The sequence below is a fragment of the Anolis sagrei genome, chromosome 3 (assembly GCF_037176765.1).
Source record: "Anolis sagrei isolate rAnoSag1 chromosome 3, rAnoSag1.mat, whole genome shotgun sequence".
NCBI classification, from domain to species: Eukaryota; Metazoa; Chordata; class Lepidosauria; order Squamata; family Dactyloidae; genus Anolis; species Anolis sagrei.
This window is the reverse complement of record NC_090023.1, coordinates 213,242,517-213,346,041: the sequence shown is the minus strand read 5'-3', so window position 1 is coordinate 213,346,041 and position 103,525 is coordinate 213,242,517. Positions and strand designations below refer to the sequence as shown.

Here is a 103,525-nt window from a genome sequence, read left to right as displayed (position 1 = left end):
TGTGTGGCGGGGCCTGCAGGCAGACCCAGAGCATGCCTACAGCCTAGCTCCAGGCAAATGCAGGCAAGGAGGCAATTTTCGCTCAGCACAAAAGCATTTCCATGTCGGGAGGAGGCCTCCTGTTTTGTGCTTCCGAAGAAGCGGAAGACACGAAAGAAACTGAATAAACGGTAGGAATTAATCTCACGCACATGACTACTAAGCAGTGTATAGAGTAGGGGTGAACAACGATAATAGCCCATTTTATATTACCCTTCACAACAGGAAGTTACTAGAAGTCCAATGTCAAGTATGTATGTGAGAGAGAGTGACTGTGAGTGAGTGTAGGAGTATAATACCAGGAGGGCAGTTTTCATTAGGGGTATGTCAACCAAGGGAGACATGTCTACTTGAAGCCTGATGAGACCTATATAAGCCACATGTAAGCCTTCCTCATTCCTGACATGCAGTTGTCCTTCCTTTGTGTGTTTCACACCTCACTGAATCAATCCATGTTTATTCCAGTATACTTGCAGTTTCATAGCACAAACTTGATTTCTCAGTCCCAAATTGGATTGTGCATCCACATGTTCCAGTCTGCTTACTATTAGTGCTGCGATATGTTGTTACCATTGATTGCTGTAACATCAGAATCGGAGGAAATAGGCTAGGCTTACAGTAAACTCTGGTCTTGCAAACCAGAAATTGGTGACACCTTCAAATTATGCTTTCTTATTCTTGTTTAGATGTAATGTGAGCTATATGTCCACACCTCCTTCCTCCCCCCCCCCCCCCCCCGGATCAATTTGGAAATCACAGCAAGCTGGTTAGTGATCAATCCAGTCAATGTATGGGGGAAATTGCAGCAGACAAAGGAAAAGAAGGGGAGCATACATACTGTTCTTGAAAATCAAAATGCTGTCTGACTGGGGTATCTGAACCACAATATGAAGAAATGAAAAACATAGTCAGATGAAGGGACAGGTGATTAAAACCTTTGTTGCCGAAGATGTGATGCTCTGGCCCTATTGTTGTTCATTTCTGACTTACAGTGAAACTAAGACAACCATAGAAACAGGGTTTTCTAGGCAAGAGTTGCTCAGGGGTTTGCCATTATCTTTCTGAAGCTGAAAGGGAGTGGCTTCTCAAAGTCACCCAGTGGCTTTCCATGGCTGAGTGGGAATTCAAACTCTGATCTTGAGAGCCGTAGTTGGCTCCTCAAATCACCCACTGCCAAATGTAATGTGGGTCTATGTTTCATCTTCCAAATAAGCCCGGTTTTAGACATTTCACAGGATAAGGAGCATTATTTTGAAATCTATGGCTGTAGTTATTTGCTTACAAATATTGGACCTGACAGCAGATTTTAAACCTTTTATTATTGATACAAGTACCACTAGAAAGTGTTGATTTCAAGTACCTTCTAAAATGGAAATTCCTCCTGTATGTAAGAGAAAGGGAAAATACGACTCTAAAATCATTGTTACTATAATACTGATTGTGGATCATGTAAAAGCTAAGTATCCATATTGATTTTGAAGAATTTAGGTTTGTGGAAATCTAATCAATGGCACTAACCCATGCAAGGAATGTATTTTTTAAGATGTGACCAGTAAATTCTTCCCTTGGGAAGGAAATATAGATCTGAAAAGTATTTACAAGCTTATGAATAATTGAGGTGAGTTATTAAGAAAATTATTTAAAGTGCACATATTCCTTCCCATTTCATTAAAAAAGAAGACCAGTATTAAAAGCAGAAATATAGTATTTACTATGCAATACTGTAAAACTATTTCACATCAAATACAAAATGCTCTCACAAGCAGATGTGTGTTTAACTATACAGTTCATATATGCATTACAGCATAGACCTTATGCTTGTAGTGTTGGATGAACTAAGGTATGGCAGCTAAAGTATTGGGCCCATAGGAATGATTTCAACTTTAAAACTTGCAGGTAACCAATATTGGTTCTTACTCCTTGTATCTATAGTATAATGGCAAATCTGACAAAAGACAAAATTATATTGAGCACATCTTGATTGTCAAAAGGAGTTATAAAATATCGATCTAATTACTGTCTAATGCTGGTTGTACATAGCATAGAAATCAGATGACATCGGCAAGGGTGGTTTTCAGTTCCATTTCTGAAACTGCATGGGAAATGGTTCTCAAATTGTAAATCATCTCCATTGCAGTTTGATTTTCATTGCAGTCCTTAAAAACTCTTCTGGTGAATATGCTGGGGAGGGAACTTTTAGAAAGACAAGTTATGCATTCTGGAAAATGATTTAAATATTCTTTTTTTAAAAAATGGGCTTCTTTCATTTCTAAGAAGAGATGCATTAAAGATTCAGTAAACAGAATTTCATTTCAGTTAATGCTGTGCTTAAAGTCGTTGCCTGCTTGTCTGCTGCCTGTCTTATTCCTTTGCTATATCTCTCCTTCTGTTTTCTTTCTTTGAGTTGCTGTAAATTCCTATCAGCCCTTTTCCTCCAAACAAGCTTTGGAAATTCATTTTAATTTCAAAGTATGCATGATGTGTGCATGTTTGCAATAAAAGAATTGCTACATTTCAGGTAGGATCCCTATAGAGGTATCTCTGACCAGCTATTACAGAAATCCTACCAAGTGCTACCAAATATAGCCTGCTACCCTTAACCATGACCACCTAGGCAGGGACAGTAGTTAGGATTTATCTCTGGCACACTCACACACCAGATGGAGAACAAAAAGGCAACCCCAGGCGAGGCCATGAGGGAATTTAGAGCATATGCACACCCTCACTCTTGCACCGCCAATCAGTGGGGGAAGCTGCCACTGAAAATTATATACTGCCTTTGCTCTTTCCAAAGGCAGTCTATGATCTTTACAGACCACCTCCTTTATTGAACTGTTTTAAAAGCCACATGGGGACTTCAGTAGGATTAAACAGAAAATTGAAGTTTATTTATGAATATTCAGTAAGCGTAATGGTTGCAGTTATCAGGCGTATGTTTCCAGAGGATGGTTTATTGAATTTAAGTTTCCTTAGAACAGGTTCCACGCACAAAAGAGTCAAACCAGAATCTTTTTAAACCCTTTTGACAATTCCCTTCTTTCCTTCACAGCTCTCTAAGCACTTTAGAGGCCAATTAACATTTAATCCTCAAAGAGGTAACAATTAAACCACCAGCAGTTCCCACTTCTCTTCCTTCCTCCCCTTCCTTCCTCCCTTCACTACTTCACATCCTTCTTGACTTCTCACTCCCTAACTCCTCTTAAAAATGACCGCTGTCTTCTTTCTTTAACTCAGGCTCTGTCCATCTCCAGCTACTGAGCTTTTCCCTCTAATTTTAACAGGCAATCAGGCTGCACCTCGGCCTTAGAGACTGCCTGATTGCTTTACTCTTCAGCTTGGCTCCAACAAGCTGGCCTGGCTTCTGCCTTTAAAACCAACCTTTATACACTCCAATTCTTTTCACATCCCCCCTTCCTTTAAAGCAAAGACCTTTCTATTTTAGCAGAGATTTTTTTTTGTCGTGTCAGGAGTGACTGCAAGTCGCTCCTGGTGTGAGAGAATTGGCCGTCTGCAAGGACGTTGCCCAGGGGACGCCTGGATGATTTGATGTTTTTATCATCCTTGTGGGAGGCTTCTCTCATGTCCCCTCATGAGGAGCAGGAGCTGATAGTGGGAGCTCATCCACCTCTCCCTGGATTCGAACCTGCGACCTGTTGGTCTTCAGTCCTGCTGGCACAGGGGTTTAACCTACTGCACCACCAGGGGCTTTAGCAGAGATGAGATGATTAATTGGTTGCAAGGAGTCCGTTTCCTATAGAGTGTGACCTGCATTTTTAACTATTTTGGTTTCAAATTTTACACTTTCAAAAACTTCTTGACATTTTAATATGTTAACCATGTTAACCTTCTATTAACCTTGTATTATAAAATTACAATAAATATAAATATATAAAATAAGTAAATAATCTTTATTAGTTTTTTAACTTTTTATTTTCAATGTTCTTGCTCTTTCTTCTTTTTTAACATATGTCATTTAGCATTCTCCTTGCTCCCATGTCAGAGAAGGGTGGAATTAACTCAACTATCAATTTCTATGACTGGACCATCCCAATAGTCCATAAAAGTTAAACTAAGTTAAACATCTATAAAAGTTAAACTAAGGATTAACCCTATTTGTTCACAATAGTTGATTGATTTCAAACATCAATTACCATCTTCCTCTCCAACATAAAGTAAACATGCTTTCTCCTGCATCATTGGAGGGAATAGATTTTGAGAAAAGCCAATTTGGAGGCCACGAAATCCAAACCACAGGTGACAAAGGGAGTCGGCATAGATGCTTGAAAATACAATGCATCTAATCTAGGGGATGCCACAATCGGAATGCCACCTCTGTTGGTTCTAAGAGGGCTAATTTGAAAGTGCTGATACACCAGTAGAAACACTGCCTTTTTTCTACATGCCCAATACACAATGAATACAAAATGTTGGGAAATGTTGACAAGCAATGGAAAGCCACTGTGATGATCCTCTTCAGTCACCACTTCCCAGGGGAGACAACATGATACTTCTATTGGGAGATTCATGTATAATCCATTGCTATGGGGAACATGAGGAAAATGAACTGGGCTGCAGCTTATCTGAACACAGACTTTTTCTGATATGTTTGGTTCCAAAGACTTGGAACTCTGGTGGTAATATCGCAAATCATAATGCTATTCCCTCTTTAGAAATTGATTACATAAATCTCAACTGAATAGGTCTACTGCAGTTGAATATGTACATTAGATTTAAACAGGTGTATAATGACTCAACAGCTGAGTTACTACATTTTTGGAGTTGTCTAGTAAATTGAATGTGATCAATTATTGGTAGAGGATCAGCATGCTTTAGTCACTTGAACATTGGACTATGATTCTAGAGATAGTGGTTCAAATCTCCACTCAGCCATGGAAACTCACTGGGTCACCTTGGTCAAGTCGCACACTCAGCTGCAGAAGAAGGCAAGGTAAGTGGAAGAAATGCTAATTATAGTGGGGAAAATATTCAGGAGTAAACAAGGTCACCATAAGTCAAAAAACAAATTGAAGGTACACAAGATGCACACCATTCTTAATGTATGTTTTGGATTTCATTTGCAATATTTTCCAAACAAAGTTCAGTATACTGATTTCCCCCTGTAATGCTTAGGTCAGCAGAGTTTATTTAATAATATGGTTTTATATCCTGCAGCAGTGCTACTCATTCTTAATGTTGTGTTTGGAAATAGATAATTAAGACACAGAACGGCCAGAAGTGACATTCCTGCATAATTTTGTCTTGGAAACCAAAAAGAAAATTTTCTGGGACAACTTTAAATCATCAAATTATTTAGTTAATGCTTCCAGGAGAGAGAGATGTGTTGACACAGCTACTGCCATTATTCAGGGTAGAGATGCTTTGGGCTCGACCTATGCAACTATGTGTAATTGAAGTTTTGAGTTGCATTCCAAGTGTTATAGTTGAGTACTAGTGCTCAAGGGTAATACTCTCTGTTCTGCTCTTTTTCCTCATATTTCAGAAACATTTTATATATGCCTAGAGATCATGTGGCTATAGATATTTCTGTAAGGTGTGTCCAGATAGTCTTCCTTTGCCATTAGCATATCATTCTCAGCTGAATAAGTGCCATCATTAGCTAATTCTAGCACAAAAAGACATAAAGCAACTATTAATGATGTTCTCTCATACTGGTTTTTATTTTTTGAGTGAATTGCGTGGTCTTCTACATAAGGCCCTCAAAACAAAACAGACAATTACTTTGGGTTGTTGTAGGTTTTTCTGGGCTATATGGCCATGTTCTAGAGGCATTTTCTCCTGACGTTTCGCCTGCATCTATGGCAAGCATCCTCAGAGGTAGTGAGGTCTGTCAGAAGTAGGAAAATGGGTTTATATATCTGTGGAATGACCAGGGTGGGACAAAGGACTTTTGTCTGCTGGAGCCAGGTGTGAATGTTTCAGCTGACCACCTCGATTAGCATTTAATGGCTTGGAAGTGCCTGGGGGGAATCTTTTGTTGAGAGTGATTTGATGTGCCTGGTTGTTTACTCTCTGTTGTTTTGCTGTTGTAATTTTTGAGTTTTTCAATAGAAAATTACTTTGTTCTAAGGCTGCTATGTGTATACTTACCTACTGAAATCAATGAGTCATACTTTGAATTGACAGCAGAGGCGTGCAGTTCGCCCAAAAGGCATTCAGTTCTGTGGTCCATTGTCGATTAGCCCTTCATTTTGTTTACCGGGAAGTTACTCAAACCGGTAGGGGTATTGTTTTCATTCAGCAAAGATTCAGCCCATTGGCTACAATGGGAAATTTTAAAGGCTCAATCCTCAATCATTTTAATGCCTATCTGTATGAAACCTAGCTCAGTTTAGACCCCATTTACAACTGCAGGCCTACGGAGTTTCAAAACAATTCACCAATCTACTGATTTTTTAGAATTATTTTAAGTTTTAACCATAACATTTTTTAAAAATAGGACAAACAGCAAGACAGGGTTCTGGGAATTGTAGTCACCCATTGTGTCCATTCTCAGCCAATCAGAGCATGGACACAAGCAGACTTTGGTGCAATATTTTGAATTTGTGGGAATTCCTTCAACTTCTCATCCTCCACTAAGTGACTGTCAACTGTGCTTGTTAGATAAGAATCCAATGAATTATCTGAATCTACATAGTAATTGTGAGAAAGAGAAAGAAACCAAAAGCTTTAAAAGCATCTTTATTTTTAAAAAAGCAAATGTCTCATTATCAAATACAGCCACTTTACATGTTGAAAGACCATATCCTGCTCAATAGGATGTTTATTCCAGTATCAGAAAACCCATATGTTAATTACAGAATATTCATCTTATCTTGCCTGTGCTTTTATTTAATCTATGCTAGAATCCAACTCCATAGCACTTGTCATTGACAGAAGGCTCAAAAATACACCTTTGTATGCATTCAAAGGTTTGCATGCAGTATGGGTTATTTAGCTTTTTAATTACATCAGCAGGCTGCCCCAGTTCCGATAATGCCATATCATAAACTGCTTTTCAAACTTACATGCCCAAGAAGCAAAAGTATGTATAGGCCACAGTTGTTAAAGGAATGGCATTGAAAACTTCAGTGAATGTGTGGCGTTAATTGTTTTCTGCATTGTGGCCTCAGTTTAGCACTTCCAGTGTCTACTCTGTATTAGATAAAGGTAATTGATCGGTTTCCTCTAGCAACAGCCAATGTGCCATCGGATCCAAAATGTGTTCTCCCACCTCTTGGTAGTGATCTCTCTAATGGTGAATAGCTTGTTTGTCGTTGTTGTTAAATTCTGCATCTAACATCTGTTACAAAGTGAGACCTTATGTCAAATGTGAAACCCATTTTAAAATTTCGGTTTCATAACATTTGGAGATGTATATCGGGTTACACTGCACCTAAGATTCTGTTCCATGGTTACTTAGTTAAACTGTTTTGAGTCTAGGCATCTATGGATATTTATTGTGTTTATAACTTTGCAAGAGATTGCCATATACAGTAATTAAATCCAAGTCTTTTAAGTGACTGATCATACAAAAATGTTTTATAGGTGTTGGCATGAAGGTTATTCACTCTTTTTGAGAATTCATACCATGCATAATTGAGACAACTTTGTCTACAAAGTCCCTTTAGTCATCATATACAGTGCTAAAGCTACTGGTGATTGTATATACTTATTAAACATGGAAAGCTGTTGAGAAAGACCCTTCTAAAGCAGCAGGAGAGGGAGGAATGGATGCATGTTTAAACTCCTTGCTTTGAGAGGTGCAGTCACTGAACTTAACATGGGAATATGCCCCTGTATCTCTAAACATACCATTATATAATACTTTAATATCTGGTTTCCATTCAATGAGACCAGAGTGTAAACAAGCTCTAATTTGGAAGATTTATATTAAATTGGCACTTTTAAAATCACAAAAACCAAAGAAAACATCTTTTTTTAAAAAAAATCATTCTTACAAAAGTGCTTTAAATACTAACAGCCCCCAAGTCCTTCACAATTTTGCAATGCAACTAATAACAGGAGTTTAAAGGGGTTAAAAAAAGAATCAGCCTATTGTTATACATCCCGCTGGCATATATTTGCATGCTTTGCTTTGTCTGATCCAGCTTTAAAAAGGTCAGATAAAGCAAAATATGCTAATAATGTTGAATACATTGAGTACTACAGTAAGCTATTACATGACCTCTGGTTCTCATCTCACTTTGTTTCCGTTTCTGTAGAAGTCTCCTCATTATAATCTTCTGGTGAAGCCGAGTTGTGTGGATCTTAGACAGTAAGCTACATTTCAGAAGCTGTGTCATATAACATCAGATTAAGCTCAGACTCAGATTCATATGTGATAAGAAACAAATGAGCAATTAGTTCAATATGAAGGAATAGTGGAAGCCAGCTAAGTTCTTACAAATTAAGAAAGTCATTCATTCCCCAAATATCAAGTGTGAGTGGCATCTGGGTGGTGGTGACTTGTTGGAAACCACTGGAATTTGGGATTTTTATGTTGCCTGGGACAAAACAACTACTTTAAATGACTTAGAAAGCTTCTGCTTTAATTTTTGTTCTCAGATTAGACTCCTATGCTTCTTCTTTTCCTTCGACCAACATATACTTGTTCACCTAAGAGGGAGAGAATGAGATGAAGAAAAAGAGTTGTTTTATAAAGCAATAGCAATGTTTGTCACTCTCCTAATATGATGGTCATACTGTGCTTTCTGTAAATATGCAGAAAATAGGTTCACTTGTTTGACCTTCTATATATAGAACTACTGTATATACAGAAATGTATGTGCACAGTGTCTCTTGCTTTATCCCAAAGTATGAAATTAGCAATGCTGTATATTACTATTACTGTAGACAGTGCCTATGATATTATTGGTGGAGAGGAGCAACTTGTACAAGAATGTACAAGTTGCTCCTTGATTTCTCGTGAAATCACAAGAAAACCTATTTCCTTGTGGTTCATCCCACCCCATCCTACAGTAAATAAAATCCATCCCTTTTGTATTGGAACGTATAAATACCTTTTTCGCCTTTTTCACCCTTTGGTCCTCTTGGCCCTTGGCGACCTGGTGGGCCCATTGGTCCAGTGTCACCTGGAAAAGTGAAGAAACCTTTAATGTTATTATGACCACTTGGCTGCTAGTTTGAAAATAAGTGCTCAAGAGGCACACTTCCTGAAAAGCCTGCCTTCCAACTTCAGGGTTTTTTTTTCAGTGAGAGAACACTCTGGAACACAGTTTTAGATCATTAATTGGTTTAGTGCCAAACTCAAAAGTCTAATTAGTTCTGTCTTTAAAAGATAACATGCAAATCATCTGAAGTTGATGCCACAATCATCTCACATGATACCCTCATCTGGGATAAACAGTTGGAGCACATTTTTAAACTTGTGTCACCTAGAAACTGAGGGTAATGACAGCCTTATTTTGGCAACAATTCTTTATTGTTTCTATGCCAGAAGTGCAGAAATTGTGACCCTCCAGTTCAACTCCAATTCCTACCATGTTTTACAACTAGGATGGTGGACATTAGAATTAGAAGAGACCTCGTGGGCCATCCAGCCCAACCCCCTGCCAAGAAACAGGAAAATCGCATTCAAAGCACCCCTGAGAGATGGCCATCCAGCCTCCGCTTAAAAGCCTCCAAAGAAGGAGCCTCCACCACACTCCGGGGCAGAGAGTTCCTTTGCTGAACAGCTCTCACAGTCAGGAAGTTTGACTTAATGTTCAGGTGGAATTTCCTTTCCTGTAGTTTGAAGCCGTTGTTCTGCATCTTAGTCTCTAGGGCAGCAGAAAACAAGCTTGCTCTCTCCTCCCCATGACTTCCCCTCACATATTTATACATGGCTCTCATTACGTCTCCCTTCAGCCTTTTCTTCTTCAGGCTAAACATGCCAGCTCTTTAAGCCGCTCCTCATAGGGCTTGTTCTCCAAACCCTTGATCATTTTAGTCACCCTCCACTGGACACATTCCAGCTTGTCAACATCTCTCTTCAATTGTGGTGCCCAGAATTGGATACAGTATTCCAGGTGTGGTCTGACCAAGGCAGAATAGAGGGGTAGCATGACTTCCCTGGATCTCAGGCCTGTAGCGAGGGGGTGGTTTTAGGGGTTCAAACCCTCCCCGAAATGTTTCAGATTTTTTAAAAAACCTGGTTTACTCATGAATTTTAACTGGTTAACCAAATCCTCATGTTAAGTCTATGAGATTCAAAAAATTAAGAGTCCCTCCAGAACTGCAAGCACTATCTCAAGCAAATATTGACAATTTATTCACATTGTCATTACTTGCAGCAATAGCCGATGTAGCGAAGCAACCAAGTTGGGGTGTGTGTGTGTTGAATGCTGTCATTAAGGAGGCCAGACTTGGTGGAGGTGGTTGACAGGGGTGGAGCTGCAGGCTATTGAAGGCTGCTCTGCCCCCTCCTGTGCTCTTTGCTTCAGCGTGACCTAGAAGGCAGGTTTCAAACCCCCCCCCCCCCCGCAAAATTTTCAACCCCCCCCCCCAAATTTCAACCCCTCCCGAATTTTTTTTCTGGCTACGGCGCTGCTGGATCTAGACACTATACTCCTATTGATGCTGGCCAAAATCCCATTGACTTTTTCAGCCGCCGCATCACATTGTTGGCTCATGTTTAACTTGTCCACAAGGACTCCAACATCTTTTTCAATCATACTACTGTCATGCCAGGCACCTCCCATTCTGTATCTTTGCATTTCATTTCTTTCTGCCTAAGTGTAGTGTCTTTCATTTGTCCCAGTTAACTTCCATTTGCTAGTTTTGGCCCACCTCTCTAATCTGTTAAGATAGTTTTGAATTCTGTTCCTGTCTTCTGGGGTATTGGCTATCCCTCCCAATTTGGTGTTGTCTGCAAACTTGATGATCATGCCTTTTAACTCTTCATCTAAGTCATTAATAAAGATAGGCACTGAAGTCAAACAAACTTGCCAAACCAACCCTATGACAGAGTGCCCTAAGGTCTTCATAACTCAGAAATTACTTGAAGGTACAGAACAACAGCAACAATCAGAAGAAGTTAAGACAGCAAAGCTCTGTTGTCATTCCAGGGTCCTGAATGTCATTTATAAAATACAGATGTTTCATTTTAAAGAGGAAGCTCAAACTGACTGCCCTTAGTAGTTGGCTTGGGAACTTTTGGATTACAACTCTCGCAGCCCCTTAGCACTGGCTGTGGTGATTCAGGCCCCTGGGAGTTGTAGACCAAAATGTATCCTATTATTAGCTTGGGTGGAAATACCAGGAAGGTATCAATGCAGAAATTCCAGTGCCATTAATCCAGGCCATTTAAAGGAGGTAAAGGAAAAAAACCTGACCCAGCTCCTTTCAAACCTGATTTTGCTAAGAATATGTTTGTTTCCTGAACCTCCCAATTAAATCAAGATCAACCACAAATTACCTCATGCACAAGAACTCAGTAACCACACCTTTTGGGCTACAAATGTTTCAGCATTTGAATTAGTACCTCCTGCCTGAGAACAGGCAGAGAGCCAGGATGATAATCTCATTCCCAATCAGTGACAAACGGAACCAAACAAAGGAAAATTAAACAGACATACACCCACTTCAGTAGAGCCGGCTGCTTTTGCAAACTCACAAAATGGAGTTTGCAAAAGCAATGGCACACCGGCCAGACTTCAAAAAACATAGCAAATTCAAGTCATGATCATCGCACCAAGTCTTTGAAGGGATAATAAAGCTAGAACAAGTAACCATTTCAGGAAGTCTTTAACACTGGAGGGAACCATAGGTAACTGAATAAACATGGAGTGCATCTATACTGTAGAATTATTGCAGTTTGAAACCATTTTAACTGCCATGGCTTAATGCTATGGAATCATAGGAGTTGTAGTGCTATAATTCTTTAGCCTTCTCTGCCAAAGAAAACCGGTGCTTCAGCAGACTACCAATCGCAGAATTCCATAGTGCAGACATGGCAGTTCAAGAGGTGTCAAACTGCATTTTTCTATATTGTAGATGCATCTATGGCCAAGAATGGTTTAATTAGAAAACAGCTCATCACCATGCAATTCTTTAATATTCTTCAGAACCATACAAATCCAGATATTTTAAATTAAAGGGCTGTTGAACTTGCAGACCAAAAGATCGTTGGTTCAAATCCAGGGGGCGGCATGAGCTCCCGCTGTTAGTCCCAGCTTCTGCCAACTTAGCAGTTCGAAAACAAGCAAATGTGAGCAGATCAGTAGATACCGCTCTGGTGGGAAGGTAATAGTGCTCCATATAGTCATGCTGACCACCTTGGAGGTGTCTACAGACAACGCCAGCTCTTCGGCTTAGAAATGGAGATGAGCACCAACCCCCAGAGTCAGACATGACTGGACTTAATGTCAGGGGAAAACCTTTACCTTTACTAAAAGTTACCTTTCTGTCATTCAGTGCTCAGGTGAATTGGACATCTGAGCCTGAATCATTCTGGCAGCTTAATGGCTGTAAATCTATTGAATCTATGGGATTTACCTTTGTGTTGATCCGCCATCCTATTGTTGATTCAATGGGTTTATTTTAGTTTATATGACCAATAAGGCCCTGGATGGAAAAGATGAGGCTAAACAGTGCCCATAAATTTGCCACTTCCAAATTCTTTGTCTTTTATTCCCTAGTTATAGTAGTGGGGTGAACCAGAATGGATCCAAAGGTGAGTAGTGTTCATAGCCATTGCACTGCCATATTGTACTTAAATGCTCCACCAATCAGAATTCTTTGTATTCAGTATGTCTGCTTGTTCATACAAATCTGGAGTGAGGAAAGTGATATCCAACGACTATACACAGCAAATCGGGCCTTATCTATGGCTCTCCATCACTCCAAATTCCCTAGGCTTTCCTGATTCATCTTCTCCATCCCCTGACTCCTGTGAAAATTATTCTGAAAGTTTGCAGGAACAACTATTCAGTTTTCAAACAGGTTACTAAGGCCCCCTGCTGGTTATTTTTTCATAACTGGAGATGTACTTCCACTCCTGATTTTGTTTTTGTAGTGTTTTTTCATTTTGAGAAGTCTAGAGGAAATTAAAATTGTCCCCTAGATGGCCTGTCATTCTCCACTCCTGAGAGTACATTATTAAGAGGGAATATTCGTTGTTTCCAACGAAACAACGAATGGTCAGAGATATTGAAATTTATGATAGCTGCTACACATGCCACAATCGCCAGAGGTTGGAAAGATAAAACAAGGTGGGACTTGAAAACTTGGTGGTCTTATCTTTCTGAATATTTAATTAGTGATTTCATTTATGAAAAGAAAAATAAATATTTGAATATTCAGCCAAGACAAGATTGGTTTAGAAAATGGTCTTGTTTAATCGAAAAAACGGAAGGAAAAGATAGGTACAGAACTTTAAATTAGGCCTTCCAGACAATTAAATCAATGAATTGATTCAAGTAACCCAGATGGGGGTGGGAGGGAGGTGAGGAGAGGGTGGTAAGGGTGGGTGGGTGGGGAGGGGTTTTTAAAAGGGTGATTAATCAAGATTTATGGTTAAGGGAAGCACAATTGGAACCTGTATCCTAGACATAAAAATTGTAATCAGTTTTTGATATTGTCTTTTGATGCTAAGGTTCATATTGTATTGTTTTGTTATCCAAAATAAAAAAAACTAAAAAAAAATTAAGAGGGAATATACTCCAAGAAAAGGAATTGATGTTGTTCTGTATCACTATGCTCTGGCATGGGCTGGTCCATGAGGACATAAAGAGTCGGAAGCGACCAAATGAATAAACAGCAACAACAATATCACTATGAAGCAGAAGCACTATATGCTTAACATGTGGAAAGCCTTTGGGATGGTAAATAGGATAAAAGGTACTGGAAATTCAGTGGGAAGTGCATGATAACCATTTGGTTGAAAGTATATGGAAATTCTGTAAACATAGGCCCCTTCCACACAGCTGAACAAAATCTCACATTTTCTGCTTTGAACTGGAATGTATGGCAGTGTGGACTCAGATAACCTAGTTCAGAGCACATATTGTGGGATTTTCTGCCTTGATATTCTGGGTTATAAGGCTGTGTGGAAGGGCCCTTTATTGAAATGAAAGACACTGGAAGGGCACGACAGGGAACAGAAATGGGATCTGCATGCTTCCTTAGGAGTCAGAAGGAAAGTATAACTTGAGAAGAGGCATACTTCTCCTCACTTGGGTTCTACAGACTACACATAAGGATGGCATTCACATATTTACCTTTTGGTCCTGGGAATCCTATCTCTCCTTTTGGTCCAGGTGGCCCAGGAATTGTTCCATAAGCTGCAGAAAAATGAACAAGTTATAGGATGTCAGGACATCTCCTTATTACAATTTATTTTTGTTATTATAAACAGTGTGGTGGCTTAAAAAAAACAGTCTTCCTACAGGAGATAAATGCCCTTAATGCTGAGCACTAGGGTTTATACTCTTTCAATAGACACCCATTTTCATCTGAGGATTTTTTTAATCATGTCAGAAACTACTTAAAAAACTGCAAGTAGCTTCTGGTGTGAGAGAATTGGCCGTTTGCAGAGACGGTGCCCAGGAATGTCCAGATGTGTTACCATCCTGTGAGAGGCTTATCTCATGAGAAGCTGGAGCTGACAGATGGGAGCTCACCCCTTCTTGCAGATTTGAACTGCCGACATTCAGGTCAGCAGCTCAGCTGGCACAAGGGTTTAACCCATTGCACCACTGTGGCTCCACATCTGATGATGAGGGATTCTGTATGAAATCCAGTATCTCAAAAAGCTTTACTGTTCACAGCTCGACTTCTGTTTACCCATAAAACTACAGGAGGGATGTACAGTATGATAAAGAATATGGCAAGGATCACTTACTTCTGAAGAAATCCATGAGATCTGCAGTGACATTGCCATAGGATGCAAACACCCTGCTGATGCCTGGGATGCCAGGTGGTCCTGGAGGCCCAGGTGGCCCTTGCATAGCATAAGACATCATGTCCTGGAGGAGACCTCGGCCTGGGAAGGGTAAACACAGTCTTGAATTGGAAAACGCAAAGCAAAAGTGACAGTCATTTCACCCTTATGAACTGAAAAATCTATTCTGGCTGTCAAAAATGGTTGCTATACAATTACATTCTAGAAAGAATAAGCACAAAATGATATTTTTCACTGTTGGGGGTTGTGGCATTTTCCTTCTCTGCTGATTTAAGGCATCTCTAAAACTCTAGGAGAAAAATATTCAACACAAAGTGCTGGATATTAGCATATATGCAAGCAAATATCTAATCTGGTACATGAGTTTGATATAAACAATATTTAGCACTTATGCAGTGACTATCTGAAATGTTATCTCTGATGACATAACTTACATCAAATCGGACTGATACTTTGCAATAACGACAATAGATCTAAGCATCTCACATCCTGATTTTGGGAGTGCCTCTGACTCCCAAATTTTGTATGTCTGTGCACATCTGAAGTCTTTAAAAATGCATTCCCAAGAATGCTAATTGTTAGCAACCCTCAGATGTACACAGCACACATGCAGAACTCTGAGACATTAGGTGAAATTCCATCAGTGAGGCCTCTATAAAACATATATATAGGAGTGGAATTTCCCTCCCATGCTCCCTTTAAAAATGGAATATATAATAAAGTATAATGCATGTATTATACATTAAAGTCCTCTTTTACAAAACATAAAGTTCCAATCAGGTGGAACTATAATATGTCTTCTCTCTTCCAAGAGGTCTCAGAGGATGCCTTCTTCATTTTGCATCTGGTTATAGGAACATAGCCAAAAATGTCTCCAATATCCACAAGGTATTCTCTGGCTGATATCCTCACACCCCCATAGAAAGAAGATGTGGGATAGACATTGTATGAGGGAAGCAGTGCACTCCTCTGTCTAAGACAATCAAACATGTTTAATACATGGTCATAATATTAAACATATGGGATTCCAGACTTTCTTTGGTTCTGTGCTGCAGCTGTTTGCCCAAATCATTTCATGTGGCATGAGAGAAATATGGTCCTACTTACTCTGCATATTTTCAGACACTCTGGTTGCCAGCTCATTATAATCCAGTGATCCAGCAAATGACCCAGTATAGGAGCCTCCTGCACCTGCTGATCTCATCTGTGATCCATCTGCTCCGAGTGAGCCACCATAAGATCCACCTGCTCCGAGTGAACCACCATAACCTCCACCTGCTCCAAGTGAGCCTCCATAGCTTCCACCAGCTCCAAGCGATCCATCAAGTTCTCCATTGCTTCCCAATGAACTGCTATAAGATTCCCTTCTGGCTAAGGATCCATCATAAGACATGCCAGAACTTGAAGACCTGCTATATGACCCGTCTGAATTTGCAGACCCTCTGTAAGATTCAGCCATAAAGTTCCCAGGTGGCCCTGGAGGTCCAGGAGGTCCTCTGATGAAGCCACGTACATCCTCACCTATAAAACATATTAGTGGGTTTTAAGACAGACCCAGATAATAGACTGATCTGCAGAGTATTGTAAAGGATGTATTATTGTAAAGCAACAGAGAAGAGAAGAGCTGACAAACTATCTGCAATGTATAGGTATATTGATTGAGACTCCAATTGGGAATTGTAGATTGTTGAGAAATGCCGTGCAGAGATCTGCAATGGTTGAATCAACTGCCTTGTCCTTTGCTATAGGAAGGATGTGCTATAGAAAAAATCACTCTACATGCCAGTGCTTATCAAAATAGGCCAAGTTTCAATTAATGCTAAGTACAGAAATAGTCTTGGAAATAAATATTTACATATGAAGGATGAAGAATGTTTGTACCCCTCACCAGACTGTCTCTAGTTTTTAATGAGTATTGTATTCTGCAGTTTCAACATACAAATATTACTTCTTATTGCGTTAGATTAGATGCATATTGCACTGTAAATTATAATGTGTGAAGGGTAGTACTCAAAAAGCCTGAACAAATAAATAAAAATGAACCAATTGATTAAATCTACATTTTTAACCACTTGGTAGTAAAACAATTAGACTTCGTGGCAACTATTCTGATTCTTCTCCTCTCCTGCTGTTTGTCCCCCAGTGCTTTAATTTGTAACTTGATCCCTGTTGCAATAATTTGTTGCACATCACTTTTAGCATAACAAAGAATAAAGCAATTTAGTGTGACAGGCACCATAATGAAATCTGGGTTGAAGACTTTATTTAAAAAAGCAGGACAAGGAAGTAGAAATAATACTCCAGCAGCAGAAGAGTCATCCTAAGTTGTCACAGTTCCTATGAAAGGACAGATGAGAGAAAATGCCTTTTCCATATACCAAGGAGGCCAAAGAAAACGAAACAGGGAAAAACGATGGCTCCATCTTGAAATAAAACCATAATAAACACTTTTATTTTCTCAAGGGGCCTGTCAGTCCAGCTTAACAGCTGCAATATGGATTTATCAGCTGCTATGAATGGGCTATGAGATCAGTCCTAGGCAGGGAGCCAGGATGAGGCCCAGACTTGAAATTGCAAGATGAGCAAGGGCTAGTTATAACAAGGAGAACTGCAGAAGTGTTCATGTGTGGATCTTTCTGTTTATATAATATGTGACTTACTAGTAAGGTATTGGATCAAATCACTCCTGAACTCGTCAGTCCAGATACCATCACCTTGAGAAACATAGCCAGATCCTGAAAGGCCAGGTGGCCCTGGGGGCCCGGGTGGCCCAGGGGGTCCAGAAAGGGAAGAATACCCCACACCTTAAAGAAAAAGAAGAAGAAAACAACAATGTTCTGGTTAACAAAGAAACATCCACTCAAGATGATGCTGGTTTAAGATGAGCAATAAGGATTTTGATTTTTTTTGTTCCCATTTATACTTTAACCCTTTAGGTTTTTCCAGCTGTAAAACACAACCCTACACTTGCTTAATAAGCAATGATCCCTATGTTCAGCAAGCCATCTTTATTTGCTTTATTTATTTATTTACTCTATTTTTACTCCACTCTATCTCACCCTGAAGGGGACTTAGAGTGGCTTTCAAATTGGCAATAATGCAGTGCCATACCAACATAAAAATACAATATATACATACATTAAAATCAGTTAAAAATTAAAAATCATAGCATATCAATACATTAAAATCAACTATTAAAAACCATATAAGATCTAATCTTCTCTGGTAAATGCATCTACAAGAACCACTTCAGGATATAATCCAGTTGATGATTTAATAGCAGCATCGCAGCTTGCTTTTTGAATGGTGTGTAGGAGAGAAATGGGTCTCTGTCTTAGGTCAGCTTCAGTAAACTAAGTGATAAGGTCATCTTAGGGTTGCCATAAATCGGAAACACTTGAAGTCGCGCAACAAATTTTTACTTTGCCCTCCCCCTCGTTCCTGCAGCTGTCAAATACCAGAGGCCACTGCTGCTGCTGCTGACTGGTGAGCATAAGAGAGAATTCAAATCAGCTGGACTCAGCTGGGATGAGGGAAGAGACAAGCATACACTCAGAGGTGTATAGCCCTTCTTTTCCTTTCCCATAGAACTCAAAGAAACTATGTCTTGACTTTCTGAATTGCTTCCACCTTCTCATTCCAGTGGTAAGCAATAGAAACATCTTCAAGTCTGTAAAGATGTTGGGGGTGGGGAGGTTCTGGTGCAAAGGGCTAGAGCAGTGGTTCTCAACCTGTGGGTCCCCAGGTGTTTTGGTCTACAACTCCCAGAAATCTCAGCCAGTTAGGATTTCTGGAAGGCCAAAACATCTGGGGACCCACAGGTTGAGAACCACTGGGCTAGAGAATAATTTCCTTAAATTTACTGAAGAGACATATGCACGTGGAAGTCATACTTACTTGCACATATGTCACTAAAAAGATGCCACCCTGTCTCTCTCCACCACACCTTGATTTCCAAATACTAGAAAAGGGGCCACTCATTTCACAATGATTCACTGAGTCTGTATGTATTGTTTTCAAGGCACCTACATCTGCCGGCCATGCTGTGAGCAGCTTAAGTTTAATTCAGATCAATAATGTGAAGTATTAGAATATACACAGTGACAAAGACTTCTCAACATATGAAATTTATCATCAATCACTTCCAATTGTCTAGGGTGTACTTTCCAAAATAACAAATACTGTATGGTTATTCAAGCAAATTTTCATCTTTAAAACATTTTGGCTCAGTTGATTGGCTCACTGGCCCATTGACTAAACCACTTGGGTTGTTGGGATCACTGGATTATCTTGCATTTAACTGGATGAAATCAATTAGTCCTGAAGATGTCCTTATTCTGCCCTGGATGGCCATAGTCTCCTAGTTCTCTGCCCATCCCACACCATCTCCAAGAAACCACAGAATCCCACTAGCTTCCCAAATACAGAGTCTGGCAGATGTTCTTACTTTGCAGATATGTCAAGATTTCCTCTCTGGTGAGGCCGGAAAGAGCACTGCCTGGTATCCCGGGTGGGCCTGGAGGACCAGGTGGTCCCACAATGCCACTAAATTCAGAGTCTGAAAAAAAAGCAAAGGAAGTGGATTTATTTATCATGTCTGAAGAGAACCAAGGGTACAGTTGTAACGTATTTAAAAACACAAAGTTAAAAACTTGGCATTATATTAAATGTTCTTTGACCAGCAGTTGGCCACTTGGAGTGCCTCTGATGTTGCTATAAGAAGGTCCTCCATTGTGAATGTGGAAGGGCTCAGACTGCATTGTAATAGGTGGTCTGTGATTTGCTCTTCTCCACACTCACATATCGTGGACTCCACTTTGTGGCCCCATTTCTTAAGGTTGGCTCTGCATCTTGTGGTGCCAGAGTGCAACCAGAAGCAACTTGAAGGAAGTTGAACCAGAAGCCCCAGTACAGGATTAAATCCCTTTCCTCCCTATGCAAGCAAGGCACAGTTATTTCTTCACTTCTTGCCTGAACAGAATCACACAATAAGCAGGATGATTTTTCTGTCTTCTATCTCTTAGTAAATGAATGTGGACCATTCAGTCTCCTACTCCTGTATTTCACTGTAGAACTTATTGTAGCACAGCTAAATAAACCTGCAAAGTATGTGTAACCTTGACACAGCTCACACAGCTTATTCATACATCTCTGAATCAAGATTTGTCTCCGTTTCCTAATCTTAGGTGAAGTAGAAATGGCTCACTAAGTTTAATCTCTAACTATCCACCTCCTGGTTCCTACCTGGTTCACTGAATAAAATGCATGGATTCAATTTCCAACCCTAAGATTTAGAGATGACAAATTGGGTGTCAATGAACCTTCGGTTACACTCGAAAGAAAGCTAGTCCTACCTAAAGCGGGCCCACTGAATAAATGGAATTTATTAGTCAGAATGGACTAATAATTATTTTTTGTATTTAGCCCATTCTCTATCACAGGCACAACATGAGAAACACAGATCCTAAAATTGTCAGTCAATACACATTGCCTTCCAAAATGGCTTGATAGAATTACAAGACTTACCTCGGAGCAGAGCTAGGATGTCTCCATAAGATGTTCCAGGCAAACCAGGAGGGCCAGGTGGGCCAGGAAGGCCAATACTAATACCAGAACCTAATAGAGAATTAGAAATGAAAAAGTTGTAAAAATTTATAGATTTTAAAAATTGGAATAGAAGAAATTATTTGCGACACATCTAATTTACTTTAACTGAACCCTAGAAATATGAAGCAGTGATTCAACCTTATGTAAACACACAAGATGGTGTATGTGAGGAGCTCACAGTGTTTCCACATGATGTCTTTATAATGCAACTACACTGCCTCATTCTTGGAATTTTACAGGGGCAAAGCTATCCAAGTAGCACACCACTCCACCTGGTTTCCCAGAATGTCTTCCAGCTTCTTCTCACCAGAGAAAATCCATTAAGGATGGAAAGATAAAATATTACACAATGTCCTTTTAATTTAGTAGTGCCCGACAACCTCTGTCTGGCCACCCTAACCCTTTGGCAGAATGGCAGATTTGACTTTGGCCTTCGTTGTGGAAAAATATCTTAGATTCTTTTACACAGAAGCTTAGACAAGTTGACTGTTAGGGGAACTTAAAAATATAGATTGTTTTAATTTTTATAGCTGATGGAAGCCAGAGTTATTATGTCTTAATGGCACATTTTATTGAATGATGTTCAGGTTGCTTGTCAATAACTTCTAATAATTTCTGCAAGATTATTTCACAAAATATATGCTAATTAATGTGTTGAAGACATAATATATATAGCATCCTGAGAACATATTCAAAATCTACCTTTACTTTAAAAGCAGCCCTATGTACAATGCCTGCTTATCTGCATGCCTCTTAAAATTACAGCATTTTACTACCTTAATTATCTGAAAACCTGAAAATGTTCTCTGGTTATGATATATGATCTCCAGATGTGAATGGCAACTTCCAGCATTCCTCACAATTCCCTATGTTGGCTAGAAATTTGCACCCAACATCTGGAGGGATGTGTTATTTCCATTTTAGGCTAGAATATAATTTCCCATGGAATCTTGTGAATTAACAGTCATGGCCTGATCACAATAAATGGAAAATTTGTATATCTTTTCATCTTTTGACAGCAATGATACCACATGCAAACACAACTGAGCATAACTTGGTTGTCTTAATAGCAGAGGAACTCTTAAACCAAAATAGACTATGAACAGTAATAGTGAAAAATAAACATGTTGGGTTGGATTCAATGTCCCTTGTGGTCTCTTCCAACTATGATTCTATGACTCAGAGTAAACCCACTGAAATTAATGGATCTCAATCAGGAGAGATTCATTCATCCTTCCATTCTTGTTGGACTACAACTCTCAACAATCCTACTCAGGGTAACGAATGTGAAGAATACTAGCAGTTTCAGTCCAACAACATCTGGGGGACCGAATGATTCCCACCAGTGGACAAAATTATGATTGTTTTAAATTTCACTGATTATTCTGTAAATAATGATATTAAATTCAGTCCTTAAAATATGGTATGCTGATTGCTGGAGCAATACAGCATCATGACTAATAGCACTATGTTGATTGTTCATGCAACTTCAAACTGACAACAATCAATTAGCATAGGCCAAGAAATGTTTTCCATAGTCACATAGAAAAAAGTAGTAGAAAGCAGCCATAGGGATATAATAGACTTTTCTAATGGGATAGCAACAACAGGTGGTATGGAAAGCTAAATTTCTCCTCATGAGATATTACTGAGGAAATAACTCTGACCACCATGTAGAACGATGGGACTGGATAACAAAAAATGGAGTAATTACTTGTCATATAGTTGATAACCCGTCTTGTCATTTCATCATAGTCCAATGATGTAAATGAGCCATCTCCTCCCAGTCCAGGTGGCCCAGGTGGACCTGGGGGACCTTGGGGACCAATGAGATATGGCCGGATTTCCTCTCCTAAAAGAAAGAAAATTGGTGCAAGAGAATAAAATGACTTGCAGCATAAGAGCTCAGATAATTCTACTCAATTCTTCATTGCAAAGCAATTTTGTCATGTTTGACCTCCTGTTTTTATAAATGCCTTCTTCACTATTTTAGTTTTCCATGCTTACTGATTGCTGTGTTGCTAGTAACTACAATAACTCATTTACAATTTCAGTGACATAACAAAAACTTCCTATTGCATCTTTCTGTCAAAATTACATGAATATGACAGCACATGAGTGAGAAATGCATGCTCCCCAGATGTTTTGCTCAATTCCCACCTTTCCAATCCAGCAATGATTGAAATTGCACCTCAATAACATCTGAAGGACTACACTTTCCTCCCCACTCTCCTAGGACTTCCAGCCAGAAACTTGCTTTGGAGAACCATCACATGAATGTAACAAAATAAAAATCTTAATATTTTTGAGGCTATTTTTAGTCTTCATTTTTTAATTTTTTTAATATTAATATTTTTAGTCATAAAATGAAAAGAACCTAGAAAAACAGAAAATTACTGCAAGGATTTCCTTATTCTTTGTTGTTTAGAACACTAAATGAAGCAAATCAACCTGGTTTCCTTTGGTTGTTGATCATTCTAGTACTTTTACAGTAATTGGCCAACATGTTTGGAAATAGAACCAGATTTGCTGAGTCCTCAAGAATGCTGCTAACAATCCTATTGTATAAACATACTTTCCCCTCAGATCTCCATAAGTACTGAATGGTACTGATTCTCTGCAGTATTTGGACTATATCAACTTACTCTGCAACAAGGCAAGAAGATCTTCATAAGAAAGTGTGGTTGAGGAAGAAGAGATAGAAGAGGATGACATGCCAAATGAGGAACCTGAAGCTGGTTTGGGGGAAAACACAAAAACAATCATATAAATACAGAGGAAACAGAAGACTGGAAAGGAAATTCTCGATGTACCAAAAGAAGAAACTGAACAATAATGGAGGGAAGTTGATTAAAAGATATCACAGTGGTGAGACAATCTGTTCTGGCAGATGAATACACTACCTTCTAACATTGTTCTAAGAACATGGTGAAAGGTCTGTATGGATAATTAATGGCATTGAGGGTTCCTCCTTTTGGTAATGTTCATAAATGAGGGTTGCTTAGCTGTAACCATGTTTCTTTGAGCAGTCATCTGCAAAATTTGCACATATGGTAGTCGAGGCACTATATGTGTGCATTTCACAGAGACCATGAAGGAGAAATGATGGTTGTTTTTTAGTTTGTTTGTTTTCATGTCAGGAGCGACTTGAGAAACTGCAAGTCGCTTCTGGTGTGAGAGAATTGGCATTATGCAAGGATGTTGCCCAGGGGATGCCCGGATATTTGATGTTTTACCATCCTTGTGGGAGGCTTCTCTCATGTTCCTGCATGGGGAGCTGGAGCTGACAGATGGAGCTCAACTCGCTCTCTCCAGATTCAAACCGCTGATCTGTCAGTCATCTGTGAAATTCGCACCAATGGTGCATCAACTACCATATGTGTGCATTTCACAGAGACCATGAAGGAGAACAACACTTGCACAAACATCATGACTCCTTAGATCAAAATGTAGATTGGAATTTGCTGATATACAGTGGTGTGGTCTGCATTTGGTCTTTAAGGGTTTCTTACTAAACTATTCAACAACAAAAAGCCATGCACACAGCCGATTAAAATCAAGCTGCTAAAACACAGAAAGCTTGTTAAGAAATTAGGAGTAGCTTGTGTGTGTGTATATGTGTGTAAGAATTGTAACTTCAGTTTTAATACTGAGCCACACACATCAGATCTATTAAGTGGCTGTCTTCTTGAAATACTTTTTGCACCTGACTTCACTTGAAGAGCCCCCAAATTCTAGTTAAAAAAAAAATAGTCCACCACAGACTTACTACAGATAAAACACTCTGGCATACCTGGCACAACGCTTTCTAAAACATGTCAAGATGAGGTTATAGGCTGTTTAAGGGGTCTCAAAGGAAGGTTTAATTTTTATTAAAGGTAAAATTGATAAAAGGAACTCAGCTTTCAATGCTTATTCTCCCATTAATCATGGACAAGCCACTTTCATGGTCAACATGTTAGTTGCTTTTACTAAGTTTGCAGCAGATGATATAATTTTAGGTGACACCAACTGTACCTTCGACTCAGATTTGGCAATAAAACTAAAAATAAAGGGAGAAAGGGTGTAATCCCACAAAAATGAATTCCTATGCAAGTTTCATTGAAAGTTGTAGAACTGAAGAGTACCATTAAACACTGCACTACAATTCAGTATCACTTTTATTGCCACATGCTTTTAATTGAATTTATTAGGAATCCACCCTGGCTGGAATCGGTTTCAATGGGGTTTATTCCAAATAAATTGGTATCTGGTTTTGTCATATAAAATAGCTCAGAATAATCTTTCTATATTGAATTTTGCTTTAATTCAACATATTTACTGAAAAAGCCACAGTGGCTTCAGAAATAGGAAAACTGAAGTGCTAAAGAACCTGGAAGGCTGGTGAGATATTGTACCGAAAGAGAGAAAAGATCTGATAAAAACCAACAGCTTGCCAAGCGATCTGTTGTGTAATGAAACAACCAGAAATAGACTTTTTTGAGATGATGACTACAAACAAAAAGCGGCAGTGCCCCAAAATACTCATATATGCCTGACAAACAAGAAAAGAATAAATCTGGTCCTTATTGTTATTGTAGTCACATGTAAAAAGCTAGATTGACTGGCAGGAATGCAAACTTGAATATGGTGCTTACTAGACATGTAGTTCATAACACGGCGGGCCAATTCATCATAGTCCAAAGATGAGCCACCAATGGAGATTCCTGGAGGTCCTGGAGGACCAGGTGGACCTTGAGGTCCAATGAGATAACGTCCAGAGTCACCTAATGAAACAGAAGAATAAAGCTACTATAAAATTCAATGAGAATTGAGGAGCATTGTTATTTGGGGACTTTTATCAGGATAACTTTAAGAATACATTTTTGAGGGTTCTTCATTTTTCCTATGTATCTAATGAATAGTTCTTGCTAGCTCTCAAGGAAAACATTGGAAAGCATGATGTGGAATCCTGAGTGACAAACATGCAGGGCCTGCCTAATACGTTTAATGCTTAGTTGACATGAAATGTATGCATAGGCTTTTTCCAAAGGTAGTGTGTTGCAGAAGATCTTGAATTACAGCTCAATCCCCTTCCACACTGTCCTTATATCCCAGGATCCGATCCCAGGTTATATGCTTTGAACTGGATTATAGGAGACTCCGCTGCCATATAATCTGGGATAAGCAGACAATCTTGGATCAGATCCTGGGATATAAGGGCAGTGTAGAAGGGGCCTGATATTATGCCTGGTAATTACTAATGCCTGGTAAGACTGGTGAGAATTAAGCATATGGCACCATGTTGGAGAAAACTTGTTCCTTCCTTCGGCAAGAATTGGACCTATACCAATTATCTAGTCCCGTTATTTCCCAACTAGCTATCTTAGCCATGCTGTTTAATGGGTGTTGTTGTCTAACAGTTGGAGGATGGATATAGAAGAGAAGCATGACTAACGGAGGTTTTGATAGTGGATACTTTGGAAATGTAATGTCTACTCTGACTTTATAGATTTTTGTAGGATCTTAATTGCATCCTTTCCACATGGAGTGGAAATGCCTCTGTCTGAAACTCTGAGCAACCACTGCAAGTCAGTGTAGTAGACACTATTGAGCTATCAATCTGATTCAGAGTAGATTTGCACACTCGTTTCTTGTGTTTACTGCTGCTACTTTTATATGATTGTGATAATTTTCAATAAAACACTTAGATATTTAAGACACCTATTGTTCACAATTAAAAGGCAACGTGCAGTTATTCCATCCCATTCCTTAGTGGATTTTATCAGATGAAGAAAGAGACTGAGGAAATAAACTGAATGAGTACAAATTGAACACATTGTGTAGAACTTCTATAAACTTAAACAAATGTTGTAGTATATTTGCATAGGAAGGGCGTCTTCAGGAAACCCTCTTAGATTGAAAAGTTATTACAATCTCCTAAAGGTATTGGAGAACTAATACTGTCCAGAATTCTACCACTTCAGTCTGTCACCACAAACTCCATGAGGTGTAGATCAGGTCCTAGTCTAGATGAGCAAATTATGAATTAACTGTAGCATTCTGCTGACCTTCTCTTCACACCTGAGTCCATGTTCAATTAATTCTGCCAGGAGGCATGTCTAGACCACAAGGCCAATGTAAACTGAGCTGTGTTCAAACCTATGACCATTGTGAGTGACTGCTAATGACAAAATGGGATGTTCACATGACCCACAAGAAAGACTGTGATCTTTCCTTCTTCTTGTTAGTCATGCAGATGACCCTCTATGACATTAGCAGAGGTTAATGGACAGGTGCTCAGGTGGAGCTCCATGTTGGGTTAGGAGACTATGGTGGTGGGGACACATCTCCTCTCCCTGTGCTGACCAGCAGAGGGAAAGGGTGATGGGACAGTGCCTGTCTGGACAATGGATCAGGCCAATGGGTCAAACCCGATCCAGCTGTCAAGACTACTCCAGGATATTCAAGAGTTTTGAGCAAACTTTGAAGTATCTGCTGACCTTGCTTAAAGTACTGCAAAGTCAGAGTATAGCTGAAAGATCAGAAGCTGCTGTACATCATGAAGACAACCAGTAGTCTATGCACAAGTCTAGATTTTCCTGACAAACCCTGAGTTTATGACAAGAACATGTATGCGATCTTGGAAAAGACAGAGAAGACCTCTGTGGGTACTTACTCTGCAGATACTGGGAGACGTACTGCTGAATCTCTCGCATGGAGCTCATTCCTGGCCCTGGTGGTCCAGGAGGACCTGGTGGACCCGGAGGACCCTGAGAAGTTCTTGATCCCGCTGTAGAAGTAAAATTGGTTTTATTACCAAGCGAGCAAGGCACAAGCTGATAAAACAAAAACTCTTTCATTTCAGTGAAATGAAACAGAGCAAATGTGTGTTTGTCTTTAAAAAGAGAAGAAAGGAGTCTTGTGGTGCCTTTATGACTAACAGATTTATTTTTGCATGAACTTCCATGGATTACACTCCAGAAGCCTGGAGTGCAATCTTCAAGGCTCAGGTATAGATAAATAGTTGCATGATTATGGGGGTATACCATGAATAACACGAGATGGCACCTACTACACCCTTAGTTCTCTTGCAAGTTTCTCCCTGGAACTGTTTCTGTCTCTGTGTATGTGGGTGTTACTTGTTCTTAAGCACTACCTCTTGCCCACTGATTTTTTTCCTTGACAACATTTCTCCTCAGCCACAATACCACAATGCTGTTATCTAGCATGTTCAGTAAGAGATTTGCCAATATATTGTGTAATTGTGTCATTTTCTATTTCCTCATTTTCATTTGCCCCTGATTTTCAAATAACATCTCTACTGGCTCAATAAGGGATATTTTGATGTGGCTTACAATCTTTGCACATCAGCTCTCCTAATGGGTTTGTGCAAGAACTACATGATGATGCATAAATTGTCAGGGGGAGGACTTAGGCAAAGAGATGCTACTTGTTTATTGTATGCAATGTAGTTAACTATAAGTTAAGCATATTTTACTTATTGGCTGGTGCATTTATAGTTTAAATAATAAATAATGCCATTATTTATTATTTAAACTATAAATAACTGAAGATATGTTTCCATGGTACCATTGGTGACAAGAGTTTTGGAAAACCATTTCACACAGCTTTGCTCTGAAATGTTTTAGGGATAGCTATGATGGTCAAAATACAAACAAATAAACAAAAAAAATCTAAATCCACTCTGTGGCCCATCCAAAAGGCATAAAAATAATAAAAGTTATGTTGGAGGTCCTCACTTTGTATCTACACACACTTCATCTTATGACTAAAATGTAGAGTCAAAATTTCAAATATCAACACAGATTAGATTCCGTACCTATCTTCTCTGTGACCTACAATGCTTAATTTTCGTCCCTACAATGTATGCTAGCAGCACCTAAGTATGCTTTAGCATGAGGACTTCTGCAACAGCTGACATCAGAGATGGGCAATGTGTAGCCCCTGGAGTGTTGTTGGACTACAATAGTCATCATCCTTTGTTATTAGCTATGCTAGTTAATATTAATTAGAGTTGCATCTGGAGGGTCACACATTGCCCACCTCAGTGTACATCACATGCAAATATGTACATTCTTTATGCAAACAAAGTGTGATTGTTTTACCTCCTCCAGGAATGCCAGGGGCTCCTGGTACACCTGCATCACCTAATGGAAAAAAAGAGGGGAAAGGTTTGTTAATTGAATCCATAGAGCAAGATTGTCTGCCATATGAATATTCTAGAGGTCTTGGCAGATGATCTCATTGTCCTGCATCTGGCTACTAAGACACAGTCAAATGCTTCTTCAATGCCCCCTTACTCTTCCCATGTCACTAAATGTTTGGGGAGGGGTCAGGGAGGAAAAATGATTGGGGGGGGGGGGAGAATTTTGATAATTATGCAAGGTCAGTAAAGAAAACCAATTTCTGCAATAACCAAAAATGTGATTTATGATGGTCTAACAGGTTGCCAGCTTTAATTGTATAATTTCCAGAGATGAGGGAGTAAAAACCACTATATAGAATCTAGTTTGCCTCTTTGGAAGAAATAAGAATGAGATAACAGGTTATTCTTAAAAAAGGGAATTATTTTAATTATTATCATTATTTTAAAAACAGAATGCTCCATTCATCAACTTGGCTGTTTCTACAAGGCAACACGGTGACAAGCTTTTCACCTAAGGAGGCCAGAAGCACACAGTCCCATGCCATCTGGCTTTTGTGAGATCACAAAAATTGTTTTGTGGAAGGACGAGCTGCTGAGTGCTCACAAACCTTTGGGTCCTGGTGGCCCTGGTGGCCCTGGTGGCCCTTGAATGGCAACTCCAGCACCTGCTAATAGAGATAGTAAAAGACTCAGAAGTGGAAATGGAACAGAGTACGGAAGTGCTATGACAGACATGACATTGCATTATTAAAATGTGCATCTAGAATGGGTTGAGTAAGAGTATTGGGATGTTATCAGCTTCCACCATCATGGACACTTCTAATTGGAGCTACTTGGAATTTCATTCCAGAAACTATTGGAGGGCTGCATGAGTGCCACCCTGATGTAAAATAACCAATGTAAATTGTTAATGCAACACATAGACATAGATACACTCCGCTCTTAAAGGAAGTAGAAATACCCAGATCTCTCTGTCAGGTGGCACCTATCTATCAACCAAGGTCTGTAACTGTATAATGTATAAGGATAATATTATACCTATCTCCCTATGAGTAATTCCCATTCAAATCAGTAGATTGTGCTGAAAGCATCCAGCTAAAAATGGGTACGTTTTTAGAGTTACCTGCAGAAAGTCCTGGGAGGCCTGGTTGGCCTGGTTCTCCTGCAAAAAAAGAGAGATGCCAAGTCATGTAACTTGAGTATTAAAATGCCTTAACTACTACTACTCCTTACAGAGATGAAACAGTAATAGTTACCTGTGAATCCTCGTGGGCCAGGTGTGCCTGCAAAAAAGAGGAGCCATCAGATCAGTGATCCTTGTGGAGTCAGGGTCTATTTCCTGTCCCCTGGCCAAGACCAACATCATTACTGGTAGACATGCTAGAGCAACTTTTATCTTCATTATTTCTATCAAAGGCAAAACTACAGGAGGCTGAATACATTAAAACGTTCCATTACATGCAACCACACAGCATGATTCAGTAGCATGCATTAAATCTCCTTATGTAAATCCAAGGCTACTCCTCTCTAACAATGTAGGACTCTAATAATACCTAAAGTAGAATCCAATTTCTGAGCCAGGTTGATTTTTTTTTCCATTCGGGAGTCTGCTTCATGGTCCTGAGAAACCTTGTAATGGTTTCTGAAAGAACGAGGAAGTACAACTTCCTCATTGTATTGTTGGAGGCTTTCACAGCCAGAATCACTAGGGTGTTGTGTGGTTTCCGAGATGTATGGCCATGTTCTAGCAGCATTTTCTCCTGATTTTTCACCTTCATCTGTGGCTGCAATCTTCAGAGGATCTCTGAAGATGACAGCCACAGATGTAGGTGAAACATTAGGAGAAAATGCTGCTAGAACACAGCCATACAACCCGGAAACCACACAATACTCCAACCACCTCACTTAGCAGTATGGATTGAATGCATTTATTGGCTGAAGGCACCTGCCCTAGAAGACATCCTGCAAACTAACCCAGGTATACACACCAATGACCAACAGGCACCAGAAAAGGCTTTCTTATTAAAGTTTAGCATCTAGAATATATTTCTTAGGTTGAAATGGGTCAACAAAGTAATGAGGGCAAAAACGACAGTGTGACAATGGCTGTTTCTGGTCTCAATCCCATTGATAGCCCCAATGCTTGAATCAAGAGTTCAAGCAAGAGGTATGTAAAACTCATAGATTCACTGGGTCTATTTTAATTGTCAATTTCTTGTGATCAATTTCTTACATTCAAGAAAGTGTCTTATTCTTTACTATCTCATTACATCTCAGAACAATACAAAGATGGTCAAGTGGCAAGGATATGTGTGAGTGTGTGTTTCATTGTTCTCCTCTTTTATGGCCTTTCAATGGTGCCATATACTAAAGGCTGTAAATCAGGTCTTCACATACCTATTCATGGGATCCAAATGATCAGATTTAGAAAAACGCACCTTGTTCTCCCCTTGGACCTGGAGGACCAGGTGGACCAGGTGGGCCAGCAAAGAAAGTTTCTGTATTGGGAGAAAAAAAAGAACCCAAACAATATCAAAGATATGCATATGAATAGGGGCCACATGATGGCCATGCTTTCTAATGACATCTAGTGACTCTTTGGTTGAAATCCTGCATTTAGAGATGTACATATAGCATGTAGCTAAGTCTCTAGATACGTCTGAAAAGTAGTGCAGCCCCCACTCCACCCCCTTTGAGCATAATCAGGGATGCATCCGGCTATGTTCTGTAGTTTGACATTTGTGATGTGTATCTGCAGGCCCTTGTTAGACCTCTAAAAATGAAGTCCTTTCAGCACAGACATCTACAATAATATAGCTGAAGATGTCCTTGCTCATCTCTCCACTTTCTGACAACATACAAATCATTGTGAGATTTGGTCATAACATGGTCAGAACAGAATTCTGATCTCTGCAACAAAAACAAGATATAGCATAATAATAATAATAATAATAATAATAATAATAATAATATTTGTAACCTGCGCTATCCCAAGAGGGACTCCGGGCAAGTTCCAGAACAAACATGGAAAACATTCAATGCCATATGCTGCTATATGTTCAAAGCTATGCCCAATATTATCAAATTCACAGAACATCTTCTATACTCCTAATTTCGATACAAAATGGGAATGGGAATTTACAAAACAAATGAGAAATGCCTACCTGATGTGGGCACAAAGGATCCTGGTCTTCCTGGTGGGCCTGGAGGACCTGGAAGACCTTCTCCTAAATAACAAAACCACAAACATGATCAATATCTTTAAGTATTTCCCGATTAATACACAGATTTAGAAGAAACATTAAAGATGGCCATGCAGAAAGCACCATATAAATATGGCTACTGGTCTCTTCTTGGTTAGGTTGTAAAATCTTTGTCTTCCTCCTCTTCTTTTTCTTCTGTCTCTCTCTTTTGATTTTTTTGCAAATCAAAATAATGCTTTCCCAATACAACAGGGCAATTTGAGCTCTCATAAATGTGATTTACCTGGTGGGCCACGGGGTCCTCGAGGGCCTTCAACGGATACACCTGGAAAAAAATGAGAAGTTTAAATGAAAGAAAGAAGGGAATTATATTCCATGTATCCCTCCTTTAAAAATAGAGACAGGTTTAGGGAACATGGCAACAACAGGAAAGGGCTCAGATATCTTCATCATGCTGGTTTCCACCCCTGGCTAACTTATAATATAGTATATGTACATGAATTGACTTTATTCATGTACAATATTAGCTTTCTCAAGCAACTCTAGTAGGAATCATATACAGATTCTCTGTACCAGAGTGCTCCTCTTTCTCTGCCTTTGCATTAAGATCTCTGACACACCACTCAACTCAAATCACATTATCCAGGCTTTCCCAAATGGTAGAACTGCCATATTCCATATGCTCCAATGGTTCCAGTTTGGCAGAAACTGTTCCAATCAATTCTCTGTCATACTGCCCCCTTACCCCAGATGCTTTAAAAATGTCCTAGTTTCTTTTTCCTCACCCCACCTTCTCTCTTTGTCATCAGCTTATTTCAGTTGAAGCAAAAAGAGTTCAAAGTGCAAAAGCAGTTTGCACTCAATTAACTGAGAAGGGAAGAGAGGAGAGGATGCATTTTGCCCTTCCCAGTAGGCCCAGAAAAAAGCAAACTGCTTTTGTCTGGTTGTGTGCTAGGTTTTGTGGTCTTTCATATCAATAAATGTTGTATCTTAGACACGCATCTGTGAAATGTTGAAGCACCTGAAATCTCATTGCTAGTCCCTATTAAAGTAAAAACACTGAATTAGTTGCTGAACTGTAAATCTGCCTACAGATGTCCTTCCACTTTTGCAGTTTTGATATTTGCAGATTATTGATGAGTTTGATTAAAAATGTTCTCTCTTGGATTATCTAGGTTTTATGGTCAATTTCCTTTAGTGTTGCTGGAGGACATAGAAATTTATAGAGAGAACATCTCTCTTGAAATCTGTAGATCATCCAATAAGATTCTGTGTTCAGCTTTCAGGGGAAGTTGACTAAAGAGTTGTGTTGAAAAACCTAGAAATTCTTAGAGAGGTCTTCGCTCAAGTAAAAATATAGCATTTTCCCTATTCATGCTTTTTCACTTTCATGGGAGGGTCCAATACTCCTAATCCCTGTAAATATGGAAGATGTATATATAAATCTCCACTGAGTTAATGTATTTAATATCACTTGGATCTAGTCTATTCCCCTTTTTTTTAATTTTTACTCTATTGGAATAGTCACAAAGACCTGTGGTATAACAGCAATTAGTCTTGTGCATCTGTATAGAATCGCTATTTGTTTCTGTTTGTTTCATTCGTTTCTGTGTGCCTTCAAAAATGAGCATTTTCATTCTGCGTCTGAAAAAACAAAAAATTTCGGACCACTGGTCAACATGGGCAGGCTCACTCTGGCTCTCCTTCTTTCATTTTTAGAGCTAGCGTGGTGAAAATCACTACTCTTGAGGATGGGGCAACTCATCTATCACTTTTAGCACACCATGCTTTATAATGCTTGGGTCATTTCCCGATTTTTAGGGAATTTTTTTCTTTCTAGAAATAAAATCTCCTTATAAACATTCCATCTTTTCCCCCACTGGCCCTACCCCCTAACTAACTTCTCCAGCAGCAGCAGATGCATGCCTCGCAATGAGGGCTTTGGAGGCAGTCACTCTAATAAATACAATGACCAATGCATGCCTATGTGATGACATTCTTATCCTCCAATTGGTCCAACAGGCAGGGCTCATAGGAGAACACACAGCAATTCTCCGTGGGCCGTGTGAGGGGTACCACATGGCCCGAAAATCAGGCAAATAAAAAGTAATTTTCATTTTCAAGCTTATTTTTGTACCAGAAAGGGGGGGGGGGTACAGTTTTGTGCCGCCCAAATGAAACAAATGGAATGAAAACATGAATTAAACAGCACAAACGGGTACTGTGCACATGGCTAACAGCAATGGTTTTTTCTTATTCCCTCAGTGTTAAAAAAAATCATTCTTCCCTTCACATTACATCAGTGTTTCCTAATGCAGTGCCTTCCAGATGTGTTGAACTACAACTGATGCAGTCCACAACCAATGTTGATCAAACTGCTTCGGGATAATGAGAGCTGTAGTGCAACACATCTGGAAGGCACTGGGTTGTGGTTATATCTGCAGTATATGGCAATCACTTATAAAATGTTTTAAAACAGTGGATCAATAGAGCAGCAAGCAAGAAAACTGATTTTCCAGCAATGATATGAAGGAAGCAGGTGCTCATCTCTGAGGTTTACTATTATAAGATGCCAAACATTCTTCACCGTATTCTGATGAGACTATACATTTAAAGTGTGTGTGTATCTCTCCTTCCCACTCTTTTCACTTTAAGTGGTTTTTAAAAAGGATACAAAAGATGGTAGCATGTATACCTACCTGGTAGTCCTGGTGGACCTGGAGGTCCAGGAGGTCCTGGTGGTCCTTGCACACTTGCTGAAGGGGGAAGAAAAGGAAATGCAGACAGATTTCAATTTAGAGACAATACCTGAAGCTTGGAGATATTTCTGAGATGGAAACATGGAATTTTAAAAATAAAATAAAACCCATCAGTTAAAAGAACTTAAGGGAAAATCTGTTTCAGAAGACTTGTCTTAAATCATTTATTGTATATGGAGATCAGAAGACCAGGGAGAGGGCTGGAAGACAGGTGGATAAAAACAATATTAACTCCAAATGTAATTAAGGAAGAATCCTGTTTGGGGTAAAAGTCTTGGATGACTTATTCCTCCTTCACAACCAAATCCTTTCAGTACAATCCAATGGAGTTTTGCTGATTGGCACATGGGTTTAAGAATTTTGACTCAGTGGGATATTTGGCAAAACATTTTCTAGCATACATGCTTGCAAGACATATGTGGGCAAAATCAGTCACAGCTGCTTTTACTTATACTTAAACACCACACTATATTAAATATGCAATATGTGTCCATCAAGTTTTTACCCCAAAGAAAACACATACACCCTCCATCCAATTTGAACCACAGTAAATGAATAACTCTTTCTGATCCAATTGGTACTTTCCCCAGTCGATCTCGTAATTTTCTTTAAAAGCATGGGAATAAAAAAAGGATAGGGTAAAAGTCCTGTTGTTGACAATGGAGACTTATCCTCACGCTTTAGGTTTCTACTTTGTTGGGCTTTTGCAATATGGGAGCTATATGGGAGGCAGTATAAAACTTCATTACCAACATCTGATAGTCCCAGAATGGATCTGATCTGTATAGTCTTATTTGAGTGTTAAATACAAAGTGTTCCTAAACTGCATAGTATTCCAAGAACCTGGCCATCTTCTCTAGCCCTCAAGGAAAGGGGAGGAATCTCAGCACAAGAATGCTTCATTAGAAAGTGCGTACAGTACATACATTTTCCTCACTTGATAGACTTGCCATTTTTACTTCAATGGCACAGACTGTGCAAATGTAGCTAACACTTAAGGTATCATTTTAAATGACATCACCAGGGGCCAGCCACTGTGACATCACAAGGGGGTATCTATAAGTATCAGGATTTGGCATTGAAATCTCAGAGTCTTGGATGCTTGTGATCTAGCAACTATTTGCATTTCCAGGCATTTACCATAGCATATAGCTTAGCTTTAAACACTCCAATCCATGCTATTTAATCACTGGATCATACTAATATGTGCTGTGTTTTTTGCCCATGTAGTCATCCCCCCAAAAATAAAACTTTGGTTACCATTGGATCCAGATGTTTTCACATTTCCCCAAAGGTTTTTCTTTTGTTTTTTTGAGGAGTGGGAAGGTTACAATGCCCAAAAATGAAATTATACTAGTGAAAAAATCTGCACTACTCAAATCATGAATTTGTTAAGAGATCAGTTCTGCACTGAGCTTCTGATGATCATGAGAAGGACCCCACAATTCTGATTCTCCACTATTGGGACATGCTGGAAATTAGTCATATCTCCGTAATTTTCCTAATGCCATAACCCCTTAATACACTTCCTCAGGCTGTGGTGACCTTAACCATAAAATTATTTCTACTGCTACTTCATAACTGTAATTTTGCTACTGTTATTAATCGTAATGTAAATATCTGATATGCAGGATGTATTTTCTTTCACTGAACCAAATTTGGCACAAATACCCAATTACACCCACACTGGTGGGGTTGGGGTGGATTGATTTTGTCATTTGGGAGTTGTAGTTGCTGTGATTTATAGTAAACCTACAGTCAAAGAGCATTCTGAACTCCAGCGATGATGAAATTGAACCAAACTTGGCACACAGAACTCCCATGACCAATAGAAAATACTGGAAGGATTTAGTGGGCATTGACCTTGAATATTCTTTCTTTATGTTTCTGCTGCCCCCCCCCCATTACACTGCAGGTAACCACCACCCCCTCAATCCTTCCAGAGCCCCAAAAATGACAATATTGCTCACTTTGGGAAGCACTGCTTTATAACAACTATAAAGTTGCTTACACAAAGACCATTTCCTACCTCCAAGAGGAGCAGCCTCTACCAGTCTGCTAGTTTCAACCGTAATTGATTCACCTGGTATGCCCCTCTCACCACGAGGACCTACATCAGAATGCAAACATGCCAGATTATTTAAATGTCAGGGCTCAAATCCAACATTTCATTGCAAATTCAAGATGCTAGATTCCAATTTCTACCTAAGCTGAAAGGAGGTCTTCAAAAAGAAAAGAAAACCCACAAGTCATTCTGGTTAGGTTTTGAGAGTTATATTTCTTTTCAAGATCTGGCATACATACAACACATGCCAATCTCTGGCATATGTTTTGAAATACTGCTATATAACATTGCAATGTTATTAACTTCTATCCATTATACTCTGCCTTTTCCTTTAAAAATATTAACAAATATTTAAATAATATAGGTTATTACCTATAAAGCCCTAAATTGTTCGGGTCCTGCTTATCTTCGTGATTGTATCTCCCTATATGGAATGGTGTTAGGGCTAAGATCTGCCAGTGAGGCCCTTCACTTTCGCCCACCTCCGTCGCAAGCATGGTTGGTGGGGACGAGGGAGAGGGCCTTTTCAGTGGTGGCTCCCCGGCTCTGGAACGCTCTCCCCAGGGAGATTAGATTAGCCCCCACCCTGTCTACCTTCCAGAAGGACTTGAAGACTTGGCTGTTCCAATGTGCCTTTGAATAATGCTTTAACTACTGCCTAGCCCTAATCTTTTCGTTGAATCACCAGCCCCGGTCCTACAGTTTTGCATTTGCACAAGCTCTTGTCCTGCCCTATTAGTTTCAAATCTGCACATGGCCACTTTTCTCGGCTACTGGTTGTTTGATATTTGGTTTATGCCTTATGGTGTTTTAGATTTTATTGGTTTTACTGTTTTAATATATTTTACTGTTATATATTTTTAACTGTGTTATTTGTAACTTTGTTTCATATTGGGATTGGTCCTCATGTAAGCCGCCTTGAGTCCCTTTGGGGAGATGGAGGTGGGATATAAGAATGAAGTTTGTTTTTTTACAGAAGGGACATGAATATATGCAATAAAAAACCACAGGAGGACAGCCAAGAAAAAAAGAGTATGACTGTTACCGCTATAAATAAGCGTCAGAAAAAGAGCAGTTGGCCTTCCACATTGGCAGGTTTAGGTTTTGCAGATTTGATGAGTATTTTCTATCTAGTAATCTCCTCTAATGTTATTCTGTGGACAACTTCTGGAAATGCTGATCATAGAGTTTTGCCTACAGACACTATTTCAGGTGTAATAATTGTGGGTTTATTTTTTTTCCAAAAAAAATCATGTTTTTTCCCACCTTTTCTGTGGCTCTTGTGCCCCAAACCCCTGCAAAAGTGGAGGGTCTATTGTACAGACAGGAGTAAAAAGTAATTCCTCAAACTTCAAATCCTCTTATGTAGAAACGAACCATTGCACTTAAAGTGGAACTGAACTCATACATTGGTGTATTATAGATACACAACAAACAGATCAAAGGAGATGCCAGGTGGTGGGGTGGGGGGGAAGAGCCTTATAGAATCATAGAATCATAGAATCAAAGAGTTGGAAGAGACCTCATGGGCCATCCAGTCCAACCCCCTGCCAAGAAGCAGGAATATTGCATTCAAATCACCCCTGACAGATGGCCATCCAACCTCTGCTTAAAAGCTTCCAAAGAAGGAGCCTCCACCACACTCCGGGGCAGAGAGTTCCACTGCTGAACGGCTCTCACAGTCAGGAAGTTCTTCCTAATGTTCAGATGGAATCTCCTCTCTTGTAGTTTGAAGCCATTGTTCCGCGTCCTAGTCTCCAAGGAAGCAGAAAACAAGCTTGCTCCCTCCTCCCTGTGGCTTCCTCTCACATATTTATACATGGCTATCATATCTCCTCTCAGCCTTCTCTTCTTCAGGCTAAACATGCCCAGTTCCCTAAGCTGCTCCTCATAGGGCTTGTTCTCCAGACCCTTGATCATTTTAGTCGCCCTCCTCTGGACACATTCCAGCTTGTCAATATCTCTCTTGAATTGTGGTGCCCAGAATTGGACACAATATTCCAGATGTGGTCTAACCAAAGCAGAATAGAGGGGTAGCATTACTTCCTTAGATCTAGACACTATGCTCCTATTGATGCAGGCCAAAATCCCATTGGCTTTTTTTGCCGCCACATCACATTGTTGGCTCATGTTTAACTTGTTGTCCACAAGGACTCCAAGATCTTTTTCACACGTACTGCTCTCGAGCCAGGCGTCCCCCATTCTGTATCTTTGCATTTCATTTTTTCTGCCAAAGTGGAGTATCTTGCATTTGTCACTGTTGAACTTCATTTTGTTAGTTTTGGCCCATCTCTCTAATCTGTCAAGATCGTTTTGAATTCTGCTCCTGTCCTCTGGACTATTGGCTATCCCTCCCAATTTGGTGTCGTCTGCAAACTTGATGATCATGCCTTCTAGCCCTTCATCTAAGTCATTAATAAAGATGTTGAACAGGACCGGGCCCAGGACGGAACCCTGCGGCACTCCACTTGTCACTTCTTTCCAAGATGTGACTACTGCTTGAAGTTCCTAATCCAAGCTATAGTAGAAGCTCCACAAAACCTCATCCTTCCAGTTCCCCTTCCCCTTCCTCCTAGATGTTAGAGGATTCCTCACTATCACTGATCAAGATTGGAGATACAGTAGAGTCTCACTTATCCAACCTTCACTCATCCAACATTCTGTATTATCCAATGCAGTCTGCCTTCAGCCCGGATCCACAGCTGTTTCAATATATTGCAATGTTTTGGTGCTAAGTTCATAAATACAGCAATTACTACATAATGTTACCATGTATTGAAGTGCTTTTTCTGTTGGTTTGTTGGAAAACATGATGTTTTGGCGCTTAATTTGTAAAATCATAACGTAATTTGACATTTAATAGGTTTTTCGTTAATCCCTCATTATTATTCAACATTTTCACTTATTCAACATTCTGTCAGCCCATTTATGTTGTATAAGTGAGACTCTACTGTACCAGGAATCCTACTCTCTATTGCACATCCAGTCAGTGCTTCCAAGAGTCAATTGAATTGATTTCAGAGCATTGGCAAAGAAAGGAAACAGAAGCTGGGATTGCATTGCATCCATTACCTTGAGCTCCAGGAAGACCAGCAGGGCCAATTGGACCTGGATTTAAAGAATAAAATAAAAATTTAGTGATTTTCTTAATAGATAAATCAATCTCCTGCCCTTAAGAAGAGCTGAAGACATCAAATAATATACTTGGCTACAAAACAGAACATTCACAGAGATTTCTATAGCCACGGCAGGCCACAAAGTCCAAATGGCAAAGAATTGAAATTGGTTCTTACCTGGAACACCTGGTGGGCCTGGTGGTCCAGCTGCCCCTGGTGGGCCTGGGGGTCCAGGGAGAGAAATTGTGGATCCACCATCTGAAACACAGAAGAGATGGAATCATAAATTACTTGGAAAGCTTCCACTACAGCAGTATGATTGCTATTGATATGAGGCCCTTTCAGCTATTTCCTGTATGGGGATACGTGCCTGAAGAAGTAACTCTGCCTGGTGGTCCAGGTTCACCTGTGGAAAGAGGAAGAATGGATATGACCAGGCTATTTCAGATGCCAAATTTTTCAGCATTCATTAGATTCATTTAACTGAAAAATGAATTGTGGATTGCCATTTTGGTTCATCATTGTATATCTATGCCATTCAATTCTTTGCCAAAATCATCACCATTGTAACTTTGGACTATGGAGAGAAAGCAGTTTTGCTAAAGCCAGATGCACCAGCTCTAATACATGCATGCCACTTGAGTACAGCATCACTTCATCATAACTGTATCCAGATCTAAAGAAAACTATCATTTCTGACAGCCACCAGCCGCCAATGATGTGGTCACCAGAGGGAAAGGAAGCAAACAAACTCTATTACCTGCTGAAGTCTGTGTGTATGTGTCTTTAAATCTGAATTTGAGTTATGGCAACCTCATACATTCATAGGGTTTTCTTAGATAAGAAATACTCTAAAATTTAGCAGTACCTAATATTCATTTGCAGTCTTTTTTTCTATTATTAAATCTCCCCTCTCACATTAGTAGTTAAAATTCATGTGTGTGTGTGTGTGTGTGTACACACGCGTGTGCGTGAGAGAGATAATTTGATATTCTAATTTAATAACTGTTTTTAAATCATGTTTTTTTGTGGGTTTTAACATACATGTTATTGTATTATCGATGTTTCATTTTTATGCTTTATGTTTAAATGTTATTTTATGTTTATGTTTTAATTTGATTAATTAATTTATAGTTATATGTTATTGTCTTGCTATTATCTTTCAGTTTTCATATGTATGTATGGCATTGTATTTTGCCTTTATAATGTTGGAAACAACTTTGAGTTCCCTTAGGGGGAAGAAAAGCGATATATAAATGTAGCAAGTAAATAAATAAATAAAGATTTAAATCTATTATTTTACAAGAGTATTCAATACTTTTAATATATTTGTAACTCCCTAGCTGTTTTTACTGATCTCACATGTATAAATACACAATCATATTAACACTTTAGTTTATTAAAATTGCTACAAATATCCATACTAGTATTAGTATACACGTACTAGTATCAATATTGATACTTGAAATATTTAATAAGAATATTTTCCTGAACTTGATTATTTCATTGATTTGGACATCTGTGGCTTAACAAAAGTGTGGAATAATTGTTATGATGCTACTCCTGACAATGATGGTGGAGTCTCTTTCTTTGGACATCTTCACAAAGAGGCTGGGATGCTTTAGCTGGAGACCCAGCACTGATCAGCAATAGGACTCGATGGTCCATTTAGCCCCTTCTAAATCTGTGATTCTATAATCTTGTTGCATGCATTTCAACTGCAGCAGCCCTGTTACGACTATTTGGTACATTGCTGGGTGGTCTTTTCCATCTGGTGGTGAATCTCCTCTGGATTTTAGTGTGAATATTGAAGGGGATGCCCAAGCGCATGACTTAATTTGAGAATAGTGTTCCAATCTTTACTCAGACTCACCTTTAAGTCCTGGTCGGCCTGGACTACCTGTAAGTCCTGAAGAGACAATTCAGAATGAATAATGGTGTGCCATACAGTATATATTTCTTCCTCATAAGTGTTATAAAGTAAACCATATAGGATCATGTGCCCAGAGTTTCTTCGTTACAGAGGAAGCTATTTTATACTGAGCCAGAATCTCTATTGTTAATATTATTTGAGCTAAGCCCAATATTAATAACTGCATTCGCCTAGAACAGATCAATGACCAATCATCAATACTGACTAGGATTTCTAGGAAGGATCTTCCCTAGACCTGCCTAAAAGCACCAATGGTCAGCTCTGGAGCTTCTGCATGCAAAGCCCCTTCTCTGACTTTTTAGAAGGTATACCTCTTATTCGTCTTCCCTACCCACAAGATATCCAAGGAGGAACCACAATTCTTCTTTTCATCTGATTTCATTGCTAAGGTGAACCAGATTCTTTCCTACCTACTTATACCTATTGGTTGTTAATGCATCATTATAAAGTATTTCTCTGTTGCTCATTAAACTTGTCTCTTTTTCTAGCCAATGTCTTACCTGGGGGTCCTTGAGGTCCTGTGAGACCTAAGTAAAGAATGATAAATGTGAGGTTAGGACATCTTATTTGGTGTTGGGCAGGTAGATAAAAAGAGTTAACACTCATTAATTTGGCTTTTTTTTTCAAGTCTTTTCCAGCATCTTGAAGAGCTATACTTTCATTGTTGTCTTTGTAGTTACCTAACTAGTTATCTATCATTCCTTTGTGATATTTATCCTGCTAATTATCCTCTCCACTGACCTTCCTTTGTTGTGCCCACCTCTTCTACTAAGCCTCTCTCTTAGGAGGAACCCCCTTCCTCTGAGTACAGAATGTGACCATCCCTTAGGACCAGATGGAAATCACACTGACAACCTTTCTGAATTAGTAAATACAATATCATCAAAATGAGTGCCACCGCAGCACCACTCTACATTGGGAAGGGAGCAGGGGTTGAGCGGGCATCTGAAAAAACCCGGGCCAACCAGCTATGAAATAATGGTCATTAGATCATGTTAGGGCAGCTTTCTCTTCTGATAAAGATGGGTGTTATCATTCACTCCCACTGTCATTGTCAAAGCATATTTTTCCTGCTGCGACATTACACCGTATACCACTGCTGTCACTTACACCAACATAATTATACTAGAAAACAAAATCATGACCAATAAATATTTTTGGTTCATCCTGCATTACCTGGCTGCCCTGCATCTCCAGAAGGACCAGGTGGACCTCGTGGGCCTGGTGTTCCCATAAGGCCTTGCTCTCCTAGGAAATAACCAAACCAAAGAGGGCTATTAGTATTTGTACTTTATGCAACAGTATGGTGAAATTCAGGGTTTTTAGAACAACAGAAACAACTGAAGCCCAACATATGCCAGTATAAAGCCATGTACACCAGTGCCAGGAAAAAAGATAAGCAGTTATAACGTATCCCACTGATTGTTGGCATAATCAGAAGGATAGGAATCCACTTTCCATCTCCTAAGTACGAAATAGTTTTGAATGGGAGGCATTAAAAGATTTTAGGGGGGAAAATGGGATGCTACTACTACTACTACTACTACTACTAATAATAATAATAATAATAAAGATGATGGTAACAACAACAATAACAACAGTGTCTAAAATGAGAATAAATATTTATAATTTACCTCTGGGGCCTTGGTGTCCATCTGGTCCAGGAGGACCTGTTCAAATATTTAAAAAGCTATTATGAATTCTTCCAAAGTATCTACATTATAAGTTTGATGTAAAGCCATACAGACTGAAGAACATGAAATAGTTTAAAATAGTGAGATTGATTAGGCTGCATATGTAGCGCATGCACACACACATCTTTTTTTTCTGAACAGAAATGTATATTTAAGACAGGAAGAACATTATTATAATCTTAGCAATGATAAAGTATTAAACAGTTACTGGCCTACACAAAGTTGTACAAAAAGGACATTCATACATGCACATATTTTGGTCAGATAGAGCCAATCCAATACATTTCATTGCTTGTAGTCATGCTGCATAGCATCTAACACTAGTCAAATTAGTTTGGCATCTGGGGCAGAAAATCCCACATGAACTTATCTCCACCTCTTTGGTTGTAAAAATATAACACTTAATTTATAACTAACATTTGCAGCTACCCCAATTTTTTTGCCTGAAGTAGTTATCTCACCCTATCTAAAGGCAGAGTTATATCTATAATGATATCACATACACCCCCAAAGGAAAAATTATTCCAGTTTAAGAACTATTATATTTTCTTAAACCATTATATTTTTCTTAAATAAATATGGATTATATTTCATTCTGAGTCCCCATCTACACTGCCATATAAAGCAGTTTCAGAATGCACTTTAATTGCATTGACCTCAATTATATACATCTATGCGTATATGCAACATGTTCAATACAGATATGGCAATGTAGAAAAGCACCGAGTCTTGCATGCCAAGAGTGTCACATTTCAAAAAGGATAGAATAAGAGTATTTGAATCTTAGATTTAATAAGGTCATCATCAGACAGACTTTGGGGAATTGGGGGAAATTGTCTTCTTTGTGTATGGAATCATTTTCTTCATGTGGCGTTCCATCTTTAAAGAACATGGAGAATTTACTTATCCCCATCACACAAAATCGCCTCCTCCCAGCTCAACCATCCACTTAGAGGAGACAGAAGGCATCATTCTTAAGACAGACACCATTTCTTTCCATGGGCTCCTTTCTTTTCCCTCCTAATCTCCTTACCTTCAATTGTGGAAATCCAAAACCTATTAGGCACTATAATTTAACACAGGCAAATTTAACAGAACCGACTCCGCATGCTTTTCCCTTGCTTTCTCCCATTTCCATGAGCATCAGGAGCTCAGAAGATACTTTCTAGATGGCTCCAGTCCCCCCCCCCCCCCCCAATTTCCCTACGCTTCAGACAGTCAACGATGGAGCAGTTTGGGCGAGAGGTGGAAGGAAGTCCCTTTGTGTTGTATGGTGGGATCCCTGTTACTTCATCTATGAACTGTTTTAGAAGTGCGTGGAAACAGGGGAGGGGGGTATTGGATGTGATGAAGTTGTAAGAGTGGTAGCTTGCAGGAATGTCATTAGGGAACATTCCCAATTACCTGCTGATCCTTTAGGTCCTGGTTCACCTGTAGGTCCAGGGAGTCCTCTGGAACCTGGTTCACCTTCAAATCAAACACAGTTGGTTTGGTATATTTAGAAGTCATAACCAGAATCTCTTTTCCACATTTGAAAGTAACCATTACCAAATACTGATAAATACTGATAAATTGATCTTGCTGTGTTATAGCAATAATAGGCTCTACCTTAGACACAAACCTTTCTAAGATTCGACTGAAAATTACTGAAGCTCTATTTTACAGAACTATTCTGCACAATGTGTAGACAGCAGTTATAATTTCACACAGTAAGTTGTTATTGTTATTTAATGGTTAGCAGCCAGAAGGAAGGGATGGAGGGGAAAGGTCGAAGAGAGGTAAAAATCTTTGAACAAGGTTTCAAACTGCCAGCAAACATCCCCAGACTGTGGAATTGTGCCCAAATGAGGAATCACTGTTGCTCCGTCTTCTTAACACAGAGAGGCAGAGTCCACAATGTTTTGTTGCCTACGCTGTAGAAGACGAAACAATCCTATTTCTATCCAAGTCTTAGAAATTGTATCTTTCTCCAGCATTGAGGATGGGACAATATTGTCCATTATGCATGGAAGAAGGATACACTTACACTTTCTTGTTCTGTTCTAACACTTTGCTACTGCCTCCAGAAAGGCCAGTCTAAGATATGCACCATGCTGTCTAATGGCAAGGTCAGCCCTGGAGAGACATCATGAGTCTCCTCAGAACTCAAATGCTAAATCTTCCATATATATCCCACAGCCATCATAGAAAACATGGAGACTTGTGTAGTGAAAATACAATAACCTTGATGATTTTTTACATACCTGTGAGACCACGGGGACCTTTTTCTCCTTGATCACCTGAAGGAAAAACACAAAGTTGGATAGAGGTGAAGAGTCACTGTTTTGAAAGTAACTGATGTTAAAACTCTCTTATCAAAGCCAAGAAAACTTCATGACATAAGTATAAAGAACTCTTCACTGAGCAATTAAATACACAAAAGAGCGTAAGAGTTATGAGATAACACATCTAAATGATTGACTTACCTTTTGGACCAGATGTTCCCATGGCTCCCTTTTCACCTGAAAGACACAAAGACAATGGCTTTATTATTTATTATTTTATTTATTTACTGTATTTGTATACCGTCTTTCTCAGCCATATCGGCGACTCAAGGCTTTAAAATAGAACTGCTCAGAAAGGTAAATTGTTCAACCACACTGGGTTGAAAAATAGTGAAATGTTCAAATTGCTAAGGGAATATGTCACAGACTCAAAATATCATTAATTCCCAAAGTAACCTTCATGTGACTAAACTATAATTCAGTATATGGTCTACTATATGTAAAAAAAAAACCCACAGCTGTTTCCAAAAGAAAGGGAAATGAGATTGTCTTTTGATTCTGTTGAAAAACAATCTCCTTTTACCTTCCACTTGGTTTACACTATTGTTTTCCTCTTCCCAGAGCCTCCTTTTCTTTTGCTGAGAGTGGGGTTAGGCAGTAAAAAACATTTTACTGATCTTTTGAGAGTCTCTTCTAATTTGAGATGTGTTAGGTTAAAAAAGAAACTTGGTTTACCCATAACTTAGTTAACCAGTTAAAATTCTTGAGTAAACCAGGTTTCGGGGTGTGTGTGTGTGTGAGAAACTTTTCAGAGGGGGTAGAAAGCTTAACCACCACCACCACCCCAACTATGGCCCTGCGCTTCTTCCTTCTCCTCCTCCTCTTCTTCTGTCTCAGCAATTAATATTAAATCTTGCTTTAGACAGGGGTTCAACAATAAGCCATATTTATTCAATAGATGGTTTTAGATGTAATGTTTATCTGTCCCACTAGAAAAGTGTGAGCCCTGAAACATACCTTTAACACCTGGGAGACCTGCTTCACCTCTAAATCCTTGAAGCCCGGGAAGACCTAAAAGAAAAGCAAGTTCATGAAGAGTTAAGCATGACCAAGTAACTGACCATATTTTTAAAAGACAGGTGTATCTTTTATTTTTATTCCATTTTGTTGGTGCTGGGAGTTAGGATGAGACAACATACCAAATGCTGCCGAGTAACCAGCATTTTGTTTTAAGAAGAATCTGTACAAGGATATACCGAAATATCCATATTTGCTTAGTCATAGAATGATGTCCTGAAGTTCAGAGCATCATTCTACCATTGCTCACTTACAAATGGTTCCATCACATCTTTACTTTTTAGGTTATTATTAAAAGTAGTTTCCTAGGTCTGTAAACACCAAAACAGTTTGCCATGCTATATAGGTGTACAGTAATTCATTAGTACTCTGCATAATGAATAGATGATACTTACCAGGAGGACCAGGAGGACCTTGTGAACCTGTCATACCTAGAACAGAAAATATTATAACTGGGTTATAAATTTTCTAATTGATACTATCATAAAAACATGGAAAAAGTTTATTAAACTGCAGAGAGACTTTGTTTTTGCAGGACATCCTGCAACACATTTTGCTATAGTTTTTCAATGAATATCTCATAGAGTCTCAACCAATTCAACATAATTTGTGGCAGCCACAAAAACGAAGTTGAATTGGTTGATAACAACTGCTTTCAAAGTAAGTACGGCACAATGAAACAGGAAGTAACACTTTCAAACTAGGAACAGTTTTTTTTTAAAAAAAAGATTGTTACAGTGTTATTGTGAAATGTAACATTAATTGAATTGAACCAAGCTTTTCTGGGTCTACTCTGCATGGTTCAATGTTCATTCAGGGTTTACAAGAGAGATGCCAGAATTTCCATAGGCTTTCCATAGGTCAGGAATACTGAGTTATTTTGTCATTGCCTTTTAAGTTCTGCAGTGTTGAAGTTTTCAGATACTAATGAATCAAAATTCCTACAGATATTGAACTGTGGTTTGATTATTGAAATAGTAAAGGAGTGTCACCCCCTTTATTATTTCAGTCTTCCCTTTGAATTCCAGTACTATACACATCCATGGAGTGGTTAATTTTTGAGACACAATTTCATATTGAACAGTGATGCATATTTTCTTTTTAATAGAAAAATGAATAAGTGAAAAAGCATAACTGAATCAGCCCAGCAGCTCCTACATCTTCATAGCATTGTGCAGGTGGTCCCTAACTTCAGTGAAAGTGGCTTTTAATCTCATTTTAAAGGAATAATCTGTCCCTCTCCTTTCAAAAGAGGTAGAAGGCATGGTCCTGTTTATTTTTAATTCTAATCCTGTGTGTTGCTTACCACAGTCCCCATCTCCTAGCATGTGATCCCCAATATATCTCCAGGAACTGTGGTCACTCAAAATTATGAGGAAAAAGGATCTTCCACCCCTACTTTAGAGACAACTGGCAGATATTTTTACCTTTAGGCCCAATAGAGCCTGGGACACCGGGTGGACCCTGAGGTCCTGAATCTCCAACCGGGCCTAGAGAATAAAGCGAAAGAGAAACATTTTCATTAACCTGCTGAAGTCTAATTCCTCGTGACTTGTTTAAACTAGAAACCCTTCATTGTGGAGATCATGTGTGCAACTCTGTAGTTGATTGTTATATGAAGCATTTGTGAGAAGATGCTTCTCTCATTGACCCTGGAAATGGGATATTGTTTTAAATGGTGGCCAACTGGAGAGCTATGTGGTCCAGCAACAGCTATTGGTTTCCATGTTAGTGTCATGATGAATTCATTCCATGTTTCAACCTGAATGTTCAAGGAGAATGTTTATCCTTTGTGTTAGCCTTTACCTCCAGAATAGTTTAGACTATATCCTTAAATATTAGGACTAAAACTTGGAATGTCTTTGTCACTCTACTGACATGTGAGGAATAAATCACCAATAATAACAATAATAATTATTATTATTACTATTATTATTTTACTTCTTACCCACCTCTCACTGCAGCTCAAGGCAGATAACAAATGATGTGGTCTTTTAGGTAATCAGGTGACCCCACCCCAGCATTTGGGAAAAAAATAAAACTATGTCTCAATTACTGTTGGGGAAATATAATTTTCCAGCCTCCTGTTTAATCATTTCTTCACCCAATGTCAGGTGCAAGGACAAAGCTGATAGAAACCAGAATTCTATGGACAGTTAACATTTTATTTTCCTTGCCAAGGAAACCAACAGAAGTATGCATTTTATTGCACCCTATTACTCATTGGAATGACTGAGAGATGGCAACTTATATACTGAATAAGATAGTTTTGAGGCCCAGCTCTCCTTGCAGCTATGATTAATAAATAAAGATCAATAGCACATTGTGGAGACTGTCTCTTTTGATCACACATTCAAGGTCTTCTGATATTTATGCCACTCAGATACATGTCATAGGCTCATTGTCTTTGTGGTAATTGTCAAAGTTTTTGTTGTTGTTCTGATCATTCTTCTTAGTTTTCAAATTTTACATTCATAGTGATTCCTCATCAGCAATGATGGTCAGAGTTTTTGGGGAGAGAGCAGGCTGCACTTTCACTGAATTTCCAGCAATGTATAACGTGGCAGAATGCCAACATATTTTGGAACGTTAACAGAGGAGTTATGGATGACAGTCCCATACAGGATCCATAATCACATTGCTTCTCCTGTCTTCATGGTCACTAGGTGGTCACAATCCTAACAGATTTCTTATTTTGAAGATCCCACACTCAATAAGTGACAGACAATTATGATACTGGGTTACTGTGAGTTTCCCGTGCTGTATGGCCATATTCCAGAAGCATTATCTCCTAATGAATTATGATATTAAGTGGAGAAGAAGGTCACAACATAATTTCTTACCTTTGTCGCCTTTTTCTCCAAATCCAGGTGGACCTGGCTCCCCACGAGGTCCTGGAGGTCCTTCTCGGCCTCTTTGGCCCATAGGACCCTCGGTTCCAGATTCACCTGTAGAAAACCAGTAGTTCAAGAACATCTCATCACATATTCCAAGCACAGCACAGCATTTTCCCTACAACAGCACAGTCGTATGTAGTGTCAATAGTGTCAATAGAATTTGAACTATGTGAATTATGGGTTTATTAAAGACAAAGGAAAAAGAAAAGGCTCTCCAGCCCCACTTACCCATGCTACCTTTTTGTCCTTTAGGTCCTTCAGGTCCAGCATGACCTATCATGCCTGGTGCACCTTTTGGAGGGAAAAAAAGCATGTTAGAGCAAGCTGCGCCACTGTCTAAATGTGACAACTAAACATGGCAGAACAGAAAATCAAACAAAGCTGACATTTAAACCAATGACCATCAGGTTTGGATCAGTGGTTTACAAATCAATTTTTGAAATAACTGACAATTTACAAAAAAAGGAATAATCGATGGATGTGTTGGAAATATCATTTATTTTAAGCCTAAATAGTTTTACAAAATGTCATGTCTGCTTGTGGGGAACTAGATATTAATTTCTAGAATGCAAATCCAGTCCAAAACATTGGTATTTTAATTCCATATATAAACTTGATCTCTACATTTGATGTAGCACATGAAGGTAGATTTTTTAACTCACTAGTTTTTGAGGCTATGACGAGTGACAAACTCTGTCCTGACGTTACTACTAAATGATGTATAAACAGTTTGAAAGCCTATAGAAGATAGGTTTTGACAATGGTTTGTAAGCATTGCCTACCTGGTATACCAGGGAGCCCTCTGTCTCCTGTAGGAAAAAAAAGAAAGAAAAATTGTGATGGGATGTATCAACAACAGCTCTTTGTCCTTTCAGCTGCAATCTATTGTTTGCAATCACTCAATGCAACAGCTACAGCAGTGGTTCTCAACCTGTGGGTCCCCAAATGTTTTGGTCTTCAACTCCCAGAAATCATAATAGCTGGTAAACAAACTGGTTGGGATTTCTGGGAGTTGTAGGCCAAAATACCTAGGGGGACCCACAGATTGAGAACCACTGAGCTACAGGGAATCCAGATGCTTTTATGCATGCCAGTGCTGGTTAACATTGAGATTTGTCACTCTGGCTGCTTTTAATACTCTTGATAAATAAATTTCCCTTCTGTTTAATGAACAAACATAAAATCATTGTATTGGGATGCAAGGAAAATGGATAAAGTTTTCCATGGGATCTAGTGACTGACATGTGCCAATGATCCCAAACACTATTAAACATACATTCATCTTTGATCTATATTTGCTTGATGTCATGCTAGTTCTCTAGTGATACAGGCATGTGTAGATGCTAATTCTTCACCTGAAACCAAAATAATTAGGAAGCTATATTTTTCTTTATATAAATTTTGTTAATATTGTTGTGTGCCTTCAAGTCATTTTCAACTTACGGCGGTCCTAAGGTAAACCTATAACAAGGTCTCAGGGGAGGTAACTTGCCAAAGGTCACAGAGAGCCACATAAGCCTTATGGTTGCCTTTAATTGGCCATTTGTAACTGTAAGACCATATAAATGCAACTATGCTGCCCTAGCATTGAAAGTCTCATGGTCCAAGTAAAATGACATGGTGGGCCAGGTTCAATCATTTCATTTTGACACACGTGGGGATTCAAACCCTGGTCTCCAGAGTCATTGTCCAACATTAAAATCATTTCACTGGCTCCTTTTTTTGGTTATCTTAATGGGGTTTTTTTTTTTAAAAAAAGAATATTTTAAATATGCTCATAGAGGAAACAGGGGCCCCTGTATACACCAACTTAATATTTTTATTTACTGTATTTACATTTTCATTATAACATGGCCATTTTAAAATCATAAAACTTAATGAATATTGTAATAGCTGGTGACAAAGAGTCAACTTATAAATACATAAATATGCAAATACTTATACATAATCAGTAGGAATAGTGGAGGGTGAAATAAGTTACTCAAGAACTCCACAATCAGAATAATTACAAAACTATAAAGCATGAAAAATTATAATTATTTACATTATATGAATATTATCCATATTATAATTTTTCTAGCATTCACTATTTCTTTCCAGAAAGTTTGGACTCTGCTGTATACTATCTACACATCAAATTGGCCTTCTAAATGTAATAATTGGGCTTATTTATTAATCCACTCTCTGCATAAAAGTTATTTTGTGTTTTTTTAGTTTGCATAACAGACAATCTTGTAACAAAATTGTTGCTTAATACTAGGCATTACACAATTTAGCATTTATTGCTACTTTTCTCTCTTTGTTTTGCATACGTTTGTGCAAGTAAAAGCATATTATTACAATCCAACAGTTTCTAATAGCTGTTGAAACTTCCTTATACACACCAGTGTTTCTAAGGATATGTGATGTAAGGGATTGGTAGGGTTTGTTTGTTTTTTAATACGACAAAGCCGTATCTGCTCATTAACTACAACAATTTTTCCATCTGGATATTTGCTACAGTTTGGCAAATAGTAGTCTTGATATACACAGTTTCACATAAATACACAGACACTGAAGATGTCTGAACTCACCTTTCGGTCCTTGAAGTCCCATATCACCTAAAAGGGGAAAATACAGGAAGACTATCAACTTCTGCCCAGGTTCTTTTCTCCAGGCTTTTCTCACTTCGTTGTTCATCTCTTTGTATCATTCATATATAGGGCAACCTCAAGGAAGGCAGAACCAAAGCCCGGTCTAAGGCATGTAGCTGCCCACCTCAGTCAATGTGTACACTACGACACCTTTCTCCTTACTTCTTTAGAGGAAACATTTCCCTGTTAAAATGCCTTTAATACAAATTCAACTGGATTCAGCTTTAATGGCTTTCTCTCAGAGTAGTACCGGAAAATTAAATATCTCTTTTTACAGAACTCCATTCTTTGGGATAAGAATCATGGTTATGTTTGAGGTGCTTTTCAACAAAAGAGACCATAAAAAATAAAAATAAATCTCAATCATATATTAAAGCAGAAGTGTGATAAATGGCTACCTTTTTCTCCTCGGAAATAACCTGCAAAAAGAAAACAAAAGAAAGACCAATCAGACATCTTTTGCAGAAATGATCTACAACTATTTGTGATTTATTATTTTTTATTTACTTACTTTATTTATTTTTACCCCATTTATTTACTTTATTTATTTTTACCCCATCCTCCTCATCCTGAAGGAGACTCAGAGCAGCTTACAGAACACACATATGGCAAACATTCAATGCCAGTTATATAATTAACATGGACAGGTAACACAAACAGAAGTAAAGGCATTTTCCCCCATCTTATTCCTGGCATCTTGGAGGCTGTGCTTGACTTCAGCCACAGGGGGTGCTGTTGCTCCAGCTTCCATGCTGAAGAGCTTTTCTCAGATCGATGTTTCTAAGGACACTTTTATTGCCTCCCTGCTAAAAGCAGTCTCTATTTTATCTACTGTCATTTCTGCTTTTGAACTACTAGGTGGGCAGGTGAGCCGGGGCTAATGGCCACCCAGTATCGAACTGTTGACTTTTCGATTGGCAGGAATTTTCTGCAGCACAGCAGTTTAGACTGCTGTGCTAAGCCTGGCATAAAGCAGTGCTGTTACATGGGATGCTTGTAGTTTGGAAATCTAGAATATTTTGTGCTGGCACCATTTTTTCACAATGTCTTTTGATTGGTAGTACTAAGAGCCCATTGCCTCCTCCATAAATTGAATGGAGCAGTCTACCATTACATTTAGTCATGCCTTCTCTAAAAAAGACAGCATTTTGCTCCATCTTAGGGAACAAAAGTTATTGGGTTGGCTCTGCAAGGGAACAGCAGAGCTGATTTAGTTATAGATTTGTCACCCCCTTCACAAATGCATCCACACAACATACCCATTTTTAGACAATAGAGAATGGGGGGGGGGGGGTAACAGAGGGACATCAAACTGTGCTACGGCTGAATAATGCATAGTAGCCTTGCTCCATCTTATGTCTTCCTGGTCAAGGATCTTGGCCAAAGCTTGTTATCATCGTTTTTAAGTGGATTGGTCAAGTTTATTGGCTGGCCATACAATAGCAGAGGAAGCTTTGCTAGTGTGCACATTCAGAAATAGATTAACAATGGTGTCACCAGGGCTGCAAAGTGCTTCGTGCGACACCTTCAGAGAGGTGGCATCAAAAAGTACTGTCTATACAATTTTAATTCAGTGTTTCAGCAGAAATTTATTATTTTGAATAATAATATTCCTGTAGTTATTTTGTAGGAGCCCCCGGTGGCGCAGTGGGTTAAACTCCTGTGCCGGCAGGACTGAAGACCCAACAGGTTGCAGGTTCGAATCTGGGAGAGGCGGATGAGCTCCCTTTATCAGCTCCAGCTCCTCATGTGGGGACATGAGAGAAGCCTCCCACAAGGATGATAAAAACATCAAATCATCCAGGCGTCCTTGCAGATAGCCAATTCTCTCACACCAGAAGCGACTTGTAGTTTCTCAAGTCCTGACACGATACAAAAGTTATTTTGTATATATAACCCTGAAAATATTTTTCAGAAGCCCAGCTTATATGTACACCTAAAAGGCTAAAACTTTATTCTGTTTTAGTATTTTAATTTTTTCCTGTGAATAAGTTCCAGTCAGAGATCTATTACAATTTTACCCAATTACAAAAATGCTTCAAATCAAACAATTTCATCTGTACTCACTACACACATGCACTGGTATTTTCATTGCTGCTGCTTTTTATAGTTGCTAATTTTGTCATTTTTTCCTGATATTTTAGCTAGAATATTGTGTTCTGGTACAGGAGAAGGTCTGTGGGGGTGACATCATGATTGCCACACTGGGTGGCACCAACCCTTGTGACATCACCATTATGAACTTTTTGTTTCCAGAAAAACAACAGAGCTATACTAGAATTATTTCTAACTCCTAACCTTGATTTATCTCTGCATCGAGTCGACTTTTCATTAATGACCATAGCTGATATTCATTCATGTCACTCAGTTTTGCTCCAAGTCTGGCATATTGTGCTTCTTTCTTGGCAATCAGCTGTTGGTCACCATCAGCAGGTACTTGCCAATAGCTGGCGCGGGACTCAAGACTCTCCACACGGGATCTCAGCTTCCTCACTTCCTCCGCTGAAAAGTAGTCAAAACAAACAAACACATACAAAATAAATTACAGATTGTAAGATATTTTGAGTCATCTTTGTACAAAATAAATATTCAAATTTTAAAATACGGGCATCTGGAGGAGTTGCAGAAGGCTTTGGAGGCAAAAATGAGGCTCTGATCTACACTTTTCCCATCCTTGTAGAAATGTATTATTTAAATATTGAAATGTGTATGTATCATGAATATTATTTTAAGTCTCCCTATAAAATTGAGGCACTAAGACAAAGATTACTCAGTTTGGGTCTGAATCTGGAACTGCTTCTGCCTTTCCAGGATCAAACCTTATTATATAGTATACATTATTATTGTTGTTGTTATTATTATTGTTATTTTAATTTTATCCTGCTTTTCTCCAATGGATGGAACTCATAGAAAAGAGGTAAAGCACAACTGACCATCTCCTTGAACTGTGAAAAATGTAAGTTGTGCCTGCCAGAGTCAAATATGTTTGAAAAGAGCTATCTGAGGTGATAAGTTACCATGTGCTCATAACACCAGTCTCCAAGGAGTTAACTGAAAGAACTCTGTATAGTCATCCCTTCACATTTTAGGGACACAAAGCCCACTAAAAAAGTGAAAAACCATGAATAAAAATGCATTTTTTTCATTTGCGTTAATACTTTTCTAGGAAATATAGATTCTCCTGGACAACTCTGTGGTCAACATTTGGCAGAAGTTAACCACAGACTCACATTGCAAAACATACTTTTAGAGAGGTCTTCTGTCTAGAAATTTCGAGGTCCCAGAGAGACCTTGAATTTTTAATCCATCTGTGAATAATCAGTTCTGCAGTAGCCAACCCCACAAATGTGGAGGGCCAATTGCATAATTAAGTGGGTGGCCCAGGCTGAGCAACCTTCCAGTTTAGAGGTAACTATGAAATTAACTCCACATTGTCTCATCCAAACAGAGAGTTCTTCTTGCTCATGTTGATGGTGGTGACTGTGGGAATGAATAGGAAGACAAAGGCATCTCATATTCCTAGATCTATACAAAACTTCATTTCTTACAAGATCTGCCTTGTAGGACTATAGTTCCAAGGCCAAACTAACTAGGGAGTTACAAGAAAGGAAACATTTTTACAGGCTCTGGAATAAGCAAATAAATAAATCTGAGATCTCCACATACACACTCTCAGCATAATCAACACTTTAAACCTGACTCTTAATCTGTTTAGTTATAATTTCCTACCTAGAGCAATAAGCCCAAAGAGCAGGCCAAGCAGAAACAGCCAGGCCAGGAGCAAACCGAGGAGCCACTTCCACCAACTGCAACAAGAGGCACAAGGACACCAGGCAGGAGCAGCACCTGGCCCTCCACAGCCATTATCACGCTGGATTTCTACAATTAGAAAAAAAAACATCAGGTTTTTAAAAGTTAAGAGCTTGGACTGCAACATCATAAAAGCTTTGTGTCAGGTGGGGCAGAGAGAGTTGTTAGAGTCAGAAACCATAGGATGAATATATCCAACAGATGCCAGTTTGAAGAGCATATGTTACAACTCCTTTCACAAATAGATTTATGAAACTTTTAATATTTGTAAGTAAATCTACTTCATATTTTTTTACAATGAAGGCTAAGTCTGCTTTATTTCTCTGCTAGACCATAGATTGTGGGAGTGGAACTGATTATTGCTCACCCTTCTGCTTGCAAATACCAATTATTCTGCTTGTGTGAGACATCTCCCACATTCTTCGGTAGAGAGTCCAAACATGTTTCTGCCAGATCTCTAATTTCTCTTCCAGATTTTGTATCATTTTTCCATTGTATGAATAAATAGCCACTATCTAATGAATACATGTGCACATTTATATCACACAAACAACCTAATTTGGAATCATGCCCAGAATCTCCAGGCTGCTCTGGAGGTGATGGGTTCCACTTTCCTGGAGGCAACTAACCAAATATTAACCATTTTTTCTGTATGTTCAATGGACCATTGGGAGAGTATAAATCTCTACCAAGAGACCCACAATTTGGTCATGGAATGATCTGTATACCTCCTTCTTGGATGTGCAAGGACATGTGACTGTACAACTCTAGTTACCCAGCTACTGATTGGCCATTGGGCATTGTCACGCATCATCTCATCAGTTCTTGTGCACCCTGGGAAAAAGGATTAGCTTTTGTCCTTCAGACAAGATTGCATGAGGCATAGCTTCTGGAGTAAGGAAATGCTCAACACCAATTCAACAGAAAGACATGGGATGGAGGGAATAGCCTGAGCAATCCTAGTCATGCTGGTTGTGGGGCCTCTGGAAGTTCTTTGAAGCTCCTGTTCATTGTATTTACTAGCTATAATCTCCAAGAGATTAAAACACTCCTACTTAAATATTTTGTATATTATTTACTTGGCACATGACAGGTTGTCTCCTCAACCTTTACAGCACTAAAAACAGATAACTATCCTTATAAAATCTACAATATATTAATTTTACCTAACAACATTTTGAACCTCTTAAAATAATATGTTGCTTTTCTAGGAAGGAGATTGCACCTACCTGCATAGGTGGCTTTGTCCTTTGTTGAAACAGATTTTAATCCTCCTGTTAGAAGACAAAGAGGAACAAAAGGAGAAATGTCTTATTCCACACAGCCACACTCTTTGTTTTAGATGAAAATTATGTCACTGCAGCACAGCTGCTCCAAACATACATCACGGAGGAATAGTTGGCCAAAGATAGAGACTTTGCTTCAAATTTGTAATAATCTGAGGTAGCAATATTAGAATAGCTACTGCAACACACAATTATTTTAATGACAAATGCATAAGGATAAGTACTAAAACAATTATTCAAAGACGAGCTGCAATAACAGGACTCCTTGATTGCAGAATAGTAGTGTTGTGATGGAGTCTTCGAGTAGTGATACTACTGGGAATACTCCCAGTAGTATCACTACTCAAAGACTCCATCACAACAAGTTGTGACTCTTTGTATATATAATTGTGTGTGTGTGTGTGTGTGTATGTGTGTGTGTATATATATATTTGTGTGTGTGTATATATATATATATATATTACTTTGTATATATAAATGTATATATTTTCATCATGTCTACATGATTTTTTTTAAAAATTACATCAAGGCAGAAGATCAAGGATTTACCATTAGTTTCTGATTTCAGGTAGGAATCCCCACCGTAAGAGGAGGACATGCCCTGCTTGTCTTTCTTCAGAGTGTCTTCTGAATAATAACCTACAGAGGATTCAAACAAAATACAGTTCATGGTACCTTGAAGGAAACCTGACACTCAGATTTTGTAAACTGGCCAAGTTCCAAAGTCAACATATTTTTCTACAGTTCATATTGGCTTAAGAGGCTTTCAGGTGGACCGCTCATATACCACCAAACAGAAACCACTATATTGCTTCAATCTTTTCATCCCATGCAGATTTGTGTGATCAGAAATGAAATAGAACTATGTATTTTATAAAGTCTGAGGACTTTTATCACACCAACCTGTAGTCTTGTGGCAAATGGGTTATTTGAGAAATGAGAATATAGTATGATTGGAATGATCACTTTCACGCCTTTCTGAAGTTGTACCATTGACACTTCGGTGATGGGAATTACCATAATCAGTCTCCCACGCTGCCTCATTTTCTACTGGTGTTTGCCCTACCCAGCACATGTGTGCTGCGTTTTCTGCTTTGTCACAACTACATAGTTGAGCAGTTTTGGCAACTGCATGTCATTAGATCTTACTACACTTTCCATTATAGTGATTATAGCAAAAGGAAATTATTTGACAAGAAACAGTGGTGATACTGGATACATCGATGGGTATTTTCCTGTCAATGAAAATAGATGATCCAATCATGATTCAAGAGCAATTCAGTTACAGGACAGATATGGAATCATGCAATAAGCCTGAACCAAAAGGTGCTGTATTCCTGTCGTAATTGTGCTTTATCAACCTAATGTGATAAAGTCCTAAGTGGGCCATGACAAACAGGAAGGAAACAAACCTCCACTGAACCCAGTGCCAGATGCATTAAAAACTTTTCCGCTGTCTTTACTCATGACCAACAGCTCCATCTCCTTCTTGGGTGTTATATTCTCTTTCTCTAGGATCACAAACTTGCAGTCTTTCCGCAGGATGTCATCATTCTGAGAGCCTACTGTGGTGGCAGCTAGATGGAATAGAAAAATCAAGTGGCAAAGATGTAGAACATGAGAGAATGAACACTAGCCTTTGAAATATGCATGTTTTGTACAAAAACCCATCTTTTTTCCAGTCTCCACATCTGGATTGAAACTTTTATTATGGGTTTCCTGGCTATGGAAACTATAAAAACATCAGACAGTCCACTCCCTGATACAAATATACCAGGAGAACATCAATCTAAGTATTTGGAGTAGCACATTTCATTTTGTATTATGTGTAGGTAATCTGTTTCTCTTCTAGCAGCAATACAAGAAAAGACTGAGAGCAGCAACACGCATAGCAAAAAGGGCAGATTGGAAACTACCTCTGTCATTGATTTATCCAGCAAGACTATAGCAAAGCTTTTAATTAACTCACTAGATTAACCATACTAGATTTAGTTTTGCAGTTTTATACATTATGTAAATCAAAGGCTGTTCCACTTTGATAAACACTTGCCAAAAAGCATTGAGAAGAAGTATCAGTTCTCAAATATATTTCATAAACAGTATTTTATTCCTTGTTTCCAAAATGCAATGGCTACATCTAGTGGACAATCTGGTTTATAACTTCCATTTGGTGGGATTTTCCTGTTGATAATTCATGTTACCAACCAGTACATAAAGGCATTTATCCTGCCAGTGTAACAAATGTGCAACTCCTCAGTGGATTCATATCTGTTTTGGTAGGTCATTATACTATTCCTTTTCAGGTGCTGAGAAATCTCCAAAAGGACATCCAGGAAATCAAAGAACACTCTCACAACTAGTGAACGAATCCCTGATTTCTGATTTAGAAAAGTCTAGCTCTCCATAGCAAATATGGAGTGTTTATTTGTAGAAATGGAAATACACAAATATTAAGAGCATCCATTGGGCAGCACTTGCAACAGTAATCTGCAACATGTCACAAATCTTGGTGCCATTCAATTATATCTTCTTAAAGTATCTTAGTTATTTTAAATTGGTGTCTTTCTTGTTGCTTTTCGCCCAAAAGTAATCCCTCAGAGAATACAAATCATTCTCAAACTATCCTCAAGTGCATGGCTGATATTGTATGAAACATATGCACATGCCTACATAGACCTCTCGGTCACTCAGCAGCAATACTAGTCTAGCCCTATCAATGACATGGAATATTTCTGACTATTCCTGCATAGCATAGCATGCACTGCATAGCATGACTGAGTCACTAAGTAAAGGTATTACTTAGTGGCATTCAGTCTAGTTGTATCCGACTCTGGGTGGTGCTCATCTCCATTTCTAAGCCGACTTTGTCCATAGACACCTCCAAGGTCATGTGGCCAGCATGACTGCATGGAGTGCTGTTACCTTCCCGCAGAAGCAGTACCTATTGATCTCCTCACATGTGCATGTTTTTGAACTGCTAGGTTGGCAGAAGCTGGGGCTAACAACGGGAGCTCACCTGAATTTGAACCACCAACCTTTCAGTCAGTAAGTTCAGCAGCTCAGTGGTTTAACCCGCTGCTAGCACAGATCAATATTGACTATATGATTAACAGTGATGGGAGTTGTGCTGTGTAGCAGTCAACAAGTAACCCATTCCTGCTTCATCCTGTCTCTGTATGGCCATCTATTGGGGGTTCTTTGAGGTGTCTTTCCTGCATGGCAGAGGACTGGACTGGGAGGCCCTTGTAGCCTCTTCCAACTCTATGCTTATATGATTCTATGAAATAAGAGGAAAATTCACCATTTGTAGATGAGGTGGACACACCAGTACTAGTCACTCCTGAGCTCTGCTGCACAGTATTTTTCTTTACCCCATATCCAGTTGTTACTAAAGGAAGAAAGAGAGAGAGAGAGAGAGAGAGAGAAAGGAAACTTCACAACTGCTGGAAGAAAAGATATGTTCTGTGCCTTCAGGTCAACTCTGTGGTTTTGTAAATACATTATAACTGTATTCTCAATTTCTTTTGACATGATAAATAAATACATAAATAAATATGGTCAACTCTGACACCAACTTATGGAGTTTTTTGCCACAATTTATTCTGAGGAGGTCACCTTCGTCTAAAGTGGTTTCTATGGCTGAGTGGAAATTGGAGCCTTGTTCTGCTGTTTTAGTTCAAGTACTAGGTACTAATAAACCCTGTTTCTACAAAATCTGTGTAGTGTTCTTTAGCATAGTAAAGTTTGGTGTGTTTTATTACCAAGGACAAAGCATGTTGTAGCATTTTAAAGAAAAAACAATTTACAATGCCACACTCCACTTCATCAGATGCACACTTTGGCAAGGGTTGGGAAAGCACCATAAACAGTGAGGTCAAAAACCATAAGAACCAAAATTACAAGCATTTAATTAGAATTTATATAATGTTTGGCAATAATCCTTTAAAATTCCACAGTTTTCCATTCATTATTGAATATGAGATCTTTTGCAACACATACCATGTGTTCTTCCACTGATCTATGGCCCTCCCTACTCCAAATGCTGAGACACAACTGAGGTTAGTGAATACAGATAGAATACAATGTAGTTATTCTATGATCAGCTATCTAAATTGTGTGAGAAAAATGGGGAGGAGTAATTTTTCAATATTTTCCCAAGAGGATCTTAATTCCTAGGACCCTTGTATGCCTTAGGTTTCCCTTGACATCAAGTCCAGTTGTGTCTCACTCTAGGGGTTGGTGCTCATCTTCATTTCTAAGCCAAAGAGTCAACTTTGTTGTCTGTAGACACCTCCAAGGTCATGTGGCCAGCATAACTGCATGGAGCACTGTTATCTTCCCACCGAAGCGGTACCTATTGATGTACTCACACTTGCATTAGTACAGAAAAAAATGACTTGCAATGTGGTATTACTTACATGTGGAGGCTGTGGTTGCACTGTTGGCAGCACCAACTGTGTTTGGTACCAGGTTGTTCTGAACACCATATACTGCAAAGTAAAATACCTTAGTTGAAGATCATGTTTTGTTTTGTTTTTTTTTAAAGAAAGAAAATGAAAGAAAAAATACATAGCCAGAACAATCCTCTTCTTGGAAAGAATATTCTGAACTAATTCATTCTTAAATAGTGATGCTGAGAACCTGGAGAATTACATTTCTGGGTACAGTCAATATAGTTACAGGCCGGCACTATAATCTGTTAATAATCTGTTATGTTTCACATCACTTCTAACTATTTTCTCAAAAGTGCCTGAATTTGCATAACATACTATGTGATTTGTCATTGGAATTCACAAATGGGGGAAATCCCCATGTTCTTTGTGCAATTATGATCTTTGAGGATCAGGTGATGCACAAACAATGTAATGGTGCTACATCTAGGCAGGCTTACGGATCCTATTCTGGAAGAAAATAATGGAAGTCTCCTTGTTGACAATCAGGAATGGAAACCCTTGCAATAAAGGCAGGTGACCCTCCTTGAAAGGTAGTTCAAGCCCAAAACCACGTCTAGAGTGCTTTTCCCATTCTCCTCTTGGGATCAAATAAGGGAAACAAAGCATAACTTTTCCCACTTACACTCCATCTCAGGGAAACCATTATTATCAGTTGACTCTTGGTGTAGCTATAATGTGAATAATGAAGCTGAGAACCTGGAGAATCAAATGTCTGATCTACAGTCAAGATAGTTACAGGACAGCACTACAATCTGTTCATTGTAATTCAGAAATGGAGACATCCCCATATTTTTTATGCAATTATTAATTTTGAAGCTCAGGTGATACACAAACAATGTAATCGTGCTAGATCTATGCAGATTTAGGGATCCTATTCTGGAGGGAAAACATGGCAGTTTCCTTACTGAGAATCAGGAATGGAAACTCTTGCAATACAGGGAGTTAACCCCTCTTGAAAGGTAGTTGAAGCTGAAAACTTGGTCTGAAGGGCTTTTCCTATTCTCCTTTGAGATCAAACAAAGGAAACAAAGCATAACTTTTCCCACTTACACTCCATCTCAGGGAAACTATTATTATCAGTTGACTATGGGTGCAGTTACAATGTAGAATCCATGCATTTTGACATAATTTTAACAGCCCTGGCTCAATGCTATAGAATCCTGGGATTTGTAGCTTGGCGACGCATCAGCACTCTAAGGACAATGCTGATGGAAAAATGATTTTAGTGATGAGATGCTGAGGACTTGTGTTTTATGTTTTTTATTGTTTTATTGCTTTTGTATGGTTTATATTATATGTACAGTTTTAAACTGTATTTATGTTGTTTGGGGGCATTGACTGCCGAATGTAAACCACCTCGAGTCACCTCTGGGTTGAGAGGGGCGGTATATAAATATGGCAAATAAATAAATAAGGCAGAGAAGTCTAGGGATGCTGTAAAACTGCAGCTCCCATGATCACATAGCATTGAACCATAGTCGTTAGTGTCAAACTGCATTAATTTTACAGTGAAAGAGCCCATGATTTTCTTTGAAGCAGATGCAGTTCCAATAAAATCCTTTCAATATGGGCATCTCAATTTACAGAGGGATGGATCCCACTGAAACCTAGGAAGTCTTTTGATGTCACTAATATAAGAAATTAGAAATCAGAGAACCATCTTTTCAGAATATATAGTAGCTAAAAGGAATGTGCTGCAAACATTTTCCCCAACAATAATAAATAATAGTAACAAAACACAGCATAAACTAAAATATACTGATTCCTTTAATAAAAGTTCCAAGTTCTGAACCATTCCAATACCTGTGGAAGATGTGCTGAGACCAGTGTTGAGAGTGGGACAGCTGGGAGCCAAGTTGTTTGGGACCCCAAACACTGTAGGAAAGATAGGCAGAGAAAGAATAGTATCGATTATACAGAAAAAGAGTGAAAAGTTGTCCAACCCGAAGCTTTCCCTCCACTCACTTCATCCTCCCGGGCACGTGATGAGGGGCAGCAGCCTGCTATAAACTGAGGCTGCCCCTCATACTGGTTTCTCTTTTTCACTTCACTGAATTAAGGGGATCTTGTTGCTTTTGGAAGACTTAAAGAGGGGGATTGAATACATGGCTGGCTTGGTGGGAAAAATATCTAAGCGGACGCCTGTCAATTTTTATGGCATGATATAAAGCTTAAAAAAGATTCATTAAGCACCATGGTACTCCCATTGTGGGTGAAAGGCAGGCTTCTAAAATGACCTCTCTGGGTTCTGTGACTTGGGTCGCTGGGAAGTGGGCTCTCCTTGGAGCTAGAATGGGGTTTTCTCACCCTTGTAAAACAATATGGTTTGGGAGAGAATCTCCCCAGGATAGCCTTCCATTAAAATGGCCAGAGTGAGCAACCATTTGGATTACTTCCGGTATTTAGGTATTGGCCCAAGAGTGGTCTGTGGAGATAGTCCCAGGACTGACCCCTAGACCTTGACTATGCATGTTAGGTGGCTTGAATCCCCACTTTTTCTGCAGGTTGCAGAAGTTAAAATAATTACATAAGTGGGTCAAATGCTGGCTCATTACTACCACACTTTATTGCCTTGTCTCTTTATTTCATGGTGTGGGTACAAGCAATATATCTAAGATGTTGTGCTGTTGTTTGTCTTCTAGTTAACTGATCAGTATGAACACCATTGGTCCATTTGAAATAAATGTAACTAAAAAGTTTTTTTACTTTGAAATCCCATTCCTTTGGGCTCGTTTAGACTTGTTAATGATGCTCTTCATTGATAATATACCTGATCCAGTCGAATGGGCTGCAGTGTTGATCAGAGATGAGCTTTGGGCCATGTTGTTGTGGTAACCGCCAAGAGATGACCCTGCAGGCAGGGTGGAGGACCACATGTACGATGGCAGGGCAGCATTCAAGATGGTGGTGTCATATGTCCCTGACACTGGTGGAAAATCAAAGAGTGACACCTCAAATTAGATTCAGGTTAGATTAGTAGTTTATACTTAATAATCAGCTCACAGATTAATATTTCTGTTGAAATTCTGATTTAATCTGCTTTTTAAAAAGTTCTCTAAGATATTTTGGTTTTCCAAGTATTTTTAATTTACAGAAATCCTGACATTTAGCCAAATGAGCTAGGGCACCTGGGAGCTGATGTCAGTTGGAGGACCAAATTTTGGGAACTTCTGGTTAGGGGCTTATATAAATGGGCCCCTGAATGAGGTACTGGGGCATTTTTGGCACATTTTAGGTCAGTTTTGCCACTGACCTAAAAATTAAATATTGATGGCATTGTCGTTCACTCCACTTTTTGGAGATTAGAAGAAAACTTTGTTATCAACCCTGATCTTCTTTGCATTTGTGAATGCATTCTCTGCTATTCTCTGTACTTTTGTGTTTTGACAGATTAATGTACAGTAAAAGCTAATGGGAAAATAACAATTACACACTATTACAGTAAGGGTGAGGAAAGTGTTGGCACCCCAGATATTAGATTAGAATTCCTATCAATTGTAGAGAGCATAGGAATAATGGGGGCTGAAAGAGGGAGCATAAGAGATAGCGGGAATTTCAGTTGAAGGTCTACACATTCCCTATTGATTTTGTATTTTTAGATTAAGACCATGTGGTCTTTGATCCTTCAAATGTAGATGAACATCATTGGACAAGCTGAGTATAGGTGACAGAAATTGGAGTTCAAGTACATCGAGAGGCCTATATGCTCCTTAGATCTGCTTTAGAGCCTTTGTCTATTCTTTACTCATGGATCCTGTTTTTGCCTGAATATGGTGTTTTTTAATGCAATGTATTTTGCCTTTGATTTTTAAAAATTGATTCCATAGACTAAAACCATGGTAGGTAAAGGTAAAGGTTTTCCACTGACATTAAGTCCAATTGTGTCCGACTCTGGGGACTGATGCTCAACTCAATTTCTAAGCTGAAGAGCCGGTGTTGTCCTTAGACACCTCCAAGGTCATGTGGCCAGCAAGACTGCATGGAGCACCGTTACCTTCCCGCTGGAGCAGTACCTATTGATCTACTCACATTTGCATGTTTTCAAACTGCTAGGTTGGCAGAAGTTGGGGCTGACAGTGGAAGCTCACGCTGTTTCCCAGATTTGAACCTGTGATCTTTCAGTCAGCAAGTTTAGCAGCTCAATGGTTTAACCCACTGCACCGCCAGGGGCTCCTAAAACCATGGTAGACCACTTGAAGTCCCAAGGGACTGTCTGGGTTTCATTTTATTAAGAGACTAGCAAGGCCATACCAGACTGTGTGCTCTCTGTAACCATCTTGGTTTCCACAACAGCTTTCTTGGGTATAGGAAGTGTGCCTGATGGGGAGCGAGTTGGGCTGGCACTAGCTGATCGACTTCCTCGAAGCAGTCGTTTGACATCATCCAGTTCTGTCCCTGAAAGAGTAAAGAGATATTGGAGACCCAGATCCACATGCTCATTTCAAATACATGTTACAATTAAAAATGTAGTGAATTATTTAATGTAATAAAATCATTTTAGAAAAAAACCCTGATGTATCTGAAATGAATGATGAAGGCCCCCTGTCTATTTTGATTGCACATTTCAAACTATGGCTACTGCCATGTGAACATTTCTTAGCATTTCTACTCCATTTTGTCCTGCTTGTAGCAAGTGGTTGGAAACCATACAAGGGCTATAAGTAGACAATAACAATGCTTAGGCCCCTGTAATATTCTGTGACTGAATGAGGCAAGGCAATTGCCTCATAAATGATGCATATATGTTTCATGTATCACCCCAAGATCTATCCTCTAAGACCACATGATGTATCATTTAGCAATTGGATTACTAAAGATTCCCACTTCCCATTTCTAAGAAATAGTTTTGTGACCCTCCTCCTTGTTGTTCCCACAGATTAGAAAAATATTTAATAACATCACAGAAACAGAACAATTGCCAAATGGTCAAAGGAAGAGGTCAAAGCCGAAACTCATGGATTATTAACCACAGGGATTCAGCCACCATTGTTCTAATCCACAAAACCCGCAGCAATACTTACACCTGGTTGATGGAGAAGCACTTTGCAGCCTCACTCGGATTTCACTCTCTGGAAAGGGACAAAAGGGAAGAGATGGTTTTTTGTAAGATGGGACACTTGTTAGTAACCTGATGTCCTGCACGTAGCTTTGAATTGCAGAAGATGTATTGCAATGGATTAATAACACTGGTGAGTGATATGGTTTGTCAGACTCACTTGCCCCAAAGTTTGAAAAGGACAGTACAGCTGCTTTGACATGCCTTGCTTAATTGCTTGTTGCAAATGATTGATTGCAATGACAGGATTGCCATTATAAAATTGCACTATGCTTACATTCCTAGGGTCCGTTCGCATTATACATTTATAATACTACAACTCCCTTAATTACTAGGGTTCTTTCCCTAAGGAATCTTGGGATTGCTGTTTAGGGAGGTGCATTTTGAATCCTTTGTCTCAGAGCTCCATTGCTTTCCCAAACTAATGGTTTTTATGTGGATTTTTATTATGTCATGTTAAATGTTTTTAATTGTATTTATGACTGTTGAGGCATCAAATTGCTGCCAATTTGTAAGCTGCCTCAAGTCGCCTTCAGGCTGAGAAAGGTGGGATAGAGATACTGTAAATAAAATCTCCTCCTTCTTGGGATGAGTAGTTAAAGTGGAATCATTGAGCAACAACTATATTGTGTGAAAAGGTTCTTGGTCCTTCTACCAATTTTATCTGAGTTTGTAGCTAACTGAACACTCATGATCGAACCCTATGTACAACCTGCTCTCTTCAATTTGTTTCACGGATAAGAGAAGGAGAACGTGATTTCAGGAGCTAGACAAACCTAGATATATTATTGTCTTACCACGAGTTTGGCTCCGGCCCCTAGTAGCAGAGGAACCTGTAAAAAATGGGGGGAAATTAAATTCAATTGCATTAAATGTAATCTGAAATATGATGGCTGGAATCTTGTATCAGCTAACACTTAACCAAGTATTTTCTTCTGGCCTGACCCCCACATCCCCTTCAACTAAACCTGACAGAAACTTCATTCATCCATGATCTGATTGGTGGCAAAATGGATCTCTTTCTCCCCATGCAACTGATGCCTGGTAAAGTAGGTGTGTTACACTCATCACAATAATATCATAATTGTGACAAAAGTTATGATCATGAATATGAAACAGTTATCTAATTGATAGTTGTTCACTCTTCAACCTATTTTACCAGCTATCAGCTGTATGGAGAGAAGGAGGTCCATTCTGATGGTGAATGTGATATGATTAAATGAGGCTTCCATCAGGTTTTTAGGTGGATTGGGGTCAGGCCAGGAGAAGTGACTCAGTTAAGTCCTTAAGTATAAGCTCACATAGGATTCTGGCTGACATGTTTAAATTTATTAAAATATTCCTATTTTATCCTAGATCACAAGATCTGAGGTTAGTGAACAAGCAAAAGCAATATGCTGTATTTAAAGTTTTCAGTCTTCACACAGATATGCAAAACTCTTCTGATGCGCCAGGTCCACTGGCTGCCGGTTTGCTACCAGGCACAATTCAAAGTGCTGGCTTTAGCCTATAAAATCCTAAATGGTTCCACCCCAGTTTACCTGTCCAAATTTATCTCTCCTTATGAACCATCTAGGAATTTAAGATCTTCTGGGGAGGCCCTGCTCTCAATCCCACCTTCCTCATAGGCATGTTTGGCGGGGACAAGAGACAGGGCCTTCTCAGTGATGGCCTCTCGGCTGTGGAACTCCTTCCCCAATGATATTTTATTGGCCCCCCTCCCTCCAAAGATCTGGCTCTTTAAACAAGCCTTTGGAAATGCAGCATAATAGATAAATATGGTACTATGAAAGAGTGAACATTGAACGGCTTAGACGATGCTAATGGAAAATGAGTTTAACTGGAAGACATTGATGATTACATGTTTTTAATGGTTTTTATGTGGATTTTTATTATGTCATGTTAAATGTTTTTAATTGTATTTATGACTGTTGAGACATCAAATTGCTGCCAATTTGTAAGCTGCCTCAAGTCGCCTTCAGGCTGAGAAAGGTGGGATAGAGATACTGTAAATAAAATAAATAAATAAATAAATAAATCTGTGGATAATGATGGTCATCTGGTCTAAGAACACCTTAGAGTTATGCTGGAGGACCTAGGAAATGCCCAGAGAGGACATATTTTGTTGGAAATGAATACATGAAACCATGAGTATCGGTCCTGTGGATGTGGTGGTAGTGGATGTCAAACTGTTACTTATTACATATTTTTATCACCCAGAACAGTACAGACATTCATATGACTTTCTCCCTCAGGTAGGAAACTTTGATTTGAAGAGGGCACCGTGTATTATTCTAGTCTAAGCAGAACAATGCCTTCATTAAGCCCTCTGCTAGGACTCAAGCACCCACAATGGTACCAGAGGGATGGAAAGAGGTTATTCTTGCAGTTCACAGAGCATTTCTAAATCAGTCACCTCTGCAGATAGTAGACATATGCATCACTTTATCTATTAATTGCATGACTGTGAAGGAAGGAAGCAATTTGTTTTAAATAAAGGATTCTAGACCAGGATTAAAAAATGAACAATTTAAAATATATGTAAATCAGTACCATTTGCATAATTTATTCCATTAGGAGAATAAGAAGAATTTCGAACTATAGAATGTTAAGCTCCCCCGACCATAATCTCTTCCCAAATTCTTCTTCATAGTATGAATAATAAACATTTACCAAGATCTTTCCTGGGAAACTCTGGAGAGGAATTTGCACTTGAGCTCCCTGAAGAAGAAAGAAGAAAAAATATATTTAAAAACTCTCTTACATATTGTGTGATACTGCAAGGGGCAATGCACTAATACTACATCAAAATGAAGGGACTTGGGGTGGCTTACATGGGGACTAGCTTGTTCAAACATAGATTAAAACTTAAAAACATCACACAATGTTTATAAAAACTATATCATAAACAACATAAAATAACATCAACAAGAGCCAATGGCCTGACATGGTAGTCAAATACTAACTCGGGCGGGAAGGGACTTGTGCAATAAAGTTGTAAGGACAGGGAAATTGGAAAAAGTGCAGGAACCAGATGATAAACTAGGGCAATAACACCACAAGTGAAAGAATTGTGGCTGCTGGTGTTATTGTGTGCCTTCAAGTCATTTCAGAATTGTGGCAACTCTAAGGAATGCATCACAAGTATTTCAGGGGCTGAGAGTCACCCAGTGGGTTCCTATGACAGAACAAGGAATTGAATCCTGGTCTCTCTGTAAAAGGAGTAATATAGACCTTTTGGTACTTTCAATTAATCAGAATCCAAGAACATATGCAGAAGATCCACTGTTTAGTCTACAATAGACAGAAGGAAGTACATGGCTACCATTGATGGAGCATTGGTTTAGACAACCATGTATCATACTTTAGTCTAAATCAGGAATAGAAAAAACATCAGCTATTTTCAATTTCTTATTCTACAGGATGCAAAAAGCCACTGGCGGAACAGATAGATCCAAAACAAGCGAGACTCGGGTATTGCAAAGGGCAACTATATGTTGACAGGTTCCTAGTATATTCAGAACAATTGGTCAATGCAATCCTCATTCCCAGTTTTCTTCATACTGTGATACCTTCATATGTCGCATGGCGAGTGGCATAGGTTTTTCGTTCGAAGGCTGAGCCAGGTGATTTGGGAAGTGTAGAGGAAGGAGCAGTAGCTTGCTTGTAGGAGGAGGAAGAGGAGGTATTCATTCTAGTACTTCCACCTATAGATGAAACAAAACCTCCTCAAATACATGTCCAATAAAGGATTTGACTGTGACGGGAATGAGTGTTTTTCTTTAGTTTCTTGGCCATGCAATGACTACAGATTAGCCACAAAGCCTCTTTGTGCATGCATCAATACAAACATGGATTGTTTTCATATAATTGTAAGAAGACCATCTTCAGATACTGTCATTGAGGGGACAATGTGACCAACATTAGTGTTGGACTCATCTTGGAAAAGTTACTATTTGAATTGAAATTCCCAAAACCATCCAGCTTGCACAGCCACTTGCCATTCTGCAAATTGTAGTCTAATCCAATATCATTGCCAAGCTTTGGTTCCAGAGAATTAGCCTTTTCCTCAAAGGGAGGGCCAAAACTTACCCTCAACATTTAAGATGGAAGACTTGCTCTGAATATTTAAATGTATATTCTGCTTTTCTACCAAAAATGGATCTCAAGGCAAGTAATAATAATAATAATGTTGCTGAATTTCTTTAAATCTTGGTCATCATAGACAATGGTGATGACCATTCTGGAGAGCCACACAATCCCTTCAACTTTCTGGGAGTTTTCTTTAAATTAAATAAAGTAAATAAATAAATAGATGACAATGTAAATTGCCTCTTAGATGATTAAATTTACATAAGAGGGTTCTGGAAAATTTACAAAGCATTTTAGCTCCAAAATAACAACGTGTAGTAGGTTTCTTGAGTCACCTTTGGGCTGATATGGGCGGGGTAAACATGATATAAACAAATAAATAAATAAACAAACAAACAACTTAAACATGAACCAAGAATGTCATGCAGCAGCTAAAAAGCCAGTGGGATTTTGGCCTATATAAACAAGAGTATATTGTCTAGATTCAGGGAAGTCATGCTACCCTTCTATTTTACCTTGGTCAGACCACACCTGGAATGCTGTGTCCAATTCTGGGCATTGCAATTGAAGGAAAATGTTGACAAGCTGGAAGGTGTCTAGAGGAGGGCAACTATAATGGTTTGGAGAACAAGCCCTATGAGGAGCGGCTTAAAGGGCTGGGCATGTGTTTTGCTGTGCAGAACACAAGCCTGCAGAAAAGAAGGCTGAGAAGAAACATGATAGCCATGTATAAATATGTGAGGGAAAGTCATAGGGAGGAGGGATCAAACTTGTTTTCTGCTGCCCTGGAGACTAGGACATTGAACAATGGCTTCAAACTACAGTAAAGGAGATGCCACCTGAACATGAAGAAGAACTTCCTGTGAGAGCTGTTCAGCCGTGGAACTCTCTGCCCTGAAGTGTGGTGGAGGTTCCTTCTTTGGAGGCTTTTAAACAGAGGTTGAATAGCCATCTGTCGGGGGTGCTTTGAATGAGATTTTCCTGCTTCTCGGCAGAAGGTTGGACTGGATGGCTCACAAGGTCTCTTCCAATCTTTGATTCTATGATTCTATGTATTGAACTTTTCTGCTAGTTCATGCAGTTCTGCTCTTTCCTTGTTTCCTCTACTAACAAAAAAAACCCGCTTTTGGAAACAGATGGCATGGATTTTGTACACAGAACTAGATGTGATGAGCAATGGGGTCATTTTTGTCTCAGTAGTGAGGACACAGCAAAACACAAGCCATGCCTGGAATACTATGGCTAATACGCAGTTTGACAAAAGACCTAGCAACTGTATGACTTTCTGCCCCTTGGATTTTTGTCAGTTCTTCAAAGTGAAGTATGGCTGTGGTTGAAGAAGACACAGTCATGTGAATGTCAGCCTTCAGTTTGTGGAAAATGGGCCCTTTGTACTCTAAGCAGAGGACTATTCTTGTATAGTTGCTTGCAGCTCTGGCACTAGTATCATTCAGAGGCTTCCCCATTAAACTGTTTTAGGAACAAAGAACTATTGTTTGGAGACCTTTGCTGACCAGACCCAGCTCTAGTTCACTTTTTAAATCCAATTTACAGATCAGCTTGCAAAGACAAAAATCTCAAATAACTTCTTAATTTAAGAAACTTGGGCTTGCTTAATGCTGTTTTGAGAATCATACCTCTAACCAGACCGGGGGAGAAAGTACAATTTGGGGAATTCAAAGCCCCAATATCCCCCACTCTTCATCCACTATGTATTGGTGAAGCATTCAGAGAAACAAAGGGTTTCAAAAAATGGTATTTCAATGAGAAGCACTAAAAGAAAACACACTGTTTGTTCTAGATTAAGTAACTGAGAAAGTACATTTTGGGTCTATGGAGAGCCAAGGCAGCTGGGGCTATCCATGAAGTGATGAATCTACCCTGTGATTTAGTGAGATTTAAAGGGAAACTACTCAAGGTATTTTGAACTCTTTCCCCATGACAGATTTTGTATCTTGGATAACTCCTTCAAGGTTCAAAGAAAAACCCCAAGCAGATATGATGCCTCAGTGGACTTTAGTTGTCACTATGCTATTTGTATGTCTTATGTTCTGCATAATTCATAAAGATTTAACTTTTCTTACTTCTCTTGGGTATAGCAACTCCAGAATAAACTAAATTCATGTGTTGTCAAAGGCTTTCATGGCCGGAACACGACCATACAGCCCAGAATCATTGCTTTGCTGTATGATCATGTTCCAGAAGCATTCTCTCCTGACATTTCACCCACATCTATGGCAGGCATCCTCAGAGGCCTCAAAGAGACAAGAGTTCTTTCTCCCAACCTGGACATTCCACAGATACTCATATATAAACCTCCTTTGCTTAGTTTCAACAGACCCCACAACCTCTGAGGATGCCTGCCATAGATGTGGGCAAAATGCCAGTACAGAATGCTTCTGGAACATGGCCATACAGCCTGGAAAACTCACAGCCACCAAATTAGTTTGTAGGTAATTATGTTTTATTGTGAACCATCCCACTTTATACCTCTCTTTTCCCGCAGGGTGGACTCAAGAATAAGACTGATCAAGAGTCCAAAGAAATATAATCTATTTTGGGTAAACAAAACCAAAAAAAGGTGACATTTAAATCCTTCAACACAAATGCTTTGTGGTGACCATTCTCTTTGTAAAAACTTTGGAGAAGGGCTTTGTCTTGCCTCTGTTCTAGACATTCTACAATGTAAACAATCCTGTGACTGATGCATTCTCTTCTCCTCCCACTTCCATTTATCTGCCCTCTTGTGATGTTGTTTACATTTGGTCCTAGTTTGAGACCCACTTACTGGCTGAGGCATAGCTGCCACCGTGACTGTATGTCCTCTTTTCCACTCCACTCCCACCACTGTAACTTGTTGTTTTGAGCCCACTGCTCCCGCCTCCTTCTGTCAGAGAAAACACAAAAAGAAACACTGCGGGTGAAAAAAAAGGCAGGATGACGGAATAACTGCAGTCTTTCAGTGTGGCCACCCAACTTAAATATGCTTCTTGTGTATCTGACCATTTTGAGAAGATTTTTTATTGGCCTGACTGGTAACAATTTCAGCATTTGCAACAATGGTGGAAACAAAAATAAATTGCTAGGTAAAGGTTTTTCCATGACATTAAATCTAATCGTGTCCGACTCGGCGGGGGGGGGGGGGGGGGCTGCCCATCTTCATTTCTAAGCCAAAGAGCCGGCATTGTCTATAGACTCCTCCAAGGTCATGTGACCAGCATGACTGCATGGAGTGCCATGACTTTCCCACTGAAGCAGTACCAATTGATCTACTCACATTTGCATGTTTGTGAACTGCTAGATTGGCAGAAGCTGGGGCTAATAGCGGGAGTTCACCCTGATCTCCAGATTCGAACCACTGACCTTTTGGTCAGCAAGTTCAGCAGTTCAGCGGTTTAACACGCTGCACCACTGGGGGCTCCAATTAAATTATAGAAATGAAAATTTTAAATTAAAAGGTTTGAGAGACAGCATGGGGTGAAGAGTTTGACCTGAGCACTGAACACTTGGGACCAGAAAATTGCTCTTCTGGTCCCAAGCATTTCAGATAAGGGATACTCGGCCAGTAGTGTGAATAATTTCTGGTCTCACAAGAACAGGGAAAAATGGTTGAAATGCTACCTTTTTACTTAAATAGCATGTCAAAAGAGCAGCAGAAAGCAACAGCATTGCCTTACCCCCCCCCCCTTTTTTTTGGATCTGTCCCTTTTAGGGGGAGAAACAAACAAACAAACAAACAGGGAGCAATATAAGTGACTGCACAACTGGAGTCAGACTGAATTCTATATAGCCACTACTTACTTGGAGGAAGAGATGTCAACCTGGTGGTAACTGTTTCTGTAATAACTGTGAACAAAAAGAAAGAAAACCATGAATCATAAATATATAGGATATAATGCAGCATAATGAAAAGAGGTACATGAGTTATCATTTAAGACAGATTCCTTTTTTCAAAACTTAACTGAAATTGAAGTGTGAAAGAAAGCCAATGAATAGGTTTGAAAGTTAACTTGAACCTTAATGTACCCTGAATTTTCTTTTTTTACAGACAAGTACTAAAAGTATAGCAAGACACAACTTTTCTGAAGAATATTCAGCAGGGCCAATAGCACCGTGTCTGGTTTCATATTACGTTAAATTCTTATTATCTTCTTTTTCAGAGTTAGATTATTTTACTCTCTTTTCCTTTTTGTCTTCATTTTTTTATTTTTTAATGTACATATTCATAAAAAAACTCAAAACCATTCTATACTCATGTACGTGTGTGTGTGTGTGGACCACTGCAATATTTCCTGACAATAATTGTATTTTGCTATGCCATTCCCTCCCTCTGCTCTCCTGTTGTAATGACTTCCTGTCGTTTGGGTTAAATGTCTAGTCTGCAATTAATGACACAGCACTGCACTTTCGTCCCATGCCCTAATTCATGAACTACTACTGGCATTATACTATTCTCTTGTTCTTGTTTACAGTTGGCCATGTTTTACAACAGTTCTCACCATAGGTTATTGGACGCTGTCTTGAGCTTGAATTATTGTTTCATATGCTATTGGTTATGTCTTATATTGTATTGTGTGTTTATTCAATCTGTTGTTTTAGGCACATTGTGCCATATGTAAGCTGCCCTGGATCCCTTTGGGGAGATGAAGGCGGGGTACAAAAATAAAGTTGTTGTTGTTATTATTATTAATAAAGACAGTCATGTAGGGTTCTGTTCTTCCTATTACAGTATTTCTACCATTCTTCGTACTGGCATAAATTCCATCGCAGGATTCTAACAAATTAAATTATGAAGCCTTCTATAAAAATTTCTCTCTATCTTTCTTTTTACAAAATTTAGAAATGTTTCCCGGTCTTTGATAAAGTTTTTTTTGTGTGTTTTTTCTTTGCTCATCAATGCCAATATGTCCATTTCCGCTACTTTAAAATTTTTTCAATCCAGTCTTCTATTGTCGGGAGGTCTAGCTTCTTCCAGTGTTATGCATATAGCATCGATGCTATATGCATAACATATATCATGTAGTGTGATACTTTGTAGTCTTATGATTTTGTTTGTTTATTTGGCATTCCCAATAAAAATAATTCAGACTCTGACTATATATTTGAATGAAAAATTTCTTGTAGTGTTTTTGTACCTTGCCCCAGAATGCTCTTGTTTCTTTTACAAGACCAAGACATATGGTACAAAGTTCCTTTTTGTTCCTTACATTTCCAATACTTGTTGTTTCTTCCTTTATACATTTTAGAAAGTTTTACTGGGGTCAGGTTTCATCATTTTGCAAACATTTTGTCTAAGGTCGTAGCACAGAATTTTCTTTAATCAAATAGTTCACATTTTTTCATTTATCGAATTCTGTTTTGTCTGACATTTTGTGCTCATTTACTCATTCATTATTTTATCAGTTCTGGTTCAATTTCCATCTTCAGTAATACTTTATATATATTTTCTAAAAAGTATTCTTCATTAGTACATTTTTTTTTCAAATCCTGACTGTTCTCTTTCAAATCCAATATTTTTACTGTTTCAGTTGCCTATATCTGTACCACTGTAGGTGAAGTCCTGCATCCATCAACTCATCTTGCAATCTCTTTCCCTATCCATATTATATACATCCACTTTTGGAAGTTCAATTTGGCACTTATAATCTGTCTTATTCCACCACATGGCTGATCCACACAAATGATCTCTGAAGTAGATTATACATCCAGATATTTAAAGATCAACAACAACAACAACAATAATAATAACAACTTTGTTTATATCCTGCCACCATCTCCCAAAAGGGACTTGGGCCGGCTTACAGCGCAGCACACAATAGTGCCACATAAACGCATAAAATAACTCAGCATTTATAAACATCAGAACGGCACCAATTAGCATAAAACAACACTTACAGAAATTAACAAAACCCAACTCAATTAAAAAAACTCAAAAACACAACAATAGTTACTAGTTCAAATAAGCAAGTTAAAATGTCAACATTAAAGTGCCAGAGTGAAATGTCAGTCTGTTTTGGCATCTGATTTAGCTGGTGCCTTAATCATTGTCAAAGGCCTCTTTGAAAAGCCATTTTAACTCCCTCCAAAAACACTGAAGTGTGGGGGCATGCTTGACCTCCCACCAGAGGGCATTCCAAAGCCGGGGAGCCACCACTTGAAGGTTCTCTCCCTCATCCCCATGATTCGCACTTGGGACGGAGGGGGGACCGAGAGGAGAGCCCCCCCAGGCAGATCTTAGAGCCTGTGCCGGTTCATAGAGGGGGGTGCGGTTGCATAGATAGGCTGGATTTGAAACTTGTACGGCTTTGTAGGTAATAACCCACATTAGGTAATAACCAGAATCCAAGTATTCTGAGGAAATGCATCACTTACGCCTCTCTGTGACTTCTGTTCCATCCCTTTTGTTTTTCTTCGTTACAGCATCCATATCATTTCTATCTGAACAAGAAGAATAAGAGAAAAGAATCAATACCTTCATAACTTCATAATTGCTATTCTTTACTATAGGGGCCACTGGACAGTAAAGTCGTGATTCATTCCTTGCTTTGCAAGTAATGTTATGTTGCTCCTTAGGCGTTATAATTTCCACATGTCTATCTAGACAGAGAGCCAGAATGGTAACATGTTTTGGGTGTTAAACTATGACTCTGGAGACCAAAGTTTGATTCCTGGCTCAGCCATGAAAACCTTGTTTGAGTCACATACATAACCTTGTGATAGGTTTGCCTTAGTGTTGCCATAAGTCAGAAATGACTTGAAGGCTCACAACAACTACACAAGCAACCACGACTGTGAATTTTCTGTGAACAGATAATATGTTTATTTATTTAAATATGGTAAATAAAATAAATAAATAAATATGTGTAAATACTGTAACATGCAAGTTATAGTGTAAAACTGTGAAATACACTGCACATTTAAAATGCTCATGTTTAAAAGAGAGATAAATGTAATAGTCTTATATGAGAGTATATGCTCGGAGGCATTGCATGCATTTGGAGGTAATGTAGATGTTTAGAGACACTATGCCTTTTAGTTCTTTCTACTTCCCCTAAAATGCTCCAACTTTTTTAATGCCCTATACTAGTAGTTCTTCCCATTCATTTTTGAGGCTGTGGTCCTGGGAGAGGAGTTAATAAACAGAACTCACAGTAATGAATTATAAGTAACACAATGATGTGTAACTAGTTACTTTTGCAATAAAGAGGATGTGATAAAAACACGTTTCGAATGTAATGTTTCTTTACTCATGCAGTGAGTAATGGTTTCTAGTTGCCTTCAAAAAGTTCAATTAATAATTGAATAATTGAAGAAGTGAAGTTTGATGGTCTATTTTCAAGTCCTTCAACATGTTAAGCAACAGTGCCTTCTAGTGGGAGTTCAAGGCATTCAGTCAGAGTTTATTCTGTTCTACCAAGGACACACATTTCCATTTGTAATTCACAAGTTTTATTTTTTTCCAAGACTTTCATTAAGACCTTTATTTTGTCAGGAATTTGAACTCTACAATATTGTACTATAAACATACAGAAGTCTTTTTTACACAACACGATCATGCCACTTTTACAGCTCTTTTACTGTTAGAGCTTTAAACCAACATAACTTTATTTCATCCTTTCATAACAATTTTATTTCAATTAAATTACCACAATTGGCAAGACTGTCAGGCAAGTGTCCATTTTACCACCTGATTTGTTTAACCCAGTGGTTCCCAACCTTTACTCCTCCAGGTGTTTTTGGACTTAAACTCCCAGAAATCCCAGCCAGTTTACCAGCTGTTAGGAATTGTGGGAGCTGAAGTCCAAAACACCTGAAGGACCAAAGGTTGGGGACCACTGATTTAACCTATATACTGAATATATCATATGTAAATAGGATTCGACCTGGAGGAAAGAGATGGGGAAATTGGGAAAAGAAACAATAGCAATTTAAGGTATGTAGATGACACCATACTATTAGCAAAAAAAAAAAAATAACAGAGACTTTGAATTATTACTGAAGAACATTAAAGTTGATCCGTAAATGACAGAAACATTGAAATAGTTCAAAATTTTTCATAACTGGTTCAATCATGAATCAGAATATAGAGTGTAGTCACAAAATCAGAAGAAAACTAGACCTTGGAAGGGCAACGAAGAAGGAATTGCATAAGATCCCGAAGTGTCAAGATACAATACTATTGTATACCAAAGTTAGGATTGTCCACACCACTGTATTTCTCTTTTCTATGTACAGTTGTGAAAAATGGACCATGAAGAAAGCTGATAAGAAGGAAATCCACACATTTAAAATGTGGGCTGTAGAGTTCTGTGGATATTATGTACTGCTAAAGACAAATAAGTCCTGGATTAATGATAGCCTGGATTCTTCCTAGGAGTTAAGATTAATAAACTGAGGCTGTCCTACTTTGGGCATATCATGAGAAGGAATGACTCATTAGAAGAGACAATGATGTTTGGGAAAGCAAAAGGCAGTGGGAAAAAAGAAGATCACATCCCAGATGGATGGATTTAATCAAGGAAGCTACATCTCTGAGTCTGCAATACCTGAGCAAGACTTTTGATGATAGGGTGACTTGGAGATTTCTCATTCATAAGGTCTCTATAAGTCAAAGTGGACTGAACAACAGTTTACAACAACAGCAATCTTAATATGAAGTCCATGTATTATCTTAATTTATATTTCTATCACAAATCTCTTCTCAGGAGCATCAAGAATTGCCCTGTTAGGCCCAGATTATTACTTGGCATGGAGTTATCACCCACTGCTTGTTGACATGCAAAACTACTTTTACAATGTGTACACTTAGGCCTCCTGATGGCACAGCGGGTTAAACCACTGAGCTGCTGAACTTGCTGACTGAAATGTTGGCGGTTCGAATCCGGGGAGCGAGGTGAACTACTGCTATTAGCCACAGCTTCTGCCAACCTAGCAGCTTGAAAACATGGAAATGTGAGTAGATCAATAGGTACTGCCTTGGTGGGAGGTAATGGTGCTCCATGCAGTCATGCTGGTCACATGACCTTGGAGGTATCTGCGGATGATGCCAGCTCTCCAGCTTAGAATTGGAGATGAGCACCCCCCCCCCCCCAGAGTAGGACACAACAAGACTTAATCTCAGGGAAATAATAATAATAATAATAATAATAATAATAACAACAATACTTTATTTATATACACAAACACAAAACTATACAGAGTAAGCAAAAAAAACAAAACACCCCAGAATAGAACAAAACAAAACAGAACAATACATAAGCATAAAATAGTCAAAGAACACATGTACAATAAAACCAATCAACCTTATTCATTGTGCCAGGATTAACTATTAGGGCCGGGCTTTCAGAAAGGACCTAGGCTGTTTGGGATGGACGGGCCAGAGGTAGTGCAAAGTAAGCCATAGGGAGCCAAGGAAATGGGTAAAGTGCAGTAACCAGACTCAACAGTAGTAGCAATGGGACCTGTAGATGTTCATTTCCTAAGCCAATTGAGGAACTGACTAGGGTAATAGGTAGGGGTAAAGGGCCAGATTCTAACTAGTGGCTAGGGGGCTGGAGCTCATGCTAATCATTCTCGAAGACCTGGTGAAACCACCAAGTCTTCAAGCTCTTACAAAAAGAGGAGAGGAGTGGGCCTGTCTTATTTCCCTAGGAGGGCATTCCAGAGGCGGGCACCACAACCGAGAAGGCCCTCTCCCTCATCCCCACCAACCACACTGATGATGGTGGTGGGAGTGAGAGGAGGGCCTCCCCGGTAGATCTTAGTGTTCGCACTGGTTCATAGAGGAGGATGCAATCACGAGGTAAAGGTAAGGGAAACCCTTACCTTTACCTTTACACTTAGGAAAGGGAAGGCTGTAGCACTGAGTCTTCCCTTCCTATATCAACACATGTAGTTTGCATCTGTTGACCCTGTGCATATACCAATATATTGAATAAGGATTGTTCTAAGTAACTCTGGAAGAGCCAAGTTCTTGGAGGGAAGGCATCAACTCAATATGCTCATCATTGTGTGCACATAACCTCTAATGCAGATCTAGTCCTACTAGAAGGCAGCACATTTCAGGTGCTATGAAAGGACAGCAAAAGGCTAAGTATTAAATTTGTTATTGCATTTTGATTGCAAGAGATGGAAAGTTGTGTTTGGATGATTTTTCTCTTCCGTTGCCACAGATATAGGGTACTACGAGCCTTAACTATGCTTTGCTGAATTCGTAAACATTTTCAAATCATGCATGGGCAATGGGTGTGATTCAACTCCCCCACCCACATACATTCAATTAAGATATGGAAATGGGTTTGACTCCCATTACTGTTGGGATGACTTTGAAAACAGATAGGCACATGCCCAAAGATTGATAGTTTGATCTAAGGAATTTCTGTTTGGCAACCCATGCGAAAAGATGCCTACAGCAGCTGCCTAGTTATGTCTACTGCCAAAATACTTTGCTGTATGTGTATGAGATTGTTTTCGTGTACATTTCTTCTAAGATTGAGGACTTCACATAGATGATGCTGTTTCTGTATCAGAAAATGTGAATATGTTGAAGTGGCTGAGAAGGTAAACCCACCCAAAGCATTTAAAGCCACCTAATTCTTTTTACAGCTTGCAGCTAGGTCCTTTTTTCTCCACATAAGGGATGCCTGAAGCACACTGGCAAAACCACAGCTTCTGAAACCTTGAGTCATAGGTGGAGTCATAACAGGAGTTCACTTCAAACAAGCACAGGCATTGAAGGAAGATGCCTGGAAGATGCCACAACAAATACAGAACAATGGGGCCAAGTATTGGAAAGATTTTGCCTCTCAGTTGTGTCTCAGCCTCACTGTTTTACCTGCTATTGTTTAACTTAGACTTTGTAACGGCTGTCCTTTTCTTTGCTCAAGATTGGCTCCCAAAAGTTGCCAAGTTATAGAGAGCAGACAGAGTGGCCTACTATGATTCAAATCCCTACCCAGACATTAAGTTCCCTTGTGGCAAGCACCACCATCTAATTTAACCTCATAACTTTATTATGAGGATAAGATGTGGAGGGGAAGAATTCTGGAAGTGACCCTAAGTTCCTTGGAAATAAAATTGGTCCTACATGCTGTGAGAATAAAAACATTCCCCCATCTCCTGCCATAGAGACACAAAGAACATTCCAGGACATGTTTAAAGGATGAACCCAGATGTTCACTTTTTAAAAAGGCAGAAAACCCATGGTGATAAGACTCTGTACAATTGAGAACCACTAAGGCAGGCATGGGCAAACTTTCTAGCTTGGTGGCCACATGCCAGGACTCCCTGCTAAGAGGACTGACCGACCTAGGTGATGGAAGGAAGAAAGGTAATGAGGAATGAAAGAGAGAAGGAAGGAAGGAAGGACAAAAGGGAGGAGGGGAAGGATGGAAGGAGAAAGAGGGAGGGAAGGAAGGGAGGGAGGAAAGAGAAGAAAGGAAAGACAAAAGGGGAGGAGGGGAAGAGAAAAATGGAGAGAGGGAAGGAGGAAAGAGGGAGGGAAGGAAGGAAGGATGAAAAGGTGGAAGAGAAGGAGGGAGGAAAGAGAAGGAAGGAAAGACAAAAGGGAAGGAGAGAAGAGAAAATGGAGAGAGTGAAGGAGAGAAGAAAAGAGGAAAAGAAGGAAAGACAAATAGGTGGAAGGGAAGGAATAAGGGAGGGAAAAAGAGGAAGGGAAGGAAGGATTGGAGGGAAGGAAAGAGAGATGGAAGGAAAAAGAAAAGGGAAAGAAGGAAGGAAGGAAATATGAAAGGATTGAAGGGGAGGAAGGGAAGGAGGAAGGAAAAAGAAGGAAGGGAGAAGGGAAGGAAGAGAAGGATGGAAGAAAGGAAGGGAAGAAGAAAGGAAGGAAAGAGAGAAGGAAGGAAGGATGAAAGGGTGGAAGAGAAGGATGGAAGAAAGGAAGGGAAGAAGGAAGGAAGGAAAGAGAGAAGGAAGGAAGGATGAAAGGGTGGAACAGAATGGAGCGAGGGAGGGAAGGAAGGGATTGAGGGAGGAAAGAGGAGGAAGGGAAGGAAGGAAAGATGAAAGGAAAGGAAAGGAAAGGAAGGAGGGAGGGAGAGGGAAGGAGGGTGGAAAGAGGGAAGGAAGGAAGGATGAAAGGGTGGGAGGGAGGGAAGGAGGGAGGGAGAACGAGGAAGGGAAGGGGGGATGGAGGCAAGGAGGAAGGAAAGAGAGTAGGAAGGAAAGGAAAGGATGGTGAGTGAGAGGAGCGCCTGAGAAAAGAGCCCAAGGGGTTGCATCAGGACCCTGGACCTGGGTTTGCCCATACCTGCACTAAGATATTACACAGATGTCTATAATGCAATTAAAGTCAGTGCCTTAGAAGGAATTACGTTCAGTCTCAGTAATTCCACTTATTATTATGAAGGAGATAATGAGGACAAAATATAATGTTCAAGTGAACAAGATGTTAGAACCTCACTCAACAGGCACATGGTCTACCAGGAGGGAGGGAAATTAAGTTTTTATCTTAGGAGTTCTTCAAAGAGAGATAATGACTAATAAATATGTGATCTAATCATACACAGAGCAAGTGATTGCTTGCATGCATACAAGATTTTGTAGATTACGCAGAAACAATTTTGCAGTGTGGTGGTATAGCTCAGTGACAGCACATTTGCTTTAAACACATGCATTTCAGCATCCAGTATGGAGGAGGATAGAAAAAAAAAGTCTTATTTGAAACCACAGAGAAATGCCACTACTGATCACAGACAGTGCTGAACTAGTGTGACTCAGCATAAAGGAGATGCTTTATCAGAAAGGAGCCATTCAATTGGTATCTTTCTTTCTTGTGACTGTGAAGCAGAAAGAGAGGCAGGTAGAAATAGTGGCAATGGTATCAAAATTGTGACTAAGGGCTCAATGCACCAAATTGGACCAGACGTTGAACCTGGATGTCCAGGGACTTTTTCTTTAACCAGTATATGCTACAATTTGACAACAATTCCCAGACGCCTCAGTCCATTGGGGCAGTGAATTCTGAGAGTTGTAGCCTTCACCCAAAAACCAAATTCTAGTTAACTTCCTACTTAAAAAGGGGTCTCTCTTAGATGTTTAACTGCAACAGGAGGGACATTGTGAATTCACACCCCACAATGTTATGGCCAGGCTTTAACACAACAGGTTAACTGCCAGCTGCAGTAAATATTGCTAATCGGAAGGTTAGCAGTTCGAAGCCCAGGTCAGGGTGAGCTCCTGGCCTTCAGCCCAGCTCCTGCCAACCTAGCAGATCAAAAACAGCATTTATGAGTAGATAAATAGGTACTGATTTTAAAAAGCGAGGAGGTATTTTGGCACCTATAAGGAAATGTCAGAAAATGCTGGTGATTTGATCAGAAAGGAGGGATGATGGAGCGACAGCATACCCACCCCCACCCCCCACACACACGCCCGTGACTGGAACCGAGCACAGCCTCCAAGATGCCAAAGATGGGGAAAAGCCTATATATACCTCTCTCTATGTACAGTTGTATGTCCTGTCGGTGTATAATGGCACTGAATATTTGCTGTTTATGTGTTCTGTGATCCGCCCTGAGTCCCCTTCAGGGTGAGAAAGGCAGAATATAAATACTGCAAACAAACAAACAAACAAATAAATAAATAAATGTTAGTGGGCACAAGGGCCATTTTTGGCAGAAAATATGGAATATTTTATAACTGAGGGATGTCGGTATTCTAATGTCTTGAGTGGGCCACATGTGGCCTGCAGACTGCCCATTCTACAATTCTGAATAAAAGTATCCAACTAAAATACTTGTTAATTTTAGGATAGAAAAGAACTTGGGTCAGCTTCCTTCACCGTATTACAATCCTACAGGTCCCAGTTACATTTAATAGCCCATGTAATAGAGAAGCAAGCACTGCTATCAATCAAATTTTACAGGACAGAAAGGAGTGCAGGAACAATGCACGATGTTTCTCTGTATTTAATGTGGGGTTAGCAGACTCGGGGTGATATGGCTGAAGTGAAGCTCTAATTGGCTCTCCAGACATTGTTAAGCTGCAACCCCTTTCAGCCTAAGCCAGCAGAGTCAATGATGAGGAATCATGGGCATGGAAGTCCAGCAACATCTGAAGAGCTACAATTTGCTCACAATTACACTATTGCAGGCTGCCCATTATAAAGAGGTAAGGAAAAATCCTACCTTTTAAACTAGAAATAAACTTCCAAATTAGTGTGGGAGAGGTTGATTTTTAGAGCTTATCCACCTTAGAATCATAGAGTTGGAAGAGACCTCGTGGGCCATCCAGTCCAACCCCCTACCAAGAAGCTGGAAAATCGCATTCAAAGCACCTCTGACGTAGCATTAAATTGGTTCAAACCCAGAGCAGTTCAAGTATGTGGGGTGCTTCTGTCTGTGCTAGACCCTGCTATCCAACAGCTGCTAGTGAAGCTGCTCAAAATCACCACTGATTGTTTATTTATTTCATGTCAAAAGCATTGCATGAAAAAGGATAAAACTGATAAAAATAGAAGGAGCACAAGCGGCTTCTATAATTTTTGACCAAAACAGGCAACAACTACTGCATTGTAGCTTTAAACAATTCTTTCTCTGTGCATGAGGCAGGGCATTGTGGACAAGCATACAGATGTGAAGTTGTTTGTTTTGCTCCACAGTCACACAAGGTGGAGGATTCTTCTAAGTAGTGCCATTTTTCCAGGTTGTCTTTTGATCTGCCCACTCCACTTCTGAGTCTGTTCAAGGACTTCTAAGTTGCCCATTCTTGGTTTGCCCCTAGAGATAGACCCTTGGGGGGGCGGGGCTTCCAGTTGGGATTCCCTGGTTTAGCTGCCCAGAGGGATACTCTTGTTGCTGGAGGAATGTTAATACCACTGATTGTAAGTCCCATATAGACACTCCTTTTTATTTTTGCCTTCTGGACAATATGCTCAAAGTACCAAATCAGGAGAGGTAAAACCCATCATTTGGTTAAGCTTTTAAAATTCAGCATTAAACACTTGCGTAAGTTAAACACCTTGTAATAAACCACAGGTGAGTTCAGAAGAATATAGATTAGAGGGGAATTAGGTTTTGGACTGCAACTCCCAAAATCCCTCTGCCAGCATGAACACTGGAGTTTGGGATATCTGTGTCTAATGTCTTCTTTCTGAATCGTCATTGATCCTCAGAATTAAATAGTTTGAAAAGCATACACTCATTCTTGTGGCATATTTTTCCATTACCATACATACATACCGTGTAATGTTAGTACAATAGTGACGTGAATATAACAGTGTGCTCAGTCAGTCAGAGCACAATTCCAGATTGTGCTAAATAAGAAATTTTTGGAATTTTAGTCCAAAAAAGTAACTTTTCTAAATTCTTGTTTTCCTCTTTCTGAACAAAGGATGATTCCTCAGTAACCGCTGTCTCTTACTTATATTCTTAAGCATGCTCCACAAGTCGGGGCCAGGAGCAAGCAAGATGTGTCATGCCTCTAGGAACCAAATGCCTTTAGGGCAAGGGATATGTTCAGCGCGACACACCCAGCAGGCTCCAAGGAGCCATTTGTAGCCTCATCGGTAGAAGAAAGGCACCAACAAACCAGGAGCCAAAAGCTAAGCTACCCTGAGGGCACATCCATTTTCATTGTTCTGTTAAGAACTGTTCTCAGACAAACTTTGTACTTGAAAGTGAAATCATCCACAACCCCTCCGTGAAAGGGTTTTTGCTCTGCTTTTAAAAATAAGACTATCCTGATAGTGTCTGTCCAGTCATGCTCTCCTTGATGCTTCAAAAGAAAATTATCGTAAGAAGAGAGACAATCAGTTCCCTTTACATCACCATTGATATACTAAGTTTAAAAGTTATACGGTACAGGCATACATCAGTTAACAAAACCTCTGACAAATCAGCTTCTGGGTTGCTGTGAGTTTTCCAGGCTGTATGGCCATTTGGCAGAAGCATTCTCTCCTGATGTTTCATCCACATCTATGGCAAGCATCCTTAGAGGTTGAGGGGGTCTGTTGGAAATTAGGCAAGTGGGGTTTATTTATCTGTGGAATGTCCAGGGTGGGGAAAAGAACTAAACCTCACTTGCCTAGTTTCCAACAGACCTCACAACCTCTGAGGATGCCTGCCATAGATGTGGGTGAAACATCAGGAGAGAATGTTTCTGGAACATGGCCATACAGCTCAGAAAAATCACAGCAACCCAGTGATTCTGACCATGAAAGCCTTCAACAAATAAGCTTCTCTTTATTAAGTCTTTGTATACCCCCTAGCCCTCCTTCCATCCTCATTCAGTTTAGTAAGAAGCTATTTTTTTTAACAACATTGGTATTCGGAAAATAGTGAAGCAACATAGACCTTTGATGGTGAGCTATAGTAGCCTGTGTGTAGTAAACAATGCAATGTAGCATATGCCATGGAAGAATTGGGTCTATTCTAGATAATCCCCCTTGTTGCTGCTCTTCCCTGTTGCCTGACTACAACAGGCAAGTTAAACAGCAGCTGTCACAGCAGCAAGACAGAGAAAAGAACTATTTCTAGCATTTCAGCAAAGGATAGCGCTATACATTTGGCCAAAAGTGAAGGCTGGAGAAAGAAATGGCCAATCCTGGATGTAATTTGGAAGAAACTTTCAAGTAATCTTTAGAAGATTCTTATGTTTTTGTTAATTTACGCAAAGCTCATCTGCCTGATGGTTTCGTTTTACATGTCAGTCTTATTAATTTTTAATAGAAACTTTGTTGAAACATATTGGACAGCTCTTATTTTTTTGTGGTGTAGGAACTTATCCCCATTCTTCCCAGATTATTCCTGCCTCTAGTATCCAATTTTCTGTTAAAGAAGTCATGCCTAGGAACATATTTAGTTTGGGCCCTTCCAGACAGGTCCTATATCCCAGGATCTGATCCCAGGTTTTCTGTTTATCCCAGATTATCTGGCAGTGGGAACACATATAATTCAGGTTAAAGCAGAAAACCTGGGATCAGATCCTGGGATAGGGTCTGTTTGAAAGGGCTCTTTGTTAACTACAATACATTATTCAGTTCTTGTCCCAGTATCTTATGGGAGGATTGTTAAGTGAATGTACCTGTGGTACAGATCATCAGAATCCTTCCCCTGGCTGTGTGTTAGTATTTAAAAAGTCCTTAATACTTAATAATACACATAACAGTACAATTCTATACATGTGTAATTAGAAACAAGTCCGATTTTGTTCACTGGGGATTACACCCAGGTAAATTTGTCTAAGATTGCAACATAAATCTTATTTTTGCTGTTTTGAAAAGAGAGGGAAATAACAAAAAATGAGGATGTTTGCCCAACATCACAACTAAGTCAAAGTCAAATTAGGATATTGAAAATGTACTCTATTAGGAATATAACTATTATTTTTTGAGAGTTAATAGTCCAAGGTTATCTTCCAAGTTATATACAAAAAGACAAACAAATGGAGCAATTCCTAGTACATTTTTCTCTGCTGATAAAAAATAGCTATACCTGGTACACATTTATGTCACCTTCCAAAATTACTGAACTTTCCCCTTAAATAACTATCTAAAAATGAGGCTGTATGCAAGGCCTCATCTACAATGTATTATATGGTCAGTGTAGACTATGTTTAACTGCACTGAACTGCATTATATGCGTCTACGCTAACCATATAATATACTTTCAAATGACATTATATGGCAATATAGATGGGGCCTAAATTGCTTTGTTGCATTTTTCAGTGAATTGTTTTTTTCCCCCTTCAATATCCACTGTAAACTTTGTCTGGCAGAATCAAACTAAACTCAATATTCATTTTCTATATCAACAGCTGCTAGAAGACATTCAAACACAGAATAAACAATCATTTCAGTGCTCTTAATTTGCCTGAGATTTATGTTTGCTTCCAAAATTTCCGATGGAAACATTGAAGGAATTGGTTCCACTTTCACCATTTTTTTTCTTGCATTACATACCTGAAGTGCTTTTGCTGGTAATCCTTAATGTTCACTTCTAACCCAACTTCCAGATGTTGCTCCACAAGACCCTTTTGACACCACTCCTGCAGTGGGATGTTGTTTCTAAGTGGTCCTCAAAAACTGCTGAATGTGCCTAGTATTTAATTCTTTTCACCCGCCCACCTTCCCACCCCCAATACGTAGATTCTCTTTCCCAAATCCTTTCTTCTAAACAAGTCTTAACAAAGGTGTGTCATGGTTTCCTGCCTTACTCCACCCTATCAATTATCCAACACACTGTGTGTTAAAAAATCTGCCTCCAGGAATCAAATTTAACTGCTGAGAACTAAAGCATCAGCCTACTTGCTTAAATAATCATCCATTTGGAGCATGTATTGAACTTGGACCTTGCCACTAGGCAGGTGGGTTTTGGAGCTATTATAGGCAAATGTCAACAGCTATCCAATACTATAAATTCATTTGCATCAGTAACATTTCTCGATATTTTATTACATTAACTTCACCGGTTGAGACTGTGAAAAGATATGAAGACTCAGATGAGACTCGAATTGGGGAGTGAACTTTTCTAACCCCCTGAAGACACAGGTCCACAGTCTGGGGATGATCCTGGATGCACCATTGAACCTGGAACCCAAGATATCGGTGGTAGCCAGGAGCACCTTCACACAGTTAAAATGTGCACTAACTGCGCCCATACCTTGAGACGCCCAACTTAGCCATGGTAGTCTATGTCTTAATCACATCTCATTTGGACTACTGCAATGCTCTCTATGTGGGGTTGAATTTGAAGATAGTTCAGAAGCTGCAATGGGTGCAGAGATCAGCAGTCAGATTGCTAACTGGAGTGCTGTATCATGAGAGGACGACTCCCACGCTGCGGCAGCTCCACTGGTTGCCGGTCCACTTCCAGGCTAAATACAAAGTGCTGGTCATTACCTATAAAGCCCTAAACAGTTCGGGTCCAGGCTATTTGTCTAATTGCATCTCCCTATACAGGCTATCTCATGCACTGTGGTCAACGGAGGAGGCCCAGCTCTCGGTCCCACCCTGTCACAAGCATGGTTTGTGGAAACGAGAGAGGGGGCCTCCTCCTTGATTGCTTCTTGCCTCTGGAACCCCCTTCCTAAAGAAACAAAAATGGCCTCCTATCCCCCTCTCCTCCAAAAAAAAAACCCTCTTGAAAATGCATTAATGCACTTTTGCATATGGGGAGGAGGAGGACTAGGACACTTTTAATTCCATCAGAATGCTGGCTAACTTATTTATATTCAGTTGCTGCTATGGTACATGAGAAAGAACAACCATGATAGCCATTTTTATGGATTTTAATCATTCTGTTGGGGTTTATGTCTTAATTGTTAGTTATGTTATTAGTATAATTATATTTATTTGACTATTCGTACTCTGTTTCCTATTTTGATGTTAATTTATCCTTTGTTACAAGTTTATGGTTATTATTTTGTATTATTTATTATTGTTTTTGAGATGTTTGTATTTGTGTAGCGCATTGAATGTTTGCCTTTTTTGGTGTGTAAACCGCCCTGAGTCCCCTCAGGGAGAGAGGGAAGTCTATAAATAAAGTGTTGTTGTTGTTGTTGTTGTTGTTGTTATTACTACTACTACTACTACTATCTCACTAACATGTTTACAGGTATTACTGCTGAGGGGGGAGAAATAGATGCCATGCAAGCACATTCTGGTGTTTTGTGTTTCCTTCTGCTCTATACAATCTTCCTTTAGCCTAGAGATAGAAGTACACTCCAAACCAGGGGCTACCTGTAGCTAGCCATGGTAAATTGGAATGTGAGCCAGGAGGAGTCTGGATAGACTTAGGTTGGATCCAGACCAATTGAAATGTTTTGTTGATTCTTGATTCAGATTTCGTTCCTGTTCTTTCCAATTTTCTATAATAGGTTAAAATAATCCAACCTGGGAAACTGGTATAAAAAGTCTCTGATCCAGAAAATAATTTGAAACAAGCAATACACACATGGATCTCTAAAATAAAATTGGGCAAAACAGGAACAAAATCTGGGACTTTTTGATCTGTTTGGATACACTATTAGTTGCTAGGGGATCAGCTCTACATTTAGCTTTGAGGAGATGCTGAACTCCATCAATGAGAGGACTAGGATGCTTCTCTGCTGTACACAATCTGCTGTCTCATTAACCACAAATAGAAATTATAGCAGTAATGCATATCAGTGTTCAGCATCTAACGAAGGCTTTGGGGTGACCTAGAACAGAAAGTAAGAAGAAGGTGGAACACACAAAAAAGCTTACAAAAATAAAAACTAGTATCTGGTGACAAACATGTCTCTGAACTTGGTACATCATGACTACCATTAGTAGGTTGATAGACTTCTCATCCATGAACTGTCTAATCTTTTTGATAAATGGAGACATGATAGATTTGTGAAATGGTATTTTGCAGCCAGTGAACGGTCAGGTAGTTTTGCCAAATATAAAGAAAGGGAGTGTGAGAGAGGGTAGCAAATACCAGATAGAAAAATGGAAGCAAATTCTCAACTGCACAGTCTCTTAGAATGACAGAACCACTGAATCATAGAGTTGGAAGGGGCTTCATAGATGATCCATACTAAATATTGATGTGTTGGTTATCAAAATAACTCTTGAGGAAGCATGGAACAACAGCTTCTTCTACCACAAAGCAGGACCCCATGAGGTAAAGAATTGGGCATTTGGTTGTTTGGTGAGCCCACCAGAACAAAATAGTTTCGTCTATGAAAGGACTTCTTCAGAGAGAGTCAATAAAGTGGCACTGCATGCTTGCCTTTCTCAAATAGTGGGATATTTTGTTCTATCTCTGAACAAGTTGGGCATTCTTCTTCATTTGGGCTTGGACACATTGAACACAGAATGTGTATATCTTTTAATTCCAAACATTTTGGTACTTGGATGTGAACAGTGGAATGAAGATTGGGAATAAGGAGTTGTGCCATACTGTGAGACAAGTGTGAACAATCCATAAAACTGCTTCTTCTGCATAAGTGTCCTGTACTGGTAGTAACCCAACTTCCATCTTACTTTTTCCCTGCGAAGGGAGAAGAATTTGAAAAATTAAAGTCAGACCATCCCTTGATCCCAAGGATAAAATATTCATAACACTTTAGCTGTATGATTCATCTCCAGCATCCGTCATCACTTGCAGAAATGTGTCACATCACCAAGAAAGACTCAGGGAAGGGCTGTGATTCAGTGGCAGAGCACATGTTCCGCCACATGCACCCAGACATTCTCAAGTTCAAGCCCATGTAAGTCTAGAAAATGAAACCAGAAGATCAACCACCACTCGAGAGCTTATCACACAACATTGTTATACTGCAGTTGCGCAATCCCATCTTTGTTTGTAGTTAATAACAAATTGTTGTAGCTCCTCTGATAATGAACTGTTCTGTGCCAAGGTTAGACATTTGGAAAGTGATTCTTCTCCCTTTTGAAATTATCCACCAATCAATCTTTCCCATTATGGTTTAGTAATCACTTTGTGTAGGCAATGCTATGCAAGATGGATCAATAGACTGATTGAGAAGAAGTTGGTTTTTCAACATTTTTATCACCTTGTGAAATCAATAGATTAAGAAACCGGATACATGTTTGTATCTTGGCAACTAAATATTTATGAATTTCCATGAATCATCTGCGTCTACCTTTGCTTCTGATTTTTTTCTCTCAAGTGGAATAAAAAAACTGTTAAAAGGAGACAGGAAAACACACTATTGAAAAATGATGACTCAGGACATTCAAAAGGATATCTTACCATTCAGTTCTTCCAGCCAAGATTCACTACAGAAATATCAATCAAAAGCTAGAGCCAATCAATAATTTATCATATATCAATGCAATTAACAACATTATCTATTTTCTTTTCAATGTTATTTTAGAGGACTATTTGAGGCATTTTGACAGGAATTTGCTTTGAAAAATTGTGCCCTTCCCTTAGTAGTCATGAAAAAATAATAATAATAATGGATGCATAATGAACAACACAATGAGTAACACACTGAATCATTTAAAACACTGTTAACAAGTAGCAACAATGAATTATTTGTCAAACACATTAGTAACAGTAACATATGAAATATAAAATATTCGAATGTAATGAGCATCTTTTTTGGCTTAATTGTTTAGTCAAAATTGAGATGTGCATTACATTCGATGGTGCATTACAATCATGTGGCAAAAGGGCCCCTATCCCTCCATCAGGCTGAGCACAGCAAACTTGCTGGCCCCAGCCTGATGGTGGAGCAGCTTTCCTCCCCAGCTGAGACACAAAGGAGAAAGAGCACCCCTTCTCTCCCCAAGCCCCACTGTCCTTCATCTCTCAGCTGAGAGGCAATGAACAAACTGAACCCCTTCAGAGAAGAATTGTCCCTTTTGGTACTGATGTTGGAGAGTGCTCCCTGGTCAAAGTGGACCCTGTTCAAGTGGGCCCCGGTTGAAGTGGGTACTGGTCAATTAGTCCATGGTCAAAGTGGACCCTGGTCAAGTGGGCCCTGGTCAAAAAAAGGTTGGGAACCGCTGCTGTAAAGGGGCTCTTTCAGTTTCTGCAGAAGCAAATACAGTTTGGTGCCATTAAGAAGCCACTCCAAATGCCCCCCTCTCTCACCAGAATCAGCTACAATCCCCCATCTTCTCCCCACTTCCTTTCCAGTATTCCCCATTGCCACATCTGATGTCAGGGGAAACAAAGGGGAAAGGTAGGTGCTGTGTTGTGGATCAAGACCCCACATAATGCCAGGGCTGAATGGGGACAGGGGCTACCATCCTTGTCCCCAGGCCATGTAACCTGGAGAAGATCAGGTCAGTTATGTCTGGTTCTGATTGAGAACTAGCTCAATTGATCATAAGTCAGGGGAAACACTGAATCCTAATTCTTTGCTCAGCACTATACTTTTTTTGCTAAGGCAATGCAACAGGGATAGGTTATTTCCCAGTGTGCACAAAGACAAGGGGAGGCAGAGAAGGAGGGGGATTCCTGCCATACCATCATCACAATTTCTCCTATTAAACAGAACGATCTTGCACACTATACAATTATAGTGCTTTGTTTCCACTTTAACTACCTTGGTTATTTCCTATGGAGTCCTAGGATTTGAAAATTATGGGGTGGGGGGTGTTATCAGCCAGAGCTTCCTACTGCCTTACCACACTACAAAACCTACTATTCCATAGGATAGTAGTTCAAGTTGAATCGTAGCACTGAAGGATTATAAAACCACTATGCACACCATCAAACAGATTGTGGAATGCCCGCAACACATCTAATTATCAGTCTTGTTTCAGCATGATTAAAATCTGATTAACACATGGAATAATCCAAGACAAGATAATTTTACATGGAGTTATGCTGAATGAGTAGCCCGTGGGCTGGATCGAGCCCTTAATGCATTTTTATCTAACTCCCTTTCAAATGTAAATCACTACTGAAGAAACAGTTAGGCTACCTAAGATACATGATACATATATGCTGATATTGCTCCACTGCTTCTTTAGGGGCATTTTTAAAAAGGAAGTACAATTTATCATCTGCCTCATTATGGCTTTATAACAGTGGTTCCCAACCTGTGGTCTGGACCACCAGTGGTCCGCAAAAATTAAAATATGGCAAAAATTAAAATATGGCTTCACCGTTACTACAACGTTGCAGCAAGAGCAACTGGTCTCACAAAAACCTCTTATAGTGGCAAGGCTTATTAAATATGGTTTTCTGTTGGTGAGCAGATGGTGACTACTGGATGGCATATGTTCTGTACCAGAAACTAGAGCTGAAGTGGTCTATCCAATGAAATTTCCTAAATCAGCACCCCAAATCACCAAACCGAATCTAAAGTTGACCAAAAACTGATTTGTAACCCTTTCGGTAATAATGTTGGAGTAATGTTTCCTCTGAGGGTGAAGAGTTTGACTTGACTTGGGAATATTCTTTAGTTCTATACCTTAACATACCTTATCTATCTATCTATCTATCTATCTATCTATCTATCTATCTATCATTTCTCTCCTTCACATAATTAACAAACTGGTTTGTCTATACAGGATATTGTTCAGAGATAAAACCTAGCAAAATGCTAAAAAATGCAGCACCCAAATATAAATCAAGGAACATGAAAGGCACTGTAGACTAATTCAATCAGAGAAGTCTGCTATAGAAGAGCACCTGATGAACCAACCTGAATACATATATTATTGGAGAACACAGAAATGCTGGACCATTCTAACAACTACCATGTCAGGCTACACAGAGAAACCATTGAAACAATTTCAATAGAAAGGAGGCAAACGTGAAAATGAACAAAATCTGTTTACCAATATTAAGAAAACCCTATTAAATCAGGGCAGTAAATAAAGAGCAACACTAAAAAAAATGGGGGGGGGGGATTCCAAACATGAATCCATCAGGGCCATCTAACACCTCCAAACGAAGGATTTCCCCAGGCAGCAATCAGCAAGGTTTTGAAGCTACAGAGCTCTCCATTATGTTATCCTTACATAGCCCATGATGAATGACCAGTAGAGAGGATCCAGCTTTGCTTATCACTTGACAGGTTCACACACAGATGAAAGACCACTCCTTAAGCATTCCTGCTTGGAAACAGTCATCCATGGCAATTGTCAAGAAGACTGTCTTGGGTTTTTGATTCATTTGATGACTCAGGAAATAGTTGAAATCATAGTTTACACCCTTAACATCACATGAAAATAATATGTAGACCCTGAGGTCAGCAACATGTGGCCTTCCGGATTTCATGCAAATACTCACAAGCCGCAACAAGCTCAGTCAATGTGGGATATAACCAACAACACTTGGAGGGCCACAAGTTGCTGACACATAATGTAGGCAGTTGTCTGCAGATTTGGCTGTATATGGTCTATGGGTTTATATAGCTTTGCTATTTAAAATCTGCATTGGGTCAGACGTTCAAAGTAGTTTCTCCAGTTGCATTGAAGTAAGGAGCCATGGTGGTGCAATTGATTAAATTCTTGTGCTGGCTGAACTGCTGACCTGAAGGTCGGTGGTTCGAATCTGTGAGACTGAGTGAGCTCCCATCTGTCAGCTCCAGCTTCCCATGCAGGGACATGAGAGAAGCTTCCCACAGGATGGTAAAACATCTGGGTGTCCCCTGGGCAACATCCTTGCAGACGGCCAATTCTCTCACACCAGAAGCAACTTGTAGTTTCTCAAGTCGCTTCTGGCACAATAAAAAAGGTTGCATTAAAGTAAAAAAAAAAGGATGCAGAATCTGGCCCTTAGCATTGTGGAGAAAGTTCACAGTCAGATAAGATTACAGAAGATAGTACATTTTGTCTAAATAGTCACGGTTTTGTTGGTTAGGCCTTCCCTGGTGGACCTGGCTCAGCTAGATTGTTAAATTTAATTTCATTGTGATACACGCAATCTTTCAAATGATGTTTGGTCTTATGTCGGTTATAACAGGCTGTGTTTTATTTGATTTTAGTTTGTTAAGTTATAATTCATATTTATATGTTGGGTTGTATAAATTTTATTAGTATGGATGTATTGTTGTTGTATTCAGGCATTGAATGTTTGCCTTTTATGTCTGGAATTTAATCAACTACCAAGGACATTTAATCAACTACCAAGCTTGCAAACTTTGTGTTTTGTCTGTCTGTCTGTCTGTTTGTTTGTTTTGTTAAAAATGTAATACAACTGTCTGGTTGCTCCTGACTCGATAAATAAATAAATAAATGCCTGGAATCTGCCCTGAGTCCCTTCAGGGAGATAGAGCAGAATATAAATAGAGTATTATTATTTATATAATAATACTTTTTTATCAGGGACATGAGAGAAGTCCCCCACAAGGACGGTAAAACATCAAAACATCCGGGCGTCGCCTGGGCAACGTCCTTGCAGATGGCCAATTATCTCACACCAGAAGTGACTTGCAGTTCCTCAAGTCGCTCCTGACTTGAAAATTATTATTATTATTATTATTATTATTATTATTATTATTATTCAAAGGAGGCAAAAACATTTAACACCTCTGATAATTCTTTCACAAAGAGATTTTAGAGAAATAAAGGGAAATTTTAGCAATGGGCTGAATGATCAGCAGAACTGGTTTCATGGTGACTGCTTTTTGATGCATGAAAAACAAATTTTTGAATGTGACACGCAGTTAACACAAGGCACTCAGAGCAATTGTAGTATACCAATTTAGAAAGGTGAGGGATTCTCTTATTTCTTATTTCTTGTGGCATGCTATTGTGATTTCTTGGGTGATGTTTCCATCCTAAAGAGCCTGCATTTTCTTGTTGTCTCTTGCGTGCCATTGCTGCAGCTGTATTTCCTGGGGCATATAACTTGGGTCTACCAAGTGCAGACTTGCAACAATGGCAATCCTTTATTAAAAGGAACATTCCAGAGGCATAAATATTACCATCACATTTACATGGGCAGACACCTATATGCACCACTTTACACAAGATGAGACATGAAAAAAGAACATCAGCAGACTCATTTCCTTGTGCTTGCTTCTCACGTGGCAGCCAAATACTTCCTGACTCTATGTTTTGAGTTGCTTACAATGCAACCCTATACATATCTACTCAGATGTAAGGCAATGGGATGGGTGCAGCGGATTACAGTCTCAAGGATCAAGGCCTTAACTGATAGTTTTAAAATAAGCAGCCAGGTTTTCTTCTTACAATATTTCTTAATGTTTATTCTAATCCAGCATGAGTATTTGTGTGTTGTTCTCATGCTGTGAATGGGATATCCTTGGAGCACAGACAGGGCCCTATAGTGTGAGGATTTGAAAAGAAATGCCATGATGTGGTGGGTTAACTGGAAAGACATGTGTTGGCAGCTGATTGGCTGAGCATGCCAGGGGTCGGAATTCTGATTGACTGTTGTCTCTGGCTTGCTACTGAGACAAACGGTTTTAACTGATATTTTCACTTTGGACTATGAAGAGAGATCAGCTGACTGGAAGCAGCCAGGAAGAAAATGGCTGTTAGCTTTCTAAAGCCTAATCATTTATAAGGCATGAGGCAGGCCCGCAGCCAGGATTTCGTTTCGGGGGGGGGGGGGGGGCTGAATTTTTTTCAGGGGGGGTTTCGGGGGGGCTGAGTTTCGGGGGGGGGGCTGAGTCTGAGTGAAAGAGGGTCTACCCTAGGAAACCTTTTGTATCATTACCCCAATACCCCCATGCATTTGGGATATATTGAGTATGGTGATCAGATCATGATATGAATAAACATAACAGTTTAAGTAATGCACCAGTAAGGCCTTTTCGCGAACCACCATCAGAATTTCAGGGGGGGGGGGGGCTGGAGCCCCCCCAGCCCCCCTCTCCCCCCCCCCCCCCCGGCTACATGCCTGGCATGAGGCATATTTTAAAGACTATTTATTCCCTATGTTCTCTGTGTGAATTCAGAGATACTGCTGTATATATTGTTGCCCTGTTTGAACCTTTAAACTGAAGTTAAGATACTGTTACTTGTTACACAAGCCCAAGTGACACTTTATTATACTGCAGGCTATTTCTTGGTTTTAAAAACTGTGGTAAAGCTTCTGTTTATTTACATTTACCAATCCCCATATATAGAACTGTTTGAAGGCATGGGGAGGTCACCATCGGTAGGCAGGTGGTTGCTAATTTGCCTACTTGCAGGCACTTACAGAGGGAGGATAGATTGCTTTATCCTCCATTATTATTTAAGGTTCCTTATGTCTGAAGATACTCACAAACACCAATCAAGTATATGTATGAAGAGTTCTCCAGAAATTCAGTGTAGCTTGTGTGTGTCAAGTAACATGTTGACTTTTGGCAAAGTTCATAAAGTTTTGTTGGGCAAAGAATAGTCAGATGTGGTTTTGTTAGTTCCTTTCTCTGAAATATAGCCTACAGTGCCCAATATTAGAAATGGCCATTGTAATCTCTACAGAAGTCAGGAAAGCTTAGAGAAGAGAATTATTCTGGGGAAAATGGAAGGAAAAAGGAAGAGGGGCCGAACTGGGAGAAGTAATCTCAAAACCACTAGCAACAATCTTTGACAATTCCTGGACTACAGGAGAAGTCTCAGGAGAGTGGAGGACAAACATTGTCCCCACTTTCCTAAAGGAGAAATGGCCCAAAGAATTACTGCCAGTCAACTTGACATCAATTCCAGGGGAGATTCTAGAGCAGTGGTTCTCAACCTGTGGGTCCCCAAGTGTTTTGGTCTACAACTCCCAGAAATCCCAGGCAGTTTACCAGCTGTTAGGATTTCTGGGAGTTGAAGGCCAAAACGTCTGGGGACCAAAGATTGAGAACCACTGTTGTAGATTGAAACATTGGGAACTTGTTCATCCGAATGTGCAGATCCTTTGCTTCACTGCCTTCTCAACAGGCTAAGTAGTTTCGGGGCATTGCCAACCCTCCAACACCTTTGGCTTTCTAGGCAGAGTTTCTCCATGCCATATTTTATTCACCTTTGTATCCCTTTCTTCACATAAAGGAGGAAAATGTTTTAAGCCAAGCACTTGTAGGATCTCTCTGATTTTGGGAATAGAATCTTTAGCCACTGGAACTGGTGAAGATTCCCTTCTTATATATCTTTCAGAAGATTTGGAGAAACAGAAGTCTTGGGGCTGAGAGAATCTTTTGCAGACTACATAGAGAACCTCCACAGACCATATTACACTTTGAAATTAAAACATTGCAGAATCCTATGATGTTTTTCTCTTCTGAGAAAAATAGCCAAGCTTGCATTCTGTTTGAGGAAGCAAGAAACAGTATATTTCAAAGCAGTGCTCTCTTGGTTATCCAGTCACTTGATACAGTGGAGGACTTTGTTAGGAAATGTTGCTTTATCCATACCTATGCCCCTTGGCAGGTGTACACATGCTGTTTAAAAAACATAATAAAAGAGCTGAGTTTGAAGGTTTTAGAGCTCATGTTCTTACAATAATATGATAGGATTCCCTTTGAACACTGTATTGTATGGTGTTGCTTTTTATTACAGGGTTAGCACTAAACGCTGTGTGTGAGATCAAAGACTGAAGGCATGAATGGTATTTATATTGAACTGTATGAACTGTTTGATGTGACAATGAAAAGGGGAAAACATCATAATTCAAAGCTTCCATAAATCTAGTTTTTACACAGAAAGTTCAGAAAAACTGGGATTTTGTTAAATTTTATGGTCTCACTTCACATTAACTCTACAATGCAAAGATGATTGTACTATCATCAATGATTAATACTCCTTATTTTGCACACCTCTCTATGTTTTAACTGGTCACCTGTTACCAACTCTATTTTTTGCAATTCCATTGCTTGTTTGTTCACACTGTTTCTAGCAGTGGTTCCCAACCATTATTTGACCAAGGACCACTCTCCAGCATTGGTACCAAAAGGGTTACAAATCAGTTTTTGGTCAACTTTAGTCTTGGTTTGGTTATTTGGGGTGCCGATTCAGAAAATTGCATTGGATAGACCACATCAGCTCTAGTTTCTGATACAGAACATATGCCATCCAGTAGTGGCTGTCTGCTTACCCACAGAAAACCATATTTAATAATATGGAGATGATGTGGTAGTAATAATCTTTCATGAGTAGTCAGCCTGTCTCCTCTCGACATCCCCATTGCCTGGGCACTATAAGTAGGTTTCATGAGACCAATCATTCTCATGATTGGTCTGCATGGTTTGAGGCAACAGTATAGTAATGGTGAGACTGTGGATCATATTTTCGTTCTCACGGACTACTGGTGGTCCTTCAAGGTCAATCTAGTCATTTCAAGGATACCATCCATCCATCTTGCCCTGGGTTGGCCCCTCTTCCTTTTTTCTTCTTTTTCCCCCAGCATCATTGTCTTCTCTAAGCTTTCCTGTCTTCTCATTATGTGGCCAAAATACTTCATCTTTGCTTCTAATATCCTTCCCTCCAATGAGCAGCCGGGCTTTATTTCCTGAAGTATGGACTGGTTGGATCTTTTCGCGGTCCAAGGCACTTTCAGAACTTTCCTCCAACACCACAGTTCAAAAGCATCTATCTTCCTTCGCTCAGCCTTCCCTAAGGTCCAGCTCTCACATCTGTAGGTTACTATGGGGAATACGTTGCTTTAACAATGTGGATCTTCATTGCCAGTGTGATGTCTCTACTCTTCATTATTTTATTGAGATTGGTCATTGCTCTCCTCCCAAGAAGTAAGCGTCTTCTGATTTCCTGGTAGCAGTCTGCATCTGCAGTAATCTTTGCAACCACTTCCAATAGTATTATTTAAAGATGGCTAATGATTAAAAGTTCTTCTCTTTCACACTGTTAAAAACCTCCCAGCATTCCTTTTCCAGATTGAAGGAAAGGGGGAAGGAGACAGATTTATATGCACAAAAAAACAAACAAAAAAACAAAAAAACAGAAGGAGAGTTTAGACAAGTTGGACTAGAACTCCCAGAATCTCTCTGGCCAGGTGGGTTCAAGACAACTCCACTTTGTCTTTGTCTAGGCTTCTGGCTATATGCTCTTTAATCACCTTCCTTTTTTCTGTGATAGAAAAGCACACGCCCAGAGCCCTGAGGATCTCTCAGAAACATTATGACTTTGCTGCCTGTGTTGATCCAAGGCACTCAAGAGTAATGATTTTTATTTTGGTAATCCAGCACCTCACAAACCTTTGTGATAAGCAGACTCCTGTGAAGTCAAAAAGGGGGAAAACACTGTTGATTTTCACATTAAACAAGTCCTGCTACATGGCTTGGCATGCCCTCCCCCAGCAAAACAAGGTACCCTGTACTTGCAGGTACGTGTTTAAATGTAACTGCAAGGTTGCCAGATTCCTAATGTCAAAGCAGTAATTAGAATCAAGTGTCATGCAATTAAATTGTCCATGAATGAAAATTGGCAGCCCTGGGCAAGGCAATAGATCTCAGTCCCAGATTTTGAATGATGAAACACGTGCGCAGCTCATAAACACAAGACCGGTTCACCATCATTGAACTCACTGGCCAAGCATGCATGCTTGACATTGTACACCTGCTGTATTACTTTGACTGAAATCCTATAAATGACATCATTGGGAAGGGGTGGGAATCATGACGCCTTCCAGATGTTGTTGAACTGCCAGTTAGTCTGGCCTTTGCGCTGAGCAGCAGTAAGGATTCTGATGGGTCATTTGGTTGAACGAGTGTTAGGCAACTGACTTGAGGGTGAGACAACAATAAATTAAAGCTCCAAGATCAAGAGAAGAAAACAACCTGTCGCTATTAGGGATAAAGCACAAAGATGACAAGGGGCATTATCCCTCCTTTGTCCAAACCAGAGAAAGAAATAGGGCCTTTTTGGTGGTGCCCCCCAGGCTCTGGAACTCTCTTTGTAGGGAGATCAGACTGGCATCTACTTTGTCTGTTTTCTGCAAGAACCTAAAAACATGGATGTTCCGCTGTGTCTTTGAATTGGCCCAATGTTACCTCAGTTTCAGCACTTTAGCATGGCCCGCCACTCTACTCTGACATTTTAATGCCCAAGGAAATATTCTCCCAATCCTGCCTTACTGAATTTTGCATCTTCCCTTAGCTTTATCTAGGAATTTTGCACAAATTCGGAGCCCTCTGAACTCAGCACTTGTATCGCTCTGCATGGTACTGTTTTTATGATGCTATGTTCTATTTTGATATGTTTTTATTTGGTTTTGTTTTGTTTTTATTTTTGCATTACGTTTTTACTCTGTGCTCTTTGGGCTCGTCCCTTTGCAAACTGTCCCGAGTCCCTTCGGGGAGATGGAGGTGGGTTATAACATTAAGTTGTTATTATATTATTATTATTATAAAGGCATCCTTCCCTACTTCCCAATCTTGATTTTAGTAAGGTCTTTGACAAAGGCCCTATCTACCCTGACCATTAAATGAAGTTTTAAACCAGTATTGTAGCATATGATTACTTAAGACATCCTGGGATCAGTTGGAGGCCTTGATGGAATTGCAAAAACAGAGCACTGATGCACCTTAGGGGCTTTCTTTCAATGTCCATTGTCTGGCCACTGCAGTTTGAAGCTAGCTTTGAACTGCGTTAAATGGTCAGTATAGATGGGGCCAGAGTTTGCCATGGTATTCTCACAAACAAACTAATTAAAACCTGTTAAGAATGCAGTGGAGAGAGGGGATCCATGCATTCAGGTGTATGAGATACCAACTCTTCACTCCGCATCGTCCTGAAAAGAAAGGCTTGACTTTGTTATTTTTTCGTTGAGAGATTAATGAATACAAATATCAAAAAGCATAGTTTGCAAAAGACCCTAAGAAGAGCCTACGTATATGGGACAGCATCCTTTTACCTCCAACTTTCCCAGGTTGGCAGGGATAATCCCAGTTTATCCTTTATCATTCCACTTTTTCAGCTATTTTTAAAATGTCCCAGTTTCTCTCACTTCCTCCCTTGTTCTTTGCTTGCTTCAACTCTTACAAGATGAGTTTTGGAGTGGAGTTTTGCCTTCCATTGCTGTAGCATCTTCTAGTTGATGTGTTCTTCCTCATTAATAATGTTTGTCTTTTGACTGCTCTCAGTGTTGCTTAGCCACACATGGACCCATTTTCAC

The 103,525-nt window shown here is 39.4% G+C and overlaps 1 protein-coding gene across 3 annotated transcripts; it reads right to left on the bottom strand.

The window, feature by feature from the left end:
* Positions 1–6,721: 6,721 nt before the first annotated feature.
* COL17A1 (collagen type XVII alpha 1 chain) lies at positions 6,722–89,100 on the bottom strand. 3 transcript variants are annotated; one of them, XM_060768342.2, is made up of 57 exons: positions 88,960–89,100; positions 77,409–77,474; positions 74,838–74,882; positions 73,825–73,923; positions 70,517–70,651; positions 69,618–69,665; positions 67,742–67,777; positions 66,910–66,957; positions 66,140–66,283; positions 64,659–64,814; positions 63,692–63,763; positions 61,853–61,924; positions 60,736–60,822; positions 58,847–59,011; positions 57,984–58,073; positions 57,378–57,422; positions 56,068–56,217; positions 54,637–54,840; positions 52,737–52,757; positions 52,279–52,305; positions 50,488–50,514; positions 49,934–49,996; positions 49,652–49,756; positions 48,236–48,298; positions 47,204–47,239; positions 46,749–46,802; positions 45,933–45,968; positions 45,711–45,746; positions 44,872–44,934; positions 43,408–43,443; positions 42,950–43,021; positions 42,274–42,300; positions 41,714–41,749; positions 40,211–40,246; positions 40,018–40,098; positions 39,797–39,832; positions 36,689–36,769; positions 34,600–34,656; positions 32,184–32,225; positions 31,862–31,924; positions 31,136–31,195; positions 29,954–29,980; positions 29,821–29,859; positions 29,306–29,365; positions 28,657–28,698; positions 27,207–27,320; positions 25,186–25,314; positions 23,194–23,283; positions 22,263–22,400; positions 20,468–20,557; positions 19,389–19,499; positions 17,602–17,745; positions 16,049–16,462; positions 14,882–15,022; positions 14,259–14,321; positions 9,060–9,131; positions 6,722–8,655 (listed from the first exon to the last, which is right to left on the bottom strand). In XM_060768342.2, exons 2-57 carry the CDS (start codon positions 77,461–77,463, stop codon positions 8,606–8,608), a joined length of 4,533 nt encoding a protein of 1,510 aa, XP_060624325.2. In that variant the 5' UTR covers positions 77,464–77,474; positions 88,960–89,100; the 3' UTR covers positions 6,722–8,605. The 3 variants fall into 3 exon arrangements, with proteins under 3 accessions (XP_060624325.2, XP_060624328.2, XP_060624327.2); XM_060768345.2 differs by having other exon boundaries at positions 29,306–29,362; XM_060768344.2 differs by having other exon boundaries at positions 77,409–77,470.
* Positions 89,101–103,525: the final 14,425 nt, after the last annotated feature.

Excerpts from the sequence above, each read along its gene's own strand:
- COL17A1 (XM_060768342.2), bottom strand. The coding sequence starts at position 77,463 with ATGGATGCTGTAACGAAGAAAAACAAAAGGGATGGAACAGAAGTCACA. Across the intron at positions 42,301-42,949 it reads TGGAGATGCAGGGCAGCCAG|GTCTCACAGGACCTCAAGGA; the intron begins GTAATGCAGGAT and ends TTCTTTACTTAG. Across the intron at positions 29,366-29,820 it reads CCTCCCAGGACTTTCTGCAG|CAGGTGCTGGAGTTGCCATT; the intron begins GTAACTCTAAAA and ends TATCTCTATTAG.